General features: G+C 43.6%; 1 protein-coding gene, 1 long non-coding RNA gene and 6 pseudogenes across 2 annotated transcripts; 7 read left to right on the top strand and 1 right to left on the bottom strand.

The window, feature by feature from the left end:
- The first annotated feature begins 17,414 nt into the window (after positions 1–17,414).
- Positions 17,415–18,458, top strand: LOC147001132 (high mobility group protein B1-like; annotated as a pseudogene).
- A 58,820-nt stretch (positions 18,459–77,278) lies between these two features.
- LOC147001129 (TATA box-binding protein-associated factor RNA polymerase I subunit B-like) lies at positions 77,279–116,574 on the top strand. The gene is made up of 6 exons (XM_085830221.1): positions 77,279–77,535; positions 79,502–79,600; positions 84,037–84,124; positions 93,611–93,708; positions 93,981–94,076; positions 111,454–116,574. The coding sequence occupies exons 1-6, from the start codon at positions 77,518–77,520 to the stop codon at positions 111,490–111,492; spliced, it is 438 nt and encodes a 145-aa protein (XP_085686347.1). The 5' UTR covers positions 77,279–77,517; the 3' UTR covers positions 111,493–116,574.
- Positions 88,761–92,485, bottom strand: LOC147001131 (uncharacterized). The gene is made up of 3 exons (XR_015045186.1): positions 92,370–92,485; positions 89,053–89,972; positions 88,761–88,919 (listed from the first exon to the last, which is right to left on the bottom strand). It is a non-coding gene; the product is annotated as an uncharacterized LOC147001131 (long non-coding RNA).
- On the top strand, positions 114,262–116,572 carry LOC147001130 (uncharacterized; annotated as a pseudogene).
- A 2,535-nt stretch (positions 116,575–119,109) lies between the features above and the next one.
- On the top strand, positions 119,110–120,604 carry LOC147001128 (uncharacterized; annotated as a pseudogene).
- A 2,195-nt stretch (positions 120,605–122,799) lies between these two features.
- On the top strand, positions 122,800–127,089 carry LOC147001127 (uncharacterized; annotated as a pseudogene).
- Positions 127,090–131,890: 4,801 nt separating this feature from the next.
- On the top strand, positions 131,891–133,821 carry LOC147001126 (spermatogenesis-associated protein 31H1-like; annotated as a pseudogene).
- Positions 133,822–133,870: 49 nt separating this feature from the next.
- On the top strand, positions 133,871–137,082 carry LOC147001125 (spermatogenesis-associated protein 31H1-like; annotated as a pseudogene).
- The last annotated feature ends 7,097 nt before the right edge of the window (positions 137,083–144,179 follow it).

The raw sequence follows: 144,179 nt of genomic DNA, 5'->3' as shown, positions 1-144,179 counted from the left end.
AATATACTATAAGAGAGCAGCAGCTGGCCAGTAGCTAATGGGCCACCCATAGCTTTCTTTACACTAACCTTTAACTGACTTATAGTAGTTATATTTTCTTGTGGTCATGGCATTACAAGTCCATATGTGCATTCAATATACAATGATCCAATCAGGGTGTGTCTTAGGGTATTACTGTTGTGGAGAGACTCCATGACCAAAGCAACTCTTGTAAGGACAACACTTAATTAGGGCTGATTTACAGGTTCTGAGGTTCAGTCCATTATCATCAAGGTGGGAGCATGGCAGCATCCAGGTAGGCATGGTGCAGGAGGAGCTGAGAGTTCTACATCTTCATCTGAAGGCTGCTAGCAGAATACTCACTTCCAGGCAGGTAGGACTGGGGTATTAAACCCAAGCTCACAGTGACACACCTACTCCAACAATGTCACACCTACTCTAACAGGTCCACACCTTCTAATCGTGCCATTCCCTGAGCCGAACATATACAAACCATCACAGGGTGTCTTAGGGTTTCATTGCTGTGAACAGACACCATAACCAAGGCAACTCTTATAAAGGCAAATATTTAACTGGGGCTGGCTTACATGTTCAGAGGTTCAATCAATCCATTATCTTTTTTATTTTTTTTTTTTTTTTTTGGTTTTTCGAGACAGGGTTTCTCTGTGTAGCCTTGGCTGTCCTGGAACTCACTTTGTAGACCAGGCTGGCCTCGAACTCAGAAATCCGCCTGCCTCTGCCTCCCAAGTGCTGGGATTAAAGGCGTGCGCCACCACGCCCGGCTCCTCAATCCATTATCATGGCAGGAAGCATGGCAGTGTGCAGGCAGATATGGTGCTGGAGGAGCTGAGAGTTCTATTTCTTCATCAACAGGCAGCTGAAGGGGACTATCTTTTGCAGGCAGCTAGGAGGAGACTCACCACACTGGGCAGAGCCTGAGCATAGGAGGAGACTTCAAAGTCCACTTTTTTTAATGATAAAAACCTCCAACAAGGCCACATCTCCTAATAATGCCACTCCCCATGGCACAAGCATGACCACAAGCTTTCAAGCACATGAGTCTATGGGGGCCAAACCTATTCAAACCACCACACAGGATAATCAGCATTTCATCTCATGAATGTTGCTGATGGATTGGAGCCTTCTTACCCCGCCCCCCCAGTGATTTTTTTCAGATGTGTAATTAAATCATTATCGAGCCCAGGACTTCCTAAGGCCTGTAGCTATGTGTTTCGTGTTCAGCCCTGGCTTCTGTGGGGAAAGATGTGATCAGCACCCCAGGGACTTGTAGGAATTTCATCTTTATCTCTAATTTACAGGAAATAAGCCTTCTCTTAGCTTCAGCTTTCCCGTTTGTATAATGCAGGGATTAGGTACGAAATGGCCAAGGTTGCGTCGAACTCTAACATTTGTTGATTTGGTGTATCCAAAGGAGACCTGATCCCTAGAAAAAAAGTGAGAGATGGGCAGGGAGAGGAAAGAAGGGAGTGAGGAAATGAGGGAAGGGGAAAGAAAGGAGGGGGAGGGAGGAAGGGAAGAGGAGAAGAGGAAAAGGGAAGGGGAGGGAGGGGATGGGAGAAAGGAAGGGAGAGGGAGGGGAGAGAGGAAGGGAAGGGAAGAAAAGGGAATGGGGAAGAGAGGGGAGAGAGGGGAAAGAGGAGGGGAGGGAAGAAAAGGGGAGGGGAGAGGAGGGAAGAGAGGGGAGCAGCCCTTGTGTTTGCCCAGAACAGAAGCCAGGAGGCATGAAGGCTTTGGTTTCACCTATTTCTGGCTCATGAGTTCATCCTGAGGTCTATGCCAGCCCCCTGTGGTTTTTCATCTTTCCACTCCAGTCAACATGACAAAATGACTAAAAATACAGCGCACCCCACAGTCTGGCCACCCGGCCAACACCCTCCCTTAAATCGACTCATTTTCTTAGGTGTGAGGTGGAAGAGAGCCAGGGGCAGGCTGTATTTGGAAGTTTTGACTCTCTGGCACTCCTCGAGGCTGAAGTCTGAACTCCAGTCTCCTCATATTGTGAGGATTATATGAAATAAGTGTGTAGATGAGAAACTGACCACAGACCGAGGGCTGGGTCCGAATCAGTTTCTACTTCCCTGGCTCTTTCCTTCACTTGTGCCCTTCTGGGAGTTTCTGTCACTAAGAAAGCTTATCCCTGGGTTGTGTGCTAAGTGAGGGATGAAGGCTACCCTCATCAGTTATAATTGTCAGCCTGGCACTGACTAGAGTCATCCTCCACTGAGGAATTAATTGACTTGATCAGATTATCCTGGGGTCATGTCTATGGGAGACTCTCTTGGTTGTTAATTGATGAATAAGGCTGGGCCCTCTGTGGGCAGCACTACCCTCTTCCCCTGGTGGTCCTGGGCTGTGAAAGAAGGCTAGCTAAGCCTGAGCCAGCGAGTGGGCCAGCACACACTGTATATACATGGCTTACCCTTCAAGTTCTACTTCAAGTTTCTGCTCTGACTTCCTTCAATGCTGAACAGTGACTTGGAAGATGAAATCCTCCCTAAGTTGCAGTGAGCCTGGCCTTTAGCAATAGCTCAGGGAAATTTATCCCCAAAGTCCCATCATGCCCTCAGCATCTTAATTTTGAGCATTGTCGCTAGTGCAGCTTCAGAGATTTCTTCAGATGTCCCAAGGTCCTCCCAGGGGGAGTCAGACTCCATCAGGCATCCTTCTGGAAGCAGTATGACTCTGCATGTGTTTTCTGAGCCATGATTCCTGGGCAGGAGTCCAGTCCTCTTTCCCATGCCTCCTCTTGCTTCATTTATGGCCTAAACGAAGGGGTACTTCCAGGTGGGGTCCCCTATTTTCTGCATCATCACCTGACTCCATGAAGTGGGGTGATCTTCTTTATTTTATTTTATTTTATTTTATTTTATTTTATTTTATTTTATTTTAAATAAAAAATCAAACACCTTTTCTTGGGGTTTCTCCAAAGGCAGTGTTGCTGTGAGTTTCTGGGGTCTTTATAGGTCTGGACGTATCCTTGCTTTAACCTCGCCCTGAATAGGAGAGAGGTTTGGACAGAGCTCACCACCCCTCCCATTTAGAAGCTCTGGTTCTCCTATATCCCAGCTCTGATGAGGTTCCATTGAAGATGCTCCTCATAGTAGCCCTAGTAGCGTTAGAAGCGCCTATGTCTGGAGAATGTTTGTCAGATGTTCTGAGATGGCCCAGAGTTCTGTGTCCTGATGTGGGTCTGAGTGGTCTAACAGAAGAGCATACATGGTTTCATGTTTCTGTCTCCTCTCAGAGGGTGATAGGGATAGTTGTCTTGACACTCACCATTCATGAATGTGCTTAATCCTGTCCTCTGGTAAGGAAGGATGCCCTGAACTGTGACTGCACATGTCAACCCTAGGAGCCACTTTTTACCTTCCTGATGCTAATATGGCTGAGAAAGAGCCTGCTAATGACAAATGGAGGGGACATAAGGAGCCTTCCACCACTCCAGATATGTTGAATGAACTTATTTTCATTGTGCGTGTTGGGAGGGGGGGAGAAAGAGGGTACTGGGGGAGGAAGAGAGGAAAGAAAGAGAGGTGGAGGTCAGAGGACAACTTTTGGGAGTCAGTTCTCCCCTCTACTGTATTGAGACAGTGTCTCTGGCTGTCTCTGTGTACTTCAAGCTATCTGACTGCCTCTGCCTCCCATCTCACTGTAGGAGTGCTGGAATTAAAGATGTCACCTTTTACATAGGCTCTGGGGACTGCCTCAGGTCACCAGGCTTGCACTTAATCATTGAGCCATATTAACAACCTGCTATTTATTCTCTCTGTTTCAACAACCCCTTGACTCTGGTTCCAAAGGTCCCCAGTGTAGGCTGAGCACCCTCTATCTGAAATGCTTGTGATCAGAGGTGTTTGGGATTTTTATGTCACGTTTTGGGATATTTTCATGTGCACAATGAGATACCATGGGATGGAGTTCCATTCTGAACACAGTCTGTTTCCTGTGTATTTCATATACATGGTTGCAAGGCTGGAGGACAGAGTTGAGAGAGAATCTGAGAGGAAGACAGTTTGATGAAGAAGGTCATTGGCTGTGCATCCCACAGACACTCTGGGTGAAGAAGGCCATGTGGAGTCCACTGCCCCACCCTGGAATACCCCAGGAGTGTGATGGTGGTGGCATGGGAGAGTAGAAAAGGGAACCCCCTGGCTGCTGGGCATGCTACATCTGAGCAAGGAATTGAGCAGAGAACCCTACACTAAAAATAGAATGAGCCCCACTCAAGGCTGAGGACAACAGAGACTGAAGGCCACTCCAGCTCACAGAGGTGACAGTGTAAGTTCCCTGAAGTAATAAAGGACATCTGGGAGAAAGGAGAGGAGTCGCCCCGTGACAGAGGTACAAAGTTGCAGGGCTTGGGAACCCAGGAGAAAATATTTACTTCAAGTCTCCATTTTCCAGAAGAGATCTGGATGCAAAGAGGGAGGATCCCAGGACTCCCAACTCCCAGTTAGGAAAATGGCTATGATCCTTTTTGTCTCTCTCTTTTGTTTCTCTCTCTCTCTCTCTCTCTCTCTCTCTCTCTCTCTCTCTTTTGCTATGATCCTTTTTAAATAAAAGTAACTACAGGGGCTGTAGACATAGCTCAGAGGGTAAGAGCACTGGCTGTTCTAGAAACCAGGGTTCAAGTCCCAGTATGTGCAACCATCTCTAACTCCAGTTTCAGAGGATCCAATGCCTTCTTCTGACTTCTCTGAGCACCAGTCATACATGTGGGGCACAGACATATAGGTAGGCAAAACATCCATACTCATAAAATTAAAAATAAAATTACAGGGCCACTTGTGGTAGTACATACCTTTATCCCAGAACTTGGCAGGTGTGCTGGCTAATTTGATGCCAACTTGACACAAACTAGAGTTATCCGAAAGGAGGAAATTGGAAAAATGACCCCATAAGATTTACAAAGGGGCATTTTTAAAATTAGTGATTGATGGGGGATGGTCCAGCCCATTGTGGGTACCATACCTGGGCTGGGGGTCCTGGGTTCCATAAAAATACAAGCTGTGTAAACCAGTAAGCAGCATTCCTCTGTGGCTTCTGCATCAGCTCCTGCCTCCAGGTTTCTGCCCTGCTTGAGGTCCTATGCTGACTTCCTTTGATGGTGAACAGTGATATGAAATTGTAAGCCAAATAAGCCATTTCCTTCCCAATATGCTTTGCTCATGGTGTTTTGTCACAGCAATAGTAACCCTGACCAGGACAGAAGCTGGTATGAGCATAGTGGGGTATTGCTATGACAGACCTGACCATGTTGTTTTGGGGAATGGTTAGGGAAGGACTTTGGAATTTTGGGTGAGAAGAGCCTTTGAATGTTCGAGGCTTGGTGAGCTATTCTGTAGGAGCTTGAAAGATAAGAATCTTGAGAGAGAGAGAGAGAGACAGATGGCAGGGCCCTGGCATGTGACAATTCAGAGGGAAGTTTTGAGGGTCTATCAGGGCCATTTGTTTATTTCGAGTTACTCTGTGGTTTCAGTCAGCTATGGCTGAAAATTGAGCTGTGATTGACAAGATACCAGAGCCACTAAAGTGAAACCTTTGCTTTACTGAGACAGTTGATGCTGATTAGCTGGAGCTGAGAAATTAGTGTTGATTAAAAAGAACATCACTGAGGTGAAATCTTCTATGGAGTGTTGTCTCTGAGTCAGCACAGACAAGCTGTGTTCCAGAGGCAGCCAAGGTTGTACTCTGTGCTGGCAGTGGTCCTTGTTAGAGTAAGGGTCACCCAGATAGTACAGGTTTTGAAGGTGTGAAGGGGTCATGGAGATGAACTGAGGCTTGGCACTGTGTGTCAGGGCTGCAGTCCCTGAAAAGAGCCCAAGAGCCGGGCGTGGTGGCGCACGCCTTTGATCCCAGCACTCGGGAGGCAGAGGCAGGTGGATTTCTGAGTTCGAGGCCAGCCTGGTCTACAAAGTGAGTTCCAGGACAGCCAGGGCTATCAGAGAAACCCTGTCTCGAAAACAAAAAAAAAAAAAACAAAAAAACAAAAACAAAAACAAAAAAAGAGCCCAAGAAAGGCTAACAGTGAAAGTGCAGCCCAGTTGCAGCAGAGACTCCAGTGTTTTAGAGATGCCAGTACCATGGGATGACCATCAAGAACAGCAGAGGAGTGAAGCTGGCCTAAGCCTAGGTGACAAGCTGTGTGTGCTGCAGAGGGCAGAGCTGAAGATGTGACCCAAGCCCTATCTATGGAGGAGCCCAGATGATTGCTAGTAAATCTTAGACATCAGACATTGCATTATTTACACTGTTGGAGTTTGGTTTTGCCTTGTTCAGATTGTGACTGTATCCTGGTTCTTCCCTCTTGATGTGAGAAAGTATTTGATTTTACAGGAGCCCATAGCCAAGAGACTTTGAATTTTAAAAGACTTTGGATTTTAAAAGAAATTGTCATTTTTTTTTTTAAAGATCTATTTATTGATTATATGTAAATACACTGTAGCTGTCTTCAGACATTCCAGAAGAGGGAGTCAGATCTCCTTACAGATGGTTTTGAGCCACCATGTGGTTGCTGGGATTTGAACTCTGGACCTTCGGAAGAGCAGTCGGGTGCTCTTACCCACTGAGCCATCTCACCAGCCCGAAATTGTCATTTTAAAGAGACTGAATTTTTAAGAGTTTGATTTTTTTAAAAATGTATTTACTTTTAGTGCGTTGGTGTTTTGCTTGTATGTATGTCTCTGTGAGGGTATTGGGTCCCTTAGAATTAGAATTACAGATAGCTACAAGCTGCCATGTGGGTACTGGGAGTTGAATCTGGGTCCTTAGGGGAAGCAGCCAGTGTTCTTAACTACTGAGCCATTTCTCCAACCCCCAGAGTTAGAATTTTTAAAGACTGTAGGACTTTTAAAATTTGAAATGTTTGTATCTTAATGTTGTTGCTAATGTGTGATATTAAAGAAGCACAAGTAAGAAAAGGTGATGGCTTAGCATGGCTGTGCTTGTGCGTCATGCTGACAAGGGGTCAGTGTGCTGGCTGGTTTTATGTCAACTTGACACAAGCAAGGGTTTTCTGAAATTAGAGAACCTCAGCTGAGAAACCCCCCAAAAGATCCAACTGTAAGACATTTTCTTAATTAGTGATTGATGTGAGAGGGCCCTGCCCATTGTGGGTTGTGTCATCCGTGGTCTGGTGGTCCTGGGTTCTATAAGAAAGCAGGCTGAACAAACCAGCAAGTATCACCTCTCCATGGCCTGTGCATCAGCTCCTGCCTCCAGATTCCAGTGATGGTCTATGGTGTGGAAATGTAAGCCAAATAAACCGTTTCCTCTCCAAGTTACTTTTGGTCATGGTGTTTCACCACAGCAATAGTAACCCTAAGTCAGGAGGCAGACACTAAGAGGATGAGTTAGAGGCCATCTTGGTCTACATAGTGAGTTCCAGGCCAGCCAATATTTTGAGACCTTCAAACAGTACAAACAAAACAAAATAAAACAATGTAAATACAAAAAAGTGATCACATTTATTTATTGGTGTGTGCACATGCACATACCATCGCCTACATATGGAGGTCAGAGGAAACTTGCAGGGTTGGCTCCCTTCCCCTGCCATGTGGCTCTCTGATACCAAATTCAATGTGTTGGATTTCTTGGCTGTCGTCTTTACCTATGGAGCAATCTCAACATTCCTACAGTGTCTACAGTCATTTTGACTTTCTACTCTACCTCTTCTACTCTGTTTGTCAAGTGCACCATCAAAATCATTTGTAACAAGATTATCTTTTGCACTAGGCTGATATCCATCCAGTCACATAGCTGCATGAATAAGGGTCTATTTGCAGAAGACCCTGAGGTGGAGTCAGAATTTGTCAATGAAAGGACCTTGTAGCCAAGAGTGTACAAAGGAGTATGCAGAAACGAGATGAGAAAATGACCACTATATTTAGGGAGTGAACTTGGACTTTTTAGAGCCTAGAACTCTTGTGTTGTGGGGTGTCTCAAACAATACCATGACCTTCCTGAGAGTAGGCAGAATCATATTGCTATTCAGCTGTATATGTGTCCACAAAGAGCTCTATTTGGGTAATGCTGACCTACACATCTGTGAAGAATTTTTGCTTTAGCCTCAGACCAAGGCCAGGGAGATAGATGTCCTGGTGCGACTGTATCCATGGTGACTTAAAAGGCCTTAAGGATGAACAGGAAACAGGTTCTAGGAAATAACAGTTGTGAACCTTCAAAAGTCTCTTCCTGGTCTGGAATCCTGAGTCCCTAGACTGATGTGATCCTGTTGTGCTGGCCCTTGTTCCCTCCTCTGTTGACATCCACTCTCTGCCTCCAACCTACCTCTTGCTCCAGCACAACCAGCAATTCCTCACAACAGAGCAGCATTGGAAGGTTTGTGCTTCCTATACACCCATTTTTATTCTGTGTGTAAAGTATGTAACATTGCTTTGTGCTTTCACATGTACTCAAATGGTATTATCCTCCTATTCTTTTTCATTGTTGTTGTTTGTTTATTTGTTTTATTTTTTAAGATGGAGTTTCTCTGTGTAGCCCTGGCTGTCCTGGAACTTGCTCTGTAAACCAGGCTGGCCTCAATGATCCAATTGCCTCTGCCTCCTGAGCACTGGGATTAAAGGCATGTGCCACCATCTCCCAGCTGTCCTTTTTTCTTACTTCAATCTTTTTCTCAACAATGTGTCCTGAGATCTGTCTACACTGGTGTTCGCATAGCCCTCCACCCCCTTCCAAATGCTGTCTATAATTCCACTGTGTGAGTGTGCCACTGTGAATGCTCCACTGTGTGAGTGCTCTACCATGTAGAGTGCTCCACCGTGTATCTACCCATTCTTCTCTTCGTTAGGTGGACAGTTTCTAGTTCCTCCACATTGCAAGCAACATGGATACAACCCTTCAGGTATGTGGCACTGTGTGCTTTCTGGAACAAGTGTTTACCTAGTCACCTGCATAAGTAGTTGAATCATGGGGTCCCAGGTTACTCATTGAAGTCACTGAATATGTATGCTTCCTGGCTCACCATATGTTGCCAAGTTGCTCTCTGCAATGATGGTGCTAGCTCAGCCCTCTGTGGTATGAGAGGATCCATCATTTTTAACCTTACCAATACTTGATACAGTTAAGCTTGATTTTTGCTAGTTTAATGGATGAACATGCTTTCTTACAATTTTCTTTTCCTTCCTTCCTTCTTCCCTCCCTTCCTTCCTTCTTCCCTTCCTTCTTCCCTTCCTTCCTTCCTTCCTTCCTTCCTTCCTTCCTTCCTTCCTTCCTTCCTTCCTTCCTTCCTTCCTTCCTTCCTTCCTACCCTTTTCTGATGTCTTGTTTTCTCATGCAGTAAAGGCTGGCTTTGAACTTGGTATGTAACCAAGACTGGCTTTGAACTCCTGATCTTCCTACCTCCTCAGAGCTACAGTTATCTTCTTTTAGTTTCAATTTGCATTTTTCTGATTATTAATTCTACTGAGTGGATGTGTTTAGTTTCTTATTTTGAAAATTATCTGCCCATATATTTGTTCACCCCCCAACTAAATATTCTATGTTGTTTTATGGTTCTTAGAAAATCCTTGACATAAATTCTTTATCTTGTTTTGTGTGCATTTTTCATAGTAAGACTTAACTTTGCTTGTTGTGTCTTTTGTTGTATAAAAGCTTCCTTGTCTATGACTTTTGTCCACACCAAGGCTACAGATGTGGTTTTTAATTTTTTTTTTTTGTTCTAGTTTTTTGAGACAAGGTTTCTCTGTATAGCCCTGGCTGTCCTGGAACTCACTTTGTAGGCCGGCCTCGAACTTAGAAATCCACCTGCCTCTGCCTCCCGAGTGCTGGGATTAAGGTGTGCGCCACCACACCCGGCTAATTTTTTTCATAATTACTTAATAAGTTTTTTTAAGGGACCTGTTTGCTTAATATTGTCTTGGGTTCCTATGCATTCCTCCATACTAAAATAGGTATGTGGGGGGCATATGTGTGTGCATTTGTGTACTGTTGTTGTTGTTTTGAGATAGCGTTTCACTGTATATCCCTGGTTGTTCTGGAACTTGCTGTGTAGACCAGGCTGCCCTCAGACTCACAAAGATCTGCCTGCCTTTGACTCCTGAGTGCTAGGACTAAAGGCATGTGTCATCATGCCCAGATTAATTATGCATTTTTCATATGCAGAGCTAATTGCTACTTCTCTCCTTGCTTAGTTATGGTACCATTCTATCAAGAACTGCATCTCCTTAGGAGTCTTCTCAGCCTTGTTCTGATTCATGTGTGAATCTTCCCAGTCCTTTTGGCTTCATGCTCTGCAGGTCCATTTCTGCATCAGCACACTTTTGGTTTCAGACAGTGGTCTTTTCGAATACAGCTCTAACTCACTCGTTTAGAAATTGTCAGAGATGAGGTCCTGATTTCTTAACTCCAAGGTTAGGACATTTTGTAATGCAGTCACTGCCTACTTCTGACCTTCATCCATCTTCCACCCCCACCTCTCCAACCCTGTGGCCTCCCTTCCCCCAGCCTGGAACCTGCTTGCTCAAGGGTGGAGCTACCTGCTCATTCGTCCTGCCACGCCTACTGCTGGAACCTGCCTTTGCTGCCTGGAGGCACACACGTGTTCGTCCTGCTACTGGACCCTGAGTTACTTGGTGGGATATTGGGTTCCCTCCCCCTTCCTTTATAACTGAGTGTCTGGAAATAGTAAAATTGAGCTTTGATCAGAATGTTTGTTGTCTTAGCTCCATTCTTTCTTCCGCCCCGTCTAGATTCCTCTCTTTTCAGATCAAACTGCCATTCTCAGTTGAACCGTTCGTGTTGTGGACTGCAGGCAGGCCGCAACAGTTGGCGCCAGAACTGGGACCTGAAGAATGGCAGAGGGATGCTAAGAGAAACGACTGCTGTGTGGAGCTCCACAAGAAAGGAAAGGATCTTCGTATTGGAGGAGCATCGGAGCAACGGACAGGTACACATGCTAGCGCTAGCCTAAAATTTCAGTTTTGTAAAGTGTTGCTGAGGATGCGGTAGGATACGAATCAAGTTTGAATCAGTGCTGACCCAACACTGTTTCTGCTTGGGGTCAGCAGTTCGTTAATCGGAACTAGATACGGAGACAGGCGGTGTGCCGCAGCTTTTTAGAAAGCTGCTTAGGTGGAAGAAGGAAGGGTTTAAAGTCATGGATCAGGCGGTTGTTTTTAGTTTTCAGGAGTTGTTTCAGGCCAGAGGAGTAAGGCTTGAAGTACAATTAGTAAGAAATTTTTTAGATAAGATAGATAGCTGTTGTCCATGGTTCAAAGAAGAAGAAACGATAGATTGTGGAACCTGGGAGAAAGTTGGTGAGGCCTTGAATATCGCTCAGACAGATAATTTTACCCTAGGTCTCTGGGCGCTTGTAAATGATGCTATAAAAGATGCAACTTTTCCAGGGCTAAATTGCCCTCAGGCGGAGCTTGTGGTATCTCAGGAGGAGTGCCTATCAGAGAAGGCCTCCTCAGAAAAAGATCTTCTTAGCCGGGCGTGGTGGCGCACGCCTTTAATCCCAGCACTCGGGAGGCAGAGGCAGGTGGATTTCTGAGTTCGAGGCCAGCCTGGTCTACAAAGTGAGTTCCAGGACAGCCAGGGCTATACAGAGAAACCCTGTCTCGAAAAACCAAAAAAAAAAAAAAAAAAAAAAAAGAAAAAGATCTTCTTAACTCAAAAATTGATAAATGTGGAAACTCTGATGATGGACTGAATTTTAACAAAAATCACTCAGATAGAGGAATTGCCCATTACCTTAATGAGAATTGGTCCTCTTGCAAATCTCCCGCTTCACCTATAGTCACCACTTTGGGAGGTGCTACTCATAGGGACACACGGCTAAGCGAGTTAGAGTTTGAGATTAAGCTTCAGAGGCTGAGTCTCTTAAGATATTTCTAGTTTAGATAATGATTAATGTGGTTCCTATCCTAAATAGTAAAATTTAAGATAAGATATAAAGCAATGCCTCTTTATTAAAGTGTTAAAGCTTGCTTTAATAGGTATTCATAGGTATTAATTGATATCCAAACTTCGTAATATGATAGTAATGCTTCTAATATTGATTTTAACAGCGATAAATTGTTTTAAACATAGGTTTTGCTTTCCCAAAGTTGTAGATATTATCCTAACCTTGCACAAAAACTTAAAAATTATGGTTAAAACTGCCATTGTTCCATTGACTACAGCTTGCAGTTTGATTGCAAATTTAAGATTAATGCTCAGATTAAAAAGTATTTTACCTTTGAGTCAATACAGGGCTCTGGGCAGCCCCAGAGCGGCTTGTGGCCCTTTCTTTTGTTTTGCAAACAATGTCTAAAAAAGTTTTTCCCTGTGTTCAAGAAAATTTCTTTTTAACAGTGTTACAGATCTATTCAGATGTTTAAAATAATGCTTAAATTCAAAGATTTTTGCTTCTAGTAAACTGGTAATCACTAGAAAATTTTGCCTCTACGTATGGCTAATATAGCTTTACATTATGTAAGAAAAATGTTTATTGTTTCTGCTTCTTTACAAGAAGCCAAAAGTTTTAATCTTTCAGTATATATTGTTTCCTAAGTGGAAAGTATTTTATTAACTAATGCTTCTCAAGGGAAGTTTACCTTAAATCCTTGCTTGTCATTTTTCCAGTTTAGACTAGCTTCTAGCCTTTTAACTTTATGGCAATAGTACATCAGAGACTGTATATTCAGACTTAGTAAAATTAGTCATTTAATAGAGTCATAATGATTTTTCACTCTTCTTCAGTGTGACCAGCCATTCTAACTCAATCTTAGACTGGTCTAATATTCAGTTCAATTATTAGAGATTCCTATATTCTAAATTACCTAGCAAAGTTAATTCAGAGCATTTCCCCCAAGGTCACCAAAGGCTCATCTTGCCTTCACCTTATTTGTCCTAAACTTTTTGCAAACTGACATTAAAGGTCAGTCTGCAGCGGAACGCCACTGGCACCTAGTTACTTCTAATTCTTATGCATTGGTAAAATGGAAGGACGCCCTGACTAATTAATGGAAGGGTCCGGATCCAGTTCTAATCTGGGGAAGAGGCTCGGTTTGTGTTTTTTCACGAGATGAAGATGAAGCACGGTGGCTACCAGAGAGATTAATTCGTCAGGTAAACACAGATTCTGTCTCTTCTCGTAAGTATCATTCTAAAGACTAAAATTCCTCTTGTGCTTAGAATTCAGCTGGGAGTGGAAGCTCCCAAAAAACTGTTTTCCTCTGAGCCAATTCCCCTACAGGAGGCCGGAGTTTTACAATTAGTTTTACAATTTGCATCTAAATAAAGTACCTTGACTTCTCCAAACAGAAAATTTACATTGCTACACTCTCATTGTTTAGATTTCTTCCTTTTCTCAAGCAGGTCAATCTACATTCTCCGGTTCTCCGCCCCTAAGAGCAAACAGGTGGTACTGCTAATCTCCCTTCCAAGGACATCCCAGCATGTGGCTTTCAGTCTAAGATAAGATTTAGATTTACCAGGAGAGCTAGGGAAGTAGAAATTTCATATATATTTACAGAGATTAGTTCTTATTTTGATAGAGATGGGCTTAGTCCCTTAGCTGGCCTCTGGCTTTTCACCCTTGCTGTTACTGCAAGGTGTCCTTAGTTCCTCAGGCTATTGGGAATAACAGAGATGAAGAGGAAAGACTTTCAGCTCCTATTTTAACCACAATCCATGGTGTTAATACTGACATAATTCTTGTCTAGGCCTTGCTAAATCTGAGGTTGACAAGTCTCACGCATAACTCAGAACTGTGATACTGATTCATAATCATATGAATACAGTATGGGTACTGCTTGGTGCAGGAGATTACTGCGAAGGGAAGGTCCAGCTTGACCGTTTCTGAGTTCCCTGTGCGACACACCTGATTTGAAAGAGGTTGGTATCTGACTCCAGCTAAAAACCAAAAATACTTAAGGCTCTGCCTCCCCTCCCCAAAAGATACCAAGAGCCACAGATGTGAGTTGTTATAACACTCACGGGAGGAATCAGGTCAATGTCCACCCAAGTCAAGGTTAAAGGCCCACTCATCTATGGATGAAAAAAAAAATCATTTGATCACCTCTGTTAAGCATTGCCTATTTAAACTTAATTAATAGGGGGGAGAGAGGTTGGAGACCTTACTGTCGTAAGGGCAAGCCCTTCACTGCCTCCCACCCAAATAAAAAAGCCAACTGGCCTTGTACTAAAGAGCTGGTCTTACCCCCTTCTCCCTGTTTCCCTGGCTGTCACCCAAAATTGCGGAGGATTATCAGCTCAGTGTTATTCTAAATTTGTTTAGTTAAACTTAGCCAGGGTTCCAACGCCCTACTTAAAATGCAAACAGGTAGTTACCTATTCAGCACTAATTAGCATTATAAAGTCAGAGCCTATTCTGTTAGTGGTTTACTAGGATAATAAAGACAGTCTTAGCCAAATACAGTTTACCATTAGAAAAGTTAGGGAATCCCACGGAAACAGGTTTTTTCTTTAGCCCTAAGAACTCAGGCAGAACTATTGAACATAAATAATTTTTCTGCCTCAGGCCAGCCCCTTTTTTATTTTTGTTTGTTTTGTTATCTAATGGGAGGAGATGTGGCCTCCCTTCCCCCAGCCTGGAACCTGCTTGCTCAAGGGTGGAGCTACCTGCTCATTCGTCCTGCCACGCCTACTGCTGGAACCTGCCTTTGCTGCCTGGAGGCACACACGTGTTTGTCCTGCTACTGGACCCTGAGTTACTTGGCGGGATATTGGGTTCCCTCCCCCTTCCTTTATAACTGAGTGTCTGGAAATAGTAAAATTGAGCTTTGATCAGAATGTTTGTTGTCTTAGCTCCATTCTTTCTTCCGCCCCGTCTAGATTCCTCTCTTTTCAGATCGAACTGCCATTCTCAGTTGAACCGTTCGTGTTGTGGACTTCGGGCAGGCCGCAACACAACCCCTTTGTCCCAATCACTCACTCTAATTTCAGGGAGACACTATTATCCAATCCAGAGTACAGGGCAAGGATAGAAAATACCACAGGTTTTGTATTCCTGCCTTTTGTTAACTGTTTGGAAACACTTTCTAGAAGCTTCCTGTCTTAGTTAGGGTTTTACTCCTGTGAACAGACACTGTGACCAAGGCAACTCTTATGAGGGCAACATTTAATTGGGGCTGGCTTACAGGTTCAGAGGTTCAGTCCATTATCATCAAGGTGGGAGCATGGCAGTGTCCAAGCAGGCATGGTGCAGGTGGGGCTGAGAGTTCTACATCTTCATCTGAAAGCCAATAGGAGAAGACAGGATTCCAGGCAGCTAGAACAAGGGTTTTAAAGCCCACACCCACAGTAACACACCTACTCCAAGAAGACCACACCCACTCCAACGAGGCCACACCTCTTAATGGTGCCATGTCCCGGGACAAGCATATACAAACCATCACACTTCCCTAGCTCCCCAGCCATATCCTCCCCTATGCTCTCTAGCACTCTGCCTGTTTCTCTCACAGCTCTGAAGATGTCTGCTCACAGCTTCAATAACCAGCCCAGGCTCCTTCATAGAAGGAGGGCATCCCATTCATTTGCGTATCTTCTGTCCCTTAGGGATCCACCTGGCCAGGTCTAGCTTGTGTGTGATGTGCAGTTGTAACACCAGGTGGGTCACTGAATGCCTGCTATGTGCCATCCACTCTCCTGTTGCAGACAAAGTATTCTCCGAGTCTCACTCTTCAGATCAGGAGTCTGAGGCTCAGGGGAGTGGCATATAGCCCACATTGATCCCTAAGTATGCATCAGCTGATCCACAGACTCTCTCTCTCTCTCTCTCTCTCTCTCTCTCTCTGTGTGTGTGTGTGTGTGTGTGAGAGAGAGAGAGAGAGAGAGAGAGAGAGAGAGAGAGAGAGAGAGATGGGGACTATTGCTGCCCCACTCAGCTCTGTTCATGGATGCTGGATGCTAGGGAATGAAACACTAATCTTCATGCTTGTGCTACCAGTGCAGCATATTTTTGCACAGTTAGCTTCCTCCCCAGGTCAAGACCTGGATCTATTTAGTATTCATACTTGTTGATTTTAGAACTAAATTATTCACACCTTCAGTTGGCACTGGGGCACAGTAAACATTTCCCAAAGGAGAGAATTAACACTCAGAAGCAGACACATGAAGGGCAGCCTCTGGGAGAGCACTCTGAGGGTTGGACTTCTGGTAGACCTCAGACTTTCTGGGAAACCTTGGTTGGTGTGTGCAGGCCAGTTTCCACTATGTTGTCAGGGAAACAAGGTACTCTGTCATAGCTGCTTACCACAGCAGGGTTGCTAACACTCACCACACCCAGCTTGCATGCCACTTTGGTTTTGTGTTGTGGGTTTGTTCTCCAGGGTATGAGGGACTGCCTTGGTGAGCTCATCTTTACTGGTCTCTGAGTGCCACCCATTGATGTGCCTTGCCACTGAGCTTTCACCACTGGCTCCAGGGGAGATCTAGAAGGTTGATGGTCCCCACCCAAGTGTTCTGGTTCTTGAGATCCCTATCCTACTGGATCCTGTCTCCCACTAGAGTTATAGATTCTTGTCATGGAGGGCAACCATCAAATGTGGAATAGAAAGTTGACTCAGAGATAGGACGTTAAGAACTCCCCCTCAGCTGGGCATGGTGGTATATGTCTTTAATCCTAGCACTTGGGAGGCAGAGGCAGAGGCAGAGGCAGAGGCAGAGGCAGAGGCAGAGGCAGAGGCAGAGGCAGAGGCAGAGGCAGAGGCAGAGGCAGAGGCAGAGGCAGAGGCAGAGGCAGAGGCAGAGGCAGAGGCAGAGGCAGAGGCAGAGGCAGAGGCAGAGGCAGAGGCAGAGGCAGGTGGATTTGAGTTCGAGTCCAGACTGGTCTACAAAGTGAGTTCTAGGACAGACAAGGATATACAGAGAAACCATGTCTCAAACAAAACAAAATAAAACAAAGCCAAAGAAATAAATTCTCCTTGACAGTCCTTGGCTCAGCTCACCCCAACTTTTTGGGAAATATTAGAGGCTTAGCAGTCAAGGCTAAGGCAGCAGAAGGTAACAGACATGAGAGCTCAGAGATTTGGGTCTGAATCCTGGCCCACTGTTAACCCCACTTTTCAAAATTAAGTTCTGCTTTCTTGATCATCAAACATTTACTTTGTGTCAGGCCCAGTGTGGGACTCTGGGGTCACACAGATAATAAACATTTCCTTATCTTGCCTAGATCATAGTTTGATGGAAATGTTAAGCACACCCCCAGTATAAGAGCAGTGGTAACCCCTAGTAATGGAAGAGTCCCACTTAGCTCCTCAAACCTATGACTGTCCCCCTCATGGGCCCACAGATAGCAAAGACTTCTTAAGAAATGCACACTGGCTCCCACTCTCACAGTCATTGCAGCACATTGAGCTCCATAGAGACAGTGCCAGGGCAAGCGTGAGCCGGACGGGCACTGGGCGACTCTGTGCCTCGTGGAGGAAAATCAACTAAACATGGGCAAAGGAGATCCTAAGAAGCCGAGAGGCAAAATGTCCTCATATGCATTCTTTATGCAAACTTGCCGGGAGGAGCACAAGAAGAAGCACCCGGATGCTTCTGTCAACTTCTCAGAGTTCTCCAAGAAGTGCTCAGGGAGGTGGAAGACCATGTCTGCTAAAGAAAAGGGGAAATTTGAAGATATGGCAAAGGCTGACAAGGCTCGTTATGAAAGAGAAATGAAAACCTACATCCCCCACAAAGGGGAGACCAAAAAGAAGTTCAAGGACCCCAATGCACCCAAGAGGCCTCCTTCGGCCTTCTTGTTCTGTTCTGAGTACCACCCCAAAATCAAAGGCGAGCATCCTGGCTTATCCATTGGTGATGTTGCAAAGAAACTAGGAGAGATGTGGAACAACACTGCAACAGATGACAAGCAGCCCTATGAGAAGAAAGCTGCCAAGCTAAAGGAGAAGTACGAGAAGGATATTTGTACTGGTTAGTTTTGTGTCAACTTGACACAGCTGGAGTTATCACAGAGAAAGGACCTTCAGTTGAGGAAATGCCTCCATGAGATCCAACTGTAAGGCATTTTCTCAATTAGTGATCAAGGGGGAAAGGCCCCTTGTGGGTGGGACCATCTCTGGACTGGTAGTCTTGGTTCTATAAGAGAGCAGGCTGAGCAAGCCAGGGGAAGCAAGCCAGTAAAGAACATCCCTCCGTGGCCTCTGCTCAGTTCCTGCTTCCTGACCTGCTTGAGTTCCAGTCCTGACTTCCTTTGGTGATGAACAGCAGCATGGAAGTGTAAGCCGAATAAACCCTTTCCTCCCCAACTTGCTTCTTGGTTATCATGTTTGTGCAGGAATAGAAACCCTGACTAAGACAATATTGCTGCTTACAGAGCTAAAGGAAAACTTGATGCAGCGAAAAAGGGGGTGTTCAAGGCTGAAAAGAGCAAGAAAAAGAAGGAAGAGGAAGATGAGGAGGAGGATGAAGAGGATGAGGAAGAAGAGGAGGAAGAATAAGAAGATGATGATGATGAATAAGTTGGTTCTAGCGCAGTTTTTTTTCTTGTCTATAAAGCATTTAACCCCCCTGTACACAACTCACTCCTTTTAAAGAAAAAAAGTGAAATGTAAAAAAAGAAAAGAAAAAAAAGAAATGCACACTGCAAGTGGTATAGGTTGGCATGTAGCCTGCCTCTCACACTGCTTCAACAAATGAGGCTACTGCAAGCTCCTTGTCTACTATTTCCTCATCCGTGAAATGGGCTGATAGAGGCTGTACACATAGGCTTGGGTTCATCTCACTGAGTTCCATGTACTTACTTGGAGAATATACAACTTTCATAGAAGATTGGTCTTCCTTGATTATCCCATATTCACGTGTGGATCGAACCTTTAGTAGGATCAGTAAGTCTCCCACCTTCCAGGACATAATGGAAGAGATGGCCAGGATCAAGGGGCATGGCTGCAGAATGAGAGCTGTCGACTGTGCAGCTACTGAAATTGCTTGTGTACACACTTTGCCACTGAGGACTGTGTTCTGTGAGGACACATGCCATTGAAGGGTGGCTGTGGAAAATAGCCACAAGGACATTGCAACAGCTGTCCTTATTTGTGGCAGGAACTCTGACCTGGGAACTCCAGGCTTCAGACTGGCAGGTTTTCCCCAGGGTCCTTTCTTCACCCTTGCCTGGAGCCTGAGCCTGTGACAGTGTGGGCTTCGAAGGGCACAACTGGAGACCTTGGGAAGCCACTATTATGGGTAGTTTCATAGCTTCAGCCACTAGCTCCTTTGGAAATGCTCAAAGGCAGAACCCTGAGTTCCTCCCACATCTAGCTCCGGTAGGATTGGTTAAGAGCTCAAGATCCTTTCTGAGACCCAACATCTGCATTACTCTGAAATCTCTTGGGCCTTTTCACCAAAGGGCCAAAGAGAGATCATATGGTACCAGTTGCTTGGTCAGCTGTGTGTGTGCTAAGGGTCCATTTTACAGATGGAGGAATCCAGGTTTCCAGAAGGCTAAAAGTCACAGGAATGTTTAGAGGTTCCCAACAGTTCTGACAGAATGGGAGGATGACCATGCCAGGATGTTCTAAGATAAAATAGAATATGAAATTATGTAAACAACATGGTACCTATAAAGAAACAACAGAGGACAAATTCCAGGAGTCAGTCTCTCTCTCTCTCTCTCTCTCTCTGTCTCTCCCTGTCTCTCCCTGTCTGTCTGCCTCTCTCTCTCTCTCTCTCTCCCTGTCTGTCTGCCTCTCTCTCTCTCTCTCTCTCTCTCTCTCTCTCTCTCTCTCTCTCTCTCTCTCTGTGTGATTTTGGGGGGATACATGTGCACATGTGTGTAAGCCTTAGGTTAACATCAGTGTCTTCCTGGATGGCTCTCCACCTTCTCTACCAAGGGTGTCTCACACTGAAGTTGGAGCTCACAATGACTGTGAATAGTCTGGCATGCCAGTTTACTCAAATGACTCCCTGTCTTCATTTCCCACATTATGGGATTGCAGGCATGTCTCCATGTCCATCTGGCTTTCATGTGGGATTTGAGGAGTGGTGCTCTGGTCCTCATGTTTATGTGGTAAGTGCCCTCCTCACTGAACCATCTCCCACTCTCTACCCCTCAAACCCCATCCCCAGCCCTCTTCTCTCCTTAAAAGGAAGCTAGTCCTAGCCAGTTTCCAGGGTTACCCAAATCCAGAGTAATCTTGTCTTGACCAATTACGTAATCATTTGGACCCTGTCTTCCAAAAAAGCCACATTCTGGCAAGGATGTGAATTTCAGGGAGACACTATTATCTAATCCAGGGTACAGGGCAAGGATGGAAAATGCCAAGGCTGTATTCTACATAATGCATGGAAGCTTCTTCAGCCCTCAGACTCTTCTGATCCTCAAGAGAAAGTAGAAACAAACTGAGCTAGAGCTCTGTAAGCATTCCCGGGGAGTCCTGCCCAGGAGGGTGATGCAGAGCCGTTTGAGTGCCTGCTATTTGCTGTGGTCATCTGCCAGGGCTTATATGTGAGCTCATGTCTACTATCAAAGCCCAAATACCTGCCCCCTTCCAGCCTCAGGCTCAGCCCTGCAGCACTGCTATTTCTAGAAGGTACAAACCTATAAGACTTTATCTCTAAGGCACAAGGTCATATCCACACCAGTGTGTAACACACAGCCTCCACACACCCCATACATTGTATGTACACACACATATCACATACATATATCCTACAAGCCCACATCTTCCACAGAGCCCCAACATCACACACATTGTACATGCACACCAAGCATCACACACATGCCATTTGTACACACACCTCACATACCCACATCTACATATGCTCACTATCTCTCACTATATATACTTTACATAGCCATGTACTACACACCTACATCAAATATATATAAGCACCAGACATATGTATATCACACATACACACATCTCTACTTACCCCAATATTATATGCACACACAATCTACACATACCACATACTGTTTACTCCTAACATGCACCACACACAGTACAGACACACCACGCTCACACAAACACTTCGTATACATATGCTATCCTACCACATACTTACTATACTCACACAAACACTATGACATATACTACTCACACTCCATACCACACAAGCCTACCCCATTAATACACACACCTATACATTCCCACCCCATATGCAAATAGCACACCCATACCACACATATGCCCAGAGTGCAGTCACCTTGTAGCCAAGCTTAGCAGAGGCATTCAGGATCAAACTTGTCCCAACTTGGTTCATGATTTCTTCCTGATGATCTTGGGAACTTGCCATGTTGTATTGTGCCTCAGTTTCCTCGTGTATAAATGGGGTGCTTTGGAAAGGATTAGAAATAATATTAAGCCTGCTCTTGACCTTGGTGCCTACTTTCAGCCTTAGTGTCTTGGTCAGTGTTTTAGTTCCATGGTCTGACCACAGCAACTCTTATAAAAGAAAGCATAAACTTAGTTTTAGAGGTTTAGTCCATTATCATTGTTGCAGGGAGCATGGCAGCAGGCTTAAAAGGCATGGTTCTGGAGAAGTAGCTGAGAGTTAGAGTGACATTCCGATCTGTGGGCAGAGATAGACAGACAGACTGACTGAGACAGAGAGGAAGAACCTGGTATTGGCCTTTGAAACCTCAAAGTCCACCCCCAATGACACACTTTCTTCAACAAGGTCATACCTCCCAATCCTTCTAATCCTTTCAAACAGTTCTATTCCACGGTGACTAAGCAGGCAAACACATGAGCTGATGGGACCAATCTCACTCAAGCTGCTACACTCAGTTTTCCTGTTGGGAACCAATAGCATCACCATGAGGTACTCTTTAGCAATGGCTTTGAGGATCCAAGGTAAGGTGGTAGTCAGGGCTACAAGTGTCCTCAAGCTCCAGTAACTGACAGGAACTAACAGGAACTAACAGGAGGGAGGGTCTCATCATGGGACAGCTGCTCAGAAGTGACTCTCAGGGAAGGGTGACTTTTTACTGTGATTTAGTACTCTGGAGATGATGTTCTACTTGAAAAGGAGATTAATTGGGAATGTACATGTTTAGTAGGTCACTGTGTTTAAAAGCATCCCAATAGACAAGCCTCACCCTGGCTTCTCTGCTTTCTGTCAGCTGAGCTGGTCACTTGTCCCTATATTTACTTTTATGGGTGCTGACACTTCAGGCAGCCACTCCCGAGCAAACAAATGTCTTCTATTTACAGAGCAGTTGCACAAAAAATATCTCAGAGTGTGGCTGTCAAAGATAGACACACACACGTATACCACACACACAGCCATTTATTCAATATACATGTGTATACTTCCATACACATAGATATATCATACAATCTCATATACACACCACACACCACACAAATCACACATGTGCTCTTATATATACTATACACATAACACACAGGACATACCATATACACACTCATACACATACACATACTACATGCAACATACATATACAACACATAGACATGTGCTCACACATGCACAACATACTATACTTGCTAACACACAGCACACACATGTTAGACAACACACACACACACACACACACACACACACACACACACACGTCCACTCACATTGAAGAGGCAGGGTATGGTCTACTCCAAAGACTGTAAAAGAGTTTATCTGTGTGAATGTGTCTGAACTATAATAGCAAGAGTCTTGTTTGGAAAATATCTGTTTTCAAATACAATTTCCACACGACCTAATTTAATTCCTTTTCCAAGGCATTAAACACATCAAGCTTCCATTGCTACATTTGTCAAACGAGGACAGGAGGATTGCTATAAAGGTCTAACCTGGATATGACCATGCATATGAGGTTCTGGCCCAGGTAGCAATAAGCAAATAACTGGCCTGTTAATCTTCCTTGGAGACATTTATCAGCTATTAATCTTTTGATTTAAGAATGTTATTTTGTAAAATGTTGTACATACAGGGATCTTTCATCTGTCATGAGTGAGTGAGGAAAATATTGCTCTATGCTCCATGGTTGGTCATGACCCCAGGAACCAGGAGAAACAAGGACAATGATCATCTTTCCTTTTGTGTGTTCAAGGTCTAGTGGGGGACAGTCAAGGTGAGCAAAACCTCCAGTCCCACCCCTCTGTCAGGCCCACATTGTCCCTCATATGCAGTGCAGAACTCAGAGTTATGTTGCTCTAACAGACATGTCCATACCACCTTCTCTCCTTTCCCCTTTTCCTGATGTAAAGATCTGGTGGCTCTTCCAGCATCCTTTGGTTCCCACTTCATGTCCATCACTGGGATGCCTAACCTCACCTTAGCATCTGCCTTTTGTAGGACCAGAAAGATATAGCTAAAGGCAAACTAGGAAAGGACACTGCCTGCACCCCAGTGTCTGCCCCATCTCTCCTTCACAGTAATGGAACTTTCAGCCCTGCCTCAGACTGAAGACTATTTCAGCCTTCCTTGCAGCTATGTAGAAGTCACTGGCTGAACCTGAAACAAGTGGGCTCTGTAACTTCTGGGCTATATCCTTCAATCAACTAGGGTGGGCAGAGCAAGAAGACAAAGGGAAGCTGGGCCCCCACTGCAGTCTGAGCCATAGTGCCTGCTCAAATATTACCAGACTACTCAGATATTGTCCAAACTACTGTTACAAACTTTTAGAACACTTGCAGTATATATATATGTCTATATTTGATTGCGCTCTTAGTGGACAAAGTGCTAGATTTTATTTTTTAAGACAGAGTCTCATGTGGCTCAAACTGTCCTCAAACCATCAGAGAATGACTTTGAACATCTGATACATGGCCTACATCTACCTTCCAACTGCTGAAATGGCACGGCACTAGGATCACAGGCCTGCTCTACCGTACCTGGTTTGTGTGGTGGAGAATCAAACCTAGGGCTTTGTGCACCAGCTAAGCACGCCATCAACTGGGCTGTGTACTCAGACAAGCCTCTGGAGACGCATCTATAATTTTATGCTGGGGATGTGGAGGTCAGAGGGCAACTTTGAAGATTCAGTTCTCCTTTTACGTTTGCAAAGGCTCTGGGGGTCAAACTCAGATCATCAGGCTTTCTTGGCAAGTGCTCTGACATGATGAGACCCCAAGTCTCTGGATCTTAAAGGCCCTCAAAGGCATCTCATTTATGAAAAGCAACCGCTGTGGTTTGCATAAGTGCCTGAGGAGTTCATAGGCCAGACACTTAACTCCCAAAGTCATGTTCATGTATCTGGAGGTGATTGGGGTTAGATGAGGTCATGAGGGTGGGCTCCCTAAAAGGTGATTAGTGGCCTTGTGAGAAGACAAAAAGAGATGCAAACTGTTTATGTGATGCCCTCTGTCAAATTATGTCACAGCAAAAAAAGTCCTCACCAGATACAATACCCATAAGCTAAACAAACCACTTTTCTTTAAAAATTAGCCAGCCTCAAGTTTCAATTTTTTATTTTTATTTATTTCATGTATGTGAGTACACTGTCACTGTCTTCAGACCCACTGGAAGAGGGCATCAGATCCCCATTACAGATGGTTGTGACACCATGTGGTTGCTGGGAATTGAACTCATGACCCCTGGAAGAGCAGTCAGTGCTCTTAACCACTGAGCCATCTCTCTCCAGCCCAAGTTTTTATTTGTTAAATATATTTTAAATTTATTTTTATTTTATGTTCATTGGTGTTTTGCCTACATGTATGTCTGTGTGAAGGTGTCAGCTCCCCTGGAACTGGAGTTACAGACAGTTGTGAGCTGCTATGTGGGTGCTGGAGAGCCAGGGCCTCTGGAAGAACAGCCAGTGCTCTTAACCAAGGAGCCATATCTCCAGCCCCCTCCAGTTTTTAATATAGCATCAGAAAACTGACAAACAGCATCCACAGGAAGGTAGGTGATAAACAAGAGGCAGGTAAGTTTGATGGTTAGGAGCTAGAATGAGGGACCTGGTGCAGAGGTAGCCCAGGGTAAGGGGTAATATCACTCAGACACAATTAGCCCTGAGCCTGGAGCACTGTCTGCCATGAGAACCATTAGGATAAAAAATATTTTCTTTTTTTTTGTTCTTATTTTGGGTTTGTACCACAGTAAGAGCCAAGATTTTAAGCTTTACTAAAAACAAAACAAACTAACTAACAAAAAGACTTTATTTATGTTCATTAAAACAAACTAATAGCTGGGCGGTGGTGGCTCACGCCTTTAATCCCAGCACTCGGGAGGCAGAAGCAGGCAGATTTCTGAGTTCGAGGCCAGACTGGCCTACAAAGTGAGTTCCAGGACAGCCAGGGCTCTACAGAGAAACCCTGTCTTGAAAAAACAAAAAAAAATTTTTTTTCAATCACACGTGGAACACGGATTTGATAAAATAACACAAAAAAGTTTAGCCCAAAGTGGTGGAGGCATTTTCCATAGCAATGGGGAAGCCCTTGTACCCTACTGTGGTCACTTTACACAGCACTGTCACCCTACAGAGGTAAAAATCAGCCTCCATGGTTGAATGGTCTGAGCCACCACATCACCAGATCCAACCCCTGCTACAGCCAGCTGCACACTGCTGGGGTCAGGGTGGGGTTCTCAGGTGTCTTTGGGTGTCTGTCCCATCCCTTGTCCTACAATGTCTGGTCAACATCATCCAGGAAACTCAGTTTTCTCAACCTTCCTCTTGGTGTTTCTGTCTCTCTTCTGCAATGCACTGGACAGATGGACGGTGAGGAATAAGGGGTTCTTGTCAATCTTTTTTTATCCATTCCAGACTGGCAGCAAAGTGCCGGACATAGGTGTGGATTCAATACACTTCTGATGGATGGTCAAAGATTCAAGTCACTTGCCACCAAGCCCCACGTGACAAAAAGTAGCCTGCTCGCATAGCTATGCAGGACATCTCTCAGGGACACCTGTGACAGAGATGAGTGCTGTCACTGTTGGAAGGTGTCATGGACAGTTGTCGGTGCTGGCCTCTGGAATAAAGCTGGAGGATGTGGTCATGCTAGCTCCAGAGCAGCTGCCAGGTTGGGTAGGAATAAGCTGCCCTGAGGATTCTAACACTATGTGTTTTTTGTTGGCTGCTGCAGTAATGATGGTAGGAATGGAGCCCCGGAGCTCTCCTGAGGCAAGTGTGTCCACTTAAGGCACTGTTTCTGGCTTCCTGATCTGCAGGAGAGCCTCAGGCCACTGGGGACTTGTAGGAACTATTGCAGACCCAGAGGCGGAATGCCTGGGTTTGAGTGTGCCCCAGGGAAGGACATTTGCCATGAGTACTTTCCTTAGTGATGGTGAGTTGATTCAATGAAGAAGAAGAAGATGATGATCTGCCTTTCTCCTTAGAGAGAGAGAGAGAGAGAGAGAGAGAGCAAGAGCAAGTGAGAGAGCAACTGTACGTACACATGCACACTCATACACACATGTTTGTGTGCATACGAAGGCCCAGAGTTGCTGTCTAGAATCCTCTCCATCGACCCTTCCGTTTATTAACTGAAGCAGGGTCTCTCAATCAAACTCAGAGCTCAAGAGTCCTGTGAGTATCCTTAGCCAGATTGCTCTGGGGAATCCCACCTTAGTTTTTCAAGAGCACAATTACAGGTTGACCACCTGTAATGGCTACCAAGACCATGCTGCATTTGTACAGGAATCTGCCCCTTTGGGTCACAGCAATCTCCTTAGCCACGCAGTCATCTCTTTAGCCCTCAAATGTGGGTTTTTATCTGAGGATTGCAAAATTAGATGAAAGAGCATCAGTCTTGCTTAAGAAGAAAAAGCACTTAGACAAAGCCTATAGATGGCATTAGGTGCTTAAGGGTGACAACCAGGGCCCAATAGAGGGTGACTTTTTCCTTGCCATGAGTTTGCATTTTAAGTTTGCATTTTAAAATCTATATGATCACCGGGCAGTGGTGGCGCACGCCTTTAATCCCAGCACCCGGGGAAGCAGAGGCAGGCGGATTTCTGAGTTTGTGGCCAGCCTGGTCTACGGAGTGAGTTCTAGGACAGCCAGGGCTACACAGAGAAACCCTGTCTCAGAAAACCAATAAATAAATAAATAAATAATAAAAATAAAAAAGTCTATATGATCTGTTATTGTTTGAAAAGGAAATGTCCCCTGCAGGATTGTCTGTTAAAAGCTAGGTTCCTGGAGTTCTGGGTGCTATTTTGGAAGGATATGGCAACATCAGGATGTGGAGCTAAACTAGAAATAGGTCATCAGGGACATGTTACAGGGTGAGGGTGCTGTATCTTTCCCCCAACCCCTCTCTGTCAGCAGCCACACCACTTTCTCTGACTCTCCATAGAGCAAGAGCTTCCAAAAGCTTTAGTTCCAGGGATGGAGTTAGTGGGTTTTTAAAATTTGGTTTGGGTTCTCTTTTTTTTTGGGGGGGGGTTGTTTCAGCTTGACTAATTAGAGCCCCTGAAGTATGGTCCAGCTTCCAGGAGCTCTGTAGTGTCCAGAGCCAAAGCAGGTCCCTCTGATGGCTCAGGGATGCCCAGGCTTTTGGAAGCTCATATGGTACACCTGAGTTTTTGTGGGGTATCGATCCTCTCAAGACTGCGCTCTGGCAAGAGAAGTGTGTGCGTCCAGGTCCAGGACGTTCTTACCTGAAGTGTCCAGAACTTGGCCAGGTCATTTTGCCTTGTCCAATCTTGGGTTCTCTGGATTCAAGATGGAGATAGCAGGAAAACGGTGTGTGGGAAATAGTTATTGAATACTTTGGGAGAGACGGATGAGAAGTGCTGGTCCACTCAACCTCTTGAGCCGGTCGGACAGATTTTCATTCTCTTTTTAACATCTGGAAGCTGATGGTACATTTGTTTCCTCTCTCCACTTCCTGGTGTTCATCTTATAGGGAGAACTCAGAGAATGGCTTGCATAAGATGGCACAAGGGACCCATGGCAGGCATCTGAATCTGCTAGTGTGGCATCCTCAGCAGCAAGCAGGACATTTTAGCATGGACTAGTTAGCAATAGAGCACCTCTGTAATCTTTTTTGGTATGTGTACACAAAGCAAGTTCCTACTCTTCCAATCTCAGCCAATGTGTGATGGTGGTGGTGGTGTTAGTGATGACTCCTAGGTCAGGACATTTGTCAGTCACACTCTAAATCTCAAGTGTCCCCATAGGCTCATGTTCTGCATACTCGGTCCCTATCTACCTCTGCTAGTTTAGTGCTCTGGACCCCTTAGAGGCAGGTCACTAGGGCAAATCTTTAAAGGGTGGAGCCAGGCCTTTCCGTGTCTGTCAGTAGCTTCTCTCACATGTGACTGAGGCCTTGAGCTCCTTCATGCTCTCCCCACCATGACAGACTGAAACGCTGACCACTTCTGTCAGTTATTTTATCCCAGCAGTGCGAAATAATGGACATAGTTCTGTCAGGCTGGATAAACCCCACTCTGCAAAAGAAGTTGCCACTGGAACCTGAGACCTGGAGGTGCTGAGGGGCAGCCCCCACTCCTCTGGGCTGGCCTTGCAGGTGTTTGCACAAGGTCAGGCTTTTTATGTGTGAGGAGGGTCCTCATGTTTGCACAGCGAGCATACTTACTTTACTCAGCCATCTCCCTAGTCCCTTTATACCACCATAGGTTCAAACACGGAAGGTCCACGGATTGAGCTTCAGATAAACAGCGAGCTGATTTTGAAGAACGCATGTGCCCTGTGATAGTACCTCACTCCAGTGGTGCTCATTGTTTTTTTCTGCAGGACAGAGCTGCTCAGATGGTTCAATAGAAATACTGCCACAAAGTAGCATTTGATAAATACAAAGCACAAAACAAAACAAAACAAAAACAAAAAGCAAGCGTTTAGAGAGGCCATAGAAATGACAGGGAGTTTGCTGACACCACCCTGGTGATGGTGACTGGTTTCCATTCAGTGTTCTTGCTATATCTGCTCATCTTTAGCTAAAAGTGTGGGCATCTTGCTTGTTTGTTACAGAGCCACACAGGCAGTTGTGGGGACCACAGGCCTGGTACTCACCCTTCTGGGGGGAATCTGTAGCCCTCTTGCTTGCCTACCTAAACTATATGAAGGCTCTGTCTTACCCCAAAGTTGCCATTTCTGCCACCACAGACACGAGTTCCACCCACCCAGGAAAACTGGCTATTGAGAACAATTACTCCACCCTCCACCAGCAGGAATCGCCATGGCAACCCGCGGCTCAGCCCTGCAGAGCCCCATATGCTTAAAAATGAACTCCCTGGGAGGAAAACAATATCACAAATTTTAGAGAGGTCACAGAGCTCAGGAGACCAGGAAAGGATTTAAAAGAAATACTCCAAAAAAAAAAAAAAAAGCGTCAGATTTTGCATTGTTTGGACTTTGGACCATTTCCAAACATAGTGAAGATGTCTTGGTGTGGTAGCTGATACTGACTGTCAATATGACAGAGTCTAGAATCACCTAAGAGACAAGACTCTGGGCATGTGTGTGAGGAGGTTTCTGGATTAGGTAACAGAAAGACCCATTTTACCTGTGGGTGACACTATTCCACGGGATGGCTCCTAAACAAAGGGAGGAAAGTAAGCTGAGCACTGCCATCCAACCTCCTCAGTTCCCTGTCTCCATGGCCTTAGCCAGCCACCTCACACACCAGCCATCATGAATCCCCTGCAGTGAGGATGACTGTAACCCAAAGCAAACACTTCCCTCCCTAAGTTGCATTCATTGGGTATTTTGCCACAGCAATGAGAAAACTGATTGATACATGTCAGGAAGGGAACCAAGTCTACACACGAAGTTCCTTGTGTTTTAATAGTACCCCATGCATGCATCATGGAGGCAACCTGTTGTAGTCAGGGTTTCTATTCCTGCACAAACTGTCATGACCAAGAAGCAAGTTGGGGAGGAAAGGGTTTATTCAGCTTACATTTCCACATTGCTGTTCATCACCAAAAGAAGTCAGGATTAGAACTCAAGCAGGTCAGGAAGCAGGAGCTGATGCAGAGGCCATAGAAGGATGTTACGTACTGGCTGATTCCCCTGGCTTGCTCAGCTTGCTTTCTTATAGAACCTGAGACCACCAGCCCAGGATGGCACCACCCACAATGGGCCCTCCCACCCTTGATCACTAATTGAGAAAATGCCTTACAGTTGTATCTATTTCATGGAGGCTTTTCCTCACCTGAAACTCCTTTTTCTGTGATAACTCCAGCTGTGTCAAGTTGACACAAAACCAGCCAGAGCACAACCTCATACAATATCTTCAGTGAGCACTCCTGCACTTTGACCATGGCCCTACACAAGTGTGGTCTTCCCCAGTTCTGTAAGTATTCAGAAAGTTTCTGATATTCGGAACAATTTGGGCTTTCTCAATGGGATATTCTATGCACAATAATAGTGATAGAGACACGATTGTGATTACCTTTGAGGGGGGTTAGAATTTTCCCGTTCTCAATTTTGCTTTTTCACCAGTGTATCATTAGTGTCCCTGATACCATCATGTATATGGCACTTTCTAGGCCTTAGAGAGAAAGATGAAGCAGTCATTGTCTCTGGTCTGTCTAGGACCTTAGCAATTAGCACAGGGAGCCAAAAAGATAAACACTGCACTACAAACCAAAATTATGCAATAAAGGGAAAACACGATGGGGCTGGAGGGATGGGTCAGTGGTTAAGAGCATTGGTTGCTCTGGCAGAGGACACAGGTTCCATTCTCAGCACTCACAGTGGCTCACAACCATTTGTAACTTCTCACCCAGGAGATCTGACGCCCTCTTCTGGCCCTTTACTGGAACTGCATGTGGCGAACACACTGCATGTGGCCCAAACAGCCATATATATATAAAAATAAGTAACATTTTATAAATATAAAAATAAGTAACATTTTAAAAATTAAGTAGTGCAGAATAAGAGATCATGAGACCTATCTAGAAGATACAATGAGAGCTGGCCTCTCAGAGGAGCTGACACTAATGTCAAAGGCTGAAGAGTCAGGTTGAGTCATTGAGACAAACCCGAGGAGAAAAGGCATTGCGAAGGGCCCAAGAAAGACCTGTAAGGAAAGGAAAATGCCTGGTTTGTGAGGGAGAAATCAAGATGGAGGAGAAGGAAGGACTGAGTCACGAAGTTGCTTCCCATCTCGGTGACTGTACTGCTCTGGGTGGGAATCATCGGCCATTCTGAGAGTGAACTTAGTGCAGGGGAATATTTACAAAGGTGTTAGAAGAACAAACAGGGACTGGGGCAGGGGTTGAAGGTTCAAAAGAGAAAAAAGGGATTGTCCTCTGAAGCCAGCAAGATGCCAGTGACTGTGCCTGCGAACCTGCTCTCCCTCCCTGTCATATGAGTGAGCAAACTGAGTAAAAGCTTTAAAGAAGGAAAGGCAAGGGCTTTGTTTTTATTGTTTACAGATTCCTCCAACAATACAAAGTGAAACTAAACCTTTAGTAAAAAGAAATGAAAGTCCTGCCTCTGTGTGTGTGTGTGCATGAAAGTAGTGTGTCTGTGTGTGCATTTGTTTGTAGTAGTGTTTGTGTGTGCATATATGTGGCGTGTGTATGTGTATGGGATGTGAAGGCCAGAAGCTGACACCAGGTATCTTCTATTATTGTTCTCTAAGCTAATCTTTTGAGACAGGGTCTTTCACTGAATTTGGAATTTGCCTTCTGGCTGGCTAGCCAGGAAGCTCTGAAGATCTCTTCCATCTCTTCTTACCACTAATGCTAAAGTCATAGATCCATATGTGTGCCAGCTTTTATGTGTGGGTGCTGGGGAGCTGAAATCAGGTACCCACGTCTGTACAGCAGGCACTTTACCAGCTGAATCATCTCTCTAAAGATATTTTAAAGAGACCCTTATGTCTCTCCCTTTGGCCTTGAGACTATTGAGCTGATGGTATTAAGAATTGGAAACTCCCCAGCAAATCCCCTACGGAAGAAGGAACAGGTACTAGTCAGAGGAGAAACTGGCCTCCCAGGAAGAGATCCCACCGTTCTGATGAGTTGTTATAACACCTCTCAGGAGGGCCTGGACCCAGACGGTGGTGATGAGCCAGACCCGGCCTTGACAGCACTGCTTGGTTCTGTGCACCTTCTTTCCTCTATTTGAACCTAAACCTCTGGCTTGTGAGATGGTTCAGCAGGTGAGAGAACTTGCCTAATAACTTGAGTTTGGTCCCCAGAAGACAGAGTGGGAAGAGAGAACCAACTCCTGAAAGCTATTTTCTGACCATATATGTCACACACACACACACACACACACACACACACACACACTCTCTCTCTCTCTCTCTCTCTCTCTCTTTCGCGTGCGTGCGCCAATAATAAAACAAATGTTAAAAACCTAAACTAACCCTAATGTCAGCATCCCGGAGGTGGCCTGGGGGGGGTGGGGGTGGTCAGGACCCCAGAGGTGGCCTTGGGGGCCACTGGATCCCTCTATTTGCTTCTCTTCCTGGTGTGGACTCACTGACTCAATCTCCTGCACTAATTGTTTTATTGTGTATAGGCAGCTGAGCCTAGCTAGTCTGGGCTACCAGGGCCAAGGCCACACACTGGGCCACTCCACAGTTCTAATATTATCACTATTTGTAGACTCTAAGGGTTTGAAATGAAAGTCCTGCCTCTGTGTGTGTGTGTGTGTGTGTGCATGAAAGTAGTGTGTCTGTGTGTGCATTTGTTTGTAGTAGTGTTTGTGTGTGCATATATGTGGCGTGTAGACTCTAAGGGTTTTAGTCACCTCTCTTTCCTCAGAGCCAAGGTTCCTATGGTCTCTAACATCCAGTTGCCTGTGGTGTGTATTGTCACTGTCATTGAACAGGTCACCTACTTACACAGGGACATAAGCCAACAAGCAGGCCTTGTCAATAATGTGAGCCGAGGTCTGCACAGATCCAAGCAACATGCTTTGTCCTCTCCTTTTCCATCTCTGTTTAGCTCACTCACTGCTGAACAAACTAAAAGATCAACCTGCCAGTCATCATGGGCCTGCTGCCGAAGCATGGGTGCAGGACCTGGGCCCCGGCAGCTGACAAGCTAGGCTCAGCCCCTTGTCCTCAATACAGCAATGAAAGAAACAAGTAATACTGAAAACAGAGAAAGGGGATTTTTTCAAAAAATCACATTGGGGAGCAGAACAGTGATGTCTAGTAGGGACTCCCTCCCCCAAATTCATCTTTATAGATACTGATGTGAAGTTCAGATTCAAGGGCACGTAAGTGTACATAACTAGTCAGTTCTGGTCAAGGCATGGTCCTACCCATCCATCATTGCGTAGGAGACAGGATCCTTATCTGCCTGGCACCAGGGCTATAGCCTTTTCCTTCCCAGCATGAGACTTCTGGGGGGAAATTATAATTTCTTGGAGGGGTCTGTTGTTTCAATAGTCTGATATCCAGGGGCAGGCAGCACAGATAAATATGTTCTTGTAGACTATCTCAGGTCCCGCCTGGAATGATACAAACCTTGCTCTTTCTTACCCAGAAGCCACTGGGAAGATGCACAAGGATCTTTAGGGTCTGAAACTGGATCTGAGCCTTGAGGCTAATCAGAAGTATTTTGGCTCCCAAACCCTGCATCTTTATCTCTTTAAATGTTGGTACAGCCTGGAGGCTCTTGGAAGCCAGTTTGGGAAGAGAAACAATTAACTCACAGCAGAGACTCAGGACACATGTGTGGAAGCAAGGCTTGTCTTCAGAAGCCTGGGCTCACACCCCCTCCCTTTATTTTAAATGAGGACATTTATGCAAATTTGTCACAAACATTTGAAAAGTCTCAACTTTCCCTGGAGCCAGGCTCAGCTTCCTTAACTGAATGGGGTAACTGTTCCGCTCCCCACCAATGTTCCTCTCCAAATTGCACGTTGTACAGAGAGGATCTCAAAAACATATAATTCCATTGTTGTGAAATCGTTGCATTAATTCTGAGTTTTGAAAACATGGAAAAGTTCACTGGGGAAGCGACTGGTTGTTATTCCTGGTTATGATGTCACTGGCCCAAATGTTATCTGCAATATTATAGAGGAGACCAAGGCTCTGTGGGTTGATTTTTCAGGAAAGAAATCCAGGAAGACCCTGAGATTCCAGAGATGATAAAAAGAAACTCTGGAATCAGATTAGGAGACCTAAGTCACATGCTACCCCAGGCTGCCCGGCAGCTTGAGTCAAACCTTTCACCTCTCCAACTTCTCTTAAGCAAATTGAGAGGAGTCGCCTGCATGCCCCCAAGTGTCACTGGGTTCCTGAGGAACCTCATGTCTTCCTGCTTGCCTTTTCCTAAGCAGCAGGTGAAGGCATTGTATTAGCTGACTCCAGGACAGGGTCCAGCCTCCAGTTCCACCGTTTGAGGCATTGTGGTTGAATGGTCCCAGGTCTGAGAGAGGCATCGCTATGCACCCAACTTTGCTGTGTTGTTCCACATGGAGTGAATGGGACATGTTCCCATCTCAAAGAGGTAGGCTGGGCCTTTCTTGTGGGACCAAAAATAAACCAGGGAACTTGAATCTATTCCTTTTAGCTCCATCCACAGTTTGTCCTCTTAGTCCATGGGGGACCTGCTGGGCCATGGGGGAAGGAAACAGGGTACTAAGCAGGAAGGAGCCATATTTCTGAGCAATATGCAAACTTTAGGTCTCCTTGGGGCTGGGCAGAGCCTGTCAGAGGTCTACTCTCTGCTTTCCTGGACAAGAATGGGCCTTGGGGCAGGACTAGCTTGCTGCTCAGTGATGGGGTGAACGCTCAGAGTGTGTGCTACATACTGTCCTAGCTTGTGGTTCAAGGAAGGCCCAAGGATCTGTGAAATATGACACACTTCCAAGGCAAACTCTGTGGCTGCCAGGGACCCCACACAGTGGCCTGTCACCAAGAATGTGAGCAGCTTGGTGCCTACGTTGTGGTTTCCTATTTGTTCCAGTTTCTGTCAGCTCCCACCAGCTTCCAGTCTTGCTGAGTCTCCTGCCCCAACCGAGGCTAAGTGCTGGAATGTCTAGTTTGAGTTACTGAACTTGGCTTTGCCAGTTAAGAGCTTTAGATCTTGCTGAGCATAGAGGCATATCCCTTTAGTCCCAGCACTCAGGAAGCGAGGGAGGGCATATCTCTGTGAGTTCAAGGCCAGCCTGGTCTATAGAGTGAGTTCCAGAATAGCCAGCTACACAGAGAAACCCTGTCTCAATCCATACCCCCACCAAGAATCTTTGCACACTCATGACACTCAGCCTCATACTAACCCCACCTCCTGCTGTCCTGTCTCCATCGCTTCTGTAGACCACAGAGTAAGCCTGTCCTAGCATCAGACTTTCATAATCTGAGGGTCTAGCACAAAGTGCAATGTGTAAGCCCTCTAGACAAACGTTATTAAGAATAGGTAAGACAGTGACAAACATTATCTGAGTGTGGGTTTCTTGAAAGTTGGGGGCTGTGTGACCATGAGGGTCACACACCCATGAACCTGGCCCAGCATGGCAAAACACAAGGGCAGATTTTCTGGTGAAGGCATGTTAAGTAGCTCTGTGCCTATCCACCCTCAATGGAGGCTGCTGACATTCCAGCCTTTAAGAGAAGCTGCTTTTTGTCAATATCTCCATGAGACATCTGCCTTACTCCCGTGGATTTATTCCTCTACAGGCCACAAGGAAGGCTGCCATGCACTCCATGGCCTCAGGTGTCTGTGGAGACATTTATGAACCCCACGTCCCAGGTGATAATAGAAACTGACTGGCATACCCCAGTTTTCTCCTTCTCTCCCCTTTCCTCTTCCTGGGCTTCCAGAAAGCACTCTTCACATACAGGCCATGCCAATCCTTTCTGGAAACACCCAGAGCATCTCTTAGGTGCTTGCCAATCGAATGAAGTTAATACATTTAACCATTTGTGGTAGTTTGAAAGTGAAAGGTCGCCACAGGCTCAAGTGTTTGATCACTTGGTCCCCGGTTGGTTGTGCTGCGTGGGAGAGTTATAGAAGCCTTAGGAGATGAAGGCTTGCTGCAGGAAGTTAGTCACTGGTGTGTGCATGTGCGCATGAATGTGAGGAGATCACAGGTCTGTGTTGGGTATTCTTCTCAATTGCTTTGCTCCTTAATTTGTGATATACAGAACCTGGAACTCTCTAATTTGGCCAGACTGTTTTTGTTTGTTTTACCAGCTCCAAATCTTGTTCCCTCTCTGTTTCCTGATTGGATGTGATTTGACCAACTGACCTTCCTTTTATTGCCATGCCTTCCTGATATCCCAACCATGACAGACTGTATCCCATGGATCCAGAATAAATCCCTCCTTCCTTAAATTGCCCTTTGCCAAGTATCTTGTCACATCACTGAGAAAAGTAACTGACCTGGGAACCACGGAGACAGAGCTGCACCTGAGAAATGCCAGTGAGAAAACCTGAGGGTCTGAAGTGGGATGGAGACGGAAAGGTCAACAGAAGCTGAATGTTGGGCTGGCCAGGTGGCTCAGTGGGTAAGAGCACTGACTGCTCTTCCAAAGGTCCTGAGTTCAAATCCCAGAAATTACAAGGTGGCTCACAACCACCCATAATGAGATCTGATGCCCTCTTCTGGTGTGTCTGAAGACAGCTACAGTGTACTTATGTATAATAATAAATAAATCTTTGGTCCAGAGTGAGCAGGGTTGACCAGAGTGAGCAGAGGTCCTAAATACAATTCCCGGCAACCACATGAAGGCTCACAACCATCTGTACAGCTACAGTGTACTCATATACATAAAAATAGGTAAATAAATCTTTAAAAAAAATGCTGAGTGTCTGTTTGCACAGGCTGGACCTGAGGCACCCAGTGGGGCATGTAGATAAGGGAGAAGTCACGAAACATCAAGAAGACCAGCCATGTGGCTGTTGAGATGAGGGTGGCCACAGGAAATGTAATTGTTTGGATGAGAAATGTCCTCCTAGGGCTCACGTATCTGAATACATGAGCTCTTCCCTGTCTTCTTACCAGCCCCCTCCCCTGCAGCTGGTGATGCTGTTTCTGAAGGTTGTAGAACCCTTAGGATGTAGGACCTACTAGCAGTGGTTCTCAACTTGTGGGTCACAACCCCAAAGGGGGGGTTGAATGACCCTTTCATGGGGGTCACCCGAGACTGTTGGAAAGCACAGATATCTACATTATGATTTATAACAGTAGTAAAACTACAGTTATGAAGTAGTAACAAAAATAATGTTATGATTGGGGGAGTGGGTCACTGCAACCTGAGGTATTAAAGGGTGGCATCATTGGGAAAGTTGAGAACCACTGTGCTAGATGAAGTGGGTTCCTGGAGGTGGACCTTGAGGGTAATAGCCTGCCTCAGCATGGCTGTTTTGTGGTCTGTTGAAGTGTGATATATAAGCCACCTCATGTTCCCAATGTCACTGCCAAACCTTCCCTACTGTAACAGACTATACTCTCAAACCATGAACTAAAGCAAGTCCCCATCCCCCACACAAGGCTGTGGATTCATGCACCCATGCATGCATATGCAGAGGCCAGAGGTTGACATTGGTGCCCTCTATTACTCTGGATCTTCTTTTCTGAGACAGGGGCTCTTACTGAACCTGGAGCTCGTTAATTTGGCCACACTGCTCAGGCAAGCTCCTGGGACCCTCTTGTCTCCACCTCTCAGAATCAGAACTACAGGCACACATAGCCACATCTGGCATGTTTTTTGAGTATTGGGTATCTGAACTTGGGTCTTCATGTAACGAGTACCTTATCAACTGAGCCATGTCCTCAGTCACCTTCCTCTCACAAGTTCTTTGTCAAATATTTGGTCTCAGCAATAAGAGAAGTAACAAATAAAGAGTTTAAATTAGTTCCCTCATTCTGATGTCTCTGTAGGTCCTACAGAGGGAGCTAAGAGGTTTGCAATGGAGACGCCGCTCCTACCTGCCCCTAGGCCAGAGAAGGACCAGTCCCAGCCCAGGCTTGCTGCTATTTGTTTTTTGTTTTGTTTTGGTTTTGTTTTTCTCTTTTCTAATCTCTCTGTTTCCCTGTCTCTGTCTCCCTGTCTCTGTCTCTCCCTCTCTCCTCATGGGAACAAACTGGAGCCACAGAGCCAATTGTGGTCATACAGAATGCTTCATTCAGGGGTAGTGTTACGTCAGCTCACCAATAGACAAAACAGAGTCAGGCACTCTGTCTTCAGCAAGTGCCTTAGAGGTGACAGTGTGGCTCTCTCTGACTCTGGAGTACACTGCTTGGGTCCAAATTCTAGCTCCTCCCTAGTTTCCTTATCTGTAAAAATTTCAGTACTACTGGTCCTTACTTGAAAGGATTGTAGAGCAAGTCAAAACATGAAATGTTAATGGTGCTTCTTATAAAGCTGGTGCCCAATAAATAGATATTGAGTGAATGAGTCTGTGATTCTAACAAACTCATCCGTTCACCATTTGAAATTGTGTCCTTCACCCAATGATGTCTTATCTGGTGTGACTAGGTTCACATCACCCCAGCAAAACTGTGCAAGCATACTTCATGAGCCACCCTTGTGGTAGGAACTCACATAGACCCCTTGTCTTGACCTTCTGTGTGGATTCTCTCTTTGCTGGATTATAGTGAAAACCTAGACACCGTTGTAATGCTTTGACTGTTCTTAGCACAGTCTGGTGTAGGAAAGACTGATGTCAGCCCTGTGGCAGTACAAGGCTCTGGTGGTAATACAGGAACACAGTTGCTGGAGATGAGCCCTGCCTATCTTCTCCCCGCTCTTTTGAACTTTTGCCCCTTCTATTCCCAAAGGGGATCAAAGTTTCCATTTCTTGGCCTTGCCCCTGTAACAGCCTATTACATATCAAAAACTCTTGAAGACAATGCTCCCAGACTCAGAGTCTCCACAGATATAAGGAATCCCCCATAACAGGACTGGCCATCCTCTGCTCAGCCCCCATGTGTAACATCAGTAACCATCCCCCTACCCACACGGATCAAGTGAGCTACCTGTGGAAACATTTTTTAAACCAGAGATGCTAAAGAGCTGCTAAGGTCAGAATGCAAACAAAGTTTGAGGTAGGCAGATCCCAAGTTCTAGGCTGGTCTTGTAAATCTCAAAACATTAAAATGAAATAAAAAAGAACAAAATTTTACACAAACATAACATTTATTAATTGATTTATTTATTTGGGGCTCAGTCCAACCTAGGCTTGAATTCACTATGTCACCCTAACTGGCCTCTAATTCAGGAACTGCCCATTTCCACCTCCTAAGTCCTGGAAGTACAGGTCTACACTATCATGGATACTCAAATAATAGCTTTTAGCAATATGAAATCTAAGTCACACTGGGTTACAACGTAGTTTCTTCTGTTGAGTTCGGAGGCTGAAGGACTCTGTCCATATCTTTGCAGAGCTGGGAGCCTTCTTGGCACAATTGCTAGAATTCCAAAGTCAGTCTGTTTTCTAGTATTATCTCAGACTACTGCCTATTGGGTAATTTATGAAGAAACATTTCTCACAGTTCTACAGGTTGGGAAATCCAGAAGATGGTGCTGGCATTTGGTGAGGGTCTCTGTGCTCCATGGAATGCCACAGAAGGGCAAGTATGCATGTGTGCTAGAGAGGAAATTGTGTCAAACTTAATCTTTATCAGGAACCTGCTCCCAAGATGACTAACCTAGCCCACAAGACAGCATTAATGTATTCATATCATGCCTTAAAGGACTTTCCCCTTAATGCTACAACATTTAGTAAAAATTTAAGAGAATGTGTATTTTGTGTGTGTATGTGTGTATATGTGTGTGTATCATGAGTGTGTTATACATGTATATGTGTGTGCACGTGTGCATGCACACATGTGTGTGGGGGGTGCATTTGTGTGTGTATGTGTATAGTGTGTGTGTGTGTGTGCATGCACACACGTGTGTGTTTGTGTGTAGGGGGTGCATTTGTGTATGTGTGGGTGTGTGAGAGAAAGGCACCAAATATCCTGCTTCTGAACAAAGGCGCTATGCAGTGGTGTCATGGAGCCTGTGGGGTTGTGTCTGTAAGTCCTATAACCAAGCGATGGGGAGAGGAGGGGTGAAAGTAGCAGCTGCTGAGAACGATGAGGTGCACCATTGCATAGGTGCTAGGGAGGAAACCAGCCTTGCCTATCCGCCTGGCCTGTCTTCCTGTTTGTTTCCCCTGTACCCTGCATGTCCTAATGGCCTTCTCTTCTGTCTTCCTTTCTGTCCTTCCTGCACTGAGTGACATGCCTGCCGCACCCACCCCACCTGTCCCACCTACTTTGCCTGTCCCTCCTGCCTGCCTTGTCTGTCTTAGTTTCTCCCCTCTATGGCATAACAGTGTAGACCTGATTCCCCAGGATCCTCTTCCTGGGTTCTGGAAGCGCAGCTGCACTTGTGCCTAAGATAATGAGCTCAGCCTGGGAGGGAAAAGAAAGCCCAAACACTTGTTAAATGTGTGGGTGTGGGCGTGGGCTGTCTGCCCTCCTGAACCTCAGTGTTAGATATTGCTCCAGCTCAGCAAAGTCTCCATCCAGGAAGATAGCCCTTGGTGCTTAACACAGATCCAGTTGATTATCAGCCAGGAAAACCTTATGTGAGCCACATTGTTTGTTTGTTTCCATGGTCAAATGGAGCTCATAGTTAGTTCCTTTTAGGGAGTCGGGCCCATGCAATCCCCAGAGAATGTTTCCTGGGGGCTCCCATCCACTGGAAATGACAGCAGTAACTCATCTCCCTGGCTCAGCTTTGCAGGCAGAATGCAACGCCATTTGCCTTATTTACTTCTTTATTCCTAGTTTCACGGCTCAGAGAGAATCGAGCAGTTGGAGCCTCCTGAATCCTAATGATGCTCTAAGCAGCCATGTGCTTTGGTACAGACAGAACCACCTTCCCCACAACGGGAGTGATCCTGTCTGGCTCCCCACACCCCCAAGTCTGGAAATGAAGACTGTGGTTTTCTGTTTGGTGTCCGGCTAATCAGGTTGTTACTTTCAAAGACAAAGGAATGAGTTTTCTAGAATTATCACTTGGAGGAGCAATGCATTGGAGAATAAACCCCGGATGTTTCCAGACAGCACCATGTATCCTAGCAGCATGGGAAATAGGAAAATTCAGGTAACAGAGCATTCTGGGCAGGTGGGAGATGAGGCCCATCTCTGGGACCAGATATTTTAGTGGACCTTGGAGGAAGAGAAGGACCATTTCAGGAGTTATTGTACTCTTAGGGGGGACAAGTGTGTGGCCTCCTAGTGGTCTCTGAGATGTGGGGACTAAGGATGGCTCATCTCAAACCTTCCCAAAAAATGCAGCTCAAGCCTCATGCAATTGTCCAGGACCATGGAGTGCCAGGTGGGAGGTGAGGAAGGCAAAGCAGGGGAAAAGGATACACAGGACTGTGTGGTTTTGAATTTGCTAATTCATCTCTGACCTGAGAGCAGCTGTCTGAGGCCTTACAAGGGGGAAGATCAATGCTCAGAGGAAATCACTAGTGAGGACCTGACAGGGTTTTAAGTTATATGAGGACTAGGCTTTCTCCCCACCCTTTGAATTTTAGAGGTAGGATTTCTGTGTAGTGCTGGCAGTCCTAGAACTCACTGCGTAGTTCAGGCTGGCCTTGAACTCTCAGAGTTCCGCCTGCCTTTGTCTCTCTAGTGCTGGGATCAAAGGTGTGCTCCACTTCCTGACTGGCCCAGGTTTGTTTGTTTGTTTTACATTTCCTGGACAGATAGCGTAGTCCACGGGCAGGGACAGCTTGTGGAGTTGTGTACAGGGCCCACTCTCCAAAGGTACCCAGTTTGGGGGTATGCTAAGTAAGGGCTACATGTGGCCTGCCTTCCATTCACCACCACACAGTACCCAGGGTGTTTTGTCTGTAAGAAGGGCCCTTTTCTAGGTCACTTCAAGATACTCTGTGGGCTATCAGGGTCCTTGAATCCCGAAGAATGAAACACTGTCAAGAAAGGGCCAGCTGCAGCTAAGGGACAGAAGAAAACTTCAGAAAAAGACCAGCTCCATCATGCTGTTCATGACTGATGTCAGAAGGGCAGGGGTGGGGGTGAAGCAGGACTGGATCCTAACATCACCACCCAGCATTCCCGATGTGCTGTGTGTCCTTGTGGCCGTGTTCGCTGGTGCACAAGCCGTCCCCCAGGCTCCTTCTGCAGCCGTGCCCGGTCATTCCAGCCAACCCTTGCAGGTGCTATTATGGGCAGACCTCATCCTGCTGGCTGGAATAGAATCAAAATGATGGCAACCAGTAGCCTCGGGTTTTACCTGGAAAAGACATAAGTGGCGGGTGTCCTCACCTCTGTTCTCCACAGCCATGCTGAAGATGTGACACACAGATTTACTCAGACTTGCTGAGCAGGTTTCATCTTAACAGAGCCCTCATGTAATTGGCTGTTCCTCCCAAGCATCCACCATCACGAAGCAGTTGCCATGGAAACTTACTACCTTGACCCACAATCATGGCAGTGAGAAAAACCAGGTCTTTGGAAATAGAATTGAGGCTGTTACATTTCCTGTGGAAAGGGGCATGGAGGTGGGTTGTCACCACCCCTTCCTCGATGTGAGGGTTATTGACAGGTGTTAGACCCAAGAGGTGGAAGGATGTCTAGGAGCAGGGGCTCTCCAGTGGCTTGGCTTTCTCTGAGTTGCCACCTTACCAAGGTGGGCTTTTTGCTTCTTCAAGCTGTCCTCTTGTAAGTGACCCTTTACCTATGCTCCTATAACTAACCCAGTGTCCTAGCTTGCTTCACTGTAGCAGCGATAAAACAGGCTTATTTGACTTACAGGTTACAGTCTATCCTTAAGAGAAGCCAAGGCAGAAACTTGAGACAGGAACTGAAGCAGAGACCACGGAGGAATGCTGCCTACTGGCTTGCTCCCCTGTGGCTTGCTCAGTATGTTTTCTTATACAGCATCAGGACCACCTCCCCAGTGGTAGCACCACCCACAGTGGGCTGGACCCTCCCATATCAATCATCTATCAAGGAAATGACCTACAGGCCAATCTGATGGAGGCAATTCCTCAGTTGAGTTCCCCTTCCTCCCTGGTCGATCTAGTTTTTGTGAAGTTGACAAATATTACGACACTCAAATAAATTCACTGGTTCACCAAGCTGAACTTGGATGGTGTCCTCCTTGGGTCTGTCAGTTCCTCTCTGGGCTGTGTACACAATTCTCTCCATTTCTCCAGGAAACATCATATGATACAAGCAGGAATGCGGGGTCCAAGGAACCACATTTACAAATGTGGCTCTTTCTGACCTACTGGGCTTTCTGCAAGGATCAGTCCATTACTTTGCTCACTTTGAGTGATGCACACAGTAGGTGCTTGAGTAATCATTCCAGATGAATGTAGTATCCAAACACTCTTACACAGCATTGCCTGGCTAGTTCCGGTCTCCACCTAAATAACTTAGGAGCTTTTTCTCTTTCTCTACTCCCAAACCATGACCTATAGGCTCATACTCATGAATACCCTTGTGTTTGTGTTTGTGTGTGTGTGTGTCCAGGTACAAAATGTTGAAGTCTGAGAAAAACTTGTGGAAGTCAGCACTTTTCTACCACATGGATTCTGAGGATCAATTACAGGCTATCAATCTTAGCACCAGGCACCTTCCTTCCTTCCTTCCTTCCTTCCTTCCTTCCTTCCTTCCTTCCTTCCTTCCTTCCTTCCTTTCTTCCTTCCTTCCTTTCTTTCTCTTTCTTTCTTTCTTTCTTTCTTTCTTTCTTTCTTTCTTTCTTTCTTTCTTTCTTTCAATTTGCTTATTTATTTTATGTATATGAGTACACTGTAACTGTACAGATGGTTGTGAGCCTTCATGTGGTTGTTGGGAATTGAATTTTAGAACCTCTGCTCACTCTGATTGGCCTTGCTCGCACGGCTCCAGTCAACCCCACTCCGGCCCAAAGATTTATTTATTATTATAAATAAGTACACTGAAGCTGTCTTCAGAAACACCAGAAGAGGGTGTCAGATCTCATTATGAGTGGTTGTGAGCCACCATGTGGTTGCTGGAATTTGAACTCAGGACCTTTGGAAGAGCAGTCAGTGCTCTTACCTGCTGAGCCATCTCACTAGCCCATCAGGCACATTTCTTATCAGCATATGCATATTCCATCTCACACCCATGAGCACACAAACACACACTCCATCTCACACCCATGAGCGCGCGCGCGCGCGCGCACACACACACACACACACACACACACACACACACACACACACACACATAACATCTCACACCCATGAGCACACATGCCCTGTTTCCTTGTAGGGCTGTGGCCTCTAGGCCCTGGTCCCTGAATCTCTGCACCTGGGGCTTCTCCTAGCTGATTCTGTCTCCTTGAATCCCACTCTGGGACATCTCAGTCTTCCACTGCTTTTTGAGTCCAGGCTTCAGCCAGTCCCTGAAGCAGTCCTTGACCTCAGAGTTCCACACATTTTTTTTTTAAATCCAGTCTTCATATGTCTATTCACAGCCTTATCAACTGGGGTAGTAACTTGTACCCATAGGGATTGTCAAGGAGATAATAGGAAATGGTTTCTATCAGGAGAATTATATAGTCGGCCAATTGTCATCTGGTAGCATTCTGGACAAGAACGAGACAGTTCCTGAGGAATTACTTGTTGGAGACCATACCGTGAGAAAGTAAGCCTTTCGCAGTTTCCCACCTTAATAAGCCAAATGGCCTTGTGTTTGGAGCCTGTCACCTCCTCCTCTCTATCCCTTCCTGGCACCTAAGACCCTAAAAAGTTGAATTATAGTCCCCTCTTCCTTATCTCTTCCTGACTCCCAAGACTTCTAAGGACCTGAGTTATGTGCAGAGCCCAGCTTGACACCCCGGGCTGTTGAGGAGGATTCTACATTCCTGAGATAAGACTCAGGGTGCCTCCTTCCTGCAGTCAGAATTCAGCCTTCATATCCCCAGATGCCAATCCTTTGTTCTTTGTTAATTCTCCCTCAGCCCCTCCCTATTTCCCCTCACTGTGTGCTTATAACCTGACTTTTCAGCCTAATAAACTTAGACCTTGACAGGAATCCTCCTTGGTCTCTCTCTTTTTTCCTGCCCATTTCTCTTGCAGTTTTGCGGTTCCCCTTGTACCCACGAATAACTGGGTCCTGCTGGATGGGACAATTACTGAAAACAAGAGACTGACCTTCACAAGGTCATATGGCCAGCTGTTAGCAGATCCATGACTAAATGTCCTTTCACTGTATGTCTTGGCTGGGGTCCTTCTTATAGCTGCCACCTTGGACAAGAAAATAAAGGTTGATTGGCTCATCATGAGAAGATGAAGATCCTGTTAATCTGGAGCCTTTTGTGCCTCTAGATTAACAGCTCATTGTTTGAGAACGCAGCGGCAAGTTAGCCATTTTAGCCACAGCAGAGGCTCTGGCTCCCTAGGGGAGCATGCTGCACCCCAGTCCTTTTCCTAGTGGTGAAGTAGAAGAAAAGGAGCAGTCATCTCTGAATCACTGATAAGCAGAAGGATGGACCTGCTCCTTAGCTACTCTGCTGGAGATGCAAACACTGACGGACAGATGCACAAACTGAATTACAAACCCAAAGATGCAGGCATGTTGATAAGTATATGTGCACATAGGACATGCACGGGCAGACACGCCATATATTCAGTTGTGGCTGGAAGACCCCAGAACCAGTGGACCCTATCACTCAATGTGTTAGATAAGGGGCTGGTATCTCAGGTGCCTATGCTCTCATTCACACAAATCCCTGTGCGCACCCACATGCTGTTACTCTGGCCTCTGTGTGTGTGTATGTATGTGTGTGTGTGTGTGTGTGTGTGTGTGTGTGTGTGTGTGTGACAAGAACAGGAGTGAATACTAAATTTTAGCTTAAGCAGGTGTGTCGGTGCTCCCCGACAACTCTTCCCCCACCCCTCTCTTCCCAGATGGGGAGCCAAAGAATATGGAGCCAGGCCTCAGGGTTAGCTGAGCAACAGTGATCCTGTTCAGGGGTGGTTCGTGTTGTCATGGAGATGAGAACAGAAGATGTTGCTCTGGGAGGCAGGCATCATGTGTGGGTAGCTAAGCACCACAGATCCACAGATCTCAAGGAGGGGGAGTGGGTGTTGGAGGCTCTGAGTTGAGGAGTGGGGCTCTGAGCAGGGATAGGACTATTATTATTATTATGTTATTCTAGGGTGTCAGGATTGGGGGCATTAACAACGTTGTGAGATTCTGAGCTGATCACTGGCTGCCAGGCTAAGAGGATTATGCTTTCCCATAGTACAGTGGCAATCCCTTTCAGGGCAATTGCTCTGAGGCCACAGCCAAGGCAAAGCCCACCAGCAAGGGCAAGACATGGGTTGGAAGCTGAAGATGTAAATTGTTTCTGGGATGACAGACTTGCTACCAATGGGCAGAAAGAATCATTTAGATTCCCCCAGTTCAAAGTCATTCTAGCTGAGAAGCAGAAGTAAAATTGAAAACTTTGCTGTGATCAGGTCTATAGGCTGTAACCCTGTGCTATCTGCCCATGTCCCCAAGTTCATGGTGCTTCTTGCTTTGTTGAGGTCATCATGGTGACAGACAGGGATCCAGCATCCTTGATCACTTCTTGATCACTGAACCCAGCTACCTCTCATGACTGCGTGGTGACTCCATCGTCTCCAGAAAGGAGCCTGGCTGGCACATAGGTACTCTGTCTTGTCTAGAGGTGCTTCAACCTGGACCATGGACTCCGGCTTGCCTGCCTCTGCCCTGGCTTGAGTATGTCCCTTAGCCATTTGTTTTTCACCTTGACTGCATTCCACAAGACAGTGAACATACAGGCCAGGGCTGTAGGGAACAGCATAGTGTCATAATCTGCAGGCCTCCCAGCATTCTCAGCACTCATAAGCCTGGCCGAAGCCATAGAGCATCTCTGGGTACTGTGCCCCATCTGAGAGTATCAAAGGCTAAGATGAGCCCTACAGGCCATGAACAGGCAGTGCTGGGCATCAGCTGGACCCTCTACCCTCTCAGTGCCCATGTGGTATTATGTTCATCTAAACACATGAGGTCTGCTTCTATGTCTATCCCATTTCTGGAAAGAGGAAGGTGGGTTCAAGCCTGGAAAAATAACAGGCCTCATCACCAAGGACTGGGTTCAAATTCTGCTTGTGCCACTCACTGTATGTCCTGCAGAAAGCCTCTCGACCATGCGGAGGTTTGTGCCTAGGACCTATTGCCTCAGACTTCAAAGTTCTCCTGAGTCAGAGGCTGACAGAGTTGGGGAGGTGAGACTTCCCTTCTTCAAAGCAGCCTCCTCCCTTCCCCTGCCTCTCCAGCGGCCCCTTGTGGGGGCCCTGGGTCTTAAGGTTCAGGAAAGGTGTGGTCAGTTGTGTGGCTGGTGGTTATGTGGGGAAATTGAGGAAGCCATTGGGTAAAACATGGATCTCTCCACTCATAGATGTCTCAGGAAACAGGCCAGCCCATGCAGACTCACAGGCCTTCATGAGTGTGGGAGGAGATGAAGTGCTTGTTGCTCTGACTGCAGTCTCTCCAGGTTTCTTGAAAATGTTTGCTCTGACAGAAGGGAAAAAAAAATCTGTTCCTATGGCAACCTATTATCTTCCCTTCCCAAGCTGAGTCCTCAAGGGGAAATAATCTCAGAAATACCAAGGAATTTATACAAACTTAATAGGGCTTCTTGGGCACAGGTCTTGAAGCAATCAATGACCCACCTCTCCCAGGTCAGTGAGGGCAGCATATCTTTCTTAGACTCAGTCACTCATTCCCTCAACAAACACTAGCTAGGACCCTACACAGGATCCTGGGTGGGGTCTGTGGATGCAGAAGATTGTAATTTGGTCCAGTACTCAAGGAGCATCTAGTGTGGTGGGGAGGAAAGGCAAAGAGGCTAGGCAAACCTGGGGGAGATGGGAAGGCTTCCTGGAAGAAGCCTGACTTGGCTGGGTCTTTAGGCTTCTCTGAACACTAGAAGCTCTTAGTAACACCCTAGTCCAATCCCTGTTACAGACAAGAGCACTAATACCCCAAGCAGACAAATGACTTATCAAGGAAAAGCACATTAATGACAACCCCGGGGGGGGGGGATAATGGGCATAAAATGAGAGGTGCTTTTACATCTGACCTGAATAAATAATTTATTTCTGGATTTTAATAATTTAAAAGCCTTCATTTCATCCGTGTCTCATCAAAAATTGAAACTTCGCCTTCTCTTTCTAGATTTCTCTTGAGGTGGCAAGTGGGTACAGAGGCCAGGGTGGGGATTGCTGGAGGGTTTGGGCCCCAGGACAGAGGCCAGAGACATTTGGTTGGAGACATAGTAAACAGCCTTCCTCTGAGAAGTTCTGACATCCTGTCCCCTCCCTCAGGGTTATTCTGTCCCTACTTAGTCCTCAGGTCAGTATACTACTGTCCCTCTGAATTAGGGTTCACCACAGGAACTGAACTGATAGACCATATAGAGGGCATTTATTACAGTGGCTTGTGGGATGCAGTCGGGATAGCCCAACAATGGCTGTCTCACACCAGAGGCCGAGAACCCAGTAGTCATTTAGTCCACAGGGCTGGATGTCTCAACAGTCCCAGTATGGCACCAAGGTGTGGAGGATTCCTGGTCTTCACTCTACATTGGAATCCCAAAGAAGCTGATGCTAGAATCAGTAAAGGGATGCTGCAGCAACAGAGTAGATGGTCTTGCCAGCAAGAGTAAGGGAAAGCAGGCAAAAAGCAAAGTTTCCTTCCTCCATGTCCTTTTGTGTGGCAGCCACTCAAGGTGGCACCCATATTTAAGGCAAGTCTTCCCTGCTTCCAATAATCTGGTCAAGAAAATTCCTCACAGGAATACCCAGTGTCCCTCAAAAGAGTACCCAATGTCCCTCACAGGGGTGCCCAGCAGCTTGTGGCTCAGTTGATGACAAGCACAGTCAATTTGACAACTAGTGTTAGCCATCATACCCCTTTAGACTTGCAGGTTTGCCTTATACCAGGCCCCTGTCCTGAACTTATAGAATCATGACTCCCACTTCTTGGAGTTGTTGAGTGGATTCAGCAAATCCATTTCTGCATGACTTTGACTCAGTCTCTCAGTTTGACACACCATGGGCCTACAACCTACAGGAGTTTCTGTCACTTGGAGTGGAGCACAAACTGCAAACAGGTATTAAAAGAAGAATAGAGAACTGATGTGTGTGTGTGTGTGTGTGTATTCATGGAAAGTCACAATGGTTTACTGGTTTAAAGGCCACCCTACTCAGATAAGACTTCATTTTAACTAATCTTATCTGCTATGATCACAGTTTCAAATAAGGCCATGTGACTAGCTGCCTCAGCTCCTCCACAGAGCTTTCCTCACCATGATTGACAGGACCCTCGCACCTTGAGCTAAAACCTCCTTCCTCCATTAAGTTGCTTTTGTCCAGTGTTTTGTCATAGCAATGAAAAAAGGAACTGATACAATGTATCTTTGTCAAAGAGCAGTCAGCCCTTATATGCCTAAGACTCAGTTCTGTGACCCTTTAACACAGTTCCTCATGTTGTGGTGACCCAATTATTTTGTCGCTACTTCATAACTGTAATTTTGCTACTGTTCTAAGTCATAAAGTAAATGTCTATGTTTTCCAATGTTCTTAGACAACCCCTGTGATAGGGCTGTTCAACCTCCAAGGGATTTGAAACCCACAGGTTGAGAACCTCTGCTCTGGAGGGCCTACACTACTTTTATCTTGAATCAAAGTAGCTGGCTGGTGAGATGGCTCAGCGGGTAAGAGCATGGACTGCTCTTCCAAAGGTTCTGAGTTCAAATCCCAGCAACCACATGGTGGCTCACAACCACCCATAATGAGAACTGATGCCCTCTTCTGGTGCGTCTGAAGACAGTTACAGTATACTTACTTATAATAAATAAATCTTTGGGACAGAGCAAGTGGGGCTGACTGGAGGTCCTAAATTCAATACCCAACAACCACTTGAAGGCTCACACCATCTGTACAGCTACAGTGTACTCGTAAACATGAAATAAATAAATAAATCTTGAATCAAAGTGGGTTTGATGACCACACAGGATTCCCTCAAGATTGGGCATAGGGAGCAGGGAGCTAAGAGCCCATGGGGCCTCTTAGGGATCATGCAATCCCATGATGCTCCTCCCCTTCCCAAGGTTATTTGGAGGGGAAAGTTGCCTGTGGGTAGACTCTAGTGAGGCACTTTTCTGAATCATTACCCACACTGTGCCCCAGTGGAGCTCCCAGCAATGCAGTCGCTTTTGGGTCACCACGACCCTGTCAGTAACCCCAGAAAACTCACCAAGCAAGATGTGGCTGGAAGCATTTCTTTGGTTTGAGTGCTTCTCTGTCTGAGGTCAAGAGGTGTTTATGTTTCCCCAGGAAAAGAAACACAACTGCTCTGAGGAATGAGCATAGAGCCCATCCAGACCATGAGGGCAAGTTCACACTGGTCCTGGGTAGGACCAAGCTTGCATCTAAAACCCTTCGGGATGGAGACAGTAGCCCCACCTGAAAACCCACACACCTGGCATCAGGAATGTTCACCTTCTCTGGCTTAAATGCTCTCTGAAAATGAAGTCCTGTATCATCCTACCTACACTCCTTCCTCAGTACTAAACAGGTGGGGATGGCCGCTGAGCATGAGAACGGGCTTCGTTCATACAAGGACTTCAGCAGATGTACAGAGGAAGAATACAGAGAGTTTGGACAAAGGACTGAAAAACAACTCACTTCCACCGTATCTTAGGGGTGTCACCTTGTCTTTCTCTGCAACAGGAACACATTCATAGGGGGAGAGCATGGCGAAAGAGGAGAGCTCAGAAACATCTCCTGGGGACCAGGAGTGAATTCAGGGCGTCACCATCCTACCCTCTCTCAGCCCCATGACCACAGGGAAAGACCTGGGATTCTAGACCAGAACCTGCCATCGACCAAGGACAGATCGACACCATGGTGTCCCTTAGATCTCTGTGTCCCCAAGTGCGGCCAAAGCAAAGCACCTTACTTGCTGCAACCCTCATGGGGTTGTTGAGCTGATCAATTGAGGGTCCTGTGGGAAATTTCTGGAAGATAGGAAAGTAGCTTTGGGTGAGGACACAGACTGGTGACATCACAGGCTGGTGACACAGTCCTGAAGAAGCCATTCTGACGACCAACCCTGAGTTTGGAAGAGGGGACCAGTGGTTGCTTAAGCTACATGGCACTTATGATTGGTGCCATCAGGGGCTCCTGAGTCTGTCTTCCAGGGCTGGCAGGGCTGGCTCTTTTTTTGGGCCAGGAGCTGCAGGCCTTATGGGAGAACTCATTTTGCACAGTTAAAGGGGTCCTGAATATAGAAACCCGGGAAAAGGACACTTAACGTGGAAGGTGTTTGGGGACGTATGTTGCAGTCAGTGGCTCTGATAAGGACAAGGCAGACTCAAAAGGTCACAGCAAGAGTGAGGATAATCCCTGCATGACAGGAGAGCCAGAAGGAGAGCAAACACTGAGCCTCCCCTCAGTTCCCTTGAGAGGGCACAAGGCAGGCTGTTGAAGGAGCCAAATACACTTGAGTGAGCATGGCATAGGTATGCAAATTTGTGGGCCTCAGAGCCATGGAGATTCAGCATGGAAGAGCCTAGAACTGCAGAATCATTCAGAGACATATTCCCAGTCAGTGCTCCTTAAATCAAGGCCAGTGTCACAGTAAGAGCATCACTGTGTGTGTGCCACACCAGAGCAGGGTGAAACATGAAACACACACCAGGCAGGGGTCCCCACTGGTTGGGAGCCCAGCTGTCCACATAGATTCATTCTGACTGTCTTCAACACATCATGGATGCTTCTATGGTTTGCAGCCACTAGCCAGGCCCTTACTGCTACAGTTCTGTTATACCCGATCTTCATCTCTGGACCATAGTCATGGCCACATCCACCAGGATGCAAGGGCCGAGCCCAGGTGGGAATTGTAAGTCTCACTGCCAGGGTGAAAATGGGGGTAGGATGTGTGTAACTCCTGTTTCTGTAAGGGGGACTAGGCAGGCATTGCAGACAAAGGGGCCAATAATAAGAAATAGGACTTTTGCTAGTACTGGAATCTGGCTGTATTTATTCTGATGAGATCACACCTTAGTGCTGTCTCTCAAAGGAGGAAAGGGTTTCCAGGCAACATAGCTGTTAAGAGACAGGCCTCAGTAACTCAAATGAGATCCCTGGCTTCTTGCTTCATACCATCTCTGGCCCTTTCTCCTGTTTGTCCTCTGAGCTCAGCCATAGGAAGAAGGATGTCACAGGGAGAGATGGCCTTCTCAGACTGCATCTTAAGTGTCACCAAAGAGTCAACCAAGTAAATGTAGTCATTCCAGATGGGAGGGAGTGACCAGTGAATAGGCCTGATGTTTAGTGTCTATGGTGGTTTGAATAAAATCAATCCCCATGGAGATTTTTGAATACTTAGTCACTAGACAGTGGCACTATTTGAAGGGATTAGAGGATTAATAGGTGTTGGAGGAAGTATGTCACTGGGGTTGGCTTTGAGGTTTCAAAAACTCATGGCAAGCCAAGGATATCTCTCTAGACCAGTGGATCAGGATGGCCAGTGGAAAGCTGGGTGTGGTGGCGCACTCCTTTAATCCCAGCACTTGGGAGGCAGAGGCAGGCGGATTTCTGAGTTCGAGGCCAGCCTGGTCTACAAAGTGAGTTCCAGGACAGCCAGGGCTATACAGAGAAACCCTGTCTTGAAAAACCACACACACACACACACACACACACACACACACACACACACAAAAGAAAAGAAAAGGATGGCCAGTTGTCTTAGGGTTTCTATTCCTGCACAAACACCATGACCAAGAAGCAAGTTGGGGAAGAAAGGGTTTATTCAGCTTACACTTCCATATTGCTGTTCATCACCAAAGGAAGTCAGGACTGGAACTCAAGCAGGTCAGAAAGCAGGAACTGATATAGAGGCCATGGAGGGATGTTCTTTACTGGCTTGCTTCCCCTGGCTTGCTCGCTCTCTTATAGAACCCAAGACTACCAGCCCAGAGATGGCACCACCCACAAGGGGCCTTTCCCCCTTGATCACTAATTGAGAAAATGCCTTACAGTTGGAGCTCATAGAGGCATTTCCTCAACTGAAGCTCCTTTCTCTGTGATAACTCCAGCTGTGTCAAGTTGACACAAAATTAGCCAGTACACCAGTGGATCAGGATATAAATTTTCAGCTATTGCTCTGGTGTCACATCTGCCTGTGTGCTCTGTGTGCTGTTATGCTTCACCTCCTCCCCACCTCCCCCAATGATGATAATGGAGTAAACCTCTAAAGCTGTTAAATGCTTTCTTCTATAAGAGTTGCCTTGGTCATGGTGTCAATTCACAGCAATAGAACAATGACTAAGACAGTATTGATTATCAATGTGATGTAATCTAGAATCACCTATACACAAACCTCTGGGCATATCTGTGAGGGGGTTTCTAGTTTTTGTTAATCTAGTGTGGGAAGACCCTAAAAGTGAACAGCACCATTCTCTTTCTTCCTGATAAGAGACAGTGCCACCAGCTGTCTCACATGCCTGTCACCAAGTCAGACTCTCAGACTATGAGCCAAAACAATACTCCCTGCAGATGCTTTTGTCAAGTATTTGATCATAGCTAAGAGAAAAGTAACTGCGGCTGCAACACAGGCCTTTAATCAGGCCTTTAATCCCATCACTCAGGAGGCAGAGGCAGAGGCAGAGGCAGAGGCAGGTGATCTCTTTGTGGGTTTGATGCCAGCCTGGTCTACAGAGCAAGTTCTACACAGAGAAACTTTGTCTCAAAAAAAAAAAAAAAAGTACCCTAGGTAACTTGGTGATTTTGTTGTTGTTTGTTTTGTGGTTGTTATTTTTGTTGTTTTAACTTGGCCTTTATTTTGTTAGGACAGATTTTCTTTATATGTAGTCCTGGGTGTCCTGGAACTTAAGCTGTAGACCAGGCTAGCCTTGAACTCACAGAGATCTGTCTACCTCTGCCTCCTGAGGGCTAGGAATTAAAGACACGTGCCACCACCACCCGGCTCTAACTTGTCTGTTTTAATCGGCTTATTGAGGATGGATCCCTGACCCTGATTTGGAGCACTGGTTGTGACCCTCAAGTTCAATAACACTGTCTCGAAAACAAACAAACAAACAAACAAACAATTTTAAAAAATGTTTTTAAACAGCAGACTCCTCCTCGTGCAGCCCTCACGGAATATAAAAAGAGAAGTGTACAGGAGAACATGGAAATCCTGTTTCAGGACACATTTCCTTTGGGATTTAAATAAGCAGTATGTAGAGGAAGGGAACCAGCCCTGTATGCTAGACCTCAAAGCCAAAGCTGCCTTGCTTTCTACACAGGCACATGCATTTTTGGCAATAAAGGATGTGATAGGCCCCAGGGAGGCAGTGTTCCTGTTGACAGCTGTTTCCATGGTAACAACTGGCCTGACTACAGATAGGTAGAAAAGGCTGATGTTACTAACCTTGGAACTCACCGGGAAGCTGATTATGTTCCCTCAGACTTGCAGGCTAGAGGGAGAAGCTTTATTCTCCTGACACAATTGACCTTCAAAGCTGCTCTGTTGGACTAGAGACTTAAGGTCTGGCTCTCCTGGCTGCGCTGACATTATCGTGGTCCTCCTCAGGGATATCGAAAGAGGTTTCCCAGCTGCAATTGGAAGGGTTCATGGGAATCATGGGAAAGCCTTTCCAGGGCATCATATCGTGTCGTTCAGAGGGCTACTTGAGTATTCAGTTTACTTTGAGCCTTTTTCCCCCCAAAGGTGTTTGTGTGTGTGGGACATTCATTTGATGGGGTGCTTGCCTGGCATGCATGAAGCCATGTGTTCCATCCCTAGTACTGCATAAATGCAGCTGAGTGTGGGGCACAGTACTTGTTAGGTGAGATCAGGAGGGTCAGATACTCAAGGTCATTACTTCTGCATGTAGAGACTGAGGACAGCTTGGGCTGAGTCAGCAGACAGAAGGCATGAAAGTGTGGTGATCTCAGTTTGACCCCCAGAGCCCATGTAAAGGTGGAAGGAGAGAGCTAGCTCCACAGGGGTTGTCCTCTGACCTCTATCTACACAGGCTCTGTGGCCTGTGCAACCAACCACATATGCGGGCGCACGCTCAAGGGTGCGCTCTCTCTCTCTCTCTCTCTCTCTCTCTCTCTCTCTCTCACACACACACACACACACACACACACACACGTAAAATAAAGAGAAACCCATTAGTTTGTATTTAGTTAAAAAAAAAAAACAGTAATACTGTTCTCTGTGTATCCCTGGATGTCCTGGAACTTACTCTGCAGACCAGGGTGGAATCTTTTTTTTTTTTTTTTAAGTAAAAATATCATCCATGGAAGGAGACAAAGTTTGGAGCTGTGACGAAAGGATGGACCATCTAGAGACTGCCATATCCAGAGATCCATCCCATGATCAGCATCCAAATGCTGACACCATTGTATTCACTAGCAAGATTTTGCTGAAAGGACCCTGATATAGCTGTCTCTTGTGAGACTATGCTGGGGCCTGGCAAACACAGAAGTGGATGCTCACAGTCAGCTAGTGAATGGATCACAGGGCCCCCAATGGAGGAGCTGGAGAAAGTACCCAAGGAGCTGAAGGGATCCACAACCCTATGGGTGGAACAACATTATGAACTAACCAGTACCCCGGAGCTCTTGACTCTAGCTGCATATGTATCAAAAGATGGCCTAGTTGGCCATCACTGGAAAGAGAGGCCCATTGGACATGCAAACTTTATATGCCCCAGGAAGGGGAATGCCAGGGCCAAAAAAATGGGAATGGGTGGGTAGGGAAGTAGGGGGGAGGGTATGGGGGACTTTTGGGATAGCACTGGAAATGTAATTGAGGAAAAGATGTAATTAAAAAAAAAATAAAATGAAAAAGAATGTATTTAAAAAAAAAAAACCAGTAATACTGTTCTCTGTGTATCCCTGGATGTCCTGGAACTTACTCTGCAGACCAGGTTGGAATCTTTTTTTTTTTTTTTTTTTTTTTTTTAAGTAAAAATATCATCTTGGCAAACACTAGCAAAATTCCTTCTGGTAAAGCGAAGGACAGCCTTTGTTTGAGAAAAGCCCCTGACTGCTGGTATGAGTGGCAGGCCAAGGCACCTAGGCACTTAGAGGGCTTTAAGCGGGACCTGGAAGTTACTCTTTGCTCAAAGGGGGCACTTATTATTTTATTCCTAATCAGAGGAGGGGAAAGGCAGCCTGATAAGCTTGGGGGCACGGCAGAGTGAAAGGCTCCGGGCAGGGAATTCAGGAAAGTAAATGGAGGCAGCTGAGTGGAAGACTGGAAACCCCCTTGATGTTGGGGGTGGCTGTGTCCACTCTCTGCTGTGCCAGGTCCATGCTACCCCAGGGAGTTTGCTTACTAGAGAGAGTTCCACACAGCAGCACATATTTGCACAGGGGTGGAATTCCCCAGGGCATGGGATCCCAGAAGTCTTGCAAACACAGATCTTAGATAAACCCTTCAGCTTCCCCAGGTCTTGGAGCAAAGCAGCCTGGTAAAGATGCCACCAAGGCTTTGAGAACATGGAAGGTCATCTGGCATCTGAGTCACACCTGAAACTGTGGTGCTGTCCCAGTGTCTGGGCTTGCCAAAGGATCATCCTTTCACAGAAGTTGCAGGAGGGACACTTTAGCCTGCTTTCAGGATATGTGGGGCATGGGGGAGCTGTTCTTTTGTCCCACAAAGGGAAATCTGGCCCTCACCTGGGCACCTCCAGAGTGGAGGAGCAGGCCCACCTTCCACTAGGGGCTTTCCTAGTTCTCCTGAGCCAGAGACCGAATGGATGCTCTAGACTAGTGATTCTCAACCTTCTAAGGCAGTTCCTGATATTGTGGTGACCCCGAATCATAAAATTATTTTTGTGGCTACTTCATTACTGTAACCTTGCCACTGTTATGAGTCATAATATAAAAATCTGTGTTTTCCAGATAGTTTTAGGTGACCCCTGTGGAAGGGTTGTTTGACCCCCAGAGGGGTCATGACCTACAGCTTGAGAACCAGAACAGCACAAGTGTACTGAACTCAAAATAAACTTGCTGAAGGACTGTCGGAGCCTCCTCAGCTAAAAATAACCAGAACAGAGCAACAGGGGACCTGGGGCCACTCATCCCACTCTGGGATAATACCTTAGAAGAGGTGGCAGTGGCTCAGAGAGGTTGACCAGCCAGCCCACAGCAAGGGGCAGCCGAGCTCAGGCTCCATCCTGAGAAGTCTGGCCCACTCCACGGTCCCAGATGACACCTGTTCTACTGGGAAAGTAGTGAGAGCTAAGCCCTTTGCCTCCAAGAAAGATCATAGCTGAAATGGCAGGGTTATATAAGAATGAGAAGCTGAGGGAAGGGAAGCCCATGAGCTGGAGAAGCTTAGGATGGGGGCAGGGCAAGAAGAGCTGAGAGGAGCCAGGATACTAGCATGGGCTCTGTGACAGATACCTGTGATGCTGAGAAAGCCTTGGGGGCAAGCATGGGGTTTGGAATACCGTTTCCTTTGGACCTGACATGCAGGTTCTCATGTGCATGCCGGTGGAGGACAGAGGTCAGCCTCATGTGTCTTTCCTCAGGAGCCATCCACCTTGCTTTGTGGGATAGGCCTCTCACTGGTTGGAGCTCACTAAGTAGGTTAGGCTAGTTGGCCAGTGAGCCCCAGGGGTTTGCCTGTCTCTGCCTCACAGGAATTACAAGTGTGCACTCCCATGACCAGCTTTTTTCCACACACATTTGGGGCATTGAACTCAAGTCCTCATGTTCCTGTGGCAAGCACTTTACCAAACTAGGCAATCTCCCCATTTCCACATTTGCTTTTTTTGAAGTTCTTAGATCCCAGGCCTCCTCATTCTAGGCCCACACAGAGTCAGTCTCCTGATAAATGCAGACAAATAAACATTTCTACAAGATTTCCCTGCGTAGACAGGGATGGAGCCCAGGACATGAGGAATGACCTTCCAAATGGAGCTGCCTCAGGATGCCTTCCTGTCTAATTGCAGCTATGATGACCAAGAACAAGTTTGGAGGAGATAGCCTTGGTCCAGCCCATCAGGTGGACCTCTAGTGGCCAGCCAAGACCAAGGTTAAAACTCTGCTTTTTGGCTTCTGAGTAAAACGATCTATAATAATCAAAACAGCCACAATCATCTACAGCTATTTAAAAATTACCACCCCATTGTAGTCAATCCTGTGATTTTTGTGGATTAGAAACTCAGGTGGGAATCAGTTGAGAAGCTTCAAGTAACTCAGCCTGTGGCCAGGCCAGCGGGAGGATCCCAGACAGCTTCCTTCACAGCTGGCACCCTGCAGGGCGACAATGTCACCAGACCCTTCTCCTCTTCATGGGCTCTCGTTGCCTTTCCACACTTGGTGGTTGGACTCGGCTTGGCCTTGGACTGATGTCTCCGGTTTTCATCAAATCTAACCCCAGGGCTGGCACAGTGACTTTTGCCATCTGGATAAATCACAACAACCCAGGCAAAACAAACAAACAAACAAACAAACAAAAAACAACCCCCAAAAAACAACCCAACAAACAAACAAACAAACAAAAACAAAAACAAAAAACTAGACCCCACCTCCTAAGGCATATGTCATCCTCCTTGGACAGCTCAGAGACATGGGCCTTAGAAAAGATGAGACAGAACCAAGATTGGCCAGGACTACAGCTTGGAGCCCGAGTGTAAAGCCAGCACTCTCCCCACCCCCAACCCACCCTGCCTCAGCTGCTTCAGTACAAGCGGTAGCAGAGAGGACAAGGCAGGAACAGATGAGCCAGCCTCAACCTAGATCCCAGCTGAGGTGCATATTCCTTTGTGTAGCTGTGGCCCACAGTGCTTCCACTCCCTGCTTGCAGGGGGCAACTTTCCTCGTTCATTAGACTCTATTATTTTTAGGAGTTTGTATGTGATTTTTCACTGTAGCCACAAGCCAGGACCCCTGATTTCAACCCAAAAGCAACAGTTCCCTTGCTTGTTCCTGCCTGCTCCCTTATTGGCTGAGAGCATCTCACTCTGGGCCTTCCCCTACCCCCTTCCTCAGTCACATAGGAGGGAGCACTGACCCCATCATGGGGGTTTCCCAGGCTGAGATAGAACACAGGGTGCTGGAGACAGAGATTTCCTTTCTAGCTCCACCACTTATGGCCTGAGGACCCTTAAGCTCCAATTTTCTGATCCATAAAGCATGGCTTATAACCACCACGATACTTCACAGATGGTTTTTAAGACTTACAGAGGGAAAATGTATAAAATGCAAAGCTTGCGGGGTGGGGGGCTGGGGAGAATTGCTCAGTCAGTTAACATACTTGGAAGATGAGCACAAGGACCTGCTTCTGATGCCCAGTACCCACATAAAGAGCCAGGCACAGTGGCACACATTTGTAACCCCAGTGCAAAAGTAGAGAGAGGAGTATTCCTGGCATTCACCAGCCAACCTCGCCAGCCTGTCAAGTGCCAGATCCTATGAGAGACCCTGACTCAGAAGTCAAGGTGAACAGCTCCTGAAGGATGATACTCGAAGCTGACCTGTGGTCTCCAAATGTATGTGCACACACATGTACCTGAGAGTGTGCACACAGACATACATGCACACACATGTACATGGAAGAGCCAAAAACATCATTGATGGAAATTAAGTGAATACCTAAACTAATAAAAATACATCTTGCCAGAAAGTGGTAGTGCATGCCTTTAATCCCAGCGCTTGGGAGGCAGAGGCAGGGATTCCCAATTTCCCTGGACAGATATAGGCCCTATAGTGCCTTCTTAACTCCATTACCCAGCAGGAACCAAGGGCTCCTTGGAGGCTCTGAGCTTCCCAGACTTGCTCCAGTCTCCCTTCAATGTACCGCTATGAGGATGGAACTGGGTTGGCTTACACCCAAGGGTACCCAGTAAAGTACTGGGACCGATGGATACGCACTTCCAGATATGGCCACGAGGGGCAGGAACACACAGCACCTGGAGTATAGCTACTCTGCAGAAGAAGGTGGGGCTTTGTGGTCACTTGAGCATCTAGTTCCAGTGCATGTGTGGGCCAGGAGGAGAAGAGAAAGGAGTAGAGGACTCTGGTAGCTTCTGCAGGCCCCATGAGGCTCCAACTTGAGCCTGAGAGTACTTCTTTCTTCTTGCCTTTCTATGCCTTTCCTGTCTTCCTTCCCTTCCTGCTGTTCAGAGGCTGAGATCTAGGTTCAATCTTGACTTTGCTAGTCTAGGATACCTTTTCTCTCTAACCTTAGATACCCAACTGCAAAGTGGGAAGAATAATATATCCAATTTAGTGCACATTCCCTTTACCTTTTCCTTGGGGGGTGGTGGTGGTGGGACATTTTATATAGGACAACCCGTTCAGGCTGTCAGAAAGGAGCTCCAGGCTATATCCTGGGCAAAACTAGTCCCTCCCTCTACCCCAGTGTGAGTTGGCTCATCAGACCTCCGTTCCTGGTAGAGGATGCCATAAGATTCTGTTCAGTGGTGCTGGGCAGGCTGGCTGAACTAGTCAGACTGGAGTGACTTCTACCCCAGGCTGGGAACTTTAGCAATGTTGGAATGTATTCCGAACCTCAGCCGGTCCTGCTGCATGTCAGAAGAAATAAGCAGGTGTACAGGAAGGATGGATGGGTGGATAGGCGGAAGTGGAGGGGGAGGGAGGATGGAAGGAACAAGGGGAGGATGGATGGGAGGGAGGGAGGAGGGAGGGAGGGAGGGAGGAATAGATTAGTTCATGCATTACTTCAGAGTTCTTGTAGCAAAGAGATTTCCATGCATGGTTCTAGCAGAACCCTAAGGACTTCTTAAGAGAACCAAGGTCTAGGCAGTCAATTGAGGGGTGTCCCATTTTGAGGCTCCCTGCCTCTTAGAGTCAGCACAGATAGTAGCCATAGGGGTTTTGGTCTACATTTTCAGATTCTTCCAGACTGCGGGGGCTTGGTTCATGTTTGCATTTCTTTCTTTATTCAGTAAATACTTCCCAGGCCCTTCTCGCTAGGGGTCCCATCGACCGAGGTAGGCACCCCAGGAATGACTGAGCAGGGTGCTCTGAGGAAATGGTTTTAAGCATGAAGCTGCACCCACAGGGGCTCCCAGCCAGAGAAATCACTATCTCAAATCAGAGCCAGAGACCCAGGGTAAAGTAAAGACACATTTGCATAGAGCTAAGTCCAGACCTGGGATCCTAAGTTCCTGTTATCCCCCACTGCAAAGCTTCCAGGGAAAGGGTTTCTGGGAGAGCCCGGAAGTGGGGAATGTGTCATAAGCGTGGGCGCTCTCTCCTCAGCTGGCCTTGCCTTCTCTCCTGGCACTGGGTCACACCTGCAGGGCCTCACCCAATACTGACCTAGATTTCCTTGCCACTCTGTCAACAGTTCCAGGGTGGAGCAAAGCGCAGCTTCAGGGGCCCAAACAGAGTCATGACCAGCATCAGAGAAACCTAACCCCGCCTTTCCCCCAACAGGGTGGAGCTTGTGCCTGCATTTGTCAGGGCTGGAGTGAGTCTTCCTGCAGGCTTCTTGGACCTGGCTGTAGCTCTGACCTCTCCAGCTAGGCCATGCTCTGGTTGACAGGGCCTCCCAGTGGGTAGGGGTGGGCGGAACCTGGTACTGGCATTTAGGGACAGGGACCACTAAGCACCAAGAGCAAAGGTACTGTGTAATTGAGGTAATTGCTTCTTTAGAACGCTTCTAGTTTGCTGCTTAGAGACTCACAAATCTGCTCAGGCCAGGCTCACAGTAGGATTCTCTAGAGCCGCCCAGGCCCCTGTCTGCTAGAGTCTGGCCCTTAAGATCCGATCCCCACCCTCAGCACCCAAAGTGTTCTTGGGATGGTTGATCTTGTGGTCACATAGCCTAGAAAATTCTGCTGTGAGGCCTGGGTCTCTATCTTTGGGACCAAGAGGACCCGTGAAACGCTGGCTGTGGCAAAGAACCACAAGCGGGTGGGATCCTGTAGGCCTTAAAACCTCCATCCAGGCTGAGCCTTCCTCCATTTCTCTGTCAGGCTCTTAGGGGTGAGAACATCGCCATCGCCTTCTCTTGGTTCTTCTCTTTGTAGCCTGCAATAGTTAAAACAACCCTAGTTGGGATGTCAGAGCTCAACTAGACCGAGAGCCCCAGCAGTTCCCAGGGATTAGGGGTTTATGATCATGAATAGAAAGTACTATTCTTTCTAGATTGTTCTCAGATTGAAACTCCTAGTTAAAGATCTTTCCCAGGACTTTTAGGGTGTTGTGTTGTGTTCCTGTCATCCTGACTCTTGAGAGGGGGAGACTGGGGAGTGGGAATTCAAGGCTATGAGTAAGGTTGGCCTGGCCTACCTTGTCTTGAAGTAAAGAAAAGATGAAAGGAAAGAAGGAAAGAAAAATGCTACATCCACTCCAGTAGCGTTACAGGTTTAGAAACCTGGAAGCAGTCACGAGGCAAAGAATTTCAAGGAAACTATGCCTCCTGGAACCTTGGCATTCCCATAGCCTGTATACTCAAACCCTGTCCCTGAGTTAGTCTGATGTATGGATCTGTGTGCTTTCTTCTATTATAGGTGCTTCCAAGAAATGATTTTTACAAGTACTTAATCAGGTTAAATTTTACTCCCTGGTTTTCATCAATGTCCCAGACAGCCCTTGAGCTGACTTTGGGCTTGGAATTTCATAGGAATATCATTCATCCAGACGAAATGCCTCAGTGTTGACAGTTAGGAATCAGGCATCTCAGTTTGCCAGATAGAAATCTCAGGGCAAGCTTAGCAAAGTATGCTGAGAATCTTCATTACAGTCAGGTATGGCAGACTACATTGCATATTAAAAGAAAGTTGGTGAGTTCTTCTGACAAATGGAGATTCCCTACAGATACGTAAAAGAGCAGCCAAGTTACTCCCATATGAAAGACCTAGGAAAAAGGAGGGTTGTGGTTTAAGGGGGAACTGCAGTATTGCATTATTAATGAAAAGGTCTGCTAGAGCAGAACCCCCTGGTGCTAGCTTTCACAAGGCTTAAAGGAATAGCATAAATTGTGACTAGGGTGTGAAATCCTTACCTGTCATTAGCTGACTCTAGGCAGGGCTGTTTTATCTTTGCTGTGAACATTACCTGGTTCCTGTAAGTCCTTTTGAAGTCATACCACCTCTGTTTTGTGTCAGATAACTTCTATGTACTTTGCCTGCTGTGACATCCTAATATAATACAGTTTTCTGTTTTTATATAAGACTGGTGTACACTTTGTTCACAATACATTCAGATCCACACTCTCTTATGTAGTGTCTGTCACCCCCTTCTCAGCGACTCCTTGCCCACCTGTAACCGGAACACGAGTTTCACCCATGGATCGAGGACCCAAGTGAGGTTTGTCTGTGGCAGGAAAAGGGAAAGAAAGGAATCTCAGGACACTCAAATAGTTGCTCCCTTACCTAGGGGAACACAATTTGATAACAGTCAAGAGCTGAAAGCACAGGGTAGGACCCACTTGCAGTCACTCTCCTGACCCCAGTGTGCAGGCCTACTGCCTGTGAGCCTTGCTTCCTAATCTGAGGTTCTTGGAAGTGCTGACATTTTCTGCCTCTGGTTCTTTAGAGATAGTCCAGGCCTGTAGCCTGTCAAACATAGACCTCTGGGCACAGCTTGTATCGAACTCATAGGACAGTGAGTGGCAATGTGAAGCACTGGCAGCAAGCGGTTTTGAAGACCATGCTGGCTTCCCATTAAGGACAGGACAGGGGTCTAAGTTGTAGAGGGTGTTTCACTGGGAGCCCTAGCCTGGGCTTCCAAGTACAAGAGCATCCCACTGTTTATAGAAAGGTACCAGCTGGATCCTCTTGGTCCTGGCAGGGAATCCTAAACCTTGCAAATTTCCCTGGCACACCTGAAATTGTATCTGACTCCCTCTGAAGCCAAGGAGAGGACTGGCCTTGGTCCCCTCCCCCTGGGGAAGATGGATGGAGAGGAGAGGATGCTATAAGGAGATTTTGAACTGGAGAATGCACTTTGGAGGTCAAGTGCAGAGCTCTCTCTGTGCTCTGCCAGTATGGACATCTGGACCAGAAGGGCTGAGAGCACACCTGCTCCAAATGCTTCAGGTAAAGAGGGCTGACCCACGCCCAGGACTTGACCGGAGGTGTCAGGAACACCTGGGCTTCCTGGATCCCTGCCAGACCTGGCAGCAGCTTCCATACCTGTGTAGCTGGTTGCTCCCAGCTGTGAAAAGTCTCCGGGAATTGGGTCAGGAGACCACACTTGACCTCCTGACAGGTGGGACAGCCACTTGGGAGGGAGCTGGGCACACTTTTCATTGACTTCCACTCCCTCTGCTCAACCATCTGCCAGTGTAGAGTCAACGTTTCCACACCGTCTACCGGAATCATGGTTAAGGTAGCTCTGCTTTCCTTGTCCAGACTAAAAGACAGGCCCTAGGCTTAACTAGGCCAGATAAGGGCTCCCTCAGGCATGTGAACAATAGAGGGGCTCAAGATAATAGCCATGCACGGCAACCCAGTCCTCTGAAGAAATGAAGAGTCAGTTGCACTGGCAGCAAGCCAAAGGCTGTTTCTTCTATGTTTCTAGACCCTCTGACTGGCTGACTGTAAATAAGCCTGTTTCTTCCCTCCTCTGAGCCCATGTCTGTTATTAGCCTGCGAACTGTGTTCCTATTATAATCTGAATGGGTGCTTTTCTCATTTATATGTTGAAACCCCAGCCCTCAGGTTAAAGACAGTTGAAGGCAGAACTTTGAGAATTAAAGATGGTGGCACCCTTATGATGGGGCCAGTAGCCCTGTGAATCAGGGCATTGTAGTACAGACCTGTGATCCCAGCACACACGAGGCAGAGGCAGGGAGATCAGAACAAACTTGAGACCAGATTGGTCTACATAGTAAACTCCTAGCTAGTCAGATTTACAAAGGAAACTGTCTCAAAAACACCGAAAAGATCACTATATGAGCACACAGCAGGAAGACACCATGCAAGACACCCTGATTCTAAATTTCTCAGCCCCCAGAACTATGAGGAACAACTTCATTGTTTGCAGCCATCAAGTGTATGGAAACTCTTAAAGCAGCACCCCAGAAGGTGACCTTACTTGGGAACGGACTCCCTGCAGGTAAGGCGTTCATAGCAGAGTGAGCTTCTGATCCGATGGGGCTGGCTTTCTGTTACAGATGGGAGATGTGGTCAGGGCATCCATCTCCTCAGGGCATCCATCTCCACAGCCTGTCACCTTTAGGCTTAAGCAGTCATGTTACCTGTTGCTCCCCTCTCCCCTCCTTGTCACTTGCCAGACTGCCTTGAAAATTACGGACTTGCCAACCACTGTCAAGTGAAACAATTCACTAAGATCATTCTGCCTTAGTCTCTGTTCCTCATGAGAGCTCTTAGCCGGTCTCCAAATAGCTTTCAACATATCCTAAACTTACCCTAAATTTTATCTGCTTGCCAAAAAGAAAAGAGAGAAAAAGAAGAAGTAAAAAAGTAAAAATGAAATTTTCTATTTTATTTTTAAAAAGACTTATTTTTATTGTTTTTAAAGTATAAGTAAGGTATGTGTGTGCGTGTGTGCGTGTTGTGTGTGTGTGTGTGTGTGTGTGTGTGTGTGGTGAATGAATGTGAATACAGCCTGCAGAGACCAAAATTGTTGGGTCTCCTGGAGCTGGAGGTTGTTGTGAGTCACCTAACATTGATTCTGGGAACCAAACTCAGGCCCTTTGTAAGAACAGTAAAGGTCGTAACCACTGAGCCATCCCTCTAGCACAAAATTGTTTCTATTTTAATTGAATTTATTAATATAGCTTTAGAAGTACCAATTTAGAAGAGAGAGGTGCCTCATGGGAGTAAAAAAAAGAGGATATGGAGGCTGAGTCAGTGACACTGAAGGACAGTTGGTTGTCAAGGCAACCCACTGGCAATGACCAGAACAGTCTGATGCCTTAGATACCCAAGTGGTTCAATTCTAATATGCAGATTCATGTCACTAAGTAGATGTTGCTTCCTAGAAAGGAAAATGGACCACTGGATGCTAAATGTGGGTCCATATGACATATATTTCCCATCAGGAATCCATATGTTGACATTTTATAGCCCATGAGTCAGGGGGGTCTTTCCTAGACCAGTGGCTCCATCTTGTCAAGTTAACAGATCAGCATCTCAGGCTGCAAGGCTGACATGCAAGGCTCTGCTGATAAAAACCCTTTAGGATTCAATGTGCTGGGCCCTATGCCAGCCTGTCCACTCCTGACTGACAACCAGCTCTCCCTGGCCTGCCTTGCTGGCCATTAGCTGAATGCTCCTCTCTGCTGAAGAAAGCATTAAGAATGTGTTGTAGTCTGGTGCACTGCTGCCGCGATAACCAATCCTTGAGACTGAGCAATTGTTTTAGGATTACTATTGCTGCGATGAAACACCATGACCAAAGCAACCTGTGGAGGAAAGGGTTTATTTGGCTTACACTGCTACGTTTTAATGCATCACTGAAGGAAGCCAGGACAGGAACTTAAATAGGGCAGGGACCTGGAGGCAGGAGCTGATGTAGAGGCCATGGAGGACTGCTGCTTACTGACTTGCTCCTTGTGGCTTGCTCCCCCTACTTTTGTATAGAACCCAGGACTGACCACGATGGACTGGGCCCTCTCTCAGCAATCACTAATTAAAATTTTACAGCTGGATAAGACTAACTAGCATGCCAATGAACAGTGAGCAGAAACGTAATTGGCTCACAGCTGTGGAACCTGAGAATTCAGGGACCACATCTGGTGAGAGCTTTTTTTTTTTTTTTTTTAATTTATTATTATATGTAAGTACACTGTAGCTGTCTTCAGACACTCCAGAAGATCTCATTACGGATGGTTGTGAGCCACCATGTGGTTGCTGGGATTTGAACTCTAGACCTTCGGAAGAGCAGTCGGGTGCTCTTACCCACTGAGCCATCTCACCAGCCCCGAGAGCTTTTTTTGATGTAACATCCCATGGTGGGAAGCAGATGGGTAAGATAGGCGTAGGCACATACAAGAAGGGGAGGGGCAAATAAGGTAAAAAACAAACTCTTATGATACCTAATCCACTCTACAGACAGCAGCATCAATCCACACGAAAGGCAGGATCTTAAAAAGTCCCATGTATTGTATAGTCCATGATTGGGCTAAGTAGATGTTGGTTCAGTGTCAAACCTGTTGACCTGGGTTTGGATCCCTAGAACCCACATCTACAATAGTGCAAGCATCTGCCATCCCAGGTTCTCCCTACAGGGATATGGGAGGCAGAGATCAAAGACTCTCTGGAAGCTCAAGGGCCAGGTAACCTGACATCCATGGTGACAAAGAGACCCAATTACAAACAAGGAAAGCTATCCTTTAACATCCACACACCCAACATCCAAGAACAAGCACGGATGCATGTGAGTGTAAACTTTGTAGATGACAGTGTCAAGCTGCAGTTTCAGAAGTTTGGGCACCCTTAGTGCTCATTGGAAGCTGGGTGATTCAGCAATGGCTGTCTGCACATTAGGAGCCTGATAACCTTGTGGCTTCTGTATCTAAGAATCTGGAAGCTTCAGAACAAGGGGCTCAAACATGCAGCCCAAGTGTAAGGTTAAAAGCCTGCAGGCTCCCTAAAGGCCTGCTGGTATGAATCATGTTGAAAAGTTGAAGCAGATGGGGTCTGATGTCCTTTGGTAATGACAGCAGCAAGAAGGATTTGCAGAGAAGGATGATGGAGTTTGTGGGAGCTGGGAGCTCCCTCCTCCACTTCAGATCCCTCCAGGTCCCTAGCTTATTAAGATGGAGCTGCCTACATTCATGAGGGTCTTTCCTCACTCCGTTGCTATCACACATGTTAGTCATCTCTGGAAACACTCTTACAGACACTAACAGACATGTGTCTCACTGGTCTCCCAACCATTTCTCAATCCAGTCAAGCTACTAATGGAGATTAGCCAGCACATTACTTTACTCCCTACTGACCCTTGTGGCTAGATCCATCAATCATCCAGTAGATGGGAAGGAGATCCCATCTTCCCCTGACTGCAGGTCTCAAGAGCATCTGCTGAGGGTGGTGGCTCTTCCTCAGGGACACTGCTGGCTTCCATGATACTCATGCTGCTGGTTTCCCTTCTGCATCAAGGATATTCACTCTCATACCTTTTCCTGTCTGGATACCCCTACCCTAGTGATCTCCTCTAGTCTTTATCCTCAAATTCATACCCACGGTTGTGCCTCTTCCCCTGAATATCCAACTCACCTATTCAGCGTGGTATTCAGAGTCCCCACATGAACATGGGACAAGAACCACTAAGACATACACCCAAACGAAATCCTGCTTTCTCCTCCACTGTCCTGTGTGTGGATGCTGAAGACTTTCTGCCTCAGTAAAGGCTAACCATCTTCTCACAGCAGGTCAGATGCTGACAGGTACAGACCATCTTAACTCTTCTCTCACCCAACCCACCAGGTTTGCCTTTTGCTTATATCCAGAACTTACCCCTCTCTCTCTCCATCACTGCTCTTCCCCATGTGCATTTTGTTCTCCTTTTTTGAGGCAAGGTATCATTATGTAGCCTAGGTAACCCTCAAACTCATGATCCTCCTGCCTCAGCCTCCTGAGTGCTGAGATTAAAGATGAGTGCCACCACACCTGGCCTAACATTTGGCTTTACTTCATTTTTTCCCCCCAAATTTTCTTTACCAATTATTACTCTTTGATCATAATACAGAAGAGAGCTAACTTAGCCATAATCTTGGTATTATCATTTTTTACATTGAGGTCACCTGGCTGGATGTGTGATAATTTCTCCTTTTGGTCCTTTTTAATTTGCATTTTTCTGATGAGTAATGACTATGAATACATTTGCATTGATTACTTATGAAAACCCTCTGCAATATTGGGATTAGATTTAGAGCTTCTTGTTCTATTACTGAACTAAATCTGTTTTCTCTCTCTTTTTTAAAATCACATGTCATATAGTGCAGCCTGGCCTTGAACTTATGATCCTTCTGCCCCAACCTCCGGAGGAGCTGTGATTAAGAGCTTCAGCACAACTATAATCTGCTGTCTTGTCTCTTGCCCATTTTTAACTGTTCATTATTGATTCATGTAGAATTCTGGTTATGTAAATCCGTTCCTGAGCAGAGTAGTGTCAACACTTCTTGTCTTTTCTTTTTTTGCTGATGTTTCTATTATTCATGTATTTCCAGTCTCAGAGCTTGAGCTCATGGTCTTTCACATGATAGGCAAGCACACCACCACCGAGTGATGTCACAACCCTAAGACAATTTCTGAAGTAGCTATCAGATTATTCAGATAATTCTATTTCTCCTTGTATATTTTTAAATAATGTTGTTTTCTTAAAGAAAAAAAAGTAGCTTCCTTTGAAAAATTCAAATGTAGGCAGACAGTGGTGGCACAAGCCTTTAATCATTTGGGAGGCAGAGGCAGGCAGATCTCTGAGTTCAGCCTGATCTACAGATTGAGTTCCAGTACAGACGGGACTAAACAGAGCAACCCTGTTTGGAAAGAAAATTTAAATGTACTGGCTTAGGGTTTTCCATAAAATAGATTTTCTCTCTCTCTTTCTCTTTTTGCCTATGGAAATTCTAGTGATAATAGACTGGTTCATATTTTATCCTATATTACTCTATTTTGGTGTTATTAATTCAACCCAGGGGCTCACAAATGTGCTTCTCTTCTTGAGCTGATATTGGTCTGTGGCAGCTTCCTGTTGAATGCTTGCTCTCCCTTTCTCTTATTGTTTTCTTTCTCAGTCTAACCTTTATCTTCTTAAAAAATGTGTATCTGCATTAAAGATCCTTCTTCAGTGAGACCTTTCCAGACTACCCCATCTCCAACTGAAACCACCCTCTCACCACATTTAACATGACTTCCCTATTTCATTTTTATTTTATATGTGTGGATGTTTTGCATGCATGTATGTTTACACGATGTCTGTGCCTGGTACCCACGTCAGTAGATGATGGCACCTGATCCCCAGGAACTAGAGTTACAGACAGTTGTGAGCTGCCATGTGGATGCTGGGAGTCAAACTGAAATCTTAACAAGATATGCAGTGCTCTCTTAGCTGCTGAGCCATCTCTCCAACCCCATGATTTTTTTCTTTTCTTTCTTTCTTTTTTAATATTTTTATTAGGTATTTTCCTCATTTACATTTCCAATGCTATCCTGAAAGTACCCCATACCATCCCCCCACTCCCCTACCCACCCACTCCCACTTTTTGGCCCTGGCGTTCCCCTGTACTGGGGCATATAAAGTTTGCAAGTCCAATGGGCCTCTCTTTCCAGTGATGGCTGACTACGCCATCTTTTGATACATATGCAGCTAAAGTCAAGAGCTCCGGGGTTCTGGTTAGTTCATAATGTTGTTCCACCTATAGGGTTGCAGATTCCTTTAGCTCCTTGGGTACTTTCTCTAGCTCCTCCATTGGGGGCCCTGTGATCCATCCAATAGGTGACTGTGAGCATCCACTTCTGTGTTTGCTAGGCCCCGGGAATAGTCTAACAAGAGACAGCTATATCAGGGTCCTTTCAGCAAAATCTTGCTAGTGTATGCAATGGTGTCAGCGTTTGGAGGCTGATTATGGGATGGATCCCTGGGTATGGCAGTCTCTAGATGGTCCATCCTTTTGCCTCAGCTCCAAACTTTGTCTCTGTAACTCCTTCCATGGGTGTTTTGTTCCCAATTCTAAGAAGGGGCAAAGTGTCCACACTTTGGTCTTCGTTCTTCTTCAGTTTCATGTGTTTTGCAAATTGTAACTTATATCTTGGTATACTAAGTTTCTGGGCTAATATCCACTTATCAGTGAATACATATCATTTGAGTTCTTTTGTGATTGGGTTACCTCACTCAGGATAATGCCCTCCAGGTCAAACCATTTGCCTAGGAATTTCATAAATTCATTCTTTTTAATAGCTGAGTAGTACTCCATTGTGTAAATGTAACACATTTTTTGTATTCATTCCTCTGTTGAGGGGCATCTGGGTTCTTTCCAGCTTCTGGCTATTATAAATAAGGCTGCTATGAACATAGTGGAGCATGTGTCTTCTTACTAGTTGGAACAACTTCTGGATATATGCCTAGGAGAGGTATTGCGGGATCCTCCGGTAGTACTATGTCCAATTTTCTGAGGAACCACCAGACTGATTTCCAGAGTGGTTGTACAAGCTTGCAATCCCACCAACAATGTAGGAGTGTTCCTCTTTCTCCACATCCTCGCCAGCATCTGCTGTCACTTGAATTTTTGATCTTAGCCATTCTGACTGGTGTGAGGTGGAATCTCAGGGTTGTTTTGATTTGCATTTCTCTGATGATTAAGGATGCTGAACATTTTTTCAGGTGTTTCTCAGCCATTCAGTATTCCTCAGGTGAGAATTCTTTGTTTAGCTTTGAGCCCCATTTTTTAATGGGGTTATTTGATTTTCTGGAGTCCACTTTCTTGAGTTCTTTATATATATTGGATATTAGTTAGGATTGGTAAAGATACTTTCCCAACCTGTTGGTGGCCTTTTTGTCTTATTGACGGTTTCTTTTGCCTTACAGAAGCTTTGCAGTTTCATGAGGTCCCATTTGTCAATTTCCAATCTTACAGCACAAGCCATTGCTGTTCTATTCAGGAATTTCCCCCCGTACCCATATCTTCGAGGCTTTTCCCCACTTTCTCCTCCATAAGTTTCAGTGTCTCTGGTTTTATGTGGAGCTCCTTGATCCACTTAGATTAGACCTTAGTACAAGGAGATAGGAATGGATCAATTCGCATTCTTCTCCATGATAACCACCAGTTGTGCCAGCACCATTTGTTGAAAATGCTGTCTTTTTTCCACTGGATGGTTTTAGCTCCCTCGTCGAAGATCAAGTGACCATAGGTGTGTGGGTTCATTTCTGGGTCTTCAATTCTATTCCATTGGTCTACTTGTCTGTCGCTATACCAGTACCATGCAGTTTTTATCACAATTGCTCTGTAGTAAAGCTTTAGGTCAGACATTGTGATTCCACCAGAGGTTCTTTTATCCTTGAGAAGAGTTTTTGCTATCCTAGGTTTTTTGTTATTCCAGATGAATTTGCAGATTGCTCTTTCTAATTCGTTGAAGAATTGAGTTGGAATTTTGATGGGGATTGCATTGAATCTGTAGATTGCTTTTGGCAAGATAGCCTTTTTTACTATATTGATCCCGTCAATCCATGAGCATGGGAGATCTTTCCATCTTCTGAGATCTTCTTTAATTTCTTTCTTCAGAGACTTGAAGTTCTTATCATACAGATCTTTCACTTCCTTAGTTAGAGTCATGCCAAGGTATTTTATATTATTTGTGACTATTGAGAAGGATGATGTTCCCCTAATTTCTTTCTCAGCCTGTTTATTCTTTGTGAAGGGAAAGGCCATTGACTTGTTTGAGTTAATTTTATATCCAGCTACTTCACCGAAGCTGTTTATCAGGTTTAGGAGTTCTCTGGTGGAATTTTTAGGGTCACTTATATATATACACTATCATATCATCTGCAAAAAGTGATATTTTGACTTCTTCTTTTCCAATTTGTATCCCCTTGATCTCCTTTTGTTGTCGAATTGCTCTGGCTAGGACTTCAAGTACAAAGTTGAATAGATAGGGAGAAAGTGGGCAGCCTTGTCTAGTCCCTGATTTTAGTGGGATTGCTTCAAGCTTCTCACCATTTACTTTGATGTTGGCTACTGGTTTGCTGTAAATTGCTTTTATCATGTTTAGGTATGGGCCTTGAATTTCTGATCTTTCCAAGACTTTTATCATGAATGGGTGTTGGATCTTGTCAAATGCTTTCTCCACGTCTAAGGAGATGATCATGTGGTTTTTGTCTTTGAGTTTGTTTATATAATGGATTACGTTGATGGATTTCCTTATATTAAACTAAGCCTGCATCCCTGGAATAAAATCTACTTGGTCAGGACGGATGATTGTTTTAATGTGTTCTTGGATTCACTTAGCAAGAATTTTATTGAGTATTTTTGCATCGATATTCATAAGGGAAATTGGTCTGAAGTTCTCTATCTTTGTTGGATCTTTCTGTGGTTTAGGTATCAGAGTAATTGTGGCTTCATAGAATGAGTTGGGTAGAGTACCTTCTACTTCTATTTTGTGGAATAGTTTGTGCAGAACTGGAATTAGATCTTCTTTGAAGGTCTGATAGAATTCTGCACTAAACCCATCTGGTCCTGGGCTTTTTTTGGTTGGGAGACTATTAATGACTGCTTCTATTTCTTTAGGGGATATGGGACTGTTTAGATTGTTAACTTGATCCTGATATGGGACTGTTTAGATCGTTAACTTGATCCTGATTTAACTTTGGTACCTGGTATCTGTCTAGAAATTTGTCCATTTCGTCTAGGTTCTCCAGTTTTGTTGAGTATAGCCTTTTGTAGAAGGATCTGATGGTGTTTTGGATTTCTTCAGGATCTGTTGTTATGTCTCCCTTTTCATTTCTGATTTTGTTAATTAGGATGCTGTCCCTGTGCCCTCTCGTGAGTCTGGATAAGGGTTTATCTATCTTGTTGATTTTCTCAAAGAACCAGCTCCTCGTTTGGTTGATTCTTTGAATAGTTCTTCTTGTTCCCACTTGGTTGATTTCGCCCCTGAGTTTGATTATTTCCTTCCGTCTACTCCTCTTGGGTTAATTTGCTTCCTTTTTTTTTTTTCTAGAGCTTTTAGGTGTGTTGTCAAGCTGCTAGTGTGTGCTCTCTCTAGTTTCTTTTTGGAGGCACTCTGAGCTATGAGTTCCCCTCTTAGAAATGCTTTCATTGTGTCCCATAAGTTTGGGTATATTGTGGCTTCATCTTCATTAAACTCTAAAAGGCCTTTAATTTCTTTCTTTATTCCTTCCTTGACCAAGGTATCATTGAGAAGAGTGTTGTTCAGTTTCCACATGAATGTTGGCTTTCCATTATTTATGTTGTTATTGAAGATCAGCCTTAGTCCATGGTGGTCTGATAGGATGCATGGGACAATTTCAATATTTTTGTATCTGTTGAGGCCTGTTTTGTGACCAATTATATGGTCAATTTTGGAGAAGCACCTATGAGGTGCTGAGAAGAAGGTATATCCTTTTGTTTTAGGATAAAATGTTCTGAAGATATCTGTTAAGTCCATTTGTTTCATAACTTCTGTGAGTTTCACTGTGTCCCTGTTTAGTTTCTGTTTTCACGATCTGTCCATTGATGAAAGTGGTGTGCTGAAGTCTCCCACTATTATTGTGTGAGGTGCAATGTGTGCTTTGAGCTTTACTAAAGTTTCTTTAATGAATGTGGCTGCCCTTGCATTTGGAGCATAGATATTCAGAATTGAGAGTTCTTCTTGGAGGATTTTACCTTTGATGAGTATGAAGTGTCCCTCCTTGTCTTTTTTGATAACTTTGGGTTGGAAGTCGATTTTATTAGGATGGCTACTCCAGCTTGTTTCTTCAGACCATTTGCTTGGAAAATTGTTTTCCAGCCTTTCACTCTGAGGTAGTGTCTGTCTTTTTCCTTGAGATGGGTTTCCTGTAAGCAGCAGAATGTTGGGTCCTGTTTGTGTAACCAGTCTGTTAGTCTATGTCTTTTTATTGGGGGAATTGATTCCATTGATATTAAGAGATATTAAGGAAACATAATTGTTGCTTCCTATTATTTTTGTTGTTAGAGTTGGCATTCTGTTCTTGTGGCTGTCTTCTTTTTGGTTTGTTGAGGGATTACTTTCTTGCTTTTTCTAGGGTGTGGTTTCCGTCCTTGTATTGTTTTTTTTTTTCTGTTATTATCCTTTGAAGGGCTGGATTTGTGGAAAGATAATGTGTGAATTTGGTTTTGTTGTGGAATACTTTGTTTTCTCCATCTATGGTAATTGAGAGTTTGGCTGGGTATAGTAGCCTGGGCTGGCATTTGTGTCCTCTTAGTGTCTGTATAACATCTGTCCAGGATCTTCTGGCTTTCATAGTCTCTGGTGAAAAGTCTTGTGCAATTCTGATAGGCCTGCCTTTATATGTTACTCTACATTTTTCCCTTACTGCTTTTAATATTCTATGTTTATTTAGTGCATTTGTTGTTCTGACTATTATGTGTCGAGAGGAATTTCTTTTCTGGTCCAGTCTATTTGGAGTTCTGTAGGCTTCTTGTATGTTCATGGGGATCTCTTTCTTTAGGTTTGGGAAGTTTTCTTCTATAATTTTGTTGAAGATATTTGCTGGCCCTTTAAGTTGAAAATCTTCATTCTCATCTACTCCTATTATCCGTAGGTTTGGTCTTCTCATTGTGTCCTGGATTTCCTGGATGTTTTGAGTTAGGATCTTTTTGCATTTTGTATTTTCTTTGATTGTTGTGCCGATGTTCTCTATGGAATCTTCTACACCCGAGATTCTCTCTTCCATCTCTTGTATTCTGTTGCTGATGCTCACATCTATGGTTCCAGATTTCTTTCCTAGGTTTTCTATCTCCAGCGTTGCCTCACTTTGGGTCTTCTTTATTGTGTCTACTTCCCTTTTTAGGTCTTGGATGGTTTTATTCAATTCCATCACATGTTTGGTTGTGTTTTCCTGCAATTCTTTAAGGGATTTTTGTGCTTCCTCTTTAAGGTCTTCTACCTGTTTAGCAGTGTTCTCTTGTATTTCTTTAAGTGAGTTATTAAAGTCCTTCTTGATGTCCTCTACCATCATCATGAGATATGCTTTTAAATCAGGGACTATCTTTTCGGGTATGTTGGGGTGCCCAGGACTGGGTGGGATGGGAGTGCTGCGTTTTGATGATGGTGAGTTGTCTTGGTTTCTGTTAGTAAGATTCTTACATTTGCCTTTCGCCATCTGGTAATCTCTGTAGTTAGTTGTTGTAGTTGTCTCTGGTTAGAGCTTGTGATTATGTTAGCCTCTATTAGCAGACCTGGGAGACTAGCTCTCTCCTGAGTTTCAGTGTTCAGAGTACTCTCTGCAGGCAAGGTCTCCTCTTGCAGGGAAGGTGCCCAGATATCTGGTGTTCGAACCTGCCTCCTGGAAGAAGTTGTGATGCACTCACCAGAGGTCTTAAGATCCCGTGGAGGGTCCTGTGTCCGTAGACTCCGCGCCCAAGGTACCCCGGTGCTGGCGTGGACTGGAAGGGCTCTTTTTCTTTTCTCTTCTTTTCTTTTCTTTTCTTTTCTTTTCTTTTCTTTTCTTTCTCTTCCTTCCTTCCTTCCTTCCTTCCTTCCTTCCTTCCTTCCTTCCTTCCTTCCTTTCTCTTTCTTTCTTTCTTTCTTTCTTTCTTTCTTTCTTTCTTTCTTTCTTTCCTTTCTCTTTCTTTCTTTCTTCCTTTCTCTCTCTCTCTCTTTCTTTCTTTCTATTTTTTTTTTTTTTTGGTTGTTTGAGACAGGGTTTCTCTGCGTAGCCCTGGCTCTCCTGGAACTCACTTTGTAGACCTCGAACTCAAAAATCTGTCTGCCTCTGCCTCCTGAGTGCTGGGATCAAAGGCATGCACCACCACACCAAGCTCCATGATTTTCTTATTTTTGTCTCTTCCTACCATAGTATTGATATTAAAGTCAATTAGCCTCACTTTATTTAGTACCTTCTGTAAACTACTAAACTCCTAGAACATAGCAGTCCCAAGGTGGGAGGAGGCAAAATAGGTTTAGCTTTCTAAATTATGGCCTTTTATTTTTAGTACCTTCATTAATTTGCAAATTGCAGAGACCCCCTCTCCTCTGGGCTTGGAGATCCTTTCGCTCTAACATCTATAATATCAAGAGTTTTCTTTGGTCTCCAGAGTGCTGCAGGATCTTTGACATATCCCAGCTTCCCCTGCTGGGGACCTTATCATCTGAAATCCATCTCAGTTCTTCTCTACTGCCCCTGGAAAGAACTGTTAGTATCTAAAACAAATGTCAGGCTCTGGTGACACAGGTCTTTAACCCCAGCACTCAGGAGGCAAAGGCAAACACATGTCTCTGACTTCAAGGCCAGCCTGATCTATAAAGTGAGTTCCAAGACAGACAGGACTACTCAGACAAACCCTGTCTGGAAACAAATAGCAATAAATAAACAGATATAAATGTTCACGAAGGTGGAGACTTATTTTGTTTACAGGTAAATCTCTAAAATCTAAAACAACTTTAGTTTATGGAATGAAGCAGGGGATTAGTGTGTTCAACGAGGGAACAAGAGATAAATGTATCAAGAATTTATTAAACGAGACATAATTATATTCATAGGCAAACATATACTTTTTACACAAGAGGAGGTGAAGGTACAAGAAAGAAATAGTCATTACTAGAAATCTTGGTCTGGGGGTGTTGTTCAGTGGTATGGAGTTCTTGGTGAGCATGCACTAGCAGGGTTTGGTTCCTAGGATCTGGGAAGTTAAAAAAAAAAAATCCAAATAGATACCCAGTTCTAGCTCAACAACCTGTGTTCTCTACTTCAAACACTGAGAACACATTTTGTAAAACCCAGAAGCCGGAAGTCATGGCACACACCTTTAATCTCAGCTCTCAGGAAGCAGAGGCAGGTGGATCTTAGTTGAGTTCGAGGCCAGTATAGATAGTCTCCTGAGCTGAATTCCGGGACAGCCAGGGCCACAAAAACAAAACCACAGACAACCCTCGTTGGTCTGAGCTCTGTCACTGGGGCCTGGTCCTGTACTGCCTGCTTAAAGCCTGGGTCGTGAGTCCCACAAGGGCAGCACAGAAGACTCTGGAACGCAAAGGCAGAGGCTGTGTTTCCGATCGGAGCCCTCTCCGGGTCTCTCCCGGAAGCGGCGCTTGCTGTCTGGGTAACGGTGTCTTCAGCGGAGCGGCGATGGATGTGGAGGAGGTGGTAAGGACCTAGAGGAACGCGTGGGGCTCCCACTCGCGTTCCCTAACTCAAAGGGCCAGGGACAGCCAGGAGGAGGAGGAGCAGCGCCCGGAGCAGGCATCGGCTGGGGGCGGTGACCCTCATAGGGGGCGGAGCGAGGGGGCGGTGGCCACTTGGGCCTGGAACCTGACTGCTTGTCCACTCTGGGAGGTTGCGGGTGGGATTGGGTGGAATGTTTGTTCAGAAGGGGCGTGGGCCAGAAGGAGGATGAAACTGTGGGCTTGTGGGATGGCCACCCCCGTGGCTCCTTGGAGGGGACCACCCAGCAAAGCTCCCTTTGATGCTGGTTGGGCGTGAGGAAGAGCAGGACCTGGAACTTGGGTTGCCTCCAAGTAATCCCTGTCAGCCTGTCTAGGGTACGGATACCAGACCCTTGCCGAGGACGTTCTAATGTGCTTGCTATCTTAGGGTTTCTATTGCTGCGATGAAACATCATGACCAAAAGAGCAAGCTGGGGAGAAAAGGGCTAACACTTCTATATGATTGTTCATCATCTAAAGAACAGGGCAGGAACTTGGAGGCACTGAGGCAGATGTTTCGAGTTTTGATTTATTCATCCAACCATATAAAGGGTATCAACTGTATGAGTACTAAACGTTTAACTGGGTGCTTAGGGGTTCTACTGGAAGCAAAAGGAGCATATGGTCCACTAATGGTCTATATGGATTAAAATTTTAGGTTTATCAATGTATTATCCAGCTCCTGGAGGCAGGAGCTGATGCAGAGGCCATGGAGGGGTGCTGCTTACTGTCTTACTACTCATGATTTGGTCAGCTTACCAGGTTCTGTAAAACCTAGAGCTACCAGCCCAGAGGTGACACCACCCACAATGGGATGGACCCTCCCTCATCAATCACTGATTAAGAAAGTGCCTTACTGGCCTACCTGCTACCTGATGGTATGGAGGTATTTTTCTTAATTGAGCTTCCCTCATCTCAGATGTCTTTAGTTTGTGTCAAGCTGACACAAAACTATCCAGCACACGTGCCCACACCTCACTGTAAGAGTGGTTAGGAGGCTGCTGAGCCTTGCATGCACTTTGAACACGATGGGTGTATTCAGTAATTGACCCATAAGTCAAACACCAAAGAATTAGGAACCAATTCTCTGTGTGTGCACTGACAGAATAATGATAGAGGGACTCAAGGTAGACAGTAGATACTATCTGTATCCATGACAAATGTCTAAATAATACATTGATAAACCTAAAATTATAATCCATATAGACCATAAGTGGGCCATATGCTCCTTTTGCTTTCAGTAGAACCCCTAAGCACCCAGTTAAACGTTTAGTACTCATACAGTTGATACCGTTTCTATGGTTGGATGAATAAATCAAAACTCGAAACATCTGCCTCAGTGCCCCCAAAGAAAAAGTCAACAGTGTTTTCAATCTTTGTTTGTTTTGATTATCCATACGTTGGGTCATCTTTTTCTCCCTCAGCTCTTCCAGGGAGTTTATCTATATCTTTGTTAACAATTTAGCCCTGTCCACCTTTCTTTCTTTGTTCTCATTCTGTATATTTCAGTAGTTTTATGGAATGGTTACTGCATTTCATGCTACTAAAGAGATGAGACTCAGGCTGGCAAGATGGCTCAGCGGATAAGAGCAACTGACTGCTCTTCCAAAGGTCCTGAGTTCAATTCCCAGTAACCACATTGTGGCTCACAACCACCCGTAATGAGATCTTACACCCCCTTCTGGTGCATCTGAAGACAGCAACAGTATACTTATTTATAATAATAAACAAATCTTAAAAAAAGAGAGAGAGACTAAATTCTCCTTATTTATAGATACTGTCTGTGTATTTTTAGTTTGATTGTTTTTTAATTTGGGGGTATGAAATTGCCAGGAACACTGGAAGTAGAACTTAGAACCATGGTGCAGTGTGTTGACCTGACAATAACAGATTTCTGCCTTCCACAGAAAGCGTTCAGAGACCGCTGTTCTCAGTGTGCTGCTGTCTCCTGGGGCCTTACCGATGAAGGCAAATATTACTGTACTTCCTGCCACAATGTCACAGATGTAAGTAATGTGCTATTTATGAACTTGATTATGTTCTCAAAATTGAAGTTTCTGGGTGGTATGTGGCCTGACTCCTAAACAGTGCATCTGTATCACTCACTCAATGGCTGAATTCCAAGAATAGAAACAGGCTTTAAGAGCACAGTCTTGGATTAAGAAATTTGCAAACTAGATTGATGATGAACTTCTAAAGTTACGTTGAGTCACATTTATAAATGAATGTTTCATTTATACTATATGCATATGGAAGGGTTTTTTGTTGTTTTTTAATTTGTTTTTTTGTTTTTTTGTTTGGTTGCTTGGTTTTGGTGTTTTTGAGACAGGTTTTCTCTATATAACAGCCTTGGGTGTCCTGGAACTTGCTTTGTAGAGCAGGCCGGCCTAGAACTCACAGAGATCTGCTTACTTTTGCCTCCTGAATGCTGGGATTAAAGGCATGTGTCACCATGCCCAACTTGAAGTATTTAACATTATACTTGAAGGATATTTTTATTAGTTTTTAGTGTGTTGTACCGCTTAGAGATTTGGAGGATGGAATGTTAGAATGCAGGGGGACTGTTGGACATATTGGAAACAGGCTTCCGTACCACATATCTTTGTGTAGTTCCTCACAACCTACCAAGTACTTTCTCATCCAGTATGTAATTCCTGCTTCACAACAACCTGTGAGATACAACAGTATGCCCAGAGAGAGTAAGCAGGGCTCAGGAGTCATTAATGGTTTTTGTTGTTGTTGTTTTAAGACAGGGTCTGACTATGGAGACCAGACTGGGCTCCCACTTAGAGATCCAAGAGAGCTAGGATCCAAGCCATGCACCACCACACCTGACACCACCACACCTGACACAGTTGAGTTTGTGGCTAATGCCACAGGAGTACAAAGGTTCGGGACAAGACTTGAATCTGAGTCTTCTAACCCCATCATGCCTGTTTCTTAAACTAAAGATTGTCAGTCTGTATTGTGTAATCATGGTGTTTGGGGCCATCTCCACACTGAAAGTTCTAGGTCCTTGTCTGGTGAGCATACCTTTAGGCCAGTAACAGAGTGTGGACAGCCTGGTGCTGGACTAGCTAAACTGCCATGACTGTTTTTCATAGGGAAGGATTTGCTGGAAGTGCAGAGCCAAGAAGGAATAAGCACTGCTTTCAGCACTTACTCAGAAGGGCCAGCTGGGGTGGAAAAGAGACTGTTCCCCAACATAGAGCATGATAGGGACTGACGTGCCTTCCCACCTCAGACAACTCAAAATCTGGACACAAGATGTAAAACAACAACAAAAGCCACCTTAAGACACATAGCTAATTTAGCAGATGACTCAGTTTCACAAAGCACTTTGCTTTTTAAAAGGTATGTATATGTATGGGTATGTGCATGTGCATGTGAGTGTAGGCGTCTATGGAGTCCAGCAGTGGGAGCTGGGTTTGGGGTGGTTGTGAGCTGATGGTTGTTGTGGAACCCAAAGGTCTTCTGCAAGACCTGTGCATGCTCTCGGCCCTGAGCTGTCCCTCCTGCCCCACACAGGGTGTTTCTTTGAGGTGGCTTCTTTAGTCTATAGCTCAGGTGCTCGTTTGCTTCCCTGTTAGTCAGACAGGATATTACCCAGATATATACTTAACTAAAACACTGGGCAATGAGGGAGCAGTGATCTCCTTGATCATGGTAGTGCAGACACATCCCATCGAGATATATAAATGCTCATGTACACAAATACATCAGATTACACTTGAAATGTACGCAGTTTATCCTGTGCTTTGATGCTCACTGAAGCTCCAGTGGTTTAGTCAGGGTTAATTTTATAGTGTGGTTCAAATGTAAACATAGTGAAGGAGTGGGATGTCATAATGGGGGCGTCTCCATTTGCAGATGGAGTCAGGGCACTATTTTTATAGGAATTGAATAGCCGTAACTAATGACTTCTTTTATCTTTGTCTTTGATGTTTCTTGGTTTGGTCTGATTAAGTCAACTACCATCATTTTTAGTTTGAAAAAAATATATTACTACTAAGCTCCATATTTAAGAGTCTCAACCCAAGGGAGTGAGGATGTACAGTTCTTGAAGGTGTATGACATTTTTTTCTTTTCCTACTGTTCAGGGGCATGATCTAGTACATTCTGTGTGCTGGACAAGTGTCCTATTAACTACAGCCCTGGTCCCAATGTGTTTTTGTAAAAGACTGTGACCCTGAGAAGCTGCCCTCCACACAATAGGCAAACCTGAGTGAAGTTATACAACTTCAATTGTTACTCTTGGCTTTACACTAACTCAGGCATATTCAACACACAGAATAGTGTTCAGCTGTGCTTCCTGGAGTTGTATAGTGTGGTGCTGTTGAAATTCAGTGGGTGAAGAATGACCAGCGAGTCAGTAGCCTGGGACAGGTGGAGGCTGCGATACAGCTCTCCTGACGGTCTGCTTCTCTCCTCTCCCCTCAGTGCACTGTGTGAGATTCTTCAAGCTCTTGGTACTGTGTACAATCCCAGAAAAGCCTTCTGTGTGGAAGGCTTTTTTCCTGGTGTGTTTTAGTCAGGAAAAAGAACTTAAGGTCCTTAATCTGCCCAGTTTAGATGACATATATTTTTTTGTAAATCCTTAAGTATTTAATACAAGTATGGGCTTAAATTATGTGAGTTTAATAGATTTTGTAAGAACAGTGCATGCTCATTGAAGGAGATTGAAAACTATGTGGAAGCCCAAGTCACCGACACTCTCAGTCTACACTCAGCAGCTCCCGTCCAGTCTTTTGTTTTTCAGTGTATGGAAAGGGATAGGGATGCTTGCGAGTACCACTGAGTATTTGTCTTGATGGTTTCTACTGTGTGGTTCAAAGTGTCGCAGATTTCTATTAAGTATGTGACTGAATATCCCACAATCTAACCATGGGGTGTTAGCCTTCCCTAGTTTTTTGTTGTTCTATGTCTTACATAGTTCAAGTGTAAAGCCCCTTCTCACCTCTGACAGTTATCTTTTCTAGATAACTGCTTCAGTGTTATTTTGGCATGTCTTATCTTCTCACTATAGCATCTTCCATATATCATAGTGCTTTGATAACAATATCTGCACCCAGAAATCCTATAGTTAGAGGCATGTCTCTTACTATGATTGAGATTGGTCTCATGTAGCCCAGGCTGGCTCTTGGGGATTGGAATAGGATTTGGGCATGTTAGGTTGGTGGGGTACTCCTCAGCTTGTGCCTTTTATTCTTATGAGACTTACTCTGCAAGGGGTAGTAGGGCCTAGAACTCTAGAGTTTAAAGGGCAAGGGCTTTCCCAGGCTATCTGGAACCCCCCCCCCCAAAAAAAAATTAAGATAAGCTTCATTCTCAATCTTTAAATTTAGAAAAATATATTAATATTATTCATTATTTTAACATTTTTATTTTTCTCCAGAAATAAGACTCAGTATTTTGTTTTTGGTTGCAAGAAAGTCAGTGTGAGATAATTGCCTTTGATAGCTGTTGTACTGATCAGTTTGTTATGAATGGTACCATTACCATTTTAAAGTTCTTTTTATTGGAAATAAAAAGTGCTTTTATTTATTTTATTTTTTCAAATAGGGTCTTACTTTGTAATTTTGTCTGGCCTGGAACACACTGTGTAGATCAGGCTGGCCCTGCCTCTGACTCCCTAGTGCTGGGATTAAAGGCATGCTCCCCACACCCATGGTAGTACTTTTGTAAATGAAAATCCTGTCTGAATCAATGTTCACACAGCCATGCTGAAGGAGGATGAGCCTCCCTGGGTGGCAGGGACTCAGGGAGTTGCTTGTTTTTGTTGTCTTTGTTTGCTTTGAGGGAGGGTCCATGTAGCACAGGCTGGCCTCAAACTCTTGATCTTCCTGCTTTCACCTCCTAAGTGTTAGGATTAGGGCATGTGCTTCTATCTCTAACCATAAGTTGTTGTCATGTTAAAGTGTATTTTGAATGGATAAAAAAATGAGTATATTTTATTTTTGGTCTTGTTTGATTCCCATTATTTTTTTTAAACATTAAATAAAAGTTATCTTTTAATATATATTTGTTTGTTTTGTTGTTGTTTTCAAAATAGGGTTTCACTGTGCACCCCAGCTGTCCTGGAACTTGCTCTGTAGACCAGGCAAGCCTCAAACTCAAAAATCTGACTATTTCTGCTCCCAGATGCTGGATTAAAGTCATACACCAGCATGCCCAGCTTTTTAAATTCAAATTTAATTGCAATATAATTGCATAGTTTAAAGTAAAGGTTTATTTGTTTGTTTACTGTGTAACTGGCTCTTTTAGGAACCAAAGTCTTTTTGAATAAAAAAGTAGCATAAAGATTAACTGTCATAGTATGTTTTCCCAGTCATCTGTCCTGTCACTTTCAGGTTGGTTCCTGGACACTTCCCAGTGTGTACTTGGAAGGTGTGCTTCAGGGTACAGCAATTTCCTCCTCATGGCCTGTCTGTGTTTCCTGCAGCGATCTGAGGAAGTGGTGAGTGCTGCAGTTATCCCCAACACCAAGATCAACTCCATCAACAGGGGGCTGAGACAGAGAAGCAAGCATGGTGAGTACAGATGCCCCACGGTGGCAAGGCTCCCTCACTTTCCTTCATGGTGTGAGGACACAGAATGAATTTAAATAAATTCCAGACAAAATGACAGCAAATCCAAGTTCTTAAAGTCAAGTTGCTGCTGGGGTAAATGTGGGAGCAATGTGTTGAAGTATATGTTGTCCATAAGCTACTCTTCTTGCAGGGGCGGCTGTTCCGCAGAAGGTAGTAAGTGTTAGCTGTCTGTACCTGGCCTGTGTCCTGTGCTGTGCCATGAATAGTGATGTGATTTTCTGAAATGGTTCAGCTGAGTGCGTCTCAGAGTGGGCTAGGTCAACACCATATTCAGTTTAGAACACTTTCCCATGTTGAAGTTTGAACCTTTTGAGAATATTATCTTTCTCTAAAATAGCTATAGAGTGAGTACTGATCCATTGAATCCTTACAGTGTGCCATTATTGAGAAGGATCTGAAAATATCTGGCTGGCATTTTTGTCTTTTTGTGAGTAACTAGGACCAGATAGATTCTCAAGTTGGAAACCACTGACCTAACGGTGATAGTAAAGAGTTCTACAAAAGGTAGCTGTGAAAATATACATACAAATATGTGTGTGTATACATGTGTATGAATATACACATAAGGACATACATGAAATATGTATGTGAAATACATTGACATTCTTAGATAAATAACAGGGAATGCTCAAAATGCTAACACAGATTTCTGTTTAGCCTTTAATAGTAACTTTAAAAGAAATGATTATTTTATGTTTATGTATGTAGGTATTTGTGTACATGTATGTCTGTACCATGTCTACATGGCTACCCTTAGAGGCCAGAGGACTGTGTTACAGATGGTTGTGACCTATTATGTAGATGCTGGGAACCAAGCCCAGGTTACTGAACTGTCCATCTCTCCAGCCCAGTAGTCGCTCTTTACAGGCTAAAACCTGGTTGGTTTTTATTCAGTTTTATTAGAGAAACACACGATTAATTGTAACCCAGATATGTAAATAGTTAAAATGTATAGTTCAGGCTTAATGTCTACAGAACCTTGGATGCTGCATTAAGTGGTGTCTCCTAGTCAATGCCAGAGTCATGGCATTGTCACCTGTGAAGGAAAACAGTGACACCATTGGTATATACATAGGAGAGTACAGAGAATGTAAAATGCAACATTGTCAGTTTCTACATTTGTATGACAGTGTGTGGGAACCTTGTGCATGTGTACCACTTGGAGGGTTTAATCCTCTTAGCATCTGCATGCATCAGAAATTATAGGCTTCTTGTTATATTTGAGACTCTGCCCAGGAAGGATTGGTTAGTCAATGGGGACAGGAAGCCCTGATATTCTGGGAAGTGTAAGGAGTTGGAGTCTTCACAGGGTGCAGACAAGCTATGTGGGAGTCAATAACAGACTTCAGAAGCCATGTGTGAGGAATTTTGATAGCATGCTCTTGAATGAATTTCTGTGATTGTCTGGCCATGGCAGGTAAAATACAAGGGTCTTCACCCACTGTAACATTGTCTCAAATTGGTTGTTAACCATAGCTAAACATATAATTCTGACTGCTCTGGCAATTTCTTTATTATCTCTTAGAGTTGTGAGGCTCACAAGAATAAGTCCATTTAAAATATTTGGGAGCTGGGAAGATGTCTCAGTGATGTACCTAATGTACAAGGACTGGAGGTCAGAGCCCCAACATATACGTAAAAGCTTCTAATTATGGCATGCTTCTTATAACCTCAGTATTGGAAGGAATAGATACAGGTAGATCCTCAGCCATCCTAGCTAAATCCACAAGTTTCAAAGTCACTGAGAAACCCCATTTAAAAAAATAAAGGTTGGGGCTGGAGAGATGGCTCAGTGGATAAGAGCACTGACTGTTTTTCCAGAGGTCCTGAGTTCAATTCCCAGCAACCACATGGTGGTTCACAACCATCAGTGATGGGATCTGATGCCCTCTTCTGGTGTGTCTGAAGATAGCTACAGTGTACTTAAAAAAAAATAAAGGTGGAAGGGCTGGAGTCAGCAGTGAAGAGCATTTGCTTTTCTGGGACCTTCATTCAGTTCCCAGCACCCACATGATGACTTACAACTGTCGATAATTTGAGATCCAGGGGATTAGATGATTTCTTCCAGGAAGAGCACCAGGCTTCTGTATATGGTACATATATACATGCATACAGGCAGAACACCCATATACATGAAATGAAGTAATAGTAATTTTAAAAAAAGATTCAGCATGATCAAGGAAGATCCTGTCATTGATCACAGATCTACACCCCCTACACACATGCAACCCACTTACATATGCATAAACACTGCACACAATACAACACACAAATACTTTTGTACCTAGGCACTGGTATGTATCAGATTTCTTATTTTTAGTTTCTCTCTCTAACCAAGAGTCATTTTCATAAAAGCAGAGTGCCATTGTGAGTCTGTTTTCTTGAATGTGTGGATTGCCCTTTCCTGACTGCTAGAAATTATTTATTTATCTTGACATTTGAGTATTCGTCAACCAAAATATGTGTTGAAATGGAACAGAAAACTGGTGGATGCAGTGACCATGTATTTCCACATATGCTTTGAGCACTGTGAAATACACATTAAAAAACCTTAAATCTCACTGGGTATGGTGGCAAAGCCTTTAATTCCAGCATTAGGAGGTCTAGGTAGATAGATCTCTGTGAGTTCCATGCCAGCCTGGTCTATGTATTGATTTACAGGACAACCTGGGTGACATAGTGAGACACTGTCTCAAAACTAAAACAAAACAAAAACAAAAATAAAAATCTCAAACAAACATACATTTCACCTATTTTAAAACATGCCAAATAGGCAGTTTTCTGCCTTTTATGATAACATTTCAGAACAATCATAGATAATTTAAAAAACTGAGTATGATAACAAAATGCTTAGCTTTAGCATTTTTACACAAATACATCTGATTGGAAAAAACAATATGCAGATAGAAACTCTCAGGCTGGAGAGATGTTTCAGTGGTTAAGAGTACTGGCTGCTCTTCCAGAGGTCCTGAGTTCATTTCCTAGCAACAACATTGTCTTAAAGTTTCTATTGTTGCGATAAAACACCATGACCAGAAATCCAGTTGGGGAGGAAAGGGTTTATTTGGCTTATACTTCCAGATTATAGTACATTATTGAAGGAAGCCAGGCAGAAACTTAAGTCTGCTGGGACCTAGAGGCAGAAGTTCGTCCAAAGGCCAAGGAAAGGGTGCTGCTTACTGGCTTGCTTCCCTGACTTGCTCAGTCTGCTTGCTCATAGAGCTCAGGACCACCAGCCCAGAGATGGTACCCACAATGGGCTGGTCCCTTCCTCACTGATCACTAATTGAGAAAATGCCACCCCTACAGCTAGATATCAGAGAGGCATTTTCTCAACTTAGGGTCTTTTCTCTCCTATGACTAATTTGTGTCAAGTTGACACATAAAGCCAACCAGTACACACATGGTGACTCACAACCATCTATAGGAGTATCTGATGTCCTCTTCTGTCATGCAGGCATATACACAAATAAAGCACTCATATGCATAAGTAAATAAATAAATCTTTAAAAAGAGAAAGAAGCTATTCATGGTTGAGTATAGTAATGGGTGCCTATGTATCCCGTCCCGCGGGATTCAGTTATTTGTGGGTGTGAGGGGGACCGCAAACCTGGAAGGAAATGGGAGGAAAAGAAAGAGAGGTGGAGACCAAGTAGAATTTACCTATCAAGGTCTCCTTTATTATGCTGAGGTGCCTTCCTTTTAAAGCATACATCGCAGGGAATATGGGAGGGGTCGAGGGAGAATTATACAAAGAACAAAGAAGTGGGCATCTGCTGACATGGGGGCTGAGGTCAGGTGCCAAACTTGCGGGCACTCTGCATCTTATCTCTGGAACATAGATCCTCCTTGACAGCCTTGGGTGTCAGGCTGGGCTCAGGCATAGCTCATGTCCTTGGATGTCATGGGAACTCAGGAAGAGATAAGGAAGAGGGGACGATTATTCAACTTTACAGCCTTAGGTGTTAGGAAGGGAATAAGGAGGAAGGGGGGTGGCAACCAGCTCTTAGCACAAGGCCATTTGAGAAGGGATCACTTTCTCACGGGATGGTCTCTGACATCTCCCCCTTCTGAATTAAATTTAATAAGGCCACATTTAACTGAGGTGATCAAATAATCTCTTCATCTTTAGATGAGCGGGCATTACCATGGCTGGGGGGACATTGACCCGATTCCTCCCGTGGGTGCTGTCATAGACCCACACTTGTGGCTCTTGGTATCTTTTGGGGAGGCGAGGCAGAGCCTTAGAAAAATTATTAATTGTAACTGAAATCAGATACCAACCTCTTTCCAAACCGGGTTTGTCTCTCAGGGAACTCAGAAATGGTCTATATGGACCTTCCCCTGCAATACTTAGTTTGCACCCATGCTGGACCCATACCAGATTCGCATTTTTAATGAACCAGCATGCACAATTCTGAATTTTGTGCAGTTCTCATAGGAGAATTATCAACCTCAGACTCAGTAAGGCCTCTACAAGAATTATGTCAATTGTAACGCCACAATTTGTGGCTCTTAAGCTATAATAGGAGCTGGAGGTCACCCTTCTTCATCCCAATTGTCTCCAAAGCCTAAGGAACCAAGGGGACTCTGCATTAGCAGCAAGGGTGGAAAATTGGAGACGAGTCGCAGTTTCTGTCTCGGTGGGAGGAGGATCTTCTTCGTCTGAGTCCTGGATATCCAGCTGATGGTAGTGGACTGCAACTGGCTTACTTAGAGCAGCTTCAATCTGTGACTTAACAAAACTGGTTAATTTTTTAAAGGCCCAGGGGCCAAAAGACAAAAGCAGCAGAATACCCAAGAAAGGTCCCAAAAGTGTGGGAAGCAAGGTAATGACCCAGGGAGAAGTAGAAAACCAATTTTTATACCAATATTCTTGTTTCTCTCTGTTACGTTTTCTCTCTTTTAAACTAGCTCTAACTTTATCTATGCTATCTTGAACTAAGCCAGTCTTGTCAGAGTAAAAACAACACTCTTCTAATATCTGAAATTTTTGTCTTTGTAACTTTAATATTTGTTATATCTTGTCTTATTGTTGAGACCACTACTTTTAAGACAATAACCTTTGTCTCCAATGTTTTATCTACAATAAGTTGCTAATATTCTTATGCATATCATTAACAAAACGATCAGTATGCAGCTGTTGATCTAAAGCTGTGGTAGATATTGAAGTTAAAATTGCAATTAAAGCAGTAAATCTTAAAATTGCTCATTTGACCTTTTTTAAGTTTGCATTCCCAGATTTTTAAACTAAGGATCATATCCTAATTCTAACAGGCAGCAAAACATATGTAAGTCTCTTTAACAAAATCATAACAGCAAATTTCTTATCTAAATTAGGATCTACATAATTAGTTAATTGACAACAATTACAATGAATATGAAAAGACTTGTCAAGATTGGTGATCTTAACTCTTAAAATTATCTAACAATATAGCATATATGTAAGGTACAAAAGCTTTCACAGCTATAGGGGAGTTGGCCTGAATGGCCAAAAACAGTGTCTCTGATGAAATCTTGTTAAATACACTGTAGCAGTCTCTTTGCCTCACAAGTCTTCATTTATAGTTGTCCTCAAATTGACACCAGGTTGGCTCTCCTTGCTGTAGCCCATGGCGAAGATAGGAAGTTTCTTTATCTTGTTTGTAAGTGGCTGCTCTCTCTGATTCCTCTTTTTTTTTTTTGCACTTAACACAGCTTTTTTGTCATCACTGCCAGGGCACTTATGAACTCACAGGTCAGTCTGTCACAGGAATCATTCTGGAAGCTAGCATGCTTCTGCAGTATTCTGTGGATAAAACAGAAACAGCGCCCTCTTTTCCCCATAATAACCTTTTGTTCAGGCTTATGCCATGTGTCAATGAGTGGATCCTTATCATCTCACCTAGACATGATTATGTCTAGTTTTAAGATACTATGAGGCATTTATTAAGTTCTTCGACATCTGAATTTTAAAATTCTTAAAAATAAAAGTATGATTTAAATAATGTGTATGGGGGTATAAATAATGTGTATGGGGGTATAATTTCTCCCCTTTTTGTTTAAAGAAGATAGAGTTTTTAAAGTTATATAATACCTTGTCTTTGAGAATTATAAAATTGTTGACAAAACCACTTAAATATTGGACTGTTATAGTTGGTTTTAATATAACATGGACAGTGACTAATTAAACTTTTAATTGTTTCTCTTGAAGAGAGAATTGTTTCTCTTGAAGAACTAGAATTTTTGAAAAGTTATTATAGTCACATGTGTATAATTTATTTATTTAATAATTAGAAATAAGAGAAACTCCTTAAGTTTGCTTTGAGAATAACTATCTTCTAGAGAAAAGCAGCTTGATCAGTAAGTCTAAAACCCAAATAATTATAAGGATCTTGAGTTTGTAATTTTTTTAGGAGCTATCTGTAATCTTTAACAGTTAAAGCTTTATGTAAACCTCTACAACATAAAAGCAAATCTTGGGGGGCTTTTCTAGGCAACCCAAGACAATTTCTTAACTGTCTAAAAACAGTCTTCTTAAAGGAACAGTATTTTTTCTTATAAGTCGCATGAGCAATTGCAAGCTTTGAGATATAATATTGACTATTAATATACAACTTAAAGTTTGATTGTTCAACATTTTTAAACACCATCTTTAGCACACAATTTAATTATCTGTGCTGAAATAGGATAAGCATGTGATTTAATTCACATATACTTTTCTCTCATATAAATGCTATTTTTTAAACACAGTAAATGGGATGCATGCATGCATGAATATATAGAAGATATAGGAGCATGCATAAAAACATTGTTTAACTTATTTTAAGATAATGACTATTAATTTTACTTAATATGATGGTATGTAATAGATCAAACATCAATAATCTGCAATAACTAAATTAATGGCTGTTTGGAACAAGGAAAAGACACTTATATATATAAGCAAACTCTGTACACTATAACTTTATATAAAGTAGGCAAGTCAAATCGCAATGTCTTGATAAATTCTACAGCTTGATTGACCTTTTATAAACGTTGAATTTAAACTTTATTTAGAACAACATCTGGCTAGGTCTGTAACAAGGCTCTAAGAAGTGCCACACAAGCCGCGCTGAGGCTGCTCTCCTTTGAGCTCAGCATCAACCTAAATGCAAACATTTTCTCAATCTGAACACTCTGTCAGAGTCCTGGCCCAAAGATTATCCCTATTTTGAAGTATCTTTAAAGACCGGTTTTTCTGGGTTAGTACTGTTTAGAATGACTTCAACCCTGAGTTCTAAATTTTAAGCTAACTTTTTGTTACAAGCAAAAGGCTGCCTGCCCCTTTAAGAGCTTGTAATTGGCCCTTAGCAGGGCTTTTTTAGCTGTACTTGGCTCTTAGCCACAGTGCAGCTAACTTATCAGTTTGTGCTATGCAAATTGAGACTGCTTTTTAAACAAGTTAAACTAAATTAAAGGATGTACAGCCAGCAGATAAAGTTTTAACCATTTATATTTTTTAACATGAAACACAGAACAACAATCATTCAAACAACAAAACAAAAACAAACATGAATTGACAAATATATGGACAATTTGGTGCACCAAAAACAGACAATAGACAGACAGGGAATAGAACTTGGTGTCTCAAAGGGACACAGATATCTTAACCAGAGCTAAGAATATCTCCATAGGAGATAGAGAGGAAGCAGGACGTCTCCCGTTTTCCTTCTGTTTCCAGGAGAGCTCTGAAATAGCTTATTATCATTTTTTTCTCTTTTGAGAAAAGGTCTCTTTTGCTAAAAGGTCTCAAACAGGGGATAACTGCTTTTCTAAAACTTATTTTCTCTCTCTCATGTTTAGAGTCTACTTCCTTATCTTCTTCTTCTGGGAATACATCCAGAGAAGGGAGAGGAGGCACAGTAGTTGCTTTGATAGTTACACTTCAATAAGAAAAGACAGTTGTAGGGACCGAATCGGGACCCTCATTAGCTAGTTTATCATTTAAGTCTCTACCTACCTTTCACCATTTTTTACAATGTATCTCTGCTTCATCTATAATAAACCATGGACATACCTGGTCTATGAAAATAAAAGGTCTAATCTAATTTTTCTTTTTTACTCGTACTCCTCTTTCTCTGAGAGCTACCTTTAAGCCTTTGATGAAGACTGCCTCTTTAGATAGCTTATTTCCCATAACCTGAAGTGGAGATGACTCACTCACCAAGGACTTCTCGCTCTTCCGTGAGCAGCGGAAAGGGTCCTTCACTGCTTCTGAATTGTTGGGGTCGCGACGAACTTCTCTGGAACCTCCACCGATTAGGAATTACGATCCGGACCTCGCCCTCACGTCGGGCGCCACTTATCCCGTCCCGCGGGATTCAGTTATTCGTGGGTGCGAGGGGGACCTTGAACCTGGAAGGAAATGGGAGGAAAAGAAAGAGAGGCGGTGAGCTGGGCGTGGTGGCGCACGCCTTTAATCCCAGCACTCGGGAGGCAGAGGCAGGCGGATTTCTGAGTTCGAGGCCAGCCTGGTCTACAAAGTGAGTTCCAGGACAGCCAGGGCTACACAGAGAAACCCTGTCTCGAAAAACCAAAAAAAAAAAAAAAAGAAAGAGAGGCGGAGACCAAGTAGAATTGTACCTATCAAGGTCTCGTTTATTAAGCTGAGGTGCCTTCTTTATAAAGCATACATCGCTGGGAATATGGGAGGGGTTGAGGGAGAATTATACAAAGAACAAAGAAGTGGGCATCTGCTGACATGGGGGCTGAGGTCAGGCGCCAAACTTGTGGGCACTCTGCATCTTATCTCTGGAACATAGATCCTCCTTGACAGCCTTGGGTGTCAGGCTGGGCTCAGGCATAGCTCATGTCCTTGGATGTCATGGGAACTCAGGAAGAGATAAGGAAGAGGGGACGATTATTCAACTTTACAGCCTTAGGTGTTAGGAAGGGAATAAGGAGGAAGGGGGGTGGCAACCAGCTCTTAGCACAAGGCCATTTGATTTGTTAAAGAGATTTGAGAAGGGATCACTTTCTCACGGGATGGTCCCTGACACCTATGCTTTCAGCATGTAGGAGTTGGAAACATAGTTAGGGAGACAGATACAAATCTGAGGCCACCTAATCTGCATAGCAAGTTCCCCGCTGCACACAGTCACATAGTGGGACCTTATTAAAAAGCAAAACAAAACAAAAACTAAAGCATGTAAATACACAGCATGTACAAATACATCCATAAAATGTACATATATACACACAGTGTATACAACAAATAGACACAGAGTGCACACACACACACAAAACATACATGTATACATAAAGTGTACACGTGTACATACAAGAAAACTATTTGAGGTACCAAAATAGAAGTCTTCAGGCCCATGTCCACAGAGATTGCATTATGTAGGAGCATCATAGTAAGTTAGGAATATGTGTGTCTAAAGCCTGTTATTTGTCCTTTAGAGAAAGGCTGGGATTGGTATGTGTGTGAAGGTTTCCAGTGCATACTTTATCACCAAGCAGAAGCCCTGGAGACCCTCGGAGTAAGCCCAGAACTAAAGGTAGGAAGCTAGATGTTAGCTATCATCGTCTGAAAAGTGAGATTGAGTGGACCCTCCCCTAACTCTAAGAGTAGAAGTATGTCTTGAGGTCTATGTTTAATCCCCAGCACTGAAAAACAAAATGGAATGTTATTTATTGGGTTTTCCCATGTCCCTGGTAAGGAGAAACAGGTAAGAAGGCATTTAGATCCGGGCCATCTGTAGAGTGTGAGAGCTTGTGTGGTACATGTGCCTGTGTGGATGTCACCATCACTTGTTTCCTTCCTTCTTAGAATGAAGTCTTACACAATTTTTGGAAGCGCTACCTTCAGAAGAGCAAGCAGGCCTATTGTAAAAACCCAGTTCGTACAAGTGGAGGGAAAGCCAAGGTGAGCCCTGGACCCTGACATGAGACACTAAAATTCACTTTGTGTGGCAGAAAGACAAAGGTGTTTTTTCGTGACTGCTTGAGTTTGACTGTGGTGCTTGCCTATAGATTTTCAGGGAGGAGGCTCCTGGTGCAATCCGGAATGATCTAGACTTTACAGTGAATTGTGGCCATTTATTAAACTAGTTGTAACATAAAAGTTATCTTCTGTCCTAGTTAGGGTTTTACTGCTGTGAACAGACACCATGATCAAGGCACGTTTTATAAAGGACAACATTTCATTGGGGCTGGCTTCAGGTTCAGAGGTTCAGTCCATTATCATCAAGGTGGGAACATGGCCAAGTCTAGGCAGACTAGGCAGACATGGTGCAGGTGGAGCTGTTAGTCTACATCTTCATCTGAAGACTCCTACCAGAATACTGGCTTCCAGGCAGCTAGGATGAGGGTCTTATAGCCCACACCCAGACCATCTTCTGGTCTGTCTGTGCTGGTGACCTGATCAGACCTTGGGTGTGAACTCTGCAGCCAGCCCCACAACACCCAGAGGTAGCTCTACTCCCAGGCACGCTAACATACCCAGGATCATAGGATCAGAGGTGAGGAGGACACAACATCTGACCCAACACCGGGAGTAACTGGGACCAGTGCTACCCAGGTGTTCAGGAGCTCCACCAGAGCAGTGGCTTGGGTTCCTTCTGGTCTGTCTGGGCCAGTGCTCCAAGCAGACTTTGGTCACAAACTCCACAGCTCTACAACACCTAGAGGCAGCTCTAGAGGTGGGTGGTCACACCTACCTGGATCCCAGGACATTGGTCACACAAGGATCTTAGGGTTCCAGAGGTAGTTTGACTCCCAGGAGCTCTGACATACCTAGGATCTCAGGATCCCAGGATCCCAGAATCACATGATCACAGAGACAGCTTGACTCTGAGGAGTTCTGACACAACAAGGATCACAGGAAGGACAGGCTCCAGTCAGACATAGCCAGGGCAGGTAGCACTAGAGATAACCAGATGGCGGGAGGCAAGCAAAAGAACAGAAGCAACAGAAAGCAAGGTTACTTGGCATCATCAGAACCCAATTCTCCCACCATAGCAAGACCTGAATACCCCAACGAACCAGAAAAGCAAGATTTAGATCTAAAATCACTTCTCATGATGATGATAGAGGACTTTAAGAAGGACATAAATAACTCCCTTAAAGAAATACAGGAGAACACAGGTAAACAGCTAGAAGCCCTTAAAGAGGAAACACAAAAATCCCTTAAAGAATTACAGGAAAACACAATCAAACAGGTAAAGGAAAGGAACAAAACTCTCCAGGATCTAAAAATGGAGCTAGAAACAACAAAGAAACCACAAAGGGAGACAACCCTGGAGTTAGAAAACCTAGGAAAGAGATCAGGAGTCATAGATGCAAGCATCACCAACAGAATACAAGATAGAAGAGAGAATCTCAGGGGCAGAAGATACCATAGAAAACATTGATACAACAGTGAAAGAAAACACAAAAAGCAAAAAGCTCCTAACCCAAAATATCCAGGAAATTCAGGACACAATGAGAAGACCAAACCTAAGGAAAATAGGTATAGAAGAGAGAGAAGATTCCCAACTTAAAGGGCCAGTAAATATCTCCAACAAAATTATACTTCTATAAAACTTCCCTAATCTAAAGAAAGAGATGCCCATAAATATACAAGAAGCCTACAGAACTCGAAATAGACTGGACCAGAAAAGAAATTCCTTCTGACACATAATAATCAAAAGACCAAATGCACTAAACAAAGAAAGAATTTTAAAAGCATTAAGGGAAAAAGGTCAAGTAACATATAAAGGCAGACCTATCAGAATTACACCAGACTTCTTACCAGAGACTATGAAAGCTCGAAGATCCTGGACAGATGTCATATAGACCCTAAGAGAACACAAATGCCAACTCAGGCTACTATACCCAGCAAAACTCTCAATTACCATAGATGGAGAAAACAAGATATTCCATGACAAAACCAAATTTACACAATGTCTTTCCACAAATCCAGCCCTACAAAGGATAATAGATGGAAAACACCAACACAAAGAGTGAAACTACATCCTAGAAGAAGAAAGTAATCTTTCAACAAACCCACACAAACATAATTTCACCTCTAACAACAAAAATAACGGAAAGTAACAATCACTTTTCCTTAATATCTCTTAATATGAAAATTAATATTACCAATATATCCTAATCGATTGAAATTGAAAAATATGAGCAATTAGAAATTTGTTGGCTGTCATCCAGTGGTCTTTAATTTGGTAATTGGAGAAATAAGTCTTATATTGTACAATCCATATACACTTTCTGCTTGTTTGTACATGACAGTGTTGCTGTGTGCCACACAATGGTCTTGAAATCATGCTTCTCCTATCTCAGCCTCTCTACTAGTAGGATTGTTTATTTGATGTTCTTACACTATACTATGGTTTTCAGAACAGCTTACTTATTTTAAAATGATTTACACAGCCAAAAGAAGACAATTAATTTGGGATGTGGCTTGAAAGAGAACAGCAAAGAGTGAGACGGAATGCTCTACTTGATATTTATAATTATTTTATCAATTTTGAAGAAGAGGACTTTATTTGTTTTTTTTTTTTTTTTTTTTGTTGTTGTTTGTTTTTTTGAGACAGGGTTTCTCTGTAAAGCCCTGGCTGTCCTAAGCTTACTTTGTAGACCAGGCTGGCCTCGAACTCAGAAATCCGCCTACCTCTGCGTCCCGAGTGCTAGAATTAAAGGCGTGCGCCACCACACCCAGCTAGAAGAGGACTTTGTAAATTACTCTTATTCTGAGATGAATGCTTTTCAAAATCATCACAGCCAAGGAACTAGAATCTTACCCTCATGTGATGTCTGTGCCACCCTCCAAACAGAACCATACTTCATTGAAACATTCGATGAATGACTTCATGAATAGACCATCTCAATACTCACACCATTTCTTTCTTTCTTTTTTTTTTTTGGTTTTTCGAGACAGGGTTTCTCTGTGTAGCCTTGGCTGTCCTGGAACTCACTCTGTAGACCAGGCTAGCCTCGAACTCAGAAATCCGCCTGCCTCTGCCTCCCGAGTGCTGGGATTAAAGGCGTGCGCCACCACGCCCGGCACTCACATCATTTCTTAAAGGCATGTAACCTATCCCCTGTGGGCTGAGAATGAAGACAATCACTCAATTCAAGTAGCTTTGACCATAGCAGGAAATCTGTATCCAAAAATTGTGCCTACAATTCATTACTTGGTGCAGCAAACTGTCAACTCTTAGCTTAGCTACTATGGAGGTGAAATCCTTTGGTGATGTGAGGTATATTGAAGTATAGCCTTATTACACTGACCTCCAATTCCAAAAAATGTTCTTATTTTGGGTTTGTACCACAGTAAGAGCCAAAATTTTAAGCTCTACTAAAAACTAACTAACTAACTAACTAACTAACTAACAAAAAGACTTTATTTATGTTCATTAAAGCAAACTAATAGCCGGGGGTGGGGGTGGCGCACGCCTTTAATCCCAACACTTGGGAGGCAGAGGTAGGCGGATTCCTGGGTTCGAGGCCAGCCTGGTCTACAAAGTGAGTTCCAGGACAGCCAGGGCTATACAGAAAAACCCTGTCTCGAAAAAAAACAAAAACCAAACCAAACCAAAACAAAACAAAAAAACCAAGCTAATAGTGTTATATTATTTTGAAATATCATACAATTAATATATTTGGAGTTATTTAAAATTTATATTGAGAAAAACATATATTTTCATTATTGCTGTAGACAAGCATCTAAATAAGACAACTTTTATAATACTCATTTTTATTGTTATAATATTTTATAAATTTTAAAGAATATGATAAAAATGAAAGGTATGGCAGGTATTGAAGGGGGGTCTCTGGGAGGAGTTGGGGTTCAAAAGGGAAAGAAGAATGTGATGTAAGACTATTTACTCAAAATATGTTTTTAAATGTTAACAAATTCAGTTAAATTGAAATTATCTTTTCTCATCATAATGCAATAAAACTTAAATCAAAATAGTATATATATATATATACACATATATATGTATACTTATATGTATATGTCTGAAGTAACAAAAAAAGAATTATAAATGCTAATTACACACTAATATTGGAGCAAGCTCTTAATATTTATGATATTTCTGAAAATATAGAATTGCAACTAAAGTCAATTTTAATACCTGAGAATCAGGTTTATTTTTATTTTTATTTTTTATCTATGTACTATGCTGACAAAGGATGAAACTCCAATTTGATCTGACAACTTCTCTCTTACTCTATCTCTTATTTTGGCAAAAATTTGTAATTTCTGATTCATATCTGTTCCCTACTTATAAGTGCTCTTTTTGCCTTATCTTTTTTTTTTTTCTTTTTTTCGAGACAGGGTTTCTCTGTATAGCCCTGGTTGTCCTGGAACTCACTCTGTAGACCAGGCTGGCCTCCAACTCAGAAATCCACCTCCTGAGTGCTGGGATTGAAGGTGTGCGCCACTACGCCTGGCTATTTTTTGCCTTATCAATGTCATAGAAATACACACCAATAAGTTATTCCTGTTTGGTATTTGGAATTACAAAAATTGAAATCTACAGGATGTTGGTTACTGTATTCTCTAGTATGTAGTCAGATATAATTGACAGCAATAGAGTATTGACACTATACAGACAGGCAGAACATATATGAATATTTGATGCTGAAGGCAGAGGGACAAAAAACAAGGTTGTGAGGAGACAAACATGTTTTGCACTCCAGTTAAATGTTACCACCTTAGACACACTTACTCTTCCTGTTATTAAATTCAGTACCTTAGGAGTCATCTTATAGTTTTATTGTTTGCCAAGAATCGGTGAAGCTTAGTTTCTGTCATTTACAACAAGAGCTCTGCTTATGCCGATCATTGTTAGTAGGCTTCTTATTGTCTTTGTGCTTCCTACCACTGTGTACTACGTGCAACTTTAAGTGTGGTTCCTATGGAGCATGTGAATGTTCTTAGAATTCTCCTTAGAATTCAGCTCAGTTCTGTACTGGCTATTTTTGTGTCAACTTGACACAGCTGGAGTTATCACAGAGAAAGGAGCTTCAGTTGAGGAAATGCCTCCATGAGATCCAACTGTAAGGCATTTTCTCAATTAGTGATCAAGGGGGAAAGGCCCCTCTTGTGGGTGGGACCATCCCTGGGCTGGTAGTCTTGGTTCTATAAGAGAGTAGGCTGAGTAAGCCAGGGGAGGCAAGCCAGTAAAGAACATCCCTCCATGGCCTCTGTATCAGCTCCTGCTCCCTGACCTGTCTGAGTTCCAGTCCTGACTTCCTTTGGTGATGAACAGCAGCATGGAAGTGTAAGCCGAATAAACCCTTTCCTCCTCAACTTGCTTCTTGGTCATGATGTTTATGCAGGAATAGAAACCCTGACTAAGACAAGTTCAGACAGTGAATATTCAGTGACTTTTATTAGAAAATTCCCATCAGTTAGAGAGAGAAGAAAGGTGGGAATGGACCTGAAGGAGAACATTAACCTGAACCAAATAGTATGCTACTAGCAGAGGCAAATGCAAGGTGCTCGAATGGCTGTTGTCTGGGGGCTTTGGAAAGTTTTAAGGTTTAAGTAATCAGGAGCTTATAAGCAGCTGGCAAGCAAGGAAAGCCCAATGTCAAAGGTAGTAATTTTAAGATGTTATGCCAGAATTCAAGAAAGTAGTTCACATTTGAAAGTAAATTATGAATATTACAATAATGCACAGACGTCTATATGTTACATATGTGCTGATGGACACACAGCAATGCATACTCACACACAGGACCCTGAGCTAGTTTGAGATAGTGAAGAGTGAGTGAGTGTGTAGAAGTTTGAGCTCAGTGAAAGTTGAGACATGTTCCTGTATGGCATGCTAAAGATCTTGGACGGTAATTCAATGGTAGTGTACGACACTTTACAAAGGAGCATAATTATAGGGGAAAAAGACACAGAGGGAGTCAAGTGTCTCAAACAGAAAGATGACAGTGCTTGGTTTAGTACTTGGGACACAGAGTTAAGTATAAGTAAAATTAAATTAATTAAAAAAAAGTCAGGTCAGGCAACAATATGAGATTTTGCTTTCAGTACCATACCAACATTGATGTCAATCAATGTTATATATGAGGTGCCATCAATTAATGGAGCAAGTGGAGTTCTTTTTTTAAAAAAAATATTTATTTATTCATTCTTTACATTCCAATGGCAGCCTTCTCTTTCTCCTCTTCCCAGTCTCAGAGAAGGAGAATCCCCTCTTAGGTACCATCCTACCCTGGGACACCCAGGTCCAAAAGGACTAAACACATATTCTCCCACTGAAGCCCAACTAGGCAGTCCAGTTAAAGGAAGGGGATCCAATGGCAGGTAACAGAAAAAAGACAACCTCTGCTCCAATTGTTAGGGCAACCACATGAAGACCAAGCCACATATATGTTATAAATGTGTAAGGGACTAGGTCCAGCCCATGCATGCTCTTTGAGAACTCCCATGGTCCTAGGTTAGGTGACTCTGTAGATATTCTTGTGGTCCTTTAACTTTATTTCTTTGATGCTTCCTCAAGTTTTCACAAGCTCCACCCGATGTTCAGCTGTTGGTCTCTGGATCGGATTCCATCAACTTCCAGATGAAGCCTCTCAGGAGATAGTTATGCTAGCTGCTTCTTTGCTAGCATAGCAGAGTATCATTAATAGTGTCAGAGTGTTTGCTCTCTTCCCGGGGATGGATCTCAAGTTTGGACAGTACTTGGTTGGCTATTCCCTCAGTCTTGGCTTAATTTTTATCCCTGTTTATCTTGTATGCAGAAAAAACTTGGGTTTGAAGGTTTTGTAGGTGGAAAGATCTCCCATGCTCATGAACCAGTAGGATTAACATAGTAAAAATGGCCATTTTACCAAAAGAAAGCTATAGGTTCAATATAATTCTTATTAAAATTCCACCACAATTCTTTACAGACCTTGAAAGAGCAATTCTTTACTTCATATGGAAAAAAATAAAAATGCAGGATAGCTAATGCAATACTGAACAAGAAAAGCACTTTTGGAGGACCATCTATGATTTCAAGCTATACTATAGAGCAATGGTAATAAAAAACACATGTTATTGGCACAAAAAAGACAGTTTGATCAATGGAATATAATTGAAGACCCAGAAATAAACCCACACACCTATGGACACTTTGTATTTGACAAGGAAGCCCAAACCATACAATACAAAAGTGAAAGTAACTTCAACAAATGCTGCTGGTGGATAGCTGCATTTAGAAGAATGCAAATAAGCCCACATCTATCATTCTGCCCAACAGTATGGTAAAAATGATCAGAAAACGAGATACACTGAATCTAACAGAAGAGAAATTGGAGAACTGCCTTGAACATATTCTCACCGGAGACAAATTCTTGAACAGAACATTCTGAAACTAAGATCAAAAATTAAAATGTTGGGCCTCATGAAACTGAAAAGCTTTTGAAAGGTTAAATACACCATCAATAGGACAAAACAGCAGCCTATAGTTTGAGAAAAGATCTTCAGCAACCCAACATCTGACAACAGACAATATCTAAATTATATAGAGAACTCAAGAAATTAGACACCAACAAGCTAAAAGCATAGTTTAAAAATGGGATGCAGAGCTAAACAGAGAAATCTCCACAGAGGAATCTCAAATGGATGAGAAACACTTAAAGAAATGCTTAATGTATTTAGTCATCAGGGAAATATAAATCAAGGTGACTCTGAGATTCCATCTTACACCCATTACAATGGCTAAGGTCAAAATCTAAATCAACAGCACATGCTGGCGAGGGTCTGGAGCTGGTGGAGGTGCAAACTTGTATAACCACTTTGGAAATTAATTTTGTGGTTTCTCAAAAAACTGGAAACAGTTCTACCCCAAGACTCAGCTATACTACTCCTAGGCATATACTCAAAAGATGCATCACTATATACCACAAAGATACTTGCTTAACGATGCTCATAGCAGTAAATACCCAGAAACTGTAAACAATCTAGATGTCCTTCAATTTAAGAATGGATAAAGAAAATGTAGTTTATCTACACAGTATGATACTATTCAGCTATGAAAAACAAGGGCATCATAACATTTTCAGGTAAATGGATAGATCTAGAAAGTATCATTCTGAGTGAGGTAACCCAGACCTAGAAAGACACATATGGTATGTACTCACTTATAAGTGGACATTAGGGCTGGAGAGATGGCTCAGCAGGTAAGAGCACTGACTGCTTTTCCGAAGGTCCTGAGTTCAAATCCCAGCAACCACATGGTGGCTCACAACCACCCGTAATGAGATCTGACGCCCTCTTCTGGTGCGTATGAAGACAGCTACAGTGTATTTATGTATAATAATAAATAAATCTTTGGGCCTGAGCAAGCGGAGTTGACCTGAATGAGTAGGGCGACCAGAGAAGAGCAGAGCAGAGGTCCTAAAAATTCAATTCCCAACAACCATATGAAGGCTCACAACCATCTGTACATGTATTCATATACATAAAATAAATAAATAAATCTTTAAAAAAATAAGTGGACATTAGGTATAAAGTGCAAGATAACCATGCTACAATCTACAGATCTAAGGAAACTAAGAAATAAGGAAGGCCCAAAGAGGATGTGTGGATGTCAAGGAATTCAATTCCTTCACAGAGGCATACATGCAAGGAAAACACCCATGAACATAAAATAAAAATAAATGGAAACTTTAAAAAAAAATAAAAAAAAAATAAAAAAAATTAAAAAAAGAGTATATGTTTTTAAAAGAATGAGAAATTTATGTGGGCTATTTGGATTCAAAATTCATGCATCTGAAGCATGGGTTTGCATCAGTCTATTGGTTGAAGGGCTGTCACTAGGCACATATTCTGTTGGGAGCATCTTGACTCTAAGGTAGCAGCTTTAGATACAAAGATAAACTTGTAGAATCTGTGTTCATACTGAGGCATACAACAAACATGCAATTCATGAAGAACAGTGGTTCTCAACCTTCCAATACTGCAAGCCTTTAATCCAGTTATTCATGCTGTGGTGACCCCAACCGTAAAATTATTTCTCATCATAATGTAAACAAAACCTGTTTTCTGATGGTCTTAGGTGACCCCGGTGAAATGGGCCTTCAATCCCCAAGAGAGTCATGACACACAGATTCAGAACCACTGATGTAGAAGGACTATGTTGTGACACATGTGGTCTTTGGAACTAACTGTACTGATCTGTAGCAATCAGGAACCTAATGACTAATTTTATTTGTGAATCAGCATCTCCTCACCCTGTGTCCTCTGAGCATGTGTCACTCTAAGAATCTTGATTCTCTTTTTTTAATGAGGTCTTTAAAAGGGACATTTCTTTGTCCCAACACTGTTACCAACCCATTTTTTTTTTTTAACAGTCTGACAGTGAAGTGAGTTAGGACTTCAAACTAACCTCTGAGTTTTTACTGTTGCTTTTTAGTGATTTTCCTGTAGGGAGTCTCTTTCTCTGTCTCTGTCTCTGTCTCTGTCTCTGTCTCTGTCTCTGTCTCTGTCTCTGTCTCTGTCTCTGTCTCTCTCTGTATGTGTGTGTATGTGTGTGTATGTGTGTGTATGTGTGTGTGTCTTATACTAATCAATTCAACCAGAACCTTGTAAAAGTAAAAGGATGTCTTTGAGATCCTATACAAAGCAACTCAGGAAACATAGATTCAGGAGCCTTTGAGTCAATGTTGTAAAGAAAACAGGGAAAAGTGGGGGTTTCTATGGGCAAGCAGTTCTGGCTGTGGAATTATGGGGACAAACAGGATCCATGTGACCAATAGAAGACAAAACAAAAGCATCTACACACCTAGTAAATGTCCATAAAACAGGAGCCAGATACCTACGGATATGTGTCCCAGGTCTCTAGTCATCTGGTTTGTACTTATGTATGTTTCTGATGTCCACAGTATAGGGAGAAGGTGACCAAGCTCCCTAAGCAGCAGCACGGGACAAGAAGAGGTTCCATCAGTAGTTTCCTGAGCTCCATTTTGAAAAGCTTAGCTTTTGTTTTAACTTTCTTTTCACAGAGGATAAACTCTACATCTTAAGAACATGCTGTGTTCTCTCCAGTATCTGTAGTTATTTCACCATGTGGGTGTTTGCAGATTACTTAGGTCTGTGATATTTGTAGGTCAGATGTAGATACATATGCAGAAGGATCATTGGTAGACTATTAACTGAGATTTCAATGCCAGTTTTCTTTTGCTTTGTATCTTTACTTAATGGTCCCATCATGAACATAGATTATTAAATAATGCATCATTAAGCAATCATAAAATAAGTTAAAACCTATCAAAACCACCACTAGATGTATATTTGGCTCTGTGGTAAACTGTGTTACTAAATCATGGACATACCAAATGCTTTAGAATTGTCGTCTAGGCTCTTTAGACATTGATGCTCTGATGCAAAAGGAAGGAGTGCACATTTGCTTTATTATAGTGGTGACAAATGTCACTAATACTGATAAACTAAATGAGGGCATTGCTGCAAAGTCCCATAAATTTACTACTTTCTAGGAAGACATTACAGAATAGAATTGAGCCAGGCATGGTGGTGCACGCCTTTAATCCCAGCACTCAGGAGGCAGAGGCAGGCGGATTTCTGAGTTCGAGGCCAGCCTGGTCTACAAAGTGAGTTCCAGAGCAGCCAGGGCTATACAGAGAAACCCTGTCTCGAAAAACAAAAAACAAAAAAACAAAAACAAACAAACAAACAAAAAAACAGAATAGAATTGAACTCCTACCACCAAGCTTCCCCTGCTTCTCACCTTCTCAGCCCCATCTCCTACAGCTCAGCAAAACTGCACCTGAAAATTGTAGCAGGGCTCCAGACCTTAGCACAACTCACTCCATGAAGTGCCATTTGGGTCATAAAACTCACCACATAGACAGCACCAGCCTGCCAAAAACTAAAACAACGGCCTAATCCATCAAAGTCCATAGTTCTGGGAGTCTCAAAATGTACTAGCCTCGTTTTTTGGCTCCTGCTTCTGGCTAATTGTTCTGTTTTGTTTTGTTTTTTAAACTTTTTTTTAAAGATTTATTTATTGTTATATGTAAGTACACTGTAGCTGTCTTCAGACATACTGGAAGAGGGCATCAGATCTCATTACAGATGGTTGTAAGCCACCATGTGGTTGCTGGGATTTGAACTCAGGACCTTCGGAAGGGCAGTCAGTGCTCTTAACCGCTGAGCCATCTCTCTAACCCATGTTCTTGTTAACTGAAGTATGTCAACCCAGAACATGGTTTTTGTCCTGGAAAGGCCACCCTGAAAAAGGTTTGAGGCTACACTGGGATCCAGAACATCCATTGTAGTTGCCAGGTGGCTAATAAAGACTTTCAGTTGGCTTAAAGCCATATCCATCCAGTCTTCTCTGGTGAATGCCCCACAACAAAAATTATATTATGCCATTTTCAGTGATGTCTTACTTGCTTATAATGTTCATTTTCACCCAGAAATCAGCTGACTCTCTGAGTTCTATCACAAATAGAAATTTGTGGAGTAAAAAGTGTTCTGTGTTCACTGATGCATTTTTATTACATTTACCATATTTTAAAAAGATTACCTGTGTATGTGCATGTGTGTGCGCATACATGTGTACAAGTGTCATGGGGCATAGAGAAGTAGAAGACAACCTGCAAGAGTCAGTTCTTTCCATCTACCTTGAAGGTCATAGGAGTTAAAAGTAGGTTTCAAGGCTTGGCAACAGGCACCTGTACCTACTGAGTCATTTTGCTGGTTCCCACATGATCTCTTATTTGTTTAGGTGGCTGGTTTCCTTATTAATGCATGTCTCTAGAGTACAGTATTCATATTTATGTTTACTCTGAGTATACCACATAGCAATTTAGAACTTAGTTTTAAAAAAACACATAATAACATGTGTGTGTGTGTGTGTGTGTGTGTGTGTGTATGTGCAAATGCCATGGTGCGCATGTGGAGGTATGTGGGAGAACTTGTGAAAATTGCTTCTCTTCTTTTACTGCCAGAGCTCCCAAGATGGACCCCAGGTCCTTGGGCTTGTTGTCAAGCACTTTTGCCTACATATCCATCTTGCTGGTTCCTTACTATATTTAATAAATTATTAAAAAACAAAAAAATTAGTAACTAATGATATGGTTATAGAAGACAGCTGAGTTGATACCTGATATAAAACATATTAATATCCCATGTGTAAGATGAGATATACTGTCAATAAAATCTCCAATCTACAATATAAACTTAACTTTCTTGTTTATTTTTTTATTCGATATTTTTTTATTTATATTTCAAATGTTATCCCCTTTCCTAGTTTCCCCTCCAAAAATTCCTTTTTCCCTCCCCCCCACCCCGCTCCCCAAACCACCCACTCCCATTCCTGGTCCTGGCATTCCCCTATACTGAGGCCTAGAGCCTTCACAGGACCAAGGGCCTCTCCTCCCATTGATGACCGACTAGGCCATCGACTGCTATAAATATAGCTAGATCCACAAGTTCCACCATGTGTTTTCTATTCCAAGGAGCTCTGGGGGGTACTGGTTAGTTCATGTTGATGTTCATCCTATGGGGTTTCAGTCCCCTTCAGCTCCCTGGGTATTTCTCTGGCTCCTTCATGGGGGACCTTGTACTCCATCCAATAGATGACTGTGAGCATCCACTTCTGTATTTGCCAGCCACTGGCAGGGCCTCACAGGAGACAGCTATATCATGCGCCTGTCAGCAGGCTCTTGTTGGCATCTGCCTAGTGACTGGGTTTGGTAGTGGTATATGGGATTGATCCCCAAGTGGGGCAGTCGTTCTGAATAGTCGTTCCTTCAGGCTCTGCTCCAAACTTTGTCTCTACAACTCATTCCATGGGTATTTTGTTCACATTCTAAGAAGTAACGAAGTATCCACACTTTGGTCTTCCTTCTTCTTGAGTTTCATGTGGTTTGTGAATTGTATCTTGGGTATTCAAAGCTTCTGGGATAATATCCACTTATCAGTGAGTGCATATCATGTGTGTTCTTTTGTGATTGGGTTACCTCACTCAGGATGATATCCTCCAGGTGCATCTATTTGCCTAAGAATTTCATGAATTCATTGTTTTTAATAGCTGAGTAGTACTCCATTGTGTAAATATACCACATTTTCTGTATCCTTTCTTCTGTTGAGGGACATCTGGGTTCTTTCCAGCTTCTGGCTATTATAAATAAGGCTGCTATGAACATAGTGCAGCATGTGTCCTTATTACAAGTTGGAACATCTTCTGGGTATATGTCCAGGAGAGGTATTGCTGGATCTTCTAGTAGTACTATGTCCAATTTTCTAAGGAACTGCTAAACTGATTTCCAGAGTGGTTGTACCAGCTTGCAATCCCACCAGCAATGGAGGAGTGTTCCTCTTTCTCCACATCCTTGCCAGCTTCTGCTGTCATCTGAATTTTTTATCTTAGCCATTCTGACTGGTAAAAGGTGGAATCTCAGGGTTGTTTTGACTTGCGTTTCCCTGATGATTAAGGATGTTGAACATTTTTTTCAGGTGCTTCTCAGCCATTCACTATTCCTCAATTGAGAATTCTTTGTTTAGCCCTGTAGCCCATTTTTAAAATAGGGTTATTTGATTTTCTGGAGTCCAGCTTCTTTTGTATATATTGGATATTAGTTCTCTATATCTGATTTAGGATTGGTAAAGATCCTTTCCCAATCTGTTGGTGGCCTTTTTGTCTTATTGACAGTGTCTTTTGTCTTACAAAAGCTTTGCAATTTTATGAGGTCCCATTTGTCGATTCTTGATCTTATAGAACAAGCCATTGCTGTTCTGTTCAGGAATTTTTTCCCTGTACCCATAGCTTCGAGGCTTTCCCTCACATTCTCCTCTATACATTTCAGTGTCTCAGTTTTTTTGTGGATATCTTTGATCCACTTAGACTTGAGCTTTGTAGCAGGAGATAACAATGGATCAATTCACATTCTTCTTTATGATAACTGCCAGTTGTGCCAACACCATTTGTTGAAAATGCTGTCTTTTTTCCACTGGATGGTTTTAGCTCCTTTGTCAAAGATCAAGTGACCATAGGTGTGTGGTTTCATTTCTGGGTCTTCCATTCTATTCCACTGATCCACCTGTCTGTTGCTGTACCAGTATCATGCAGTTTTTATCACAATTGCTCTGTAGTACAGCTTGAGGTCAGGCATGGTGACTCCACCAGAGGTTCTTTTATTGTTGAGAATAGTTTTTGCTATCCTAGGTTTTTTTTTTTTTTGTTCCAGATGAATTTGCAAATTGCCCTTTCTAACTCTATGAAGAATTGAGTTGGAATTTTGATGGAGATTGCATTGGATCTGTAGATTGCTTTCGGCAAGACAGCTATTTTTTACTATATTAATCCTGCTAATCCATGAGCATGGGAGATCTTTTGTGTATGTTTCTCTAGGTTGAACAGATTGAAAAACTAACAGAATGACTCTGTCGCTTATTGTTAGCTGAAGATTGATGACAGATCAGCTGTATATCTTTCTGCTTTAAGACTCTGGTCTTTGACAGCATGTGGAAGAAAGTTGAAAAAGAAGGTGTGGCTAGAGTAGAACCATCTTTCTAACATCTTCACTTTCAAAGTCATGCAAACAGCCCCATAACTCCTCCAAGGTCCCTTTTCCTGAACTTCTGTATCCCATATGTTTTCATGGAGAGCCCAAAATATGGAAAAGAAACTAGGTGGGTCAGGAGAATGGACAAATAATAGCTACCAAGAGTTTGACAAGGGCGGTCTGTTACCTTTATTCTTCTACTATGGATCAAGGGTAGAAATCTTTACAGGAAAAGATATATCAGGATCTCTGTGTCTCCCACTGCTACGTTCCCATTCCCATGCTTTTAATGGGGGCACTTCTTGCGCGCATCCGACTCGACCAGCAAGAACGCTGCAACAGGATCCTTCTGCACACATTTATTGGGAGAGCTTGATTGTAGAGGCGAAAAGACCCTGAGCCCAGCCCTGGTGCTGCTTTATATAGGCCTAGGAGAGGCGTGTCTCACACCCGGATTGTGTTTTGCTTGGTTGATGCTTACTACCTCATTTGCATTCCTACATCTGATTGGTTACTTTCTCTCTTATCTGATTGGTTACTTTCTCTCTCTTCTGATTGGTCAATTTCTCTCTCTTCTGATTGGTCAATTTCTCTCTCTTCTGATTGGTCAATTTTGGTCAATTCTCAAAACCTCATCTTGGCAAAAAACTTTCCTGCCTATGTATGCGTGGTGGCCAGCAGAAGCCTGTGCCACTCTGCAACAGCACATGTGGCTTCCCACAGGCACTCTGGTCAATGATGAGGACAGCAGAGAGCATTTAACTTTTAATATGTTGATAGCTGTGCTGTGCCACTAATTAGCTACTTGGCTAACATGACTCCATTTTTGCCCTCATGGTTGTTACATGAAGGGAGTTCTGTTGGATGATATCAGTAGTTACTATGCTAAATAGTTTCTTTACTTCTTCTTCTTCTTTTTTTTTTTTTTTTTTTGGTTTTTCGAGACAGGGTTTCTCTGTATAGCTCTGGCTGTCCTGGAACTCACTTTGTAGACCAGGCTGGCCTCGAACTCAGAAATCCGCCTGCCTCTGCCTCCCGAGTGCTGGGATTAAAGGCGTGTGCCACCATGCCCGGCTAGTTTCTTTACTTCTATTACCAGTTTCACAACTGGATGACTCCAGGATGAAACTTATGGAAAGTGTTCTGACAAGGTAAGCAGAGTCTGTATTCAGACTCTCCTACTGACAGTTTCATGTCAACTTGATACAAGCTAGTGTTATTTTGGAAGAGGAATCCTCAATTGCCCCTTCCAGGATGCCCTGTGGGCAAGCCTGTGATGCATTTCCTTAGTTAATGGTTGATGTGGGAACATCCAGCTCACTGTGGGTGATGCCACCCCAGGCTGGTGGTCACAGGTGACATAAGAAGGCAGGGTGAGCAAGCTATGAAAGCTAACCAGTAAGTAGAGCCTGTGTGTTAGCTCCTGCCTCATGGATCCTGCCCTGAGTTCCTACCCTGAATTCTCTCAGCAATGGAGTATGACTTGAAAATTGGAAGGCGAAACAAACCCTTTACCTGCAAGCAGATAATGGTCATGGTGTTTCATCACGACAATAGAAACCCTAACTAAGACATCACCTTAATTGTAAGTGCTAGAAGTATAAAATACCTGGTAGTTTTACTTCATTCACTATGAGACAATGGTCTCATTTCTAAATAAACTTTCTATTAGGTTAGCTTACTGGTTCTTTGATTTCACTTCAGTTCCACTGACCTACCCTGCTGTGTCCAGTATTTCAGGACTTCCTATGGGCTGGACCCAGGGCTATATATTATGCTCAATAGACAAGAGCTTTCCAAAGATCTTCCAACATCTGGAAACTGCAAGGTCAGGAAACAGAGTTTCTGGGTAAGGGGTAGAGAAATATTTAAAATAAAAGAAAGGAAGGAAGAAGAGTAACAGGGGGAGGGAAAAGTCAAAACTCTAAGTTGTAAAGAACTATTTTTTGAGATTTATTTATATTTTATGTGTAAGAGTGTTTGCATGCACGTATGTCTGTGCACCACATGCATGCCTGGTTCTCTCACAGGCCAGAATAGGGTATATGATCCCCTGGTACTGGAGTTCCTGATGTTTGTCAACCACCATGTGGGTGCTGAGAATCAAACCTCTGGAAGAACAGTCACTGCTCTTAACTACTGACCCTTCTTTCTAATCCCCAAAGCAGTGAGGTTGGTTTCTTTTTTTTTTTTTTTTTCAATTAAAACTACATTTATTTATTTTTAACTTTTCTTTTTTGTACATGTGTGCACATGTATGCCACATGTTTTCAGAGGTCAGAGGGCAAGCCACAGCAGACAACTTTGTAACATACAGATCTTAGGGTTTGAACAGAACACAGCTTAATGTCAAGTTTAATGGGAACTCTGTGTGTGTGTGTGTGTGTGTGTGTGTGTGTGTGTGTGTGTGTAAAACTTAGGTGTCATTCCTTTGATCTATCCATCTTGCTTTTGAAATAAAGTCTCTCAGTGGGGCTCACTAATTAGCCTTGACTGGCCAGTGAGCACCAGGGATGTGCTTGTCTAGCACTGGGTCACCATGTGCTTTTATTATCATGTGTGCTGTGCACTTCACTGGCTCATCTCTCTTGCTCCTGGTAGAGGGATTATTTACAGAAGTAACTGATGCTTGTGAATGGCTCCCCTTTCCACCCTCACCTCCCTGGACCAAAAATATTTTGGACTAGAAATGACCACTCTCTTTCTTTGTCCTAATTTTCCCACTACTGATTTCAAAGAAAGTGAAAAAATATTCTCTTTGTTTGTAGCTTGACATGTATGGAACTGGATTTACCAGAATCCCGTGATACATCTTCTTCCTCCATTTCTGACACTGTGGCTCAGGAGAGTGTCCTACATTGCTGTTAATGTGAAAATGACTACTGTTCTACTGACTACAGCATATCCTCTGAATTCTCCAACAATAGCTTGATCCTGTCTTATCTTCCAATCTTTCCTGAAAGAACAACTTGGCAAATCCAGAGCAATATTGTCCCTGATTCCCCAGAAAAGGAATTGGCCAAGTCCAGGAGCCAAAGCATACCACTGCCTTACCTTATAGTTGACAGACACTGAGAAGTCAGATCTTTTCCAGAATTTTGCAGTCCTTCCTCCATTAGAAGCTCATAGCTCTTTTATTAGCTCTATTTTACAACCCCTAGATACTTGCAAACATGAAATAACAAAAGATAAGGGAAAGAATCATTTTCTGTCAGATCATGGGTCAAATTCTGTTTTGAATGAGAGTCTGGGACCCATTGCCTGGGCTACTCTCCAGCTCTGTCCGTTAGTCAGAAGACAGCTGGAGGGCCATATGTCTCAGAAGGTTTCTACTCTGCAGAAACAAGTGGTACCTCTGCCTGAGAAGAAGTCATGGAAAACAATCATTGGATGGATGTACAAGGAGTTCCTAAACAAGAGATCTTCCACACTCAGGTACCTACACTCATCCCTCAGAGCACTGAGCCAAGAACCAACAGATCTTCAGATGTTCCATCAATTCATCCCCATGTGAGCATCGGGGCCAATTCTGAAGTAAATAGGACAGAAACCAGAATGTCATGGTCACTTACCTCCAACAAGCAGTTAGAATCTGAGAATGACCACCAAATCATTAGATACAATCCTTTACTTATATAAATGGACACACCATCTTCCAGAAATGTAGAATTTAATGCAATTCAGGAAGAAACCACTTTACTGAGAAAGGATCCAAAGCACGTGTAAGAGCTGAATATAGAACAGAGGGTCATAGGTCTTCCAGAAGAAAGTATAAAGTCACATAAGGCACAAGGAACTAATGTGGAGCTGACACCCAAGACACCATGTTCAGCCACAGACAGCATAAAGGTCACTTCAATGGCATTGCTTCAGGTTATAAATTCAATGGGAATGATCCCAGATTCACATTTAGATGTGACAAATTCTGTGGGGAAAACAAAAGAGAAGACTAATTTATCACAGCCATCAAACCAAGCTGAATCAGTGAGTATACCCCTCGCCCCCCACGAGTCATCAAATCCAGTAATTGAATTAATAAAAGTAGCACCACACAAGGGAATCAAAGATTATGACCTCAAGACCAAATCAAATCACAAATATCTCAAAAGTAACTCCTGTAGCATTGTTTCACATCGTGAATTCTAGGGGGCTGATCAATGAATTATGTTCATGTCATAGAATCAACAGGGATAGCCCCAAAGCCACAATACCAAGTCATGGTATCAGTGGAGGTAGATACATTGCATAAGCATCAAGCTATAGAACCAGCAAAGATGAGTCTAGGGCCACAGCATATAGTCTTCAAAGCTGGGGAAAGGAATCCAAAGCCTCAGCCTAAAGTCACAGAAACATTAAACCTGGACCCAGAATCAAACCATGAAACAGATCAGGTTTACTCCTAGTTCTCTCCAACCTCCACAGCCACCATCTAATATCCTGGACTCAACAAGGGTGATTCCAGATGCATCAGAGAAATCCATACATGCTCTAAAGGGAAACTCAGTGGCACAGGGGTCACCCACTGGAATGATCACAGCACTACAAGCTGGTTTGACTGCACAGTCAGTGGCTCAAGCCAAAGAATCTCCAGAGTTGCCTTCTGCATCCCAGGTTCAAGTCAGAGACTCCATAGGGATGACACCACATCAAGACACAGAGAATGTGTCATTGACTCCAAAACTTCCCCCTCAGGTCATGGACTCTTCAGAGTTCACCCCATGGCACCAATACTTAGACTGTTTAGAGGTGAGTCCAAAATAAAATCACAAACAGAGAATCTATGGAGTTGACCTCTGATACCTGGCCACAAACGAAGAATCCTACAGAGAGGACACCATCACCTCATCAAATAACAGAATCTATGACAACAGCCCCAGGGGCACCAGATCAAGGGACAGTACCTATAGGGATGACCCAATTGCATCAACTTACGGAATCTGAAGTAGTGCCAGCTACTCTAAAACTTTGAGAAGTGGAGTGTTTGGGGGAAAACAACCCCACAACCTAAGGTTATGGAGTCAGTGAACTTACCCCTGAGTTACAGAATGTAAACTCTAAGAACCTAGTTCCAGATCCAAGATTGCAAAGTACGAAACCCGTGGACATATCCAAAGATTTAGTCCAGATAAGATAAAAGCTGGACCACTGAGCCCAACTGTGGTATCTATAGATCTGGCTCCAGACCAACATCAGCAGGGCATACAGTCTGAGGAATTAACCTCCATATCACAATTGCAAACTGAGAAACCTGTCCCATCAGCCCCAGAGTCACAGCTTCAAGATATGAAGTCTGGCCAACTGACAGTTGAACCACAACTCCAAAATGTACAATGGGCTGGGTTGCCCCCAAATCCACAGGTACAAAGTGAATCAGTAAATTTGATTCCTGGTTCACAGTCTCGAGTTATGGAAGGTGTTCATTCAGCCCTACCACAAGAGGTACCAGAAGATATAAAAATGGTGGCTTGACCCCAAGACTGCCACTTGAAGATATAAAATCTGCAAACTTGTCCCCAAAACCATGTTCCCAAAACACCAGCTCTGATAATATAGCCCATGTACCACTGCTTGAAGATATGAAGATTCCACTAGTAGACTATAGAAGTTTAATTCCTGAGACACTGTTGGAAAGTATGAAAGTTGGTGAGTTGACCACACACTGTTATGCAGTAAAATCTTCAGATGTGAGCCTCAACTCAAGTTATTCTTTCCCAGAACCTGAAGGGCTGAATGAACAACAGCAAGCCTCAGAGGCAAGGGTGACCTCTGACACTTGGCATCAGGTGGAAGAATCTGCTGAGTTGTCATCAGTAGGAGTGACTTCAGCACCACTGAGCCAAACTTCAGAATCTATGGAGATGAGCTTACCACCACTTCAAGACACTCTTGAACCTAGGACCCGAGTTGTGAAAGCCATGAAAGAAACTCCAGAATTACAAATTGAAATTAAAGATATTCTGAATTTGTGGCCCCAGAACTCATGTGACGCCAGAACCATGTTCAGAAGTTACTAACCCATCAGAAATGACTCTGTATGAATGCACAGCAAGCACCAAATTGACATTGCCTGAAGTTGATGGTACCCAGGGGATCATTGTAGAAACATATTCAGAAATGGGATCTCAGGGGTTGAACCAAGAGTGCAAATTGAGGAATCAGAGTCACTGGCAGAAAAAATGAAATTTGAAGAATTAGCCTCTGAAACCATCTGTACTAGTTGTAGAACCTACAGGACTCACACCACATATTATAGATGTGATCCCAGGGCGAGAGCTCCACAACGTAAAGTCTGTGCAAATAGATACAGGACTAGAGTTACAAACTGAGTTATCTGTGGATTTAGTACAACAGTCATCTAAAAGAGTGGTAGATCCTGAAAAGGCAAAACCAGAGCCAGAGCTTCAGAGTTTGTCACCAAAGGAGTTGGTTGAGGGAACACAGATTCCAAATGTGAAATCCATGGATTTGAATCTGGGCCAAGAGCCGCCAGTTGTCAAACCACCATTGATTCCAGGGCCATACCTGCAAAGTGTCAGATTTCTAAAGTTATATCAAGGGCTACTGATATATATTTTTTTACACATTCTAAATGTGGCCCTGAGTTTAGCTCTGAAGTTTTCACACCTTGAGGTTGAGTTTCTGGTATTACTACTTCTTTAAGGGAAAATCCAGCAAATTCTATCTTGGGCTCCCCACATTATAATTTGAAATCTGATGAAGCAATATCATATTCCCCAGTGCCAGAGAGCAGGTCATCTGGTTTTATTCCGAGGCCAAAGGTACAACAAGTGAAATCCTTTGAAGTAAATCTAGGACCATGTTTGCAAGACATGAGATTTTCTGATTCAATCCCAAAACCTAAACAAGATGGTTTCAAATATGCACAGTTCATACCAGGTTTTCCACTTCAAGAGAAGACATCTCAGGGATTTATACCAGAATCATTTTTGCCACTAAGCCAAGAGCCAAAGTTCGAAGATAGGAAGCTTGCTCTGCCTACACAAGGATCAGAGTTTCACAGCATGAAATTTGCAACACAAGCCTATGAACTGCAGCATCCGTGTGTGATATCTGAGGAGGTCAACACAGGACCTCAGGAACAAGATACCAAAGTTTCTGAGCTGGCTTCAAGACCAAAACTTCAAGGGATCAAATTTGGGGAACAAATCTCAGGATCGATGTTTGTTAGTGCAAGTTCTATGACTCCAGAGTTAGGGATGAATGATCCCAAATTATCAAAGATGACTCCAGGGCTACAAGATACAAAGCAGGTGAGATTTTACTCAGCACCATGGCTTCAAAGTGTCAATTTTTTTAGATGCAATACCAGAAACTCAACCACAAGGTGTGAAAACTTCAGAGCTAAACTCAGCACCACATTTAGAATGTGTAAAAGTTTTTAGTTGACCACACAGCCAGAAAGGCAAGAGGTGAAATCAGAATTTATAGTACATTAGTCTCCACTTTAAGAAGTAAAATATGTCACAGCGGATCAGGTACCAAGCTTTGAAGACAAAAGGTCTTATAAAATGGTATCTGAGCTACAGGTGCAAATGGCAGAAACAATGAAATTGGCTCTTGGGAGACACTTAGGAAATGTAGATCATTCTGAGCTGATCAGAAGACCACAGTCCCAAGGCAGATCATCTTCTGAATTGATCAAAGGACAACTGTTAGGATGTATAAAACCTGTGGAGAAGAACACAGTCTCAAAGCAAGAAGCTCTGACATCTGTAGAATTAATACCAGGGCTACATTTGGCAGGCATTACATCTACAAAGTTAAAGTCAAAGTCAGAGCTGGAACATGTCAAATCTATGCTGTCAACCCCAGGGATGCAGGCAGGAGATAGGAAACTTGAGGAGCTGCCTCCAGGCTCCAACTTAAAGGATTTAAAACCAAGTTTACTACATTCAAAGCCAAAAGTAGAAAATAGGAAATCTGTGATCTTAACTGTAGAAGAAAGTCTCAAGAGGAGAAAATCAACTGTAGCATCTCCCAAGTAGTTCCCTGAGAGGAGATATAAACTCTGTGAAGTTGATTCCAGGTTCAAGAACTCAAGATTTGAAAAATAAGGGGTTGGCCCGTGGTACACGTGTTCCAGAGGTAAATGCCATGAACTTGAAACTTGAACCAAATAAGCAAGAGGAGAGTCCTGTGACTTGAACCAAGGATGCTGTTTCCAGCAAAGTCTATGGAGGTGTTTCAAGGGCCTCAACAGCAAGGTATGAAACTCAAGGAACTAACTTCACAGCCACAAATTCAAGATAGGAAACCTGTGATCACCCTATGTTTGAAACAGCAAAGTCTGAAACCTGAAACTCTAGCCAAACACAAGGGATCCAAGGAGTAAAATTTGTAGATTTCACCTCAGCAGAACAAGGGTGTCAAGGTACAGAACTCATGAACTTAACTCTTGAGTCTAGACAGGATAAACAGATAACTGTAAAGTCACTAGAGTGGAAAGGTGGGATTTTTGACCAACATAAAAAACAGCTTTTATCTGAAAATAATGTCAGATCAAGAACCAAAACCTGCAAATATGAAACCCACAGATAACAACTCTAAGGTATAATTCAAAGGTACAACGTCATTTGAGTTGGGTACTGAGCTGGTTGTTCAAAGTGTAAAAGCTGAAGAGTTCCGAAATGAACTACAGGTGCCATGTACGAAGCCTGGCCAGTTGACTCCAGGGTCCCAGATGCACTAAGAGAAAGCCTTGGGGTCAATGTTGGACCCACAGCTCCAAGGTGTGGAAACTGTGGCACTAAATACAGAACCCCAACTTGGAAACACCACGACTATCTAATGGATACCAATATCTGAGTTTCAAAGTGAGAAAGGTATAGGGTCAAACTCAAGGTCACAGTCTCAAGAAGCCAGACCTACAGAACTGAAGCAGCCTGTGCTATGGAGAGGTGTAAGGTCATCTGAGCTGACTGCCAGGATAAAAATTCAAGGAGAAAAATCTGTGGCATTTCATCTTGAGTGACAGTTACAGGGAGTAAAAACCTCTTATTAGCAATAGAGTTGCAGGAACCCAAAACCTTTATCTTGACTTCAGAGCCACAGCCTCAAGGTATCACAACCAAGGAGCTAAACAGAGCCACAGGCTCAAAGTGTAAGATCTGTCCAGTGGATACCTCAAGAGGAGTTTCTTGGTGTGAAGTTTTTAGGATCCAATAGTAGGTCACCATTTCAAGGTGTCAAATGGACAGAACAGAAACCCTCCATAAAATTGGGAGGTGGGAAGCCATCGGATGCGACTCAAGGGCCAAAACTATAAGGGAAAAAATCTGGGGATTTTAACCTCACACCACAAGAAGAGTGTGTGAAGAGCTTCCAGTTGTCACCAGGACCAGAGCTACAAAGAGGGGGAAACTTTGCATCATGGTTAGAACCACAGTCTCAGTGTGTGGAAACTGTGCCATTGTACCATGGACCACAGCTTGAAAATACAAAATCTGTCTTCCAAGATAAATGTACACAAAATCTTGGGTTACAGCCTCAAGGAATCGCATCCAAAGAGTTAAAACCCTCAGTACAAGAAAGGGATGTGAAGACATCTGAAGTGTTGATGACAAGGCACAAGACAGAAGGTAAAGAACCTTCTGAGTTAGCCCTGAAATTCTTGTCTCATGGGTTCCAAACCATTGATTACAAGTCTGAAAAGCCTATTAGAAGTATAAAAGAATGTGACTCCATCTTAAGGTTAATGAACAGTAATATAAAATCAATGACATTCAAACCCAGGTTCGACAAAGAAGACAGGAGATTTCCTCAATTGACCCCTGGGGTAAAATCTCAAGAAGTGAAACCTTTAAAGTCATCCCCAAGACTACATTAGCCTCAAGACATGGCGCATCTTCAGTGTTTAAATAAGAGTCACAGTCTTCAGAAGCAAAATCTCGGTATTAGGCCAAGGGTCACAGTCACAGAACAATAAAAGTATCATATTGAGCGACAGTTACAGGGAGTAAAAACCTCTCCATTAGCAATAGAGTTGCAGGAACCCAAAACCTTTAACTTGACTTCAGAGCCACAGCCTCAAGGCATCACAACCAAGGAGTTAAACAAAGAGCCACAGGCTCAAAGTGTAAGATCTGTTCAATGAATACCACAACAGGAATTCCCTGGTGTGCAGTTTTTAGGATCCAATAATAGGTTAGGATCCAATACAAAATGTTCTAATTTGACACCTGAAACAAAGTCTTAAAATATGTAATAATAGGTCCAAAAATAGGTCACCATTTCAAGGCGTCAAATGGATAGAACAGAAACCCTCCATAAAATTGGGAGTTGAAAAGCAATTGGATGTGTCCCAAGGGCCAAACTACAAGGGAAAAAAATCTGGAGATTTTAACTTCAGGCCACAAGAACAGTGTGTGAAGACCCTTCAGTTGTCACCAGGAGCAGAGTGATAAAAAGGGGGAAACTTTGCATCATCATCAGAACCACAGTCTCAGTGTGTGGAAACTGTGCCATTACGCCATGGACCACAGCTTGAAAATACAAAATCTGTCTTCCAAGATAAATGTATACAGAATCTTTGGTTACAACCTCAAGGAATCACATCCAAAGAGTTAAAACCCTCAGTACAAGAAAGGGATGTGAAGACATATGAGGAGTTGTTGACAAGGCTCAAGTCAGAAGGTAAAGAACCTTTTGAGTCAGCCCAGGAATACTTCCCTCACAGGTTCCAAACCATTGATTACAAATCTGAACAGCCTTGTAGAAGTTTGAAAGAATGTGACCCCAACCTAAGGTAATATAAAATCAATGCCATTCAAACCCAGGTTCTATGTAGACGACAGGAGCTCTCCTGAATTGACCCATGGGATACAGTCACAAGAAGCAAAACAGTTAAAGTCATCCCCAGGAATACAGTAGCCTCAAGACATGGCATCTTCAGTGTTTAAATAAGTGTCACAATCTTCAGAAGCAAAATCTCAGTATTAGGTCAATGGTCACAGTAACATAACAATAAAATTATAGGGTTGAAAAGTGAAAAATCCGCTAGGTTGGCACTTCAGACAAAGTCTCAAGGTATGAAATCTAAGATGAAGTCTGAGCCCCAGGGGCAAAGTGCAAAATGTTCTGACTTGACACCTGAAACAAAATTCCAAAATATGAAATTTAAGTCCCAGGCTACCCTTGAAAAGTAAACCATTTACTAATTTAATCATGGGGTCCAAAATTTGAAGGGTCAAGCTAGACTCTACACCCATGCCATTGGACCCAAGATATAAAATAGGATTCAATTCTGAAGGCAAAGCCTCAAGAAATGAAGATGGAAGGCTGTGAATCCTGCCTAGAGTTACCAGATCTGAAATCTTTGAGGACGATCATGGGTGTAAAAGTCCAAGATGTCCAATCTATGAGCCTCAGTCCTAGAACACACTTAGAAGGTATGCCATCTGAAGTCATCACAGAGAAGAATGTTCTTGGTATGAAAACAGTAGAAATCAAAACTAGTGCAAAATTACAAGGTGAGAAATCTGAGTTCACCCCAAGGAAGTTGTTTTTAGGCACACAATCTATAGGGCTGGATTCAGGACTTAATTTACAAGATTTGTAATATCCCAAGCTGGTAATAGGCATGAAACTTCAAGTGTAGACTCTAAGGAACAACACTTGACAAGTATAGAACTTTTTGAGGTGAATACACAGATAAATTCTCAAGGTGTAACATCAGTGGTCTTCGATTCTGGATCACAGACACAAAATAAAAAGCGTTCTGAGTTGTTTCAAGGGGGAAAGCTCCAAGATAGTGTTTAATCAAGGCCCAAATTTACAAAGTATGACTGTGGAGTCAATACCAGGGACAAACCCCAACATGGAGAAACTGTAAAGTTAAACTCAGGCCTTCAATTGCAAAATAAGAAATATTCTAAGTCAATCCTAGGTACAAAGCATTGAAATAAAGATGAAATTTTAGAACCTACACATCATGTAAAATGTACCAGAAAGTTGTTTGTGATCCTGAAAGGCTGCTTGAGGCTGAAAACAAAGAGGAACAGGCCCAGGCATGTCCTAGCAGGCCGGCTGTTAAGGCATTCCTAAGAATAGCTTGACCATAAAGATAGAATAGCTGAGTCAACACCATCTGGCCCGGCACCTCCCTCTGCCCGCTGACCTCCTGACTCAGTTCAGAGTCATATATTAACCAGATGTTCCACTGACCTAGATAAGCACCTGGCCCTCTGACTTCCTGAAGCCCCGATCTACATGTACACTTTTACTGATGTATAATTATTCTATTGAAGTTTAAATTGTCCAATCGTGTGAAACCGCGGCAATTCCTTCCCCAGCCCCAGACCCTTTTCTATAAAAACCCCTAGCTTTGGAGCTCGAGGCCGACATCTGTTGTCTCCTGTGTGAGATATGTGTCGGTCCAGAGCTCCGTCATTAAACTCCCTCGTGTGTTTGCATCAAGACGGTCTCTCAGGATTCTTTGGGTGCACATTGACTCGGGATACAAGTGGGAGTTTCCCCACTAGGTTCTATCAGCATCAAGATGGAAGATCTCCAGAGGTCCATTCTGACCCACACTTTCAGGGTGTAAAAGTTCTGAAGGGATTTCAAGGGACACGATTCAAAAAGAGAAACCCATGACACTTGTGTAGTCATCAGCCACTCGGGCAAGATGTAGAATCTTTTAAATGGATTTTCTCTAAGGCACTTGATGGGAAACCTTTGCAGTTCCAGGTACCCTCTGAGTTACAGGACAGGAAACTAAGCTAACACCAGAATTACATCTTCAAGGTAATAAAGCCTGAGACTTTCAACCCTGGATTAAAGTTGGAAGATGTGAAAGCCAATTCCACAAATCTGCAAACAACGAAGGAAAAAGAGGTTGTAGCCTCCCCCAGCCTGAAGCAGGCTGGTACAGACCTTGTTGCCACTGAGTGGGGCCACCTGCGGTGCAGCTTTCCAACTTGGCTGGCTCCTTTTGAATTGACAACTGCCCTGCTCTTCTGCTACCTGCCGAGAGGCTGAACCTATCTCCCTGAGACATTCCTGAATAAGCAACAGCCTGGGGACCAAGTGTTGACAGAATGGCTCCAGGCACCAAGAATGTACTGGTGTGTGTGTGTGGGGGGGGCATGGGCCTTCCCCCTTATTAGCACACTCTTATTAAACTCGTGGGCCTTAAACAGAAAAATTTGTCTTGGCTTCATCATTCTTTTCTCGCAGTCTAAGTCTCTTTCAGCCCCAGCCTGCCTTCCAGAAATACCCAGTTCATGTAGGCCGTAGGCCGGCTTACTACAAGAGGTAGTAATGAAGACTTGCAGGTTGTGGGATTCTGCAGGGTTGACCTCACCAATTTATAATGTGATACCTTCTGGACTCAAAGCCAGAAATCAGAAACAAGATGGGAAACCTCAGAAATTAAGTCAAAAGCAACAGCTTCAAATTATGAAATCAACAGTGTTCAATCATGAGCAACATATGAAGTCATCAGATTTATGTACAAAGCTTCAAGACCTGAAATCAATGGAATTCAACTCAGAGCAACAGTTGCCAGATGTGAAGTCCTCTGAGTTGGGCTGGAAACAGGTATACTGTCTTTAGGGTTCAACCCTGGGCCACAGTTGCAGGAGATAAAACCTTCTGTGGTGAGCACAGAGGTTAAGCTGCTGGAAGAGTCACCTCAGGAATTGAAGCATAAACCTAGATTGCAATTTAGGAAATCTTGTGACTGGAGTCACAGTAAAAATGTTATGGCACCCAACACCGAGATACAAGATGTAGAATTATCTGACTTGCACCCTAGTCCAGAACTTCAGGGTATAAAATCTAAGGTGTTATGTCCTGGGTCACACTTGGAAGATGTGATGCCTGCATGTACTCCCAATTTAAATTTTCAATATGTCAATTCCAGTGAGTATATATCTGAGTCATATTTGCAAGATACAAATTCCTCTACATATATTCCAGAGACAAATGCTCATTGTATAAGTTTTGAGTGCAATCCTGGAATACATTTGCATGGAACGAATACTTCCTCATGCTTTTCAGGATCAAAATAGCAAGTTTAGATTCAACTGGGAGCAACACTGAATCATATTTGCAAGATGAAAATTCTACTGAATGCACTCCAGGGTCAAGTCTATAGTGTGAAAAGTCTTCTGCATGCACACCAGAACCAAAACCTCCATGTGTAAATTCCCCTGACTGCAATCCTGAATCATATTTGCAAAATGTGAATTCTTTTGTATACACTGCAGGGCAAAAATCCTCTATGTGAAAATTCTAATAGGTATAATCTTGGGCCACTTTTACAAGGTATGAACTTTTGTACATTTCCATCACCACAAATTCTGTGTGTAATTCCTGTTTGGTGCAATACTAGAATACATTTGCAAGATATAAATTCTTCTGCATGTACTCTAAGTCAAGAATCTCAGTCTGTAAATCCTATTGGCTACAATCCTGGACCACATTTACAAGCTCCAAAACTTCAAGAACAACACTTGAAAGACTTGAAGTCAGAATTAACTATCGTGTCAAACAATTTGGGTACAGCACCTATGGAATACAACAACCTTGGTCCACAAAGTCAAGATATAAATTCTTCTGGGTTTAATCCTGAGTCAAAACCTCAGGATAAGCCCAGTTCCAACTGTGAAGTTGAAGCCAGCACCACATTCTCAAAGTGCAAATTCTTCAGAATTGATGTCATGTCACAGTTCACAGCATTCTATGTTTCTCTTGCACCAAAGCCATGTTTTCAAGATACAAACCTTAAGCAGCCAAGGATAGGATCCAAACAGCAAAATCTGAATTGCTAACTGTTTCCTTCAAAGGAGAAACCAATGATGGTATTGGCAGCACAGTCCACCAGGAAGCTCTCAGCAGGACCAGCACTGACTAGTGTCAAATTTTCAAAATTGTCACTAAAATCTCAGCAGCAAAATACAAAATAGTTGACATGTATTTCAGAGCCAAAGTGGCAATGTTTAAAGCAGGTGACATTGTCATCAGTGTCTCTGCAAGAACCTGGAAAATCTGTGGATTTACCACCAAAGTCAATTCTTCAAAACATGAAATCTGGGAGCCTAAATCCCCAGACAATTGATCCAGTCACAAAATCTGCTAACGTCATATGTAGACCAGAGGGACAGGTCAGGGACTTTGCAGAAATAAGCATGAATTCTAGGTGCCAAGTCTTTAAATCAGTGAATTTTACTTCAACAATTTATCAAGATTTGGCATCTTTAGAAATGACCAAAGGGTTAAGACATAAAAGCACAGAAATGATGGAGAAATCTATGAGATTGAGCTCCAAAGAAACAGATAAAGTCATAGAATCATTAGCGATGCCCCTGAAGCTAGATCTTCAAGTACCAGAATTTTTTGATCTGACTCCAACACTGATCAATATCAAAATCCTCAGAACCAAACCTACAGAAAAGCTACCAGATCCCAGAAACTCCTGAGTTACATTCTTGGGCATGGCCTCAATTTCAAGATTTCAAAAAATTACACATAAAAGAAGTTACAGAATCTGATAGAATGACCCTCAACGTCAAGAATCAGGTTGCAGACATGAGAGAAGTGACTTGTGAAGCAAGACAGCCAGGGAGAGAATTTCTTAGAATGACTCCAAAGCCAGTAAATAGAGTCCAGATTTGTAGAAAAATCTCCAAGGCATTGTCCTCAAGACTTAGGACCTCTGGGGGTGGGCTCTAAGAAAAGATCTCAAAGGGAACAATCTATAGTATCAATACCAAGGCCATTCTGTCACATCCCAGATCCTGTTTCAGGAATAACACCAGGGCAGGACCTCAGATTCCCAAATTAAAAATTTGGCCTCTATGCTGTGACTGAAAATCCTCTGAGTTGTCATGCAAGCAAACCAGTCAAGTTGAGGGAAATACAGACTCTGTAGAGCTCACTTTTGGTACACGGCAGCCAGCAGAGGTAGCAGCTAAGGTAACAGAACCTCAGAATCTGAGCCTGGAAAGTGCAAACATTACTCCAATAGAATCACTGGATCAAATGGTAAACATTAATCCAAGGCATTAATCCAAAGCAACAAGATCAAGTGACAGAATCTGCAAAGACACCCCTTCCAGTTCCTCAATCAGTTCCTGTCAGCAAAGTTTCTGAAAATGTGGAAGTGACTACCTGGACCACCACTTCAAGTTATAAAGTCTGTGATGATTCCAGAGAGTACCCTTCAAAAGTCAAAATACAATGATTTGACTCCCAAAATACATGATGTGATAAGTTCAGTATTTGCTCTATGCCTTTGGCTACAAAACGTGCCATCCAAGAAATTAATTTTAGAGCCAGCACATCATGTTTTAGAAACAAAACTATAGCCAGCCATTAGAATTAAAAAGACTGTATTAATTACCAAACCACTGGTTCTGTGTAGCCTCCCTCAGCCCTGAAGCAGGCTGATCCAGACTTTGACCTTGCTGCCACTAAGAAGGAGATTACCTAGGGTGGAGCCTTCTGACCTAGATGGCTCTTTTGTTCTGTCACACGTCACTGCTCTCTCCAAGACACTGCTACCTGCTGAGAAGCCTCTGAGATATTCCAGAGGAACATCCTATCCTACACGTACCCTACAGGCTGGCTCCAGACACCAAGAATGGACTGGTGGGGGATGGGCCTTCCCCCTTATAAGCACACTCTCTTAGTAAACTGGTGAACCTTGAACAGACTAGCATGTCTTGATTCCATTATTTCTCAACCTGCCTAGGTTCACTCTTCTCTTTCAGCTCCAGGTTGCCTCCCAGGCTCAAACCCGGACATGAGAGCCACAGGCTGGCCCCAACAATTTGGCATACTAACATGGGACCTGGGAATGACAGAAGACGCTGGAAGAAACACTGCTGGTATGGAGCTCCACAGATAGGAAAGAATTAGAAAATTCGTATTGGGACATGGAGAAGCAAAGGGCAAAAGGTTGCTAAGGTGTGGTACAGTCTGAGCTAGAACAGTGCTGACCCCTGCTGGACCTGCTCAGGTTCAGCAGTGATATCAGGATCTAGGAACGCAGCAGGCAGTCGGCAGCAGCTTTCAGAAGCTGCTTTTTAGGTGAGAGAAATAAAAGAGTTTGGGTTAAATAATCAGGCAGATGTCTGCAGACAAGAGCTTCATCAGGCGGCAGAAACAGGGTTTGTAGTAATAAAATAATATAGAGGAAAATGGATTTTGAAACTCTCCCAGAGGCAGAGAGAAATGTTGGGGGACGCCCTGCCTTTTTCTCTCTAGCCCTTACAGCAGAAGTTCTCTGCTCCTTTGTTTTGTCTAACATCTAATGTCTGGTGCACCGGTCTGTTCATGTGTTCAATTCATGTGTGTTCGTGTCTAGTCGTCTGAATGACTGAATGTTCTGTCATAAAATTTCTAAATGAATGGAAAATAAAGGTGGCTAAAACTTTATCTGCCAGTTCAGCAAGAGAATGGCCACACACTTTAGCCAGGATCAGGCACATCAGGAGGGCCCCTGCTGGAAAAACTTTTTTAAGAAAGGGAGTCTGCAGCCTCTTGGTTTTGGGGCGCAAAAGCTGATAGATGGTTTTTTCCTAAGAAAATTCTCTGCAGTTATGATTATTGCGTTTAGCTAATGACAAAGTGCTTTTTATTTTATAATTATAGCTAGAAAAATTAAAATTCTCTGTTTGGTCTAAGTGTAGCCGCTTCATTTTTTTTTTTTTAAATTGGTAATGTGCTCTACATGTCATCACAAGAGTATCAGCTCATAAGTTATTGGTTAGGATTAAATAATTGTTACATTGGTAACAGAAGGTTAGCCTTAAATTGGTAACTCAGGAGTCTTTTAAAACACATGGCATAGCAGGCCAAAAAAACTAGGGCTCTTAGGGATACTTGTAGTTGAGATAATATTTAATGTGATTCTTATCCTAAAAGGTAGACTTAAAGATAAGATTTAAAGCAATGTCTCTTTAATGAAGCATTAAAATTTGCACTATCATGCATTCATAGGTATAAATTGGCAGCCAAACTTTGTAACATGATAGTAATGCCTCTGACATTTATTCTAAGGTGATAAATGGTTTTGAAATTGGGTTTTGCTTTCCCAAAGTTGTAGTTATGGTCTAATATTGCAAAAGAAACTTAAAATTTCTAAAATCTGTCCTCATGGCAAGAGGAACAAAGCTCAGAGCAGCCTCTGCTAGCCTTGTGTGACTTTCTTTTGTCTTGCAAACGGTGTTCCTGGGGAGGTTCTTGAAGCTTGCCTCTCCTTGTCTCCAGGGGAATTTTCTTTTAGCTGAAAGAACACTGTTGCAGATCTATCCAGATGTTCTAATTAAAGTTCTAATTCAAAGTTTATAAGAGGTCATTCAGCCTGTAGAATTTATAAAGGCATTACAATCTGGCTTGCATACTTCCTGTAAAGTTATTATATGTTTAAAGGTTTGTTTTTTCCTTTGCATCTTAATAATTGTAAAGGGTTTGCTTCTAGTGAACTTGTAATCACTGGAAAATTTTGCCTCTAGGTATGGCTACTATAGCTCTACATTATGTAAGAAGAATTTTTATTGTTTCTACTTCTATACAAGAAGCTAAGAGTTTGAATCTTTCAGTGTATATTGTTTTCTAAGTGGAAATTTTTTTTTCTTTTTTTTCTTTTGTTTTTCGAGACAAGGTTTCTCTGTATAACCCTGGCTGTCCTGGAACTCACTTTGTAGACCAGGCTGGCCTCGAACTCAGAAATCCGCCTGCCTCTGCCTCCTGAGTGCTGGGATTAAAGGCATGTGCCACTGAAAGACCCACAACGTGAGGACTCCCCCACGTTCTGACTCAGAAGAGGCGATACCCCAAAATCACACAAGAAGCGGTCTTGCTGCAACTGCAAGAGGAATTTTATTCGAGAGCGTTCTCGGGCCCATGGTCATACACCACGCAGGGGTAGAGGACTATGGCGCCCCGAGTAGCTGTATAAGGGGGTATTTAAAGGAAGAAACCACAACTCAAGGAAGTGGGGAGGGCGTTGTTGGAAAATACCAAAAATACCAGTTAAGAGTCACAAGGAAGTATAAAGTCACAAGTGTCAGGTTATCTCTCAAGGCAGTTTCTAAGAGCCCCTAACAATCTAAGAGCCCCTAAAGGTAGCACATTTGCATTGCAGGTTCCAGTAATGGTCAGGGTGCCATTCTTTGAATTGAACCCAGGAAGCGGGTAGGTGGAGGAATGTCGCTATCTGTTTTATGACCAGTACCTGGAGCACTAAGCCACAAAGGCTACACTCCCAAGCCTGGGCCCAAAAGCCTCGAATTTTGTTTTTACTTTGCTATACTTTTTTAATACTTCTTCACCACCACACCTGGCCCTGGAAAGTATTTTATTAGCTAATGCCTCTCAAGGGAAGTTTACTTTAAATCCTTGCTCTCACACAAGGAGCTTTTAAGTTCCGGAGAGTAGCTGTTGCTCCAGAAAAGATTCAGAGACAATATCTTTTTAATACTTAGGGTTTTAGTTTACTACTGAAGGCTTTGCAGAAAATAAAGTTTTTATAATTGTTATTAATTATAATCGATGGTAATTAAATATTAGCTGTGCCCACAGCAATTCTTTGGCAAGAGAAAACATTATTGTAAAGTCATTTTTCTTTTCCTCCCAGCTGACCGTTGGCCCACGTGGAGCCAGCCAGCTGCTGGCTGCTCTGGGGTGGGGCCTTGGGGCACACAGCTTTCCCTGAGCGTGGTGGTGTGGGAGGCCGCTGGAAAGCGGGCACCTTTGTAGCGAACTCAGGGCAGGGCCGTACTCACCATTGCACCCATGAGCCTCCACCTGTCCCTGCCGGGGGTAGCCGTATTTTTCCCCCCCGCTAAGACTAGGGTGCTCTGCTGCCCTCACTTGGGCTTTCTGGCCTATAACAGATTGGTCCGCCTTCAGCCTAAGAGAAAGGCCGGAGGTGGGCGAGGCCAGGGTGGTGCTCACCTCAAAGCACAGTTTTAACATCTTATTAAAACTACTGTGGTGCTAATAAAGAATTGTAAGGCATATTCGTGTATTTTGGAAAACCTATAACAAAAATTGTGTCTTAAGAACCTGACTAAGTGTCTGTTCCGTGTTCAAAACAGCAATTAAATTGGTTATTACAGAATATTAATAATTGACCTATTGCATACCATCAGTTTAAATAATAATAGATAAGTTAAAAATTGTTTTTATGCATGCTTTTGTATCTTCTATAAATTCATGTATGAATGCATCACAGTTACTGTGTTTAAAAATAACCTCTCTGTGAGGAGCCGCCCTCACATTCGCCATTACAAGATGGCACTGACATCCTGTGTTCTAAGTAGTAAACAAATAATCTGCGCATGTGCTGGGGTAGTTTTCCACTCCATGTGCTCTGCCTTCCCCGTGACGACAACTCGGCCGATGGGCTGCAGCCAATCAGGGAGCGACACGTCCGAGGTGGAGGACAATTCTCCATAAAAGGGACGGGGTTTTGCCATTCGCTTCTCTTCTCCTCTGCCTCCTGAAGAAGTAAGCAATAAAGCTTTTTTTTTTTTTTTAAGATTTTTTTTTTTAATTTATTATATGTAAGTACACTGTAGCTGTCTTCAGACATTCCAGAAGAGGGCACCAGATCTTGTTACAGATGGTTGTGAGCCACCATGTGGTTGCTGGGAGTTGAACTCTGGACCTTCGGAAGAGCAGTCGGGTGCTCTTACCCACTGAGCCATCTCACCAGCCCAGCAATAAAGCTTTTGCCGCAGAAGATTCCGGTTGTCCTGAGCATGTTCTTGCCGGTGGGGACAAAAGCTCGTGATACCTCTCTGTGGGAAATAAATAGATGTGAATTAGATCACACGCTTATTCTTTTGTGCTTCCCCCTGCTTCAACACAGATAATTAAGTTGTGTGCTGTGGATGGTGTTTTTAAATGCTGAACAATCAAACCTTAATTTGTATATCAATAGTCAATATTATATCTCAGAGCTCACAATTGGTTATGATTGTTCGTCCTTCGGATGCTATTAATTCTCAAATTTGCAATAGCTTATGCATATACAACTCATAAGAAAAAATGCTATCCTTTTAAGAAGGCTGTTTTTGGACATTTAATAAATTGTTCTGGATTGCCTGGACAATACATCTTAAGGCAATGCCATGCTGGATTTATATCTCAGGCAGTCTATAGGTCCTACATATAAGATGTATTAGATATATAACCTCATTCTTTATATATTCAAAACAGTTATGGTTTAAGATAATATTTTGGTATTCTTGGAAAATGTGCATGTCAAATTGTAAAAAAAATTTTGTTCTTGGTGTCCTCAGATTCTGTTTCCACATAATGGTGTTAATTCTTGAGGACCTATACTTAATAAATTGCTGCAAATAAATGCTCTTATTTCTGAGTAAATTATACACATGTGACTATTAATAACTTTTCAAGCTTTCTAGTTACAACTGCTCTTCAAGAGAAACAATTGAAAGTGCAATTAGTCACTGCCCATGTTACATTAATACTAACTATAACAGTCAAGTATTTGAGATGTTTTGTCAACAAATTATTAATTCTCAAGGACAAGGTATTGTGAAACTTTAAAACTCTTCTTCTTAAAATACTAAGAAGGGGGAAATTATATCCCCGTGCATGTTATTTAGTGCATTCCCGTGCACATTATTTAAATCATACTTTTATTTTAGAATTTTGAAATTTGGATGTCAAAGAATTTAATAAATGCCTTATAGTATCTTAAAAGATCTACTTATTGGCATATGGCTTGATCCTGAACAGCTACCTTATTAGGAAAGGAAAAAGCATAGGTTCTCTCCACAGAATGCTGCAGAAGCATGATGGCTAATTCCTGTGACAAGCTGACAGGTAAGTTTGCTCAATGCCCTGACTGTAGTAACAAGAAAGCTGAATTGGGTACATGTTTTCTACCCACCTTTACTTGCCAGTTTTCCAGTTTGGACAAGTGAAGCTGCCTCGCTTCAAGCTTTTAAACATTATGGTGATAAGAACATCAGAGACTGTGTAATCTGACTTAGAAAGATTGGTCATATAAAAAGAGTTATAGTGATTCTTCTCTTTCCCTCATGTGACCAGTTATTCTAACTCAATCTTAGACTGGTCTAGTAATAATTCCAGTGTTAGAGATTCATATTGAAGATAGCTAAATATTCTTTTTTACCTAACAAAGTTAATTTGGAGCAGAGCTTCCACTTCCAGAGAATCTCTGGCCTTTCTGCTAATTCTCAAAGCCAGCTCCCTCACACCCGGAGGCCAGAGCCTAAGCTTGATTGTTGCTAATTTGCAACTGAATAAAGTACCTGGACTTCCACAAAGAAGCTTTTATACTGTTGCTTTTCACTGTCCCACCTTTGTTTCTCAAGCAGGCGAGCCATGCCGTTCAGCCTGACTGCAGCAGGTGTACAGCCTCACCTCCAACAGCGCAGGTGGCAGTTATTAATCTTCATCAAGAAGCATCCTAAGTACATATTGTGGCCTTTGTCTGAATTGGGAATAAGGTGTGCTATGAGGGCCGGTTAGTCAATGACAGGCAACCAGATTTCAGAGCCATATCAATCTCAGACAGAGGTACATGCCAAAAGGCCGTGGTTGTTGATAACACACCACAGAGCCATGTTTGTGTGAAATATAACACAAACTAGCTGCACGTAGCCTCCAAGATGGAATTGGATGGTTCGGGAAAATCTGAGATCCTAAGACAGGCACGGCAGCCAGCCACCATAACTCACAGGCAGGACAATGGAGCATAAATAAATTGTATTCCTCAGTCCGTCTATTTTTATTATATAATCAGGGAGGAATTGTAGCCTCCCTCAGCCCTGAAGCAGGCTGATCCAGACTTTGACCTTGCTGCCACTAAGAAGGAGATTACCTAGGGTGGAGCCTTCCGACCTAGATGGCTCTTTTGTTCTGTCACCTGCCACTGCTCTCTCCAAGACACTGCTACCTGCTGAGAAGCCAGAGGAACATCCTATCCTACACGTAGCCTACAGGCTGGCTCCAGACACCAAGAATGGACTGGAAGGGGATGGGCCTTCCCCCTTATAAGCATACTCTCTTAGTAAACTGGTGAACCTTGAACAGACTAGCATGTCTTGGTTCCATTATTTCTCAACCTGCCTAGGTTCACTCTTCTCTTTCAGCTCCAAGTTGCCTCCCAGGCTCAAATCTGGACATGAGAGCCGCAGGCCAGCCCCAACAGTTCCGATTGTAAAATCTGAAGAAATGACATCAGGATCATGTACTCAGGCTGTAGAACCAATAAGACTCACCACAGGATCGAGCATTAAAATAAAGGAGTGGTTGAATTTACATCTAAGACCACATATTCAAGACCTGGTAATACCTATGGAGGTAATTCCCAGGGCAGATATTCAAATGATTTCTGCAGAATTAATATTTCAGCAAACATCTCCCCTTAAGGCACCTACAGTGTTATTAACTCATGAGCAAAGGCTTCAGGATAAAAAATCTCTAGGCCTCAAAATAGAATCTCCTAAAGTAATGAAAATTGAGGTTTTTGAGTCAAGGATCAGTGTGTCAGAATAAAGACTCAGAAATTATTACATCAGTAAAATTACAGGCAGAGAATTCCTTATCTAGTTTCATATGCAGCCCTTCAATCCTTTCTTTCAAGTGTCGATAAAACGACTGAATTAGGGCATCTTCAGGGTTCTGCGGCGCCCGAAGTTTCAAGAGCTTTGGCTATGGAAAACCTTGGTGTTGGTATTTTGCAGTCTTCAAAGTCCTATAAAGACACAATTATGATAAAATATTCAGTTCTCCCCTTGGTCCTTCCAAATCTATCCTCTGATAAGACAGGGGACACAAAGGGAAACCCATATCCTGAGATCTTGGGCATGGATGCCTTATCTAAGGAAGAAAGTGAAAAGAAGAAAATGGAGGAATTCCAGAGGTGGTATTCTTATTCATTCAGATTACTATCGGAGGAGTTTCAGGCAGGACTAGTGGCTCTAAGAAGTTCTATCCGTTCTTTCCTGGGCATACAGCAGAATGTCTGGGACAGTCATGTCTGTAGGCAGCAACTACCTAGGAAATATGTCTGCAGTATGCTAATGCTGGGGAATGTCCTGGGAACCACTATGGAAAGGAAGCCTCATTCTCAATCATTTTTAACAGAAAGATCCCCTATGGACATCTACTAATCTATTCATAATTTATTTGGCGTTCCAGCTAAACTAATGGAATTTTCTCAAAGCTTGCTAGAGAGGGTTCCAAGGATCACTTCTCAGAGTTCAGTGGTTAAAAACTATATTCAGAGACATATTTTATGTCACAGTAATTAGAAAAGAATGCCTTTATCGATGTGGACACGCAGCTCAACATCTTCCATAATCCAGCAATACTCTGGTACTAGATTGGGAGTCAAGAAATCAAGTTCAAAGTTCAGTGATATATTCCAGGAAGTCACTGAACATGTGTCTGTCTCATGTCCCGGGGCCGAGTTTACTTCCTTGATTAAATCAAAGTCTAACCTTGAGATTCTTTACACTAGGGAAAATTCTTTTTCCTGGGAGCAGAGTAAAATTTCACCATGTGATTTACTGACTGGGACTTTTGTGTTTCAGCATTCCCTCAGGACAGGTTCTCTCTCCCAGTCCAAGACTGATATCTCAGAACAGCTCCAACTGCTTAAAGAGCTTCAGCTAAAAATAGCAGGAAAACTCCTAAGAAGTCAAATTCCCCACAATGTCCCTCTGCCTGTAGCGTCAGGTCTTGTCCTAAAGTTTCCCATTTTCTTACAATGTGGCCAATGTCCAGGACTTAATTGCTGTTATAAGTTACAGTCTGCTTTTGGGCCGTACCTTCTTATCTACAGTTACACCTTTTAAGCACTCCTGAAGGCCATGGTGAGATTTGGTTTCATCTCAGATATAGATTCAAACTGGGAAAAGACCTCAAGTCTCAGAGTATCATGCAAGAAACCAAGCAGATCCGTGGAAGGGTGCTGCATCACCATCACAAAGGAAAGCCAGACTCTACGCCAGCTTCCAAGAGTCCTAGAAGAGATTTCCAGTCCAGTTCTTCCCTTTCTCCTGCTTCTGTGCAAGTCCACACAATAAAAGGAATGGCACAGCCATAGTGTGGCCAGAAAGACAACAGCCAAAGAGTATGGATTCTGTATCAGACAGTGAGTACAGAAGCAGTCAGGATGAAAGATGGGATGTAGCCACCTCTGGCCACATGATCTGGGTTCCCCTGAAAGGCAGGCTGGTGCTGAAAGAGATCAGACGGCGAGAAAAGAACAAGGCCAAGACAAACCTTTCTGTTCAAAGCCTCTAAAGTTTACCAGGAGTCTGTGCTTATAAAGAGAGTAGGCTCATCCCCAGCCAGCCCATTCTCGGTGCCTGGAGCCAGCCCATAGGAGATCTACAGGGTGTGTCTCTGGAAGTCTCAAGGACCTTTCAGCAGGAAGGAGAGTATTGGAGAAGAGCAAATAGAGCCATCAAGGTCAGAAGGCTCTACCCTAGGTAATCTCCTTGTTAGTGGCAGCAAGATCAAAGTCTGGATCAGCCTGCTTCAAGGCTGAGGGAGGCTACAATGAGATAAATCAAGCCTCAGAAAGACCTCTGTCTTAACATCCAGTCAAGAAAATCTCCAAGAGACCTAAAACACAAAACACAAGGCTTTACAAAATCAGTACAAGCACAAAAGACAGCCATCCCAGAACACTGAGGGGTCTGTCATGAAGCAAAATTGAAGACACCCAAACACACTCTTCCAAGAGACAACCTAAGAAATCCTCCTAACCCAAATTCATCCAACTGCTTTTTCACAGCCTAAGGCAGGCATTCCAAGTAGCATACAGAACTGTTACTTTTACAGGACAGAAACCTGAGTACACGATGAGGCTAGACAATTTGTGGTCAATCAAAAACTTGCATCCCAACCAAAGAGCCAAGAATTATTGTTTAATGGGAGATAGCAAAGGAGCCAGGACACCAGTTGTCAGACACAAGCCAAGAAGCTCAACGTCTAAGCAAAAGGACAAGTTGCAGGGAGTGCTGCAGACAACCTCAACAGCCAAAACAAGTAATCTCTCTCCTACCCAGTTCCCTTGCAATTGCAGAAGACCTTGGTTTGTGCAAGACATGACTTTAACCAAGCTACTTCAGTCCCAGAACCTTTGAAGAGAGTTCAAAATGTCTACAGTATAGCAATGAAAAGCTGTAGTGATAAATATCCAGTCTACAATCTAAGAACTGTTCTAAAGTAAGAGCCAAATTTTAGGGCCAAAAGAGGATTGTATCTTACCCTTTCTTACAGGGAACCTTGCTGAATCACTTGGGAAAGAAACCCATAAAAAGGAAGAACAACAAGGCTACTTCATGGAAAGAACCCTATGTAATAAGCCATCTGAAAGGACCCATCACAGGCTTCCTCAGAGTACTCATTGGCGAAGTCTGTCTGAGAGGAGGCATCACAGTCCTCGGAGAAGGCATAGCAGTCCCTCTGAGAGGACCCTTAGAAGTCTTTCTGAGAGGAGTCATCAAAGTCCCTCCCAGAGAAACAGTCTTAGCTCCTCTGTAAGAACTTATCATAGTCTCTTTGATAGAAGCCATAACAGTCTCTTTAAGGGGAGAGGCCATAGTCCCTCAAGGAGAAGTCCTCAAAATCCCTCAGGGAGTAGCTTATCACAGGCTGTCAGGGAGTAGCCTTCCAAGACCTTCAGGGAAGAGCCCTAGAAGTCACTTGAGGAGCCCTTGTATTCTCTCAGGGAGGAGCCTTCACAGTCCCTCAGGGAGGAGCCCTCATAGGTGCTCATGCAGGAGCCCTTGTAGACCTCTAGAGAGAAGAGAGCACAGTCCCTCTGTGAAGAAGTGTCTATACAGTCTTTCAGGGAGGAGCCAGCAGACTCTCTATTCTCTGAGATGCCTCAGTCCCTCAAAAAGGAACCATCTGTGTCTCGCAGACATCAGTGGGCAGTCATTCAGAAAGGAGCCATGGTAGTTTTTCTGAAAGATCCTTTTCCATTCCCTCTGACTGGAAAGGACATAGTACTAGGTGAAGCCAGTATACTTCTTCTAAGCCCAGGCTACATAGGCATTCTTTCAGACTCATCTGCTGTCATTCTGAGAGAACTCACTATAGTCCCTCTGAAAGCAGACACAGTCATTGTGAGAGGATGCACTGAAGTCACTCTGAGAGGAACCAGCATTACCACTATGAGAGACCCTATCACGGTCCCAAGGAGAGGCCCAAGCATCATTCCCCTAAGGAGAGATCAAGATGTAGCTTGGCTAAAGAGCTCGTGTCTTTCAGGGACCGCACCAAAAAAAATCCAAAAGCTGGACAAGTTTGGAGGCCTGAAGTTTGTGGGTAAGGGGAGATCTGCCCCTCACCAGCTATCTGGGAGGGAAGGAGAAGAGAATGGGTCTGTAATTTAAGATCAATAAAGGGGCAATTTGAATTTCGTTTGCATCTGTAAAACCACTTGTGGGATGGGTGGGAGTAGGTGTGCAAATGCTGGTTCATGAGGACCCCTCAAATATTCAGACTCCTCCCATTTACTCCAACCTTCAGGCTCCAAAGGCCTGCCTACTCCCTTGTTGCTATGGGGGCGGGTTCTCAATGGAAGCCAAAGAAGAGTTATCATGTGACTCCTTTCCTGCCGCAGCCCCCCTCGGAAGCAACTAGGTGGAAGTAGCTGTTCAGAACCGCGTTAGTCGCTGCTTAGATCACATCCCAGAGAGGCGAGGAGAGCAGAAATGGCGTTGTTCTGTCCGGAGCCCTCGGGTGAAATTGTTAGGCATGGAGGGGGAGTGATGTCTTCTAGACTCGGTGCAGTCACTGCGGTGAGTTTCTTGGTGTGACCATTATACTTTAGAGAGAACTGTCCAGCTGAGAACATGCGGTCCTTTGTTTTTGTTTTGTACTCAGAGTTGTTTTTTTTTTTCAGAGCCCATCGTAGGCCCCACCCTTTTATATCAGATTCACTTACCCCCTTTTTCCCTCTCATTTTAATTTTTATTGCCTAGTCCTCGTATCCTTGGACTGAGTTCCTCGACACATTGTAATTATATTCCTTCAGCATCCCCAGTGCCTCCCGTTTCTTATATATGTATATACATATATATATATGTATATATATCATATATATGATATATATGTATTTTTTCCCGTCTTTTCTTTTCAAGCCTCTATCTAGGATAGGGTTTTGAGAATGGGCAAAGATAAAAGCTCTGGTATTGTTAACCTGTCTTTACATTGTAAATTAATAGAATGGCACAGGTTTCCTAAAAAGTGTCGCCTTCAGTCCATTTGAAGTAGTTGCTCGGGACAGCTTCACATCTAGGCACAAGGGGGATTCATCTCTTTGTGGATGTGCTTCAAAGATCCCTAGCACACACTCCTGTGCTTGTGATTTGCTAGACCCTGGGACCCACATCCCTTAAGCAGCAGAGGAGCACCAGGATCATGGGAGCTAAGAAGTGAGGTTTTCTGAGGACATTTGTGTAATGGTGTAGACAGTGCTGCTAAAGATGTTCTGTGTCTGGACTGTGGAGCATCCTAGCCACCACACAGGTATGGCTTTGGGGCACTTGAGATGTGGCTAGTACAATTGAAGAACCAAATTACACATTCTATTTCATTTTAATGGACTAAAACTTCAATAACTATCTGTAGGTAGTGGCTACAGATATAAGCCTAGTGTGGGGGAAAGAAAACCTGGCTTACAATAAAGATGCAGTCTAATAAAAATGGAGTGTGTGTTTCAGTTAGTGGTATTCCTGCATGTCCTCTGCCCCCACATCAAATATGTGCTCATAATTAATTTGATGGACTGAGGAGGGAAATAAAAACAGCTATAAGCAATCTTTATATTTCCAGGCTACTTGGTTGCCCTGATTTATTATTTTCTGTAATGAATGTGCTAAGTTTTTCCATGGCTAACACAAAAGAAAGATTTTATTAACTTGGCCCTCCCTGTTGAGTTCATTCACTTAGATAACACTTACGAAATGTCTGCTCAGTCTGAGCTGTGTAGTATGTTGGGCACCAGGCATGAAAACAGAGCTGTCTGTCCAACAGATGAGTTGGGTAATTGTGGCAACACAATCCAGTGTAATAGTAAAATAGGAAAACTATCTGGACATTTCCTGTGACACTTAGGTTGGCCTGTGTAAGGAACAAGAGAAAGAAATGATACCATGGAAACCAAGCCTAGAGTGGGTGTGGGTATGATAATGTAACCATGAAAACCAAGCCTAGAATATGTGAGTATAATAAAATTGAAGCAAGGTAAACATCCAATGAAGTAATATGTAAATGCCTTATGATTGGGTAAGAGTTACTTAAAACCCAAGTCTGGCACTGCAATTACCTCCCTCGCAGAACCCAACTGAGATGCTGGCATGCTGAGAGACGAGCCCACCTACTCAGATGTAACTGCAGCCACTGCCACTGAACAAGACAAGTCCATACTCAGACCTTGCTCCAGCTGAATCCAAGAAGCAGAAGGACATGTCTCGCATACCACCATCAGGCCAGGCTATAACATCGGGCCAGACCTAAGGTTAGTGAAGTGTGTTTGTGTGTGTGTGTGTACCAATGTGACCACATTTCACTACTTGTTACTAATCATGAATAAACCAGTTGCTATAACCTGACCTCCAAGTCAGAGGCTTACTTCTTGCCTCTTTCCTTAATCCTGATTCATAACAGTTTCATGACAGTTTCACAACTGTTGTTGTAGTTGGCTGCTGGAACCATGCCAGGAACCAGTTGGAGCCCTGCTTAGCAGCTGTTTAGCAGCCACGTAGCACCACCTAATGGCCATGCTTTAAATTGTGGGCCATTTACTGGGCTGTAGAATTCTGATATACATTCCTAGTCTATGCCTAAGAACCTCTGGCCACTCTTGAAGTCAAACATGTATGACACCTCGAAGCCAATGCCAAACTGACCAGGCAAGGAGGAAGACCTTACCTACACCTACAACAACACCAGATCCGTGTAAACCCAGTCCAAATATGAACTGGACCCAATGTAAAGAATTTGCAGTATCTTACCGACTTAAGAGCGGCATAACCCCTCTATGTAAACCATGGAAAATAGGTGCCCCAGGGAGTTATATGACCACCTGTACCCAGAACTCCAGAGGACAATCTAACCAGACAAATTGGCTCTGTGTAGCAGGCTTCCCAAACCCAACCAGGTTCAGCAAGCTATGCTATCACCACAACTTAAGATGGGCCACCAGAATAGAAACACAATAATGTCCCACTTGGGAAGACTGGGTATCAGCCATGGCCCTGGGGATGGAACCTTATAGACAATCACTAGTACTAACCAACATCCAACCACAACCTGGCAGACTACATTGCATGAAAAAAACCACCAACACCCTTATGCACAATGCCCAAGGCAGCATATGGATGCTTTTTGGTAGCTCAGGGATATTCATGGATGTCATGATGGAGTTGAGAAAATGACACCAACAGAATGCCAAGCACCGCCTGGAACTGCTTCAGCAGAAACCCTTGGTCTACAAGACAAGAGGAATAAAGACATAAAGTACTAACTGAGCACAGGAAATCAGAAGAAGAAGTCGGACTCTACATGCATGAGGTACATGTCACACTCACTCTACTCAAAGGAAATACAGCAACATAATTACCATTATTTAAGTAGGCAAGAGATTATGCATATACCTCACTCATGGCACTCTGGGATCAAGGAGCTAGTATTACAGGAATAGTACAAATAAAGTGTCCCTGTGTGATAAGGAGTCTCGCTGGTGAGGACACACACACAGGACACACACGGGTCCTTCTGCAGCATAGCTTTAATGCATCTCGAGAGAAAGATGATCAGCTTCTGGGGAGGAGGCCCAGAACACAGGAAACTCGGTCCTTAAATAGACCACAAGAGTGGTTGGAGACGTGTTTCACCCTGACTGGTTGCTCACCATCAGCCCAGATGATGCCACGGGACAGGCAGGGCACAAGGAATGGAAAAATACCCCAGCACATGTGCAGACTACTTGTTTACCAGTTAGAACACCGGATATCAGCGCCATCTTTTAATGGCGATTGCAAGGGCGGCTCCTCACAATAAAGGAAGTATGGAAATATATAAAGAAAACAATACCCATTTTGGGGGGACTACCAATGATGAGGAGATATATATCCATGACAGAAGGAAACTTATCTATCACATTTGGACTCAAGAATGAAACCATAAACGTGAATCCAGTAGGAACATACTTTACATTATTATTACAAAATGTTACCTACTACAATCAACATCACTATATGACCACATGTGATAAGAAGGAAGAATACAAAACAGGTACATTTGTGACACAGCTATAAATGACACATGAGTGGATTTCCCTATGTCATGGGATACAACAGGAAACATCACTACAGTTAATTTTCTAGAAAGGAACGCATCCACAAAGTTTGGGGCAGCATCCCATGAAGATACTCTATGGATCCACGGCATAACAATCCCTAGTTTTAACTACACAGAATTTAACAACATTAGATATGAGAAACCCAATTTAATAGCAACAGTTGACTGCAGTTATAACCTTAGCAGCCTAACACCTAAATACCACATCAAGGCACCAGAAAGGACTATACAATGGTGAAAAACTTGGGGAATCACACATCATAATGCAAGAATCATATATCATTCAGGCTTATCATATTATTTTAGCTACATACTACCAAATCCCCAACATTAAGACTGGCAAATGTCAGATTGGACAGTACAAAAGCCAAAAGCAAGCCCTATGCTGACAGTCGCAGATGACTAGGCAAAGATTTTATACCCATGTCACTACAAGACAGCCACAAATCAGACCACTCACACAATAATCCTTGCTTGGTAGACAGAGGAAAATTCAACATTACAACAGGCTATGCAAGTATTAATAAAACCAGCATAAGATTCATGATGGCATGTTACCCACCAGGATGGTTAAATCCACCACCTGGGCCATCTTCAGTCAAAGAGACCCCAGTTGTAGTACCAGACACAACCTTGCCAGTAGAAATAATGTTGACTCCCAGAATCAAGAAGATCCAGAATTCCATCTCATTACAAGCCTTTAAACCTCCTAAGTTATATTCTGGAGAAATAGACACCACATCATATCAATACAGCAGCCCAAACAAGAGGCACTGGCCATAGGAGCATTCATGGCCAGAGCATTATTAGGAGGCTTGATGGGAGGAGGAGTAGCAGAAGCACTAGTTGTACCCATCAAAGCAGAAATCTACAATATTCAGCAAATTAACAAGAAAACAGTCCAGGCACTCCATGCACTATCAAGAAGCATAGATTCTTTCCACATCATGGTATACACCATGAACACCGAAATGCAAGCATTTAGGGAACAATATAAACAGGAATATAATAGAACAAGGAACCTTATAACTCAGAGCCATAACTCAATTATGTGCCAAATGTATAAAAGTAATCTAGTAGAAGTAGAGAGAGTTAGATACCCATTTTACAACAGGACTTGGAAGAAGCATCCCAGCCTTCCAAACATTATTAGATAACAAAAGAGATCATATTGTGCAAAAGGCATATGCGAGATATACCTAATACAGGTATTCCTGGACAACTCATACCCAGGATATCACAACAAAGCCATGCCACAGAAACTAGGCAACAAATCCATAATACTGATCAATCACTTCCTGTGGTTCATCAGTTAACACCATGAATAGCTCTCTCTATATCCCACTTGAAGACACCATTAAATTAGGAGCAAACACATATGTCTACCCACACCTACCAGACACAAAGATGCAACACACAATATTCGCAATGTCCAGATTAACAACCATAATACAAGACATGGGGAATTGGAACTTTATCTTACACACACACACACACACACACACACACACACACACACACACACACACACCTTGGTTTCCATTATCATACTCATGCACACATTCTAGGTTTGGTTTCCATTTTCTTGTGTTGTTCCTTACACTGTCCTAGTCAGTGGGAAAAACCAGATTCTCTGGAAACAGACTTACAGATTTGTCCTAATTGGGCAGAGTGGTATAGGCCTGTGAGCCCATAATCCTGGCTCAGGCAAAAGGATTTCAAGTTCAAAGCCAGCCTGGGCTACACAGAAAACAAGCCATGTCAAGAAAAGAAAGGAAAGGAAAGGAAAGGAAAGGAAAGGAAAGGAAAGGAAAGGAAAGGAAAGGAAAGGAAAAAGGAAAGGAAAGGAAAAAGGAAAGGAAAGGAAAAAGGAAAGGAAAGGAAAAAGGAAAGGAAAGGAAAGGAAAAAGGAAAGGAAAGGAAAAAGGAAAGGAAAGGAAAAAGGAAAGGAAAGGAAAGGAAAAAGGAAAGGAAAGGAAAAAGGAAAGGAAAGGAAAAAGGAAAGGAAAGGAAAAAGGAAAGGAAAGGGAAAAGGAAAGGAAAGGAAAAAGGAAAGGAAAGGAAAAAGGAAAGGAAAGGAAAAAGGAAAGGAAAGGAAAAAGGAAAGGAAAGGAAAAAGGAAAGGAAAGGAAAAAGGAAAGGAAAGGAAAAAGGAAAGGAAAGGAAAAAGGAAAGGAAAGGAAAAAGGAAAGGAAAAAGGAAAGGAAAGGAAAAAGGAAAGGAAAGGAAAAAGGAAAGGAAAGGAAAGGAAAGGAAAGGAAAAAGGAAAGGAAAAAGGAAAGGAAAAAGGAAAGGAAAGGAAAGGAAAAAGGAAAGGAAAGGAAAAAGGAAAGGAAACACAAAACACTCTTCCTGATTGGACTTTTTCTTTACCTTATCCTCTACCAACTTCACCCTCCTTTCCCTCCTTGGATTCTCCACCAAGGTGGTGTTATGTGGTCAGCCCTGAAGGGTTTGTGGAAAGAGGCAAAAGCGTGACTCAAGACAAGGTGGACACTACAAGCTCCAGATCAAACTATCCTTAATTACTGGAGATGCTTTAAGCTATGAGCTGACTTCCAGCAGGTACCCAAAGCTAGTCCCCAGACTGCCCAGAGACAGATCATATGCCACCGTGTGGAAAGAAATTATCCCCGCTCCCTTTTATCACCCTCCAACTCAACCAGGGAGATGCTGCCATTTGGTTTTAAAAATAGAGCACCCAGGCTGGACTTTTATGGTCTTGTGAGGAACATGGTTCCAGTTCTCCTACACCTGGTGGCTGCCCCTGCTTGGTTCTGTCCAGCTGCTGGGCCAGCTCTATACAAGTTTTCAGGGTCCCCTAGGAAAAATGGGGGACCAGGCAGATTTATGGGTTTGGCCTTGGATGAAGCTGTCTGCCATGGCTCCCAGCCACAGCCCATGCAGCTGAGGCTGGGACGTTTTGCCTTCTATCTCCACCACAGTTTGCTTAGTCACCCCATCATCCCCGTTTCCTGGATCCCTTAGGGGGTCATCCCTATAGAGGAGCAGGCCCAGTCCCTCCCAGCCTGTCAGAGCCTCCTCTCAACTCATGAGCACGCTGTTGGGACTCTAGTTGGCCTCAGTTGTTGAAATTTGAAAGGAAGGCAGTTCCTGCTATGTTTAGACCCCAGGGGTCAACCTGAAACTATAACTGACTTGGAAAGCCCACCTTAGTGTATGCTTGGTCTCCAGTTATTTCTTCAGGATCAAGGACAAATGCCACTAAAGCTCTAGAAAACTTTTGGCACCTTGTACCAGGATTTGGTGCAAGCCTGGGAAGTCAATGCCTGTGAAGAGAAGTTGGACCTGGGACCTGAATTTAGAAGTGCACATATTATACCAAAATCAATAAAGCCCCCATCGATGATGGTACAGTAATCATGCTGAAGCCCACCTTGTTTTATATTTCTTTGAGGTGAGCTTTCTAACATACCAGAGAGAGAGAGGACATTGTTTCTCATCCCAGGAGAGTGATGTGCCTGCTTTATCTTGAGCCATTCAAGGAGATAAAGCTGAGAGTATTGCTGTCTTTTTCATGCATGGCTATGAATGGCCAGGAGTATTGCTGTCCTTTAAGAGGCATGGTTGTGAGTGGCTGGGAGCATTAATGTCCTTTACAGGCATGGCTGTGAGTGGCTGCCTCTTTGAGTGAATGCAGAGCTGTCTGTGGGATAAAATGATCTGACCCTAGATAGCTAAATTTCCCTGGATTATAAACCATGTAAGTCTGGTGGCTTCATCTGATGAGATGTGAAAGGCTGCAGGGCCCTGGTGCAGGAAGGTGGCAACAAAGGCCCACTGGAGAGACCATATTCCAGAGAGAAGGACTCTAAACTCTTTATGTTGGATAAACCTCTCATAGTGAAATTTAAAAAAAAAATCACACTCCATTCTTTAGCTTCCTCTCTGGCTTTGTGACCTGACCCCAGATGTGTTCATACTTACTGCTACCAAAAGCCCTTCGGGCGCCCTGGTATGCCCATGAGCATCAGGGGCTACTGCTTCTACTGCCTGCTGGAAGCCAAGCCTGAACTTGAAACTTGAGCCTGAGACAAATCCAAAGGCTGGGAGTCAAGGGGAAGACAGGTGGAACAGGCAGAAAATCCAGGTCCTTAAGTGGAGTCACCAG

The sequence above is a fragment of the Mus caroli genome, unplaced genomic scaffold, assembly GCF_978045245.1.
Source record: "Mus caroli unplaced genomic scaffold, Mus_caroli_1 scaffold_14, whole genome shotgun sequence".
In the NCBI taxonomy this organism is placed as follows: Eukaryota; Metazoa; Chordata; class Mammalia; order Rodentia; family Muridae; genus Mus; species Mus caroli.
Note: the sequence above shows the minus strand (reverse complement) of the source record. Positions and strands in the feature narration are given on the sequence as shown.

What these genes read in the sequence shown, in the direction of transcription:
- LOC147001129 (XM_085830221.1), top strand. An exon ending in CCTGCCACAATGTCACAGAT is followed by an intron (nt 79,601 to 84,036) that starts GTAAGTAATGTG and finishes TGTTTCCTGCAG; the next exon opens with CGATCTGAGGAAGTGGTGAG. An exon ending in GAGTAAGCCCAGAACTAAAG is followed by an intron (nt 93,709 to 93,980) that starts GTAGGAAGCTAG and finishes CTTCCTTCTTAG; the next exon opens with AATGAAGTCTTACACAATTT.